The sequence below is a fragment of the Pseudorca crassidens genome, chromosome 20 (genome assembly GCF_039906515.1).
Source record: "Pseudorca crassidens isolate mPseCra1 chromosome 20, mPseCra1.hap1, whole genome shotgun sequence".
Classification (NCBI taxonomy): domain Eukaryota; kingdom Metazoa; phylum Chordata; class Mammalia; order Artiodactyla; family Delphinidae; genus Pseudorca; species Pseudorca crassidens.
Genome location: NC_090315.1, coordinates 2,779,443 through 2,901,338, shown reverse-complemented (window position 1 = coordinate 2,901,338; position 121,896 = coordinate 2,779,443). Strand labels below are relative to the sequence as shown.

Genomic DNA, 121,896 nt, shown 5'->3' with positions numbered 1-121,896 from the left:
CATCATACTTGCAATGATGTGGGAGAAGTTGTTCTTTCCAAACCAGTCTGCACTCACCTCATCACACATTATCCAGGAAGACTGGGAGATTATGTGTGGCCCACACACCAGAATGTTGGACATCTCTATCACATGCCTGCCCCAAAATCTCGCTGGAGTATTTGTGACTTATGTAGCCACACCTGCTGTGCTAGGTCAGCACCTCCCACTTTATTTCCCAAACAGGTTCTCACTTCTATCATAAATCCTTTGTGCTGTGGTAGTTTGTAGGTACAGGATGCATCAAAGTGTGTTAGCAATCAAAATCTGTCACACAGTGTCCCCATTTGTGCTGATATGCACTGATATTTAGAATACTTTCGTGTGTAATAAAGTTACTGGAGTTATGAAAGGGCTCTTTTATTTTAGAAACACATTTTAAGAAATTATGTATTCAGGGGCTTCCCTGGTGGTGCAGTGGTTGAGAATCTGCCTGCCAATGCAGGGGACATGAGTTCGATCCCTGGTCTGGGAAGATCTCACGTGCCAAGTGCTGCAACTACTGAAGCCCATGTGACTAGCGCCCGTGCTCCACAACAAGAGAAGCCACCACAATGAGAAGCCCATGCACTGCAAAGAAAAGTAGCTCCCACTCGCTGCAACTAGAGAAAGCCTGTGTGCAGCAACGAAGACCCACCACAGCCAAAAATAAATAAAATAAATTAAAAAAAATTTATGTATTCAAAGACATACCTGGGATTATAAATTGTAAAAACCACTAAGTAAATCACGATACACAAACACAAAAAATCTACAAAATATAGTAAATGATGTAATATACAGGAAGGTTCCTACACAGTCATTCCATTTATATATACATTTGAAAAAAGTTATTTCAAAAGTAGAATATGCTCTTGCATCAGTATTTTTAATTTTGAGGATGAATTAAAAGTGACAGGAGGAAACTGGTTTCAGGGCTTTACACAAGTATCACAGTGTTAAAATGTACATTTAAGGTACATGTAATTTATTTTCAGTCAACTATACATATATTAAACGATTTTTAAAACAAATATGCAAAACCTGTCACTTTATAATCATTCTACTATGGTTTATTAGCGACATTCTTAAAATTATTTGTGGCTACTGTACCTGTAAGGTAGAAAAAGAATACAATGGTGGGCTCCTGGCAAGGCTTCCCAACTCCATATTCAGTGACATTATGTTGGCAATTTGACATTGGATATGCTGGAAGTATTTACACCAGGGAAATTGGCAAAGACTACAAACCAGGATTTCATTTACTGTGTTACTGAATATCTGGACTTAAGACTGAGGTAGGATATGGGAGTTCCCTGGTGGCCTAGTGATTAGGATTCTGGGCTTTCAGTGCTGGGGCCTGGGTTTGATGTCTGGTCAGGGAACTGAGGTCCCACAAGCTGTGTGGTCTGGGGAAAAATGGGGGGGGGGGGGACTGAGAATAAAAAAAGGAAAAAACCTGATGTAGCATATGTTAATAGTGCAGATTTATCTTTTTTTTTTTTTTGCGGTACGCAGACCTCTCACTGTCGTGGCCTCTCCCGTTGTGGAGCACAGGCTCCAGATGCGCAGGCTCAGCGGCCGTGGCTCACGGGCCCAGCCACTCCGCGGCATGTGGGATCTTCCCAGACCGGGGCACGAACCCGTGTCCCCTGCATTGGCAAGCGGACTCTCAACCACTGCGCCACCAGGGAAGCCCCAGATTTATCTTTAACATATATAATGTATGTGGCCATTACATTATGCATAAGACCAAAATTAAGAAAAAATTGAGAACATATTCTTTCACTATGCCAAATTACAGTTCCATGCAGAAAAGAAGTCACTCACATTGGGTAAATGTGTGAAATCTCACAGATACCTTTGTTGTTTCCCTGATCTCTTACTTGTCAAGGAAAGAGAAAACAGACAAAAACTCACAAAATAAAAGCAGGTAAAAGACAGAAATAGAAATTTATCAAAACAAGACATGCAGGTAAAAAATAGATTAAAAAATAATAATAATAACTCAAACTGAAAAATCCTGAGGGAATCCCCTGGCAGTCCACTAGTTATGGTTCTGCATTTCCACTGCAGGGGGCAGAGGTTCAATCCCTGGTTGGATAACTAAAATCCCACATGCCACAAAGTGCACCCAAAATTAAAAAAAAAAAAGAAACGTGAGAAAAAAGCAATTAAAATCATACTGATTTTATACTGCGATTTTACAGTCTTCATAGGAGGGGTCAGCCTGCATTCTGTCTTAGCTTTTAAGCTAGGTTGGTCAAATGTAGGTCTAAAAAGGGGGGCAGGAAAGTTCTTGCTGATTAAAAATCATTATTTGTTGACTTACATTTTGGGGAGGGTGGTGGAGGAGGAGCAGTAAGGGGATGGTAATAAGGATTAGGAGGAATAGCCTTGGGGACCAGGTCATGTGAGGGCCACAGTGGACATTCCTAGTCCTTCAGTGTCCTTCACACTGCCCAGAACAGTGAGCATGTCAACTGCATAATGGGGAAATGAGGACATCCTGAAGTGGGTTTATGAAAAAGAAGGAAAGGACCTTGAAAACGAATCACTGCATATGGCAGTGGAGCCAGTGTCACATCTGGGGTGACTCCAATGATCCTCTCTGCAGTGCCTGGCTTAGTGCTGCTGTCACTGTAAGAACGTCCCAAGAGGGAGGGTGTTTGCAGGAAGCAGATGTACACTGGAAAAAATGAAGCTGGAGGTCCAGGTGGAAAACTACCAGGTTGGTAGTTCATCTTTGGGACAAAGAAAATGGGAGTCCCTGCTCAAAGCAGGAGAGGCCATTGGAAGGGTGCAGTGTAGAGGAACCACTCTCATCAAAGACCTGGCAGTAGTGAGGTCTTGTGGAATTCCCTCAATGTCTCTGGGCTGCAAATGCCTTCCTTTACAAATGTGAATAAAAACACTATGAGCACTGTTTTGGTTGGGTAGATGAATGGGAGTCATTTCCAAGAAAGCCATCAATGTTATTTCCCAGAGAAAAGACAGCCCTATTCATCAGCATGGGGCTGTGGTATCAGCAGGGCTCCTGGGGTGGGGGGCAAAAGTGTCCGGATGGACAACGTGTCTTTGAGTCCTCAACGGGGGAAGGGGGAGAAAAGGACTGAAATGACCAGATTCCCTATGTCCTGAACCAGGCAACCTGACATTGAATGCGGATATCATCTGTTCACAACAGATGATACATTCTCTCTGTGCCGCAGTTTGTCCCAAGAAAGGGTACATTTGCTGCACAGTAACTGCAGGGTTTCTTCCCACCCTGTTACAATCTCAAACTCCTTGATCATTAGTCCCATCTACATTCGCTATATTCATAAGGCCATTTTACCAGTGTGAACTGATGTTTAATGAAGTAGCACCTTTCAATAAGATTTATCACATTCCTTTCACTCACAAGGCTTTTCTCCAGTGTGGATTTTCCTATGGATATAGAGGAGCTGTCTTCGGCTAAAGCATTTCCCACATTCAGTACACTCATAAGGCCTTTCTCCAGTGTGAACTCTCTGATGACGACGAAGGCTTGACGTATCAGTAAAACATTTCCCACATTCATTGCACTTATAAGGCCTTTCTCCTGTGTGAATTCTCTGATGAACATAAAGATCAGATATAATACTAAAACATTTCCCACATGCAATGCACTCATAAGGCCTTTCTCCACTGTGAACCCTCTGATGACGATTAAGGCTCGAGCTACCAGTAAAACACTTCCCACATTCACTGCACTCATAAGGCCTTTCTCCACTGTGAACTCTCTGATGATAATAGAGAGCAGAACTAGTAGTAAAAGATTTCCCACATTCACTGCACTCATAAGGCCTTTCTCCACTGTGAACTCTCTGATGATAATAGAGACCAGAACTACTAGTAAAAGATTTCCCACATTCACTGCACTCATAAGGCCTTTCTCCACTGTGAACTCTCTGATGATAATAGAAACCAGAGCTAGTAGTAAAAGATTTCCCACATTGACTACACTCATAAGGCTTTTCTCCACTGTGAATTCGCTGATGGTAATGAAGGCTCGTCTTAGCAGTAAAAAATTTTCCACATTTATTGCATTCATAAGGCTTTTCTCCAGTATGAACTTTCTTATGGGCACTGAGGTGTCCATTTCGGCTAAAGAATTTCCCACATTCACTGCACTCAAAAGGCTTTTCTCCACTGTGAACTCTCTGATGATTACAAAGGATTGACCTATTACTAAAAGATTTCCCACATTCATTGCACTCATAAGGCCTTTCTCCAGTGTGAACTCGCAGATGATAATAGAGGCCAGACCTAGTAGTAAAAGATTTTCCACATTCACTGCACTCATAAGGCCTTTCCCCACTGTGAACTCTCTGATGTGTAAGGAAACTAGATTTGTGGGTAAAAAATTTTCCACATTGGCTGCATTCATAAGGCCTTTCTCCAGTGTGAACCTTCTGGTGCTGACTATGGTTACTTCTTTGGGTGCAGGCTTTCCCACAGTTGCTGCATTCACAAAACCTTTCACAAGTGAGGACTGTCTCAGACTGAACAAGTATTTCTGTGTGGCTGGAGAATTTGTTGCCTTCTCCACAGCTGTGATGACATTTTCCACTGTGAAAAACAGCTTCACACACCTTACTGTTGTTCAGTTTCTTCCTGGTATTAGTAACCTGTTTCTGAAGTCCAATTTTGGCCACATAGTTGTTCCCAATCTCCATGTAGGTAGAGAGATTCCCTGTTGCATGGATTGTGCAGCTTTTGAAAAATGCGGGTCTCCCCATATCACAGCTGAAGGGTTTCTCTCTAATGTGCTGCTTCTGGTGCTCTTGAAGGTTTGCAGTGAAATAGAACTGTTTCCCACATGCCCCACATGTGTATGCTTTCTGCCCCCTATTTGTTCCTTGCTCTTCAGCCAAGTGCAAAATGTCTCTCAAGACTGGGAGGCACATCTTACAGAGCTGGGCCTTCTCAGGAGATGAACCTGCACTGGAAGTCCTGATCTGTGACACTCCTGCAGATACGCTCTGTTCAAAAGGTGTCTCTTCATCCTCGACCCGGTGCCAAGAACCTGAAAACAAAGAAATGATGGTGAAGTTCTTGTTCATGTTATTGGGTGTGAGTGACACCATCACAACTGTATATCTGACACATGAAGAAAGCAGTCCATAGGATTGTGTTCAGGAAATGGAGTTGGGGTCAAATTGGGAAAGAAGGTGCTCTCACCAAGTACAGGACACAGGGACTGGATGTGGCCCAAGGCAAAAGGCAAGTTCGACAATTCACTCCTCTGTCAATGGCTTTCACCAGGATCACATCTACTGGTGACCTATCATACTATGCAGAAGTGTATTTCCAGGCCCCAGAAAATCTGACTGCAACTGGTAGCTGGTGTTCAAGAAATATTAAAGGATATATACATGGTTGAGGACATAAACAATACCAGTAAGTACTAAGGGGAAAACAATGTGAAGACCACATGAGATAAATGGGTTAGAGAGGGGGTAGGGAAATTATCCCAGGCTGGAGTCAGAATAAAAATGGGAAGTAGGTGGCTTCCCTGGTGGCGCAGTGGTTGAGAGTCCACCTGCCGATGCAGGGGACGTGGGTTCGTGCCCTGGTCTGGGAAGATCCCACATGCCGCAGAGCGGCTAGGCCCGTGAGCCATGGCTGCTGAGCCTGTGCGTCCGGAGCCTGTGCTCCGCAACTGGAGAGGCCACAACAGTGAGAGGCCCGCGTACTGCAAAAAAAAAAAAAAAAAAAAAAAAAAAAAGCAGGGGAAGTAGGGAATTCCCTGGTGGTCCAGGGGTTAAGACTTCATGCTTCCAATGCAGGGATCGTGGGTTCAACCCCTGGTTGGGAAACTAGGATCCCACAGGCCATGGGCCATGGTCAAAAGAAAAAAAAAAGGGAAGTAGTAAAAAGCACAAGTTAACAGAATGTCAAGAATGGAGAAAGGACAAGAGAAGTAATTGGGGGCCACTGACAATGGCCCTAAAACACTAGTCAAATAAGATACATTCCAGGTATTATTTCTCAACACAGACCTTATAACAAGCCCTCTCCTAGCGGCCATTCATCTTACCAGGCTATCTTTAAGCTCTTTATACTGAAACTAGAGTCATGTCCATCTCATGAAACCACCAAGGACTCTCCATCTCCAGCTGAAAAACTACATGGGACAGAAATGATACAAGCCCTAACAGAGTCAGGACAGGTAAGTGGCCAACATGAGCCCAGAGGAACTCAGTACACAATAGACCAAGGAACGATATTTAAATACCACCAAAAGAACATCCAGTGGAGACAGAGTGGGGAAGGATGAACAGTGGATAGAATACAGACTGTTAAGAATCCATCTCCTCACCTAAATGGGAACAATCTAACTGTTGTAACTCTTTTGCAACTATGGAGTCTACTGAAGATTTGCAGTGTCCCACAAAACGAAGTTTGAACACACGAAACTTCAAAACCAGAATCAGATATCACAGGAATGTTGGGATGATCATGCTGGGAATATAAAACAATTATAATCAATATGCTAATTAATGTCTGCGAATGGATAAAGCAGACAGCATACAAGAGCAGAAAGGCAATGTAAGCAAAGAGATGGGAAATCTAACAAAGAATCAAGAAATGCTAGAGAAAAAAAAAAAAAGAAGAAATGCTAGAGATCGAGAACACCGTAACAGAAATGAAAAATGACTGTGATAGGCTTATTTATAAACTGGACATAGGTGAGGAAAGAATCTGAGCTTGATGTTCTCTTAGGAAAAACTTCCAAAACTGAAAAAAAAAAAAAGGACAAGACAAAAAAAAAAATCCAATATTGGTGGGACAACTACAAAAGGTTTAACATACACATATGGAAACATTAAAGGAGAAAGAGACAAAGGAACAGAAAAAATATTTGAGGCAATAATGATGGAGAATTTCCACCAAATTACTATCAGACACCAAAGCACAGATCCAGGAAGCTCAGAGAACATCAAGTAGGTTTAATGTGAAAAAACTACACCTAGGTATATCACATTCAAATGTACAAAAAAGTTCTGAAAGAAGCCATAGGAATAAACACCTTACCCACAGAGAAGCAACAAAAACAATTACAGTTGAATTCTCCTCAGAACTCATGCAGACAAGAAGAGAATGAAGTGAAACATTTAAAGTGCTCAGGGTGGGTGTGGGAGGTGACCTTCAGCAACCCAGAATTTGGTATCCAGCAAAAATTACCCTTCAACAGTGATGGTGAAATAAACACTTTCTTACATACAGAAAAATTGTGGGAATATATTAAAAGAAGTTCTTCAGAGAGATGAAGGGATTTCCCTGGCAGTCCAGTGGTTACCATGCATGCTTCCACTGCAGGGGGCATGGGCTTGATCCCTGGTCGAGAAACTAAGATGTCGCATGTGGCACAGCATGGCCAAAAAAAAAAAAAAAAAGAGACAGATGGTAAATGATATAGATCAGAAGTTCAGAAGTTTGGGTTTCATAGAGAAAGGAAGAACATCAGAATAAAAAATATTTTACAGACACATAATTGTTGGGGAACATCATATATCTTCAAGCTGTACAACATTACTCTATATATGTACACACTGAAATGACTACCACATAAGTTCAGTTGAATTATGTCTTACAATTTTCTTTCTTCTGATGAGAACTTTTAAGATCTTTCTTAAAAACTTCTAAATATACAATACATTTTTGTTAACTAAAATCACTATGCTGTGAATTACGTCCCCAGGACTTAATCATAACTAGAAGTCTGTAACTTCTGAAACCCTTCACCCATGTCATCTACCCACCTTCCTGTGTTCTGGCAATCACTAATCTGTTGTCTGCATCTGAGTTTGTTGTTGTTGTTATTTTTTCAAAGATTTCCCATGTAAGTATAATCATGTAGTATATTTAAACCTTGAATAACATGGGTTAGAATTGCTTGGGTCCATTTATACAGGGATATTTTCCAATAAATACACAGCACTACATGATCTTTAGTTGGATGAATCCAAAAATGGGAACCTTGGGCTTCCCTGGTGGTGCAGTGGTTGAGAATCCACCTGCCAATGCAGGGGACATGGATTCGAGCTCTGGGCTGGGAAGATCCCACATGCCATGGAGCAACTAAGCCCGTGCACCACAACTACTGAGCCTGCACTCTAGAGCCCACGAGCCACAAATGCTGAAGCCTGCGTACCACAACTACTGAAGCCTGTGCGCCTAGAGCCCGTGCTCCGCAACAAGCCACTGCAATGAGAAACCCATGCACCACAACGAAGAGTAGCCCCCGCTCGTTGCAACTAGAGAAAGCCCACGAGCAGCAACGAAGACACAACACAGCCAAAATAAATATAATTAATTAATTTATATTTTTAAAACAATGGGAAACTTCAGAATCAGAAGTCTGACTATGGGACTTAAACACCCCCAGATTTCAGTATATGCAGGGGATCCTGGCACCAATCCTCTGTGGAAACATAGGGACAACAGGATTTCTCTCTGACTTATTTCACTTAGCATAATGTCTGTAAAATCCAATCATGTTGCTGTAAATGCAAAACTTCCTTCTTTTTTTAATGGTTGAATAAAACTGAATAGTATTCCATATATATGACGTGTTTGTTATCCACTCATCCATCAACGGACACTGAAGTTGTTTCCATGTCTTGGATATTGTAAATAATGCAGCAATAAACATGGAGTACACATATCTTTTTGAGATGATGATTTCACTCCCCTAGATAAATACACAGAGATGGAACTGCTGGACCATATGGTAGTTCCTTTCTTAATTCTGTAAGGATTCTCTACTCTTTTCCATGTGGTAGAAATAATGTACATTCCCACCAACAGTGCACACAGGGTCCCTTTTCTTCACATCTTCTCCTATACTTATTTATTGTCTTTTTCATAACAGACATTATAACAGCTGTGAGGTGGTATTTCATTGTGGTATTAATTTGCATTTCCTCAACCATTAGTGATTTTGAGCACCTTTTCATGTAGAAGGTCACCATTTGCATATCTTCTTCTGAAAATTGTCTATTTAGATTTAACAGTTTGTACAAAACAACAATAGCAAAAGTGTACTCCATCATGTATTTTTAAACATACCCATATATGTATGTTTATGTAAAATTAAAACAAAAGACAACAATAATACAATGGAGAAGATGGAAAATCAGGATTTTTAAAAATTATGAGCTTTTTAAACTACCCATGAAACCACAGTGTCATTTGAATGTGGACTTGAATTAGTTGTAAATACATACTGGAAACTCTATCGCGACTACATTAAAAAATGAAAAGGAACAAGTATAGATGATATGCTAACAAAGAAGAGAAAAAGGGTCATTCAAAATGCTTCATTAAAACCACAAAAAGAAGGGTGGAAGACTAAACTAGGAACAAAGAAAAAGGGCAATGGAAAGAAAATGGCAACAAATATGTTAGATGTTTACCCAACTGTATCAATATATTAAACATCAATAGTCTCAATGCACCAATTAAAAGAGAGATTATCAGAGTGGATCAAAAAACAAGACTGAATTATATGTTGTCTCCGAGAAACCCACTTTAAATACAAAGATGCACATAGAGGAAGCTCCCTGGTGGTGCAGTGGTTAAGAATCCACTTTCTGGGTTTCCCTGGTGGTGCAGTGGTTGAAAGTCCGCCTGCCAATGCAGGGGATGCGGGTTCGTGCCCCGGTCTTGGAAGATCCCACATGCCGTGGAGTGGCTGGGCCCATGAGCCATGGTCACTGAGCCTGTGCGTCTGGAGCCTGTGCTCTGCAATGGGAGAGGCCACAACAGTGAGAGGCCCGTGTACCACCCCCCCAAAAAAAAAAAAAAAGAATCCACCTTCTAATGCAGGGGACGTGGGTTTGATCCCTGGTCTGGGAATTAGATCCTACATGCATGCCGCAACTAAGAGTTTGCACACCACAACTAAGGAGCCCATAGGCCACAACTAAGGACCCCACCAGCCACAATTAAGGAGCACACTGCCGCAACTAAGGAGCACATGTGCCACAAATAAAGGAGCAAGTGAGCCACCACTAAGGAGCCTGCGAGCCTCGACTAAGACCCAGCATAACCAAAATTTAAAAAAATTTTTTAAAAGATGCTTAAAGGTCTTCCTTTGTGGTGCAGTGGTTGAGAGTCCGCCTGTCGATGCAGGGGACGCAGGTTCATGCCCCAGTCCAGGAGGATCCTACATGCAGCAGAGCTGCTGGGCCTGTGGGTCGTGTCCTCTAAGCCTGCACGTCCGGAGCTAATGCTCCGCAGTGGGAGAGGCCACGGCAGTCAGAGGCCCACATACCACAAAAAATTTTTAAAAAGATGCTTAAAAAAAAAGATGCATATAAATTAAAAGTATGTCAATACAGAAAAAGAGGTCAACACAAATCAAAAGAAAAAAAAGAAAAGTGGTAATAACTATACTGATATCACAGCAGATTTTGCATAAGCAAAGTCATCAGGGATAATGAGAATGACACAATGGTAAAGGGGTCAATACTCCAGAATACACAACAATCCTTAACATGTCTGCATCTAACAACACAATGTCAAAATATGAGGCAAAACAGGCCTACAAGTAAAAAATAGATGAATCTGCTATAACACTTGGAGACTTCATTCAACAAACCTCTCTAAGAAATGAACAGATCCAGAAAAGAAAAAATCTATAAGGATGCTGGTAAACTGAGGATCACCATCATCAGTCAACTGGATGTAACAGTCACCTACAGATTACTAGGCTACTCCATTCAAAAACAGCAGAATATTCTTCTCAAACTGACATAGAACATTCACAAGATGGATTACACCTTGGGCCAGAAAACACACCTTAACAAATTTAAAAGAATAGAAAACATACAAGATCAGTTCTCAGAACAAAGTGGAATTACACCGGCAACCAGAAACAAAAGGATAGCTGTAAAATTGCACAACACTGATAAATTCAACAATACACTTCCAAATAAAACATGGGTCAAAGAATAAATATTAAGATAAATTTTTAAGTATTTTGAAAGAAAGAAACACAGCAGTTGTGAAAACATGCAGATGGGGACTTCCTTGGTGGCAGTTAAGAATCTGCCTGTCAATGCAGGGGACACGGGTTCAAGCCCTGGTCTGGGAACATCCCACATGCTGCAGAGCAACTGATCCTGTGTGCCGCAACTACTAAGCTTGCGCTCTAGAGCCCACACACTGCAACTACTGAAGTCCGCACCCCTAGAGCCCACGCTCTGCAACAAGAGAAGCCACCACAATAAGAAGCCTGTGCACCACCATGAAGAGTAGCCCCCACTCACTGCAACTAGACAAAGCCCACACACAGCAACGAAGACCCAACGCACCGAAAAATAAACTTTAAAAAAATGCCGATGCAGTGAAAGCAGTGTTTATATGGCAATCGGTAGCACTGAATGCATATATTAGATAAGATTAAAAACCTAAAATCAGTCATCTGTGCCTCTATCTTAGGAAACTAGGGGAAAATGAAATACAAAGGAAGAAAAAAAGAAATAATTTTAAAAATCAGTAGAGAAAAATCAACAAAGTAAAAAAAAAAGCTGGTTCTTTAAAATGCCCAATAAAATCAAAAACATGCTAGTCAGCCTAGTCACAAAAACAAGAGAGGACACAAATTACTAATATCAAAGTGAAAAAGGAGGGCTTCCCTGGTGGCACACTGGTTAAGAATCCGCCTGCCGATTCAGGGGACAGGGGTTGGAGCCCTGGTCTGGGAAGATCCCACATGCTGCAGAGCAACTAAGCCTGTGAGCCACCATGACTGAGCCTGAAAGCCACAATTACTGAGCCCGCGCGCCTAGAGCCCATGCTCTACGATAAGAGAAGCAATTGCAATGAGAAGCCCGCGTGCCACAATGAGGAGTAGCCCCTCAATCACTGTAACTAGAGAAAGCCTGTGCGCAGCAACGAAGATCCAATGCAGGAAGGGAGGGAGGGAGGGACGGAAGGAAGGAAGGAAGGAAGGAAGGAAGGAAGGAAGGAAGGAAGGAAGGAAGGAAGGAAGGAAGGAAGGATGGATTATACACCATGACCAACTGAGAATGATCCACGTTATACAATGCTGACTTAACATTAAAAAATCAATTAATATAATCCATGTCATCAACAGGTTAAAAACCAACTCATGATCTCATCAATAGATGCAGAAAAAGGATCTGACAAAATCCAACAGCCACTCATATTCAAAATCTCCATATGATATAACCTAAAAATTGAAAAAATACTTAAACTTGATAAACTAAATAAAACCCTATAGCTACTATCATACTTACTAGAGAAAAACTAGAATTCTCCCACTAAGATGAAGAAGGCAAGGATGTTCCCTTTTACAACTCCCTTTCAACTTTACAGTGGAAGTCAAAACAAAGGCAATGAGATGAGGTTATATAAATGGCATACTGATCAGGAAGGAAGGAATAAAACTGTCTTCATTCTCATATGACATGATCAGCTATGTAAAACACCCAAAAAATAGAGGAAAAAAAAATTCCTGGAACTAAGAAGCAATTATAGCAAGCTTTCAGGACATAAGCTTAATATACAAAAGTCAATTATGTCCTATATACCATCAATGAACAAGTGAATTTGAAATTAAAAACACAATACCATGTAAATTACCACCAGCTCAAAAAAAAAAAAAAAAAAAAAAGAGAGCAATAGAAAGAAATATTGAGTTACAGATCTACCAAAACATGTACAAGATATACATGAGAGAAACTATAAAACTTAGATAGAGAAATCATGTCCATGGTGGTTCAATGGTTAGGACTCCATGCTTTCACTGCCATGGGCCTGAGTTCGATCCCTAGTAGGGGAACTAAAATCCCTCAGGTCTCACAGTGCAGCCAAAAAACAAATAAACGATCAAACATTCTAATAAAGAAATCAAAGAACTAAATAAATGGAAAGATATTTCACGTTCATAAACAGGAAAACCCAGTATCATCAATATGTCCGTTCTTCCCAACTTCATCAATAGATTCAATGCAACCCAAATCAAAATACCAGCAAGTTATTTTGTGGACATAAATACTTTGATCCTAAAATTTATACAAAAAGGCAAAAGTCCGAGAATAGCCAACACAAAACTTAAGAAGAACAAAGCTGGCAGACTGACACTACTCAACTTTAAGACTTAGTATCTAAAGTAATCAAGCCAGTGTGATATTGCTGAAAAGACAGAGAAACTGTTCAGTGAACAGTATTGAAAACCCAGAAATAGACCCATAGAAATACACTCAACTGACCTTTGACAGATGAACAAGTGCAATACAATGGAGAAAAGTTAAGTCTTTTGAATAAATAGTACTGGAACAACCGAACATCACATGCAAAGAAATGAATTCTAGACCCAAACCTTCACAAAAAATTAACTCAAAATGGATCACAGACCTAAATGCTAAATACAAAAAAACTCTTAAAACTTAGTAAGAAAACAAAAATCCAAATACCAAATGAGCAAAGCACCTTAACAAACACCTCATTAAAAGAAGATATACAGGACTTCCCTGGTGGCACAGTGGTTAAGAATCCGCCTGCCAATGCAGGGACACAGGTTCAAGTCCTGGTCCGTGAAAATCCCACATGCCACGGAGCAACTAAGCCCGTGTGCCACAACTACTGAGCCTGCGCTCTAGAGCCTGTGAGCCACAACTACTGAAGACCACGTGCCACAACTACTGAAACCTGCGTGCCTAGAGGCCATGCTCTGCAACAAGAGAAGCCACTGCAATGAGAAACCCGCGCACCACAATGAAGAGTAGACCCTGTTCATCGCAACTAGAAAAAGCCCACGTGCAACAATGAAGACCCAACGTAGCAAAAAAATTAATAATAATAAGATATACAGATGACAATTTAGCATATACAAAGATGCAAGGAAATGCAAATTAAACTGAAAAGTACACACTATTACATACCTGTAAGAAGGGCCAAAATCCAAACATTCACAACACCAAATGCTATAAGGGTGTGGAGCAACAGGAATTTCATTCATTGCTGACCGGAATGCTTAACAGATGCCAGTGTTGATAAACAGAAATTGGAACCTTGGAAAAAGGTCTTACAGAAACAGTTCCTGGTCTGTTTTAGTAACGACCATGTCAGTGACAACAGTCTGTTGTGAAGTAAGGCACAAAAAAATGTCACGGACAGGAATGGAGCAAAACTTGGGTACCATGGATTTTGACAATCGCCTGGGCAGAGAGGGCAAGCAAGGAGGGATCTATCAGACTGAGTGCAAGACTACTGAACCTAAATCCTCACCTGCAAAACTTTGGAGCTACAGGTGTCCCGGCACTAAGGAATAGGGATACACTCTGCCTAGCCGTAGTAACCACAGCACATAACCAAGCAATTGAAGAAGAAAGCAGTGCCTGTGTTCCAGATGTGAGAAGGACAGAACTGCCCTTGGGGAAGAGAAGAAAGGCAGAGCCTAGCTCAGAGGATAGGGGTGGGTGTGAGGGCCTTACCCAGCATGCATACAAGTGCAAAGTTCTCCAGCATGACATCAAGGTACAGGTGTATCTGAACCTCATCAAGAAGACACCATTCCTCCCAGGAGAAGTACACGGCAACATCCTCAAAGGTCACACTGCCCTGGTAAACAGGGACAAATAAAACCATGAACAGTCTCACTCCTGAAAACCCACAATTCATCTTCCTACACATTTCCCCTACTACCCAATCAGATGGAGCTTCTTGAGACCTGGGGAAGAAAACCATCTTCCTTTGATCTGCACCTCCCTTTTCCTCCAGAATACATAGGCAGTCATTTCAAGTCTAACTCTTGCCCTTCCCTGTTTATTTCCACCAGAAAAAAGGAGACCTGCGCTTACCTAAACCAGCTTAGCCTCACCTCACAGCACTTCCACATACTGGTATTGGATTCATGAGTAACCTTCCACGCCTCCTTCCATTGGTGTTGGGAAATGGGAACCCCCTACACAGAACCCGGCCTTCACTCAGGAACCTGAGCATGGGGTTCTCCAGGGTCCCCAAAACAAAGAGGTGGGAGAATGGCAGGTGAAGAGCCCCAGTACACCTCAAATACAGAGAATGTGTGCGTGCGGGGTGAGAACAAGCGAGAGACTGGGACAACCTCCAATTGCTCCAAGTGCTTCTGCAGCCTGGTAACATGTAAGAAAAGGCAAACTATGGACGAAAGAGACCATGGCTGTGTTCCAGAGGCTCATGCACTTGTATGCATGCTGGGTAAAGCCCTCACACCCACCCCTATGCTCTGAGCTAGGCTCTGCCTTTCTCTTTTTCCCAAGGGCATCTCTGTCCTTCTCACAACTGGACCTCTGTCAGGTACCAGAGCCAGGTAACATCGGGATGACTGGCAAACCTCTCCTCCGTGCCTCGGTCCCCGGTGCTACCTCTTACCAGTTGTGACCTTGGAAAAGTCACAACTTCCCTCTGCCTCAATAATCTCATCACCCCCTACAGTCTGTGCTTCCACAGAACAGGCTCTGGAGTATTTTTAAAGGCCTAATTCAGATGGTGTCCTTCCTGTGCTCAAAACTCTCCACCGCTCCGAGGGCTCTCGGAGCCCTTCTCGGAGGGCTTTCCTCTCGGAGAAGAAAGGTACAACCTCTCATCTACCACTCCAGATGCAGCCTGGCCTCAAACTTTCTTCCTTGCAGAAACAAGATGGACTCCAGGTTCCCAGAATGTTCCTGCTTCAGTTGCATCTCCAAGTCTCACGCAGGCAGAAAAAGGGAAAAGACCCCTGGAGGCCTCTCTGTCCTAGACCCTGGGCCTGGGATAAAGCGACGTGAACAGCCACCTCCCACGCGGGCCGTTTGTATCTGGGTGGGGAAACAGGCCGGGGAGAACCCGGAACGCACAGCGTTTACCTGAGCCTGGTCCCTCAGCGCAGGCGCCGCCATCGGAACTTCTGGACGGAAAGGAGTGGCGACAGTCGACCGACCGGGTCCCACTCTGCACGTACACTGCAAGGGTCTGTCCCTGACCCTCAAAACCGCCCCGGTTCAGTGCGCACAGAGCCTCCTCTTGCGCCTCTTAGCCTGTCACCTCGCTCCCAACACCGCACACAGAAGCCCCTGACCATCTACAGAGACTTCACCGTAATTAAAATGGCAGCCACGAAGAAACCGGAAGTCCCTCTGCAGGATGTTCGCCCTCCCGGAAATGCCCCCTTGCTCGATTTTCATTGGATGAAAGTCGCTGCCCCTTAGCACAAATTCTTCTGGGTAATGTAGTGTAAAAGTCTCAAGGAAGGAAGCCCCACACCGGGAAGCACCTGGGAAAAAGCCAAGAAGCACCCGGAGGAGCACTAGGAAATGACCTCTAGGGCTCGGGGTGGGGGGGCTCCAGCCTTATTAATGGGGCGGAGGACCCATGGGGTCGGGGAGTGCATTATCTCAGAATCCTTTAAACCATCCGACGTTTAAACCCACTGGTAACAGGAACAAAAACTAAACAATATCCTATTGCTCCTGATATACATGCAGCCTGAAGAGTTAAAGTGATTTTGTGGGCTTTGTTCAGGGACCAGAAAAAAGTCAGACAAAACGCTGACTGGGAATAGGGAGAGGAGATTTTGGACAGGCCTGCTCGGCAAGAGGGAGAGCACAGCTTCTCGTCCCCCTAGAAAAGACTCTTCTGACTGCATAGTTAGTGATTGTGCCCAATTCAGTGACAAAAACTGATGATCAGGCCACCCACGATAGATGTTCTCTTGCTTTTTGTACTTTCCTTGCTCCACCAGTCTGATTCACCTACACCCTATTCACGTGAATGAACTTCTCTTACTATTGTTATTTTATTTATTTATTTATTTTGGCCGCACTGTGTGGCTTTTGGGATCTTAGTTCTGTAAGGCCAACTGGCCCGAGGCAGGGGAACGCAATCAGACTCACAGGTTGGATCAGCCCGGAACGTTCCACACACCCAGTTCTCGCAATTGACCTGGAGCTCCCACCCACCCAGTTCCAGGAACTGACCTGGGGACTTTCCACCCGGCCCAGCCTTCCCGCCTTTCTAGGGGCGGGACTAACGATCCCAAGACTGATACAACCGGCACCAGATATTGCCACGATACCAGAAGAGACCACCAAATAAGGACTACCCTGCGCCCTCCCGGATTCACCACACCCCTTCCCCTTCTTCCCCTATAAATTCTGCCCAAACCCTCGCCCGGGCGCGACTTCTCTGGCTCCTTTCTCTCGGACCAGTGAACCTCTCCCAGGAGCGCTCCCTAATAAAGCTCACTTGAAGCTTTCCTCTGTTTCGCGGTGCCGTTTGTTAAGATCCGACCTTACAAGTTCCCCAACCAGAGATCAAACCCAGGCTCACAGCAGGGAAAGGGTGGAGTCCTAACCACTGGACCGCCAGGGAATTCCCTGACCTTCCCTCTTAATCATAAGGCCTAATCAGTCAATGCGTACCTACTTATCCTGGCCCCAGCTAGTGAATGTGCTAATCTTTAGATAATATTTCACTTTGTATTTCCACATTTTTATCTATTACTGAAAATGGTTTTATCTTATGTACAGAGGCTACCCAGAGGTTTCACTGAAAACTGAGCAGTTTCGTGTGCAACGCACAATTTTCTTAATATAGACTTTACAAAATTATCAATATTGGTGGATTCCTAACCCAAGATAGATTTTTCTGTTTTTTGGAGAAAATATAACTATCAAAAACAATTGAATAACTGGCTGAGCTTAGAAGCACCTGTATATTAGGCAATATTTACTTTCTCCAGATTACTCACTGCCCATTTATCTGATACAGCTGAGCAGAAGATACAGCTGAGTAGAAGTAGGTAATACATTTATGTTTATCTTTCTACCATTTCTTTGTCTCAAATTAAAATCAATATCTCCTAGATATGAAAGTGATGGGCATGCCAACTTGGAAATAGGGATTATGTTCCTCACTCACACTGGAGCTGGGGTCCTAGAAAACTCCTCCTGCCTTTGTCTTCATAACTTCACCTTGCTCACCAGTTACAAGTTGAGACCCACTGATCAGACTGACAACAAACTGATCTTGGCCAACAACTGTTTTGCCAAAAGCCTGCTTTCAGTTTTAAGGTTCGTTGGATTCGCTGGCAAAATAACCACTTGTCTCACACGAATAAACAGCTTCAATCAAATCTTTAATAGAAAGTGATTTAACTTAACTTCAATATACAATCATTAGAGAGAAAGCAATAAGAATATTAACAGACTATATAAATTTCAATATACAATCATTAGAGGGAGAGCAATAATATTAACAGAGTATATAACAGAGCATACATCACCGAATTGGGCCGACACCTACTTCCAGATCCAAGTGGCAGCTAGGAATTCCCTTGAACAGCAATCTGGAGTCCCAGTTGGAAAGGTCCCGGGCGGTGAGTCCACCTCACGGGTGGGACTACAGAATGCTGCCCAAAGGAGTCCTGCTTTTAACGCCAAGCCGCAAGCTGATAGTCATCAGCTTGCGTGCAAGTACGCAGCTCTGACTATTAACGCAAATATTTTGATACTTTAGTTGTAAGTCTCAGAATGTTCGCTGAATTCCAGGAACTGGCCAGATTCCCAAGTCCCAGGAAGCTTTGTGACTTACTCCCTTCTTTATCTGTTGGATCCCAAGACTGACTAGCACCGTTTCTGCTGACCTGCATGTAGTCTAGCAGCTTGATGTGTAGCTCTTTCAGAGTTTTTGTTTAGTCAAAAGCCTATTGTTGTCTCTGAAGCCTGAACAAGACTATTTTATTAGCCTCCCCAACAACTTGGCTCTTAGCTCCAGAGGGATCCCACAGACAATGACAGCTTTTGGATTGAAACATTTCCTCTATGATCTTGGGTATACATTTGTCTTGTATTTACAGAGTGGCCACGGGGGTTTCTCTCGGCACTACCTGCCTTCTGAATGGCTTCCTGGCCATTAAGTTTTGCCCCAGAACCTCTTAGTGGATAGACTTCAGAATTCAATCTCCCCAAATACATTGGCTTCTTTACTTTCCTTTTCTGGTTCCTTCAGCTGTTGGTAAATGTCTATATTCCTATGAATGTGATTGGTCCTAGAAACAGCACAAATGTGTGAAAAAAATTTTTACATACGGTTTCTCAGCCACGTCAGACAGAAATCTCGGCTTATTACATGCATTTATATTTTATCCCCTGGATGTTATTTGGGCTTCAAGATCTGGACTAGTGGGTGCATGATATTTGTCCTGCACAGATACAAGCAGCGAGCCCAATACATCCACAGCAACAGACTTTACCCCAGACCTCCCCACGTGGCCAAAGCCACATGCACCATCCTTATCCTGGTGAGTTTCTTCATCTCTTTTTACTGCCTCTCTTCCATTTTGAGTCTTTGTGTTACTGTAATTGTAAATCCAGACCAGTGGCTGATGGAAACATCTCTGCTACTAGTTCCGGATTTCCCAGCTTTCAGCCCCTTTGTTCTCATCAGCAGTGATTTTTCTATGATTTCTGCTCCAAAAAAATTATTTTCCTAATATTGTTAAACATTTGTCTTCTTATTTCTGCAGTGAATCAATTAATTTTTTTAAGGGAAATTTTGGGATCTACTCCTTCCTAGTTCAGCAACGTGAGAGCTCTGGACCTCAATTTGTTTTAAATTTATTTATTTTTTATTTATTTTTCTCTGCATTGGGTCTTTGTTGCTGTGCACAGGCTTTCTCTAGTTGTGGCGAGTGGCGGCTACTCTTCATTGTGGTGCTCGGGCTTCTCATTGCGGTGGCTTCTCTTGTTGCAGAGAACAGGATCTAGACGCATGGGACTCAGTAGTTGTGGTACGCAGGCTCAGTAGTTGTGGCTCGTGGGTTATAGAGCACAGGCTCAGTAGTTGTGGTGCATGGACTTAATTGCTCCACAGCATGTGGGATCTTCCTGGACCAGGGCTGGAACCCGTATCCCCTGCATTGGCAAGCAGATTCTTAATCACTGCACCAACAGGGAAGTCCCTAATTTTATTTTTTAACTTAGGTGATGGTCAGGTACAAATAATAATACAATGAAAAGGTGATTGACTAAGGGGCTTTCAATTTTCATTCATTAATTGGGATATATTGCTGAATAAGAACAGATAAATTCTTGCATTTCTAGAGTTAATAGAATATGCAGAAAATGAAAATTTTATCTAGTTATACAGAATTTACTTAATCTACTTATACTTTACTACCTAGTAGCAACTCTTCAGAAAGTTTTAATTAAGTAAGTACTATGGAAAGAAACAGGAAATTTAGACATAAAAGTTTGTGTCTTTATGTACTTGTATCTTATATGGTTACTTTAAAAACAAATTTTTAAAGCATATTCAGATCCAGGAGTTCCAGGTAGACGAAAAACACCTCTAGAGCCCCACACATAACTTCACAGAGTTATCAGAGATCTGAAGATATCCACCATGTTTGGAATGCAGAAATAGAGGAGACATATGGTGGGAGGAGAAACAATAAACATATGTAATGGTTGGTACTGATATATATTATAAATCCAGTCCAAAATTCTAATTTTGTCCAAAGAATACTGACAAGGCCATTATGAGGTATAACCAGATGTGCAACATCAACAATTCTACAGTTTTTTTTTAAAATAAATGCTCAATTAAAAAATACATTAGATTAAAAACTTACATTTTTCACAACAAATATATATATCACATATTAGCCATCCAAATGAGTGTAAGGTGGTCTCATGGTCTCAGTTTGTTTTTCTTTTTTTTTTCTTTTTGGCCTTGCCACACAGCATGTAGGATCTTAGTCCCCTGACCAGAGATCGAACCAGTGCACCCTGCATTGGAGTCTTAACCACTGGACCACCAGGGAAGTTCCAGTCTCAGTTTGTTTGTTATTTAATTTATTTATTTAATTTATTTATTTTTGGCTGTGTTGGGTCTTCATTACTGTGCATGGGCTTTCTCTAGTTGCGGCAAGTGGGGGCAATTCTTCATTGAGGTGTGCAGGCTTCTCACTGTAGTGGTTTCTCTTCATTGAGGTGTGCAGGTTTCTCATTGCCATAGTTTCTCTTGTTGTGGAGTATGGGCTCTAGGCACATGGGCTCCAGTAGTTGTGGCTCGTGGGCTCTAGAGCGCAGGCTCAGTAGTTGTGTTCCCTGCATTGGCAGGTGGACTCTTAACCACTACACCAACAGGGAAGTCCTTGGCAGGCATTTTTGTTTTGTTTTGTTTTGTTTTGTTTTGTTTTTTTCGGTACGCGGACCTCTCACTGTTCTGGCCTCTCCTGTTGCAGAGCACAGGCTCCGGACGCGCAGGCTCAGCAGCCATGGCTCACGGGCCCAGCCGCTCCACGGCATGTGGAATCTTCCCGGACCAGGGCACGAACGTGTGTCCCCTGCATTGGCAGGTGGACTCTCAACTACTGCGCCACCAGGGAAGCCCAGGTGGATTCTTAACCACTGTGCCACCAGGGTAGTCCCAGGGCTCTCTTATTTTAGAAATGCATTCTAAGAAATTATGCATTCAAAGACATGATACCTAGGATTATAAATGTCAGAAACTATTAAGTAAATCATGAAACACAAAAAAGTGTGCATAAACACGATAAATGATGTAAGATACAGGAAGGGGCAAACACAGTCATTCCATTTATATATACATTTGAAAATAGCTATTACAAAAGTAGAGTATGCTCTTGCATCAGTCATTTTAATGTTGAGGATGAATTAACAATGGCAGGAGGAAACTGGTTGGAGGGCTGTACACAAGTATGTCAAAATTTACATTTTAAATAGGCAAAATTTAAGTCAACTATTCATCCAGTGAATGATTTTCAAAACAAAGATGCAAAACCTATCACTTTATAATCATTCTACTATGGTTTATTAGCTACATTCTTAAAATTGCAGCTACTATACCTGTAATGGTGGGAAAAGAATACAATAGTGGGCTACTGGCAATGCTCCCCAAATTAATGTTCAGTGAAATTATGTTGGCAATTTGACCTTGGCTATGGTTGGAATATTTACACACGGAAACCGGCAAACACTACAAACCAGAGATTAATTTACTGTGTAATTGAATGTCTGGACTTAACACTAAGGTAGCATATATTAATAATGCAGATTATTCCTAAACCTGTATAATGTATGTGGCCATTACATTATGCATAGTATAAAACTGAGTAAAAGTTGAGAACATATTCTTTCACTATTCCAAATTACAATTACATTCAGAAAAGAAATCACTCACATTATTGATGAATGAGTGAAATCTAACAGATGTCTTTGTTGTTTACCTGCTCTCTTTTGTCAAAAAAAGAGAAAATAGCCATATCTCACAAAATAAAAGTAAGCAAAAGATAGGAATAGAAATTTAACCAGTCAGGACACACAGGTAAAAAATAGACACATGAAAAACAAAATTCAACATCAACAATCCTAACAAAGGGAATTCCCTGGCAGTCCAGTGGGGAGGACTCCAGGCTTCCACAGCAGGGCACATGGGTTACTTTCCTGGTCAGAACTAAGATCATGCGTGCTGCGTGATAGGGTTAAAAAAATAGAACCTGAAATAAATGCAATTAAAATCACAATTAAAAAAAATACATTTATTTATTTATGTTTGTTTATAGCTACATTGGGTCTTCGCTACTGTGCACGGGCTTTCTCTAGTTGCACGAGTGGGGGCTACTCTTCATTGTAGTGCATGAGACTCTCATTGCTGTTGCTTCTCTTTGTTGCAGAGCATGGGTTCTAGGCACGCGAGCTTCAGTAGTTGTGGCATGCGAGTTTAGTTACACCGTGACATGTAGGAAATTCCCGTCCCAGGACTCTAACCCATGTCCCCTGCATTGGCAGGCAGATTCTTAAGCAATGCACCACCAGGGAAGCCCCTAAAATCATAATCTTTTTATACATTTTTTGTTTGTTTGTTTGTTTTGCGGTACGCAGGCCTCCCACTATTGTGGCCTCTCCCGTTGCGGAGCACAGGCTACAGACGCGCAGGATCAGCAGCCATGGATCACGGGCCCAGCCTCTCCCCGGCATGTGGGATCCTCCCGGACCGGGGCATGAACCGCCTGCATCGGCAGGCGGACTCTCAACCACTGTGCAACCAGGGAAGCCCTGTACATGAGTTTTTAAGTCTTCATGGGAGGGGCCAGCCTACGTTCAGTCGTAGCTTTTAAGGTAGGTTGATCAAGTGTGGGTCCCAAGGCAGGGAGGGCAAGTTCTTGCTAATTAACAATCATCATTTTGGTGAGTTAACACTTTTTCTCGAGGGATGGGAGGAACAGTGAGGCAATGGATCAAGGGCTTAGGAAGAGGATGCTTGGAGACCAGGTCACGTAGGGCCACACTGGACATTCTTAGTCCTTCCGTGTCCCTCACACTGCCCATAACAGTGAGCGGGTCAACCACATAACAGGGCAACAGGGACATCTTGAGCTGGGTATGTAAAGATGGACAGGACCTTGGAAACGAATCACTGCATATGGCGGTAGAGCCCATGTCAAATCTGGGGTGACACCAATGACCAGTCCAGAGTGCCTGGCTTAGTGCTGCTGTCCCTGTGGAGAACTTCCCAAGCAGGACGGTGTTTCCGGGAGATGTGTACTGGTGAAAATGAAGCTGGAGACCCTGGTAGTGATGCAGATGTCAGATGTGGGTAGTTCATGGTCAGGACACAGCAAGTGGAGGCCCTGCTCAGAGGGGCAGGAGAGAAGACAGTGGACGGGTGCAGGGTGTAGAGGAACCACTCTCATCAAAGGCCTGGCATTAGTGAGCCCTTGTGGAAGTCCTTCAACATCTCTGAGCTGGACACCCCTTCTTTCACAAATGCCAATAATAATAACTGAATCACAGCACTGGATTTGTTGGATACATAAATGGAGTCAGTCACAGGAAAGTCATCAATATTGGTTCCCAGAGAAAAGATAATCCTGTCCATCAGCATGGGGCTGGGGTGTGAGCAGGGCTCCTTGTGTGGGTGTCGGGGCATAGAAGTGTCAGGATTGACAAGGTGTTCTTTCAGTCCCCAAACCTGGAGGTGGGGCCAGAGGATGAGTGAAGTGACCAGACTCCCAATATCCTGAACCAGGCAACCTGGCATTGAAGCCCAGATCACTGTCCATTTCTGGGAGATCACAAACAGATGACACATCATCTCTGTGTCTCAGTTTCCTCTCTAGAAAGGGTCCATTAGCTGCACGGGTTCTTCTCACTCTCTTACCACCCGAAACTCCTTCAATATCACTGCCGGCCACGTTTGCAATATTCATAAGGCCCTTTCTTCAGTGTGAACTCTGTGATGTTTAAGCAAGTGGCACTTTTGGGTGAAAGATTTACCACATTTCTTGCACTGAAAAGGCTTTTCTCCAGTGTGGATTTTCCTATGGATGCGGAGGAGCTGTCTTTGCTTAAAGGCTTTCCCACATTCAGTACACCCATAAGGCCTTTCTCCAGTGTGAACTCTGTGATGATCATAGAGAGAGGATCGACTAGTAAAAGAATGCCCACATTCACTGCACTCATAAGGCCTTTCTCCATTGTGAACTCTCTCATTATAGTGGAGGCCACCCTTAGCAACAAAAGATTTCCCACATTCACTGCACTCATAAGGCTTTTCTCCAGTGTGAACTCTCTGATGTGCAAGGAAATTGGATTTGCGGGCAAAAGATTTTCCACACTGGGTGCATCGATAAGCTTTTTCTCCAGTGTGAACTCTCTGATGCTCAATTAACATGCATTTTTCAATGAAAGGTTTAGCATATTCCTTGCATTCATAAGCCTTTTCTCCACTGTGGATCTTCCTATGTGCTCTGAGGTACTTCCTTAGGCTAAAGGATCTGCCACATTCACTGCAGTCACAGAGTGTTCTTCCACAGTTAACTCTCTGCTGTCCAAGGGGACCAGATTTGTGGCTAAAATAATTTCCACAATGGCTGCATTAGTAAGGCCTTTCTCCAGTGTGAACTTGCTCAGGCTGAATAAGTTTACATGTTTGGGTGTAGGCTTTCCCACATTTGCTGTATGCACACAACCTTACACTAGTAAGGACTCTTTCATCCTGAACAAGTATTTCTGTGTGGCTGGAGGCTTTCGTGCCTTCTCGCCAGCTGTGATGACATTTTCCACTGTGAAAAACAGCTTCACACTCTTTACTGTTTTTTCATTTCTTCCTGGTAATAGTGGCCTGTGGCTGAACTCCCATGTTGGCCACGAAGTCATTCCCAATCTCCATGTAGGTAGGTAGATTCCCTATTGTGTGGATTGGGCAGCTTTTCCAAAATGAGGGTCTCTGCATACCATATTGTATGGGATTCTCTCTGATGTGCTGCTTCTGGTGCTCTTGAAGGTTTTCAGTGAAATAGAACTGTTTCCCACATGCCCCACATCTGTATGCTTTCTGCTCCCTATTTGTTCCTTGCTCTTCAGCCAAGTGCAAAATGTCTCTCAAGACTGCAATGCCCATTTTACAGGGCTGGGTCTTCTCAGGAGACAAACCTGCCCTGGGGGTCCTCATCTGTGACACTCCTTCTTCAGATACACTCTGTTCAGAAGTCATCTCTTCATCCTCAACTCAGGAAAAGAACCTGAAAACAAAGAAGTGATGGTGAAGTTCATGTTGACTTTACTGGGGGGAGTAAGGCCAGCACAATTCTACATTTGGCACGTGAAAGAACGAGTCCATAGGATCGTATTCAGGAAATGAATTTGGGGTCAACTTGAGAAGCAGCTGCTCTCACCAAGTACAGGACACAAGGACTGGATGTGGCCCAAGGCGATAGGCGTCCTCTATAATTCACTCCTCTGTCAATGGCTTTTACCAGGACCCCATCTCCTGGTGACCTGTGATAGTGTACAGAAGTGTATGTCCAGACCTCCAAAAATCTGACTGCAAACATGTCGCTGGCATTCAAGAAATATTAAAGGATTCCTTATGTTGAGAACACAAGCAGTGTCAGTAGGTACTATGGGAAAATCAGTGTAAAGACCACATGAGATAAGTGGTTTAGAGAGGTGTTAGAGAATGAATCCGAGGCCGGAGTCATACTAAAAATGGGAAATAGAAAAGACAAGTTGGCAGAATGTCACGAATGGAGAAAATCGAGAGAAGTGCTTTGCAGCCACCGACAGTGGCACTAAAACATTAGTCACAAGGAATTCATACTTCCTGATATGACTTGAACACAGCCCTGATATCATGGCCTCTCTCAGCTGCCATTCATCGTAATCAGGCTACCTCTGAGGCTTCTTGCTGAAACCAGATTCATGTCCATCCCGTAAAGCCCTAATGACTCTCCATACCAATCTGACCAACTACACGGGAAAAAAATAATACAAGTCCTAACATAGTCAGGATGGCTGAATAGCCAACACTGGCCCAGAGGAACTCAGTACACAATACACAACATTTTTTTTTTTTTTTTTTTTTTTTGCGGTACGCGGGCCTCTCACTGCCGTGGCCTCTCCCGTTGCGGAGCACAGGCTCCGGACGCGCAGGCTCAGCGGCCATGGCTCACGGGCCCAGCCGCTCCGCGGCATGTGGGATCTTCCCGGACCGGGGCACGAACCCGCGTCCCCTGCATCGGCAGGCGGACTCTCACCCACTGCGCCACCAGGGAAGCCCAATACACAACATTTAAATATTACATAAAGAATGTCTGGTGGGCTTCCGTGGCGGTGCAGTGCTTGAGAGTCCGCCTGCCGTTGCAGGGGACACGGGTTCGTGCCCCGGTCCGGGAGGACCCCATATGTCGCAGAGCAGCTGGGCCCGCGAGCCATGGCCACTGAGCCTGCACGTCTGGAGCCTGTGCTCCGCAACGGGAGAGGTCACAACAGTGAGAGGCCCGTGTACCGACAAAAAAAAAAAAAAAAAAAAAAAAGAAAAAGAAAGAAAAAAAGAATGTCTGGTGGAAGGACTTTCCTGGTGGTACAGTGGTTAAAACTCTTTGTTTCTAATGCAGGAGGCACAGCTTTAATTCTTGGTCGGGCATGCCATGCAGTGTGGCCGAAAAAAAAAAAAGAACATCCGGTGGAGCCAGAGGGAAGGATATACAGTGGATGGAGTACAAAATGTTAGGAATGTATCTCCCCACCTAAACAACTATTGTACTGGCAGAACCTAATTGATCTAACTCTTTGCAACCATGGCGTCTTCTGAAAATCTGCAGTGTCCCACAAAACAGTTTGAAAATACAAAGCTTCAGAATCAAAATCAGATATCACAGGGATGTGTGAACGATCACACTGGGAATATAAAATAATCATGACTAATATGCTAATTAATGTCTACTAATGGATAAAGCAGCCAGCATACAATGCCAGAAGGGAAATGTAAGCTGAGAGATGAAAATTTTAAAAATGGACTAAAAAGAAATGCTAAAGATCAAGTACACTATAACAGAAATTAAGAATGATGTGATGGGCTTATTCATACCCTGCATACAGCTAATGAAAGAACATTTAAGCTTCATGTTCTCTTAGGAGAAACTTCCAAAACTGAAAAGCGAACTGAAAAATGACAAAAAATAAAATAAAATAAAATACCGGAATATACAACACGCGTGTGAGAGCAACAAAAAATTTAACACACACATATGGAAACATCTCAAACAGAATGAAAAAAAGAAACGGAAGAAATAACTGAGGCAATAATGATGGAGAATTTCTAACAAAATGATGTCAGACACCAACAAACAGATCCAGAAAGCTCAGGGAACATGAGGCAGGTTTAATGCCAAAACAACTACATCTTTAGGCTTACCACATTCAAATGCAGAAAACAACAACCTAAAAGAGGCTAAAGGAATCAACACCTTTCCCAAGAGGAGCCAAAAAAAACCAATTACATTTGAATTCTCCTTAGAACTCAGGGAAATAAGAACTGAATGGAGTAAAATATTCAAAGTGGTAAGAGAGAGGGGACATCACCAACCTAGAATTTGGTAACCAGCAACATAAATCTCCAACACTGATGATGAAATAAACACGTTCTTTTTTTTTTGTTTTTTGTTTTTTTTTTGTTGTTGTTGTTTTGTTTTTGCGATACACGGGCCTCTCACTCTTGTGGCCTCTCCCGTTGCAGAGCACAGGCTCCGGACACGCAGGCTCAGCAGGCACGGCTCACGGGCCCAGCCGCTCCGCGGCATGTGGGATCTTCCCGGACCGGGGCAAGAACCCGTGTCCCCTGCATCGGCAGGCGGACTCTAAACCACTGCACCACCAGAGAAGCCCTAAACACGTTCTTAGACACAGAAAAATTGTGAGACTATATTAGAAGTAGTTCTTCAGAGAGGAAAAATGATGTAGATCAAAAATTTGGGTTTCATAGAGAAAGGAAGAGCATCAGAGAAGATAAAAACTTTCATTGACCTAAAACTGACATGAGACACTGTATTTCTTTAAGTTGTACCACATGATTTGATTTATGTATACACTGCTATGACTACCACAATAAGTTTAGTTAACATACATAGGTACATTTTTTTTTCTTGTGATGGGAACTTTTTTTTTTTTTTTTTGTGATGGGAACTTTTAAGATCTACCCTTCTGGAAACTTCTAAATATACAATACAGTTGTACTAACTAAAGTCACTGTGCTGTGCACTACATCCCCAGGACTTACTCATCTTATAACTAGAAGTCTGTAACTTCTGACACCCTTCACTCACTTCATCTAACCACCTGCCCAGTTCTGGCAATCACTAATCCTTTGTCTGTATCTGAGTTTGGTGTTGTTCTTGTTTTAAAGATTCAGCATGTAAGTATACTCATGTAGTACAGTTAAACCTGCTTGGGTCCACTTGTACATGGATATTTTTCAACAAATATACACAGGATCACATGATCTGTAGTTGGATGAATCCACAAATGGGAAAACTTCAGAATCAGAGGGCTGACTATGGGACTTCAGCATCCACAGATTTCAGTATATGCAGGGGCTCCTGGAACCAATCCTCCGTGGAAACAGTGGGACAAGTGGATTTGTCTTTCTCTCTCAGACTTATTTCACTTAGCATAATGTCCTCAAGGTCTATCTATGTTGAGGCAAATGGCAAGATTTCCATCTTTTTTTATGATTGTATAATATTGAATAATATGCCATATATACCACATGTTTGTTAGATCCACTCATCCATCAATGGACACTTAGGTTGTTTCCATCTCTTGAATATGATAAATAATGCTGCAATAAACGTGAGGCACAGATACGTTTTTAATATGATAATTTCACTCCCTGTGGATAAATACACAGAGGTGGAATTGCTGGACCACACAGAAGTTCCCTTTTTAATTTTTTAAGGATTCTCCGTACTGTTTTCCATAGTAGTTGCAACAATGTATACATTCCCACCAACAGTGCACAAGGGGTCCCTTTTCTCCACAACTTCACCAACACTTATTTCTTCTCTTTCTCATAACAGACATTGTAACACGTGTCAGGTGGTATCTCATTGTGTTGTTTTTTTTTAATTTAAGAAAAAATTTTTAATTTACTTATTATTTATTTTTGGCTGCATTGGGTCTTTGTTGCTGTGCACAGCTTTCTCTAGTTGCGGCGAGCAGAGGATAATCTTCACAGTGGTACATGGGCTTCTCACTGCAGTGACTTCTCTTGTTGCAGAGCTGGGGCTCTAGGTGCACGGGCTTCAGTACTTGTGGCACACGGGCTCAGGAGTTGTGGTTCTCAGGCTCTAGAGTGCAGACTCAGCAGTTGTGGTGCACGGGCTTAGGTGCTCCGCAGCATGTGGGATCTTCCTGGAACAGGGCTCAAATCCATGTCCCCTGCATTGGCACGTGGATTTTTAACCACTGAGCCACTAGGGAAGCCCTATTTTTTAATTTATTTTTGGCTGCATTGGGTCTTTGTTGCTGCGTGTGGGCTTTCTCTAGTTACGGCAAGCAGGGACTACTCTATTGTTGTGGTACGCGGGCTTCTCATTGTGGTGGTTTCTCTTGTGGTGTAGCATGGCCTCTATGCATGCCAGCTTCAGTAGTTGTGGTGCATGGGCTTAATTGCTCCACAGCATGTGGGATCTTCCCGGACCAGTGTTCAAACCCATATCCCCTGCATTGGCAGGTGGATTCTTAACCCCTATGCAATCCAGGGAAGTCCAGAAATCCACTTTAAATACCCACCTGCGGGAATTCCCTGGCAGTCCAGTGGTGAGGACTCGGCACTTTCACTGCTTTAGCCTGGGTTCAATCCCTGGTCAGGGAACTAGGACACTGCAAGCTGTGGTGCAGCCAAAAAAATAATAATAAATAAAAATAAAATCCACCAATCATGATCTCATCAACAGATGTGGGGTGGGGGGGATCTTAGAAAATCCAACACCCATTCATGATCAAAATCTCCATTTCCTAGTAATCTAAAAATAGGTAACAACTTCAACTTTATCTAAATAAAGCTCTACAGCTATCATCATATTTACTAGAGAAAAACTAGAAACATTCTCAGTAACATGAAGAAAGCAAGGATGTTCCCTCCTACAACTCACTTTCCACTTCACACTATAAGTCATAACTAATGCAATGAGAAGAGAAAGTTGTATTAAAGTTATACTGATCAGGAAGCAAGGAATCAAACTGCCTTCATTCATAGATGATATAACCAGCTATGTAAAAACCAAAATATAGAACAACAACAACAAAAAATCCTGAAACTAGGAAGCAATTATAGCAAAGTTTCAGCATACAAGGATAAGATACAAAAGTCAATCACTTTCCTATACATCAGGAATAAACAAGTGAAATGTGAAATTAAAAACACAAGACCATGTGCATTAATACCCCCACCACCAAACAAATGGAGAGAGAAAGGAAGAAATACTTAGTTATAAATCTACCAAGACATGTACAAGATCTACATGAGGGAAACTATAAAACTTTGATGAAAAAATCAAAGAACTAAATAAATGGAAAGATATTTCACGTTCATAAATAGGAAGACCCACTACAGTCAAGATGTCAGTTCTTCCCAACTTCACCTATAGTTTCAATGCAGTCCAAATCATAACCCCAGGAAGTAATTTTGTGGATATAAATAAACTGATCCTAAAGTTTATACACAGAGGCAAAAGTACTAGAATAGCCAACACCATACTGAAGAACGAAGGTTGCAGACTGACACTACTCAACTTCAAGACTTACTATCTTAAAAAAAAACAAAGAAAGAAAGAAAGAAAAAGTAAAATAAGACTTAGTATCTAAAGTAATCAAGCCTGGGAATTCCCTGGTGGTCCCTTGGTTAGGACTCCACGGTTTCACTGCTGAGGGCCAGGGGTTCAATCCGTGGTTGGGGAACTAAGATCCTACAAGAGGCCTAGCAGGCAAAAAAAAAAGAAGTAATCAAACCAGTGTGGTATTGTTGAAAGGATAGAGAAACTGATCAATGAAGAGTATTGACAGCGCAGAAATAGAGCCACAGAAATATACTCATCAGACCATTGACACATGAGCAAGTGCAATACAATGGAGAAAAATGAAGTTTTTTGAATAAATAGTACTGGAACAACTGAACATCACATGTCAAGAAATGAATTCTAGACACAAACCTTACACCCTTCACAAAAAATTAACTCAAAATGGATAATGGGCCTAAAAGTTAAGTACAAAAACCCCTTAAAATTCAGTATGAAAACAACAACCCAAATACAAAATGAGCAAAACACCTGAACAGACACCTCATTAAAAGAAGACATCCACATGAAAATTTAGCATATACAAAGATGCAAGGAAATACAAATCAAAAGCAGATACCAGGGCTTCCATGGTAGCGCAGTGGTTAAGAATCTGCCTGCCAACGCAGGGGACACGGGTTCGAGCCCTGGTCTGGGAAGATCTCACATGCCGGGTAGCAACTAAGCACCAGGGAGCAACCATGCGCCACAACTACTGAGCCTGCACCCTAGAGGTAAGAGCCACAACTACTGAGCTTGCATGCTGCAACTACTGAAGCCCGTGCACCTAGAGCCCGTACTCCGCAACAAGAGAAGCCACTGTAATGAGAAGCCTGTGCACCACAACAAAGGGTAACCCCTGCTTGCCATAACTAGAGAAACCCCATGCGCAACAACAAAGACCCAGTGCAGCCAAAAATAAAATAAATAAATAATTTAAAAAGGGCAGATACCAATACATACCTATAAAAATGGCCAAAATCCAAACACTGACAACACCATATCCTGGCAACAGTGTGAAGCAACAGGAATTTCATTCATTGCCGACTGGAATGCTTAATGGTACAGTCCACTATGAAAGGCAGTTTGGTACTTTCTTACTGAACTAAACATAATCTTATATCCTCCAGCAATTGTACTCTGTGGTATTTAGACAAAGGATTTGAAAACGGACATCCACACAAAAACCTTCAAACAGATATTTACAGTAGCTTTATCCACAACTTGCAAAACTTGGTAGTAATCAAGAAGTCCTTCAGTAGATGAATGGATAAACATGATACATCCAGAGAACAGCAATATTATTTACAGCTAAACTGCAATGAGTTATCAAGTCATGAAAAAACATGTAGAAAACTTAAATGCGTATTACTGTGTGAAAGAAGCAAAGATGAAAGGGCTACATACTGTATGAGTCCAAAGATATGCCATTCTCAAAAAGGGGAAATTAATGACAGAGTAAAAAAATAATCAGGGGATACAAAGGAGTATGGGGGAGGAAGGGATGAACAGGTGGGACACGGAGAATTTTTAGTTGAAAATGAACACATTTTTTATGATACTATAATGGTAAATACATGTCATTATACATTTATCAAAGCCCACAGAATGTACAACACCACGAGTGAACTCTATCGCAAATTTTAGATTTTGAGTGATAATGATGTGTTCGTGAAAGTTCATCAATTTTAACACTCAGATGGGGGATTTTTTTGATTCACCACAATCCCTATCAAAAACAATGATGCCTTCAAGAAACAGAAGAACTCAGACTCAAAATCACATAGATTCTCAAGGGATTCGATACAGCCAAAGTAATTGTGAAAAACAAAAAGTTGAAGGATTCACAACACATGAATTCAAACTGTCTTATACAGCTACAGTAAGCAAAACAGCATAAAGTGCTACTGGCCTAATGACAGATATATACTCCAATGGAATAGAACAGAGACTAGAGTGTCTAAAAATCAGCCGTCAAATATATGATGCAATAATTACTAAGAAGAGTATGGTTTCCACTGAATAAGGACAGCCTTTTCAACAAATGGTGCTGGGAAAACCAGATACCCACATGCACAACAATGCAATTAGAACCTTACTTAACACCATACACAAAAACTCAAAGGCCTAAACGTAATATATATATCAAAGGCCTAAACTATAGGACTAAACAAAGGCCTCAAAATATATAAAAGGCCTAAACATAAGAGCTAACACTAAAAAATTCTAAGAAAAAAAAACAAGAAAAGCTTCAGAATGTTGGATTCAGCCATGATTTCTTGCCTTTGATAACAAAGGCAAAAGCAACAAAACGAAAACTACACAAACCGGACCTCATAAAGATGAACAATTTTTGTCTCATACCTTAATTTACACAATCTTATTTGTCATTTATAACTCAAGAAAGCTGGGGGGGGGGGGAACGGAAAAAAATGAAAAACTTTTTAACATCAAAGGACACTATAAACACAGTAAGAAGGAAACCACAGATTGGGAGAAAACATTTCCAAAACACGTATACAAAAAGGGATTAAGGGCTTCCCTGGTGGCACAGTGGTTAAGAATCTGCCTGCCAATGCAAGGCACATGGGTTCGAGCCCTCGTCCAGGAATATCCCACTTGCCATGGAGCAACTAAACCCGCATGCCACAACTACTAAGCCTGCACTCTTGAGTCCGTGAGCCACAACTACTGAAGCCCATGTGCCGCAACTACTGAAGCCTGCGTGCCTAGAGCCTGTGCTCCACAACAAGAGAAGCCACCGCAATAAGAAGCCCTCACACTGCAATGAAGAGGAGCCCCCGCTCGCTGCAACTAGAGAAAGCCCGCGCGCAGCAGCAGAAGACCCAACGCAGCCAATCAATCAATAAAATGAAAAAGAATAGCTCAACCCCTAAAAAAAAAAAAAAAAAAGGGGGGGATTAATATCCAGAATCTATGGATAAATCTGTAATTCAACAACAACCAAAAAACCAACCTGATTAATTAATAAAAAAAGGACTAGAACAGATATTTTTCTAAAGATATACAAATGGCCAATAAGCACACCAAAAGGGATGTAATTGAAATGGGAAAGATATACCATTTCACACCCATTAGGATGGCTATGATCAAAAGAACAGAAAATAACAGGGACTCCCCTGGTGGTCCAGTGGTTAAGACTGCATGCTGTCACTGCAGGGGGTGCAGGTTCGATCCCTGGTAATCACTTCTTGGGGAACCAAGATTCTGCATGCCCCTCAGTGAGGGCAAAACAAAACAAAACAAAACAAAAAACAGAAAATAACAGATTCTGGGACTTCCCGGGTGGCACAGTGGTTAAGACTCCATGCTCCCAATGCACGGGGCTGGGGTTCGATCCCTGGTTAGGGAACTAGATCCCACATGCATGCCACAACTAAGAGTTTGCATGCCACAACTAAGTAGCCTGTGTGGTGCAACTAAGAAGCCTACAAGAAGCAACAAAGGAGCCCATAAGCCACAACTAGGGAGCCCGCCTGTGACAACTAAGACCCGGCACAACAAAAATAAATTAATTAATTAATAAATAAGAAAGAAAGAAAGAAAGAAAGAAAATAACAGACACTGGTGTGGATACAGTGAAACTGGAACCTTGAAAAAGTGTCTTGCAGCCATACTTCATGGTCTGTTGTAGTAGTGACCACATCAGTGACAATACTGTCACACAGTCACACAAAAAAATGTCAGGTACCAAAATGGAGCAAAACCTGAGTACCATTAATTTGGACAGTCACTTGGCCATAGAAAGGGCAAACAAGGAAGGATCTACAACCAGGCAGAGGGGAAGACTACTGACCCTAAAAAGGCGACAGGAATAATAGCAAAAATAAACAAATGGGACGTAATCAAACTTATAAGCTCTGGCAGAGCAAAGTAAATCATAAGCCAAACAAAAAGATAACTTATTGCCAAATAATGTAACTGAAAAGGGCTTAATTTTCCAAAATATCTAAGCAGCCATACAACTCAGTAACAGAAAACAAACAACCCAGAAGACCTAAATAGACATTTCTCTAAAGCAAAAACGCAGATGGGCAATAAGCACATGAAAAGATGCTCATTATTGCTAATTATCAGAGAAATGCAAATCAAAACTATTGAATACAATGAGGTATCACCTCACACCAGTCAGAATGGCCATCATTAAAAAATCTACAAATAACAAGTGTTGGAGAGGGTGTGGAGAAAAAGGAAACCTCTTACACTGCTGCTGGGACTGTAAATTGGTACAGCCACTGTGGAGAACAGTATGGAGCTTCCTCAAAAACCGAAAAATAGAGTTACCATATATTCCAGCAATCCCATTCCTCGTGGTATATCCAGAGAAAAACATGGTTTGAAAGGATACATGCACCCCAATGTTCAATGCAGCACTGTTTACAATATCCAAGACATGGAAGCAACCTAAATGTCCGTAGACAGTTGAATGGATAAAGAAAATGTGGTGTTTATATACCACAGAAAATTACTCAGCCACTGAAACGAATGAAATAATGCCATTCACAGCAACATGGATGAACCCAGAGATTGTCATACTGAGTGAAGTAAGTCACAAAGACAAATAACGTATGTTATCGAATATATGTGGAATCTAAAAAGAATTGATACATATAAACTTGTTTAGAAAACATAAACAGATTCACAGACATAGAGAATGAACTTGTGGTTGCCAAGGGGGAAGGGGGAAGGGGATGGATAGTTAGGGAGTTTGGAATTGACATGTAAACACTGCTGTATTTTAAACGGAAAACCACAGACCTACTGTACAGCAGAAATTAAAACAAAATTGTAAATCAACAATACTTCAATAAAATTAAAAACAATCTACAAAAAAAACTACTGACCCTGAATCTTTAGCTGCAACTTCGGGGCTACTGGTGTTCGGGCACTAAGGATTAAGGATGCACTCTGCCTAGCCATAGTAACCACAGCACATAACCAAGGAATTTAAGAAGAAAGCAGTGCCCATGTTCCAGATGTGAGGACAGAGCTGCCCTTGAGGAAGAGAAGAAAGGAAGAACCTAGCTCAGAGGATAGGGGTGGGTGTGAGGGCCTTACCCAGCATTCATACAACAGCAAAGTTCTCGAGCATGACATCAAGTTACAGGTGTATCTGAACCTCATCAAGAAGACACCATTCCTCCCAGGAGAAGTACACGGCCACATCCTCAAAGGTCACACTGCCCTGGTATAAGAGGAACAAATGAAACCATGAACGGTCTCACTCCTGAAAACCCACAATCCATCTTCCCACATATTTCCCCTACTGCCCAAAAAGATGGAGCCATTTGAGACCTGGGGTAGAAAACTTCCCTCCTCTGATCTGAATCTCCCAATACCTCCAGAACACACAGGCAGTCATTTGAAGCCGAAATCCTGCTTTTCTGTGCTGTTTATTCCCACCAGAAAATAAAGGAGACCTGCACTTACCTAAACCAACTCAACCTCACCTCAAAGTACTTCCACATACTGGTGTGGGTTCTGGAGTAACCTTCCATACTCCCTCCATAGAACGTCTGGGCCTGCACTCAGTACCCAGAGCATGAGGTTCTCCAAGGTCCCCCAACCAAAAAGCTAGTAGAATGGCAGATGAAGAGCCCTAAGACACTTCAAATACAGAGAATGCGTGCCTGGGGGTCAAAACAAGTGAGGGATTGGGACAACCTCCATTCACTGAAAGTGCTTCTGCAGCCCTGGGAATCTGTGGGAACAAGCAGGCCATAGAAGAAAGTGACCATGGTGGTACTCCAGGGGATCAGACCTTCCCTGGCCCCATGGCGGAACCAGAGCCAGATAATCTCGGGCTGACTGGCTAATCTCCCCTCCCTGCCTCCGTCCCCAGTGCTGCCGTTTATCAGTTGTGACCTTGGAAATTCCACAACTTCCCTCTGCCTCAAAGTCCTCATCGCCCACCTAGAGTCTTTTCTTCCACTGAACAGGCTTTGGAGAATTTTTAAAAGCCTAACTCAGATTGTGTCCTTCCTTTGCTCAAAACTCTCCACCGATCCGAGGGCCCTAAGAAGAAAAGTATAGCCTCTCAGCTACCACTGCAGATACAGCCTGGCCTCAAACTTGATTCCTCGCAGAAACAAGACGGAATACACGTCTCCGGAATGTTCCTGCTTCGGTTGCATCTCCAAGCCTCACTCACACCGCATACACTGGTGGTCAGAAATAGATAAAACACCCCTGAAGCCCTCACTGTCCTGGACCAGACGTGACCAGGCGCCGCTCACTCGGGGCGTTTGTATTTCGGTGGGGAAACGGGCAGGCGAGAACCCGGAGACCGCAGCGTTTACCTGAGGTTGGTCCCTCAGTGCAGGAGCCGCCATCGGAGCCTTTGCGCGGAGCGGAGCGTCGACAGTCCAGCGACCGGGTCGGAGTCGGCACGGTTACTCCCCGCAAGCGGCGTCGTCGTCTCCGTCCCTAAGACCCGTCCCTGTGTAGGGCGCATAAACCCTCCACTTTCGCCTCCTAGACCCCTCACCTCTTTCTCAACACCGTACAGCGGAGCTATTGACCAGGTCCACAGCCTCATCAACAATCAAGACGTCTGCCACGAAGACACCGGAAGTCCCCCTCCCTGATGTTCCCCCTCCCGGAAATGTCCATTTTCTACATTTTCGTTGGATGAACTTCGCCTTATCGCAAGTTCTTCTGGGTAATGTAAGGGTAAAGGCTCAAGAAGTGGCGCTCCCCACTAGAAACACCAGGAAAAAACCGAGTAGCATCGCGCGGAGCGCTGGGAAATCAATGGGGGGGGGCAGGAGGGGAGGAGGCTCCATCCTTCTTAAGGTGTGGGGGATCCATGACAGAATTGGCGAGATTCATCGGAGCATTTAAGAGTCTTTAATGCTACTGATTACTTAAGTGTTTGGACATAATCTCAGACTCCTTGGAGCCAACCCAAGTTTACATCCACTGGTAATTAGAAGCAAGTAAACATTATTCTATTGCTCTTGAAATGCATGCAGCCTGACGTGATAAAAGTAATTTTGTAAGCTATGGTCAGAGAAAAAAAAAAAAAAAGCTACAGGGCCGTAACTGGGAATATGGAGACGAGATATTCAGCAGGGCTGAGGCAGCTAAACAAGAGGGAAAGCACTACTTTTGATCCCCCAGAAAAGGCTCTCCTGCCTGCATCATCAGTGATTGTGCCCAACTGAGAAACGCTGAGGTATAATTGGGCACCAAAAATGGCTGTATTGTTGTTCTTTATACACCGCCTGCTCCACCAAGTCTGACTCACCAGCACCCTACTCACATGGCAGAACTTCTCTCTTAATCATAAGACCTAATCAGTCAATGCCTACCTTCTTTCTCTAGCCACAGATGGTGATCGTGTGTCTTTCTTTTTCTTTTTTCTTTTTCTTTCTTTGTTTCTCTCTTTCTCTCTCTCTTGGCTGTGTTGGGTGTTCATTGCTGCCCACGGGCTTTTCTCTAATTGTGGCAAGCAGGGGGCTACTCTTCATTGTGCTGCTCAGGGCTTCTCATTCTGGTGTCTTCTCTTGTTGGGTTGCATGGGCTCTAGGTGTGGGCTTCAGTAGTTGAGGGATGCGGGTCACAGAGCGCAGGCTCAGTAATTGTGGCACACGGGCTTAGTTGCTGCGCAGCATGTGGGATCTTCCCGGACCAGGGATCGAACCCACATCCCCTGCATTGGCAAACGGATTCTTAACCACTCGCAACCAAGGAAGTCCTAGTGATTGTTCTAATCTTTAGTTCATAACTTCTTCACATTGATAGTTTATCAAAGGGACTGTGAGTGGCATACTCCTCTGCTGGTTTCCCTAAGAATTGATGAGTCAACCTCACATCAATTCCCTTTAAATCAGGTAAACTCCCTCTGCTCCACAGTAAAAAAGACTGCTGCCACTTCCTAGCTAATGTGTCTGCACCATGGTGGAGCGTCTATCATGGACCTTGCTCTGGATTAGTAAGATCCATATCCATTAAACCACTGATGTCTCTGTCCTTGTCTCTGGGCTCTTTCTTTGGTCTTCAGGCTGGGCAATTATTCATATATTATCCTGCCTCTGGGACAAGACCCCTTACTCTCTCCCAGCTGACCACTGTCTCCAGCCTCCACCACTCCCGCCCTGCTGTGGCACCGCTCCACAGGGAGAAGGCAGAGCCAGTGTGGTTTCTCTGCATGTATGGTGGAGTGGGTGAGCTGTGGCCAAACAGCTACCATCAGAGATGTGGGCTGCTTCTCATGTACCAGTGGAGCAAGTTCCCACAATGGCCACTGCAGCCCCACCTGGGCTCTGCCCTGGGACTAGCTTGCCTCTTCATCCATAAATGGAGTCTTTCCCTGGTCTTGACTGCCCCAGATCCAGCTATATGTTGGGGCATGGAGTTAATGGAGGCAGAGCATTTCTTCTGCTCTGGCTGGGGTGTGTGGTGAACCTGCTCACTGGAAACCGGCAGCTGCTGAAGCGGACCTCTCTCTGCCCGGTCCCAGGGCCAGGTGGGAGCATGCACACTCCTTCCAAACAGAGTCCAGGATCCTCCAAACTTTCTCTCTGTCCCACTGGTCCTCCGACAAGTAAGGAGGTTTGCTTCTACCATATAGAACCTAGGACTGGGTCACTCAATCTGTGGCTCGATCAGGTCACTGCCCTGTCTGGGTGTCTGCCCATGTGATCTCCCTTCTCCTCTGAGTCACACATCTTTTGACCCCAGTACTTTTCTTCCCTTCCTGTCCAATTACATATGTATGTTTCTTACATCCTTCGTTGTACAGGAGTCCTTCTGCCAGTTTCCATGTACACCTTGATTTCCTCTCAGCTATTCCTTAAGGAACAAAAGCAAACAAATGAGAAAAAAAAACCCTGTGTTCTTCAGAGGAAAAAAGGTCTCTTCCTTCTTGAACAACAGGAACTGACAGTCTCTGTCTAACCTATATTTTATTTTTAAATATTTATTTATTTATTTAGGCTGTGCCAGACCCTCATTGTGATATGCGCTATCTTTAGTTGCAGCATGCGGACTGCTCAGTTGTGGAATGTGAACGCTTAGTTGCGGCATGCATGGGGGATCTAATTCCCCGACAAGGGATTGAACATGGGACCCCTGTCTCTTTGCCTAAGCTTTAGTCAGATTCCTTTGAGCTCTCTTCCCCACTGGTCTTTGGCCTTTCCCACATCCTTGCAGGAATGGCTTAGCTCAGTCTCAGAAAGAAAACTGCAAAGGTAGTTAGGTAATAATCCAACCATTGATACCTGACCCTCTGATCAAATCCTCAATTCCTATTTCTGATATCTGATGTCTCAGGTCTTTCTTCAGCAAGATTCTTATTAAGTCAATGTAACAAGAACCCCCCTCACGCTTGATGTTTCCCATTAATAATTTTCCATCCACTGAACCCTTCAATCTGCTCCTTGTCTATAAATCCTCAGTTGTCTTTACTATATCTAAAGTTGAACTAAATTTTTCTCCCATATTGTAATAATCTTGACACATATCCCAGTGGTACTGAATAAAGAATGTCTTACCATTTTAATAAATATCAGAATAATTTTTTCCTTACCACTGTTAAGTTCATTTCAGTTAAACCTGAACCTACTTCTATAGACACAGACAGAGGAAGGGAGGATCCTTATCCACCTCTCAAAAGAGGCACCTAGGGGGCCACCTGGGTACTCAGGGGCTTTCATGACACATGTACCCTCCCCTGTCCTCTAAATCAATGGAAGGAATTGCTAATACTGCCATTCCGGGACTAAGGAAATGGAAAACAAGGGCTGACAGGGAACTTCCTCAACCTCACAATCCCAGAGGGGGTCAGAGAGAATCCACGCAGAAGTCTCTGGACTCTGCAGCCCCAGGTCCTTCTTATGTCTTGCTCCAAGGACAACAGATAGTGTCAGGGGGTTCTGAGGAGTCCCATTCCCTTAGCTTGGAAATGAGAGAGGGGACTGAGGGTGTGCTTTTTGTTTTGGGGGGTGTGTTGGCCATGCCACGTGGCATGTGGGCCCATAGTTTCCCAACCACGGATCAAACCTGTGCCTCCTGTAGTGGAAGCCTGGAGTCTTAACCACTGGACAACCAGAAGCCCCTGAGGGTGTTTAGATGTAGTAGGAAACAGAAAGGTCATGGAGGGCACTGGGGGTGGAGGAGTGTGAGGTGATAAGAGGGTAGGAGGATGCAGGTGCGTTAATCTTGCAGCAAATGGACCATGTCTAGGGAGGAAAGAGGCAGAGGGTGGCTGTCCTCTACTCATGATCTCCCAGCAAGAGACAGGGATCTGGAATTCAATGCCAGGTTGCCTGGTTCAGAGCATGGGGATTCTGGTCACTGCACTCTGTTTCCCTCCCTATCCAGCTTTGAGGACTCAAGTAACACCTTGTCCATCCTGATACCCTCTGTCTCTCTCCCAAGAGCCCTGCTCATACCCCAGCCCCATGCAGATGAACACAACTATCTTTTGATTGGGAACCCACATCAATGGCTTTCCTGTGAATGACCCCATTTATATACCCAAACTGCCCACTGATCAGTCTATTATTAGTCTTCCAATTTGTGAAAGGAGGGGTCTGCACAGAGGTTGAGGAGTGTCCACAAAGGCACACAGCTGCCAGGCCTCTGATGACAGTGCTTCCTCTACACTGCACAGGTGTACTGGCTTCTCTTCTAAACCTCCCTGAATGGACTTCATCTGCTGTCTTACAGCAATGAACTACCTACACCTGACGTCTGCATCGCCACCAGGGCCTCCAGCTCCACCTCCCCCAGTGTACATCTCCCTGCAAACACCTTCCCTTTTGTGAAGTTGTTCACAGGGACAGCAGCACCAACCCAGGAAACCACACAGTCTTCAGTGTCACCCCAGATGTGATACTGGCCTCCACCATATGCCATATGCAGTGATTTGTTTCCAAGGGTCTGTCCATCTTCTGCACAAACTCGCTTCAGGATGTGCCTGTGTCCAAATTGTCCTGGTCACTATTCTGAGCACTGTGAGGGGCCCAAAATGACTAAGAATGTCCACTGTGGCACTCTCCCTGACCCCAAGGCTCTTCCTCCTAACCCCCTCACCCACTGCCCCACTGTCCCTCCTACCCCAACAGAAAAATATGAATCACCAAATGATTGCTAATAAGAAAGAATGTGCCCACATCGCCTCGGGACTCACCGTTGACAAACTTTAGTCCAAATGCTAAAGGCTCAGTGCAGGCTGACACCTCCCATAAAGGCTGTAAAACCCCACCCCAAGTCCTTCGCTTGACAAAGCTGCTCACAGATGTGAATCTCCAGCTTCTAACAAGTTGTGACCCAGTCCCTGAACTGAACACCATCAGTGCATCATCAAACTTGCGGTGATGTGGGAGAGGTTGTTTTTTCCAAGCCAGTCTGCACTCACCTCACCACACGGATACACGAGAACTGTGTGACTGTGTGTGGCTCACACATGAGAATTTTGAGCATTCCTAACACATACCTGTGCCACAATGTCCCTGGAGTGTTTGTGTGGCCACACCTGCTGTGCGGAGTCAGCACCTCCCATTTTATTTCCCCAACAGGGTCTCACTTCTGTCATACATCCTTTGTGTAATGGTACATTAGTTTGTAGGTCCAGGCTGAATCAACGGGTGTTAGCATTCAAAATCTAACACACAGTGTCCCTGGTTGTGCTGACATGGACTGACATTTAGAATACTTCCGTGTGTAATAAAGTTACTGGAGTTATGAAGGGCTCTTTTATTATATATATATATTTTTTGCTGTGTTGGGTCTTAATTGCTGTGTGCAGGCTTTCTCTAGTTTCAATGAGCAGGGGCTACTCTTCGAAGCTTTGCAAGGGCTATCATTGCAGTGGCTTCTCTTGTTGCAGAGCACAGGCTTCAGTAGTTGCCAAACGTGTGCCCTAAGGCACGCAGATTTCAGTAGTTGGGGTGCACAGGCTCACTTGCTCAGTGGCCTGTGGGATCTTCCCGGGCCAGAGATCAAACCCATGTCCCCTGCATTGGCAGGTGGACTCTTAACCACTGTGCCACCACGGAAGTCCTTGGCAGGCGGATTCTTAACCACTGTGCCATGAGGGTAGTCCCAGGGTTCTCTTATTTTAGAAATGCATTCTAAGAAGTTATGTATTCAAAGACATGATACCTAGGATTATAAATTTTAAAAACTACGAAGTAAGTCTTGATACACAAACACAAAAAAAGTGCATAAACAGGATAAATGATATAAGATACAGGAAGGGTTCAACACAGTCATTCCATTTATATATACATTTGAAAATAGCTATTACAAAAGTAGAATATGCTCTTGCATCAGTCATTTTAATGTTGAGGATAAATTAACAATGGCAGGAGGAAACCGGTTGGAGAGCTATACACAAGTATGTCAAAATGTACATTTCAACTAGGTAAAACTTAAGTCAACTATTCATCCAGTAAATGATTTTCAAAAGAAAGATGCAAAACCTATCACTTTATTATAATTCTACTATGGTTTATTAGCTACATTCTTAAAATTGCGGTTACTGTACCTGTAATGGTGGAAAAAGAATACAATAGTGGACTACTGGCAATGCTTCCCAAATGAATGTTCAGTGAAATTATGTTGGCAATTTGACCTTGATTATGGTTGGAATATTTATACACGGAAACCGGCAAACACTACAAACCAGAGATTAATTTATTGTGTAACTGAATGTCTGGACTTAACACTAAGGTAGAATATATTAATAATGCAGATTATTCCTAAACCTGTATAATGTATGTGGCCGTTACATTATGCATAGTATAAAATTGAGAAAAACTTGAGAACATATTCTTTCACTATTCCAAATTACAATTACATTCAGAAAAGAAATCACTCACATTATTGATGAATGAGTGAAATCTAACAGATGTCTTTGCTGTTCACCAGCTCTCTTTTGTCAAAAAAAAAGAAAATAGCCATATCTCACAAAATAAAAGTAGGCAAAAGACAGAAATAGAAATTTAACCAGAGAGGAGACACAGGTAAAAAACAGACACATGAAAAACAAAAATTCAACATCAACAATCCTAAGAAAGGGAATTCCCTGGCAGTTCAGTGGTGAGGACTCCAGGCTCCCACAGCAGGGGGCATGGGTTAGATTCCTGATCAGAAGAACTAAGATCACACATGCTGTGTGACACGGTCAAAAAGAAAAAAGAAATCCTGAAGAAATGTAATTAAAATCATAACTTTTTATAGATGAATTTTAAAGTCTTCATGGGAGGGTTCAGCCTACATTCAATCTTAGTTTTTAAGGTAGGTTGATCAAGTGTGGGTCCCAAGGCAGGGAGGGCAAGTTCTTGCTAATTAACAATCATCATTTTGGTGAGTTAACACTTTTTCTCGAGGGATGGGAGGAACAGTGAGGCAATGGATCAAGGGCTTAGGAAGAGGATGCTTGGAGACCAGGTCACGTAGGGCCACGCTGGACATTCTTAGTCCTTCTGTGTCCGTCACACTGCCCAGAACAGTGAGTGGGTCAACCACATAACAGGGCAACAGGAACATCCTGAGGTGGGTATGTAAAGATGGACAGGACCTTGGAAACGAATCACTGCATATGGCAATAGAGCCTGTGTCAAATCTGGGGTGACACCAATGACCCAGTCCAGAGTCCCTGGCTTAGTGCTGCTGTCCCTGTGGAGAACTTCCCAAGCAGGACGGTGTTTCCGGGAGATGTGTACTGGTGAAAATGAAGCTGGAGACCCTGGTAGTGATGCAGATGTCAGATGTGGGTAGTTCATGGTCAGGACACAGCAAGTGGAGGCCCTGCTCAGAGGGGCAGGAGAGAAGACAGTGGACGGGTGCAGGGTGTAGAGGAACCACTCTCATCAAAGGCCTGGCATTAGTGAGCCCTTGTGGAAGTCCTTCAACATCTCTGAGCTGGACACCCCTTCTTTCACAAATGCCAATAATAATAACTGAATCACAGCACTGGATTTGTTGGATACATAAATGGAGTCAGTCACAGGAAAGTCATCAATATTGGTTCCCAGAGAAAAGATAATCCTGTCCATCAGCATGGGGCTGGGGTGTGAGCAGGGCTCCTGGTGTGGGGATCGGAGCACAGAAGTGTCAGGATGGACAAGGTGTTCTTTCAGTCCCCAAACCTGGGGGTGGGGGCAGGGGAGGAGTGAAGTGACCAGACTCTCGATATCCTGAACCAGGCAACCTGGCATTGAAGCCCAGATCACTGTCCATTTCTGGGAGATCACAAACAGATGACACATCATCTCTGTGTCTCAGTTTCCTCTCTAGAAATGGTCCATTAGCTGCACAGGTTCTTCTCACTCTCTTACCACCTGGAACTCCTTCAATATCACTGCTGGCCATGTTCGTGATATTCATAAAGCCCTTTCTTCAGTATGAACTCTGTGATGTTTAATCAAGTGGCACCTTTGGGTGAAAGATTTACCACATTCCTTGCACTGAAAAGGCTTTTCTCCAGTGTGGATTTTCCTATGGATGCGGAGGAGCTGTCTTTGCTTAAAGGCTTTCCCACATTCAGTGCACCCATAAGGCCTTTCTCCAGTGTGAACTCTGTGATGATCATAGAGAGAGGATCGACTAGTAAATGACTGCCCACATTCACTGCATTCATATGGCCTTTCTCCACTGTGAACTCTCTGATGACGAAGAAGGCTAGAGCTACCAGTAAAACATTTCCCACATTCACTGCACTTATAAGGCCTTTCTCCAGTGTGAATTCTCTGATGGTCACGAAGGCTCGACCTAGCAGTAAAAGATTTCCCACATTCACTGCATTCATAAGGCCTTTCTCCATTGTGAACTCTCTGATGATACTGGAGGCCACTCCTAGCAACAAAAGATTTCCCACATTCACTGCACTCATAAGGCCTTTCTCTAGTATGAACTCTCTGATGACACTTGATGTTCAGCCTAGGAGTTAAAGATTTCTCACATTTATTGTACTCATAAACCTGTTCTCCAGTGTGAAATTTCTTATGGGCATTGAGGTGTGCCTTTTGGCTAAAGAATTTCCCACATTCACTGCACTCAAAAGGCCTCACTCCACTGTGAGCTCTCCAATGATTACAAAGGTTCGACCTACTCGTAAATGATTTCCCACATTTATTGCACTCATAAGGCTTTTCTCCAGTGTGAACATTCATATGGGCACTGAGTTTTTCATTTCGAGTAAAGAATCTCCTACATTCACTGCACTCAAAAGGCCTTTCTCCACTGTGAATTCTCTGATGATTACAAAGGATCGACCAAGTAGTGAAAGATTTCCCACATTCACTGCACTCATAAGGCCTTTCTCCAGTGTGAACTCGCAGATGATAATAGAGGCCAGAGCTAGTAGTAAGAGATTTCCCACATTCATTGCACTCGTAAGGCTTTTCTCCAGTGTGAACTCTCTGATGTGCAAGGAAATTGGATTTGCGGGCAAAATATTTTCCACATTGGGTGCATTGATAAGGTTTTTCTCCAGTGTGAATTTTCTGATGTTCAATTAAGTTCCACTTTTGGATGAAAGATTTAGCACATTCCTTGCATTCATAAGGCTTTTCTCCACTGTGGATTTTCCTATGTGCTCTGAGGTACTTCCTTAGGCTAAAGGATTTCCCACATTCACTGCAGTCATAGCGTGTTCCTCCACAGTTAACTCTCTGATGTGTAAGGAAATGGGATTTGTGGCTAAAAAATTTTCCACAATGGCTGCATTCATAAGGCCTTTCTCCAGTGTGAACTTGCTCATGCTGAATAAGGTTAGTTCTTTGGGTGAAGGCTTTCCCGGATTCTCTGAACTCACAAAACCCTTCAGTAGTGAGGACTCTCTCATCCTGAATAAGTATTTCTGTGTATCTGGAGGCTTTCTTGCCTTCTCCCCAGCTGTGATGACCTTTTCCACTGTGAAAAACAGCTTCACACTCCTTACTGTTGTTCAGTTTCTTCCTGGTATTAGTGGTCTGTGGCTGAAGTTCCATGTTGGCCACGTAGTTGTTCCCAATCTCCATGTAGGTAGAGAGATTCTCCATTACATGGATTGTGCAGCTTTTGAAAAATGCGGGTCTCCCCATATCACAGCTGAAGGGTTTCTCGCTAATGTGCTGCTTCTGGTGCTCTTGAAGGTTTGCAGTGAAATAGAACTGTTTCCCACATGCCCCACATGTGTATGCTTTCTGCCCCCTATTTGTTCCTTGCTCTTCAGCCAAGTGCAAAATGTCTCTCAAAACAGGGATGCACATCTTACACGGCTGGGCCCTCTCAGGAGATGAACCTGCCCTGGGGGTCCTCATCTGTGACACTCCTTCTGCAGATACACTCTGTTCAGAAGGCATCTCTTCATCCTCAACTGCAGGAAAAGAACCTGAAAACAAAGAAGCGATGATGAAGTTCATGTTGAGTTTATTGTGGGGAGTGAGGCCATCACAAGTCTACATTTGACAAGTGAAAGAACCAGTCCACAAGATTGTGTTCAGGAAATGAATTTGGGGTCAAATTGAGAAGCAGCTGTTCTCACCAAGTACAGGACACAAGGACTGGATGGGGCCCAAAGCGAAAGGCGTCTTGTGCAATTCACTCCTTGTCAGTGGCCTTTACCAGGACTGCATCTCCTGGTGATCTCTGATAACGTACAGAAGTGTATGTCCATATATACACTAAGAAATGTAAAACAGATAGCTAGTAGGAAGCAGCCGCATAGCACAGGGAGATCAGCTCAGTGCTTTGTGACCACCTAGAGGAGTGGGATAGGGAAGGTGAGAGGGAGATGCAAGAGGGAGAGGATATGGGGATATATGTGTATATATAGCTGATTCACTTTGTTATACAGCAGCAACTAACACAACAATGTAAAGGAATTATACTCCAATAAAGATGTTAAAAAAAAAAAAAGTGTATGTCCAGGTCTCAGAAAATCTGACTGCAACAGGTCACTGGCATTCCAGAAATATTAAAGGATCCCTATGTTCAGGACACAAATAGTGTCAGTACATACTATGGGAAAAACAGTGTGAAGACCACATGAGATAAGTGGTTTAGAGAGGTGGTAGGTAATGAATCCGAGAGTGCAGTCAGAATAAAAATGGGAAGTAGTAGAAATAACAAGTTGGTAGAATGTCATGAATGGAGAAAGACGAGAAGTGATTTGTAGCCACTGACAATGGCACTAAAACACTAGTCAAGAGGAAGTCATACTTCCTGATATGACTTAAACACAGACCTAATATCAAGGCCTCTCCCTGTTGTCATTCAAACACAGACCTAATATCAAGACCTTTCCCAGTTGTCATTCTTTTTTTTTTTTTTAACACGATATGCAGGCCTCTCACTGTTGTGGCCTCTCTTGTTGCAGAGCACAGGCTCCGAACACACAGGCTCAGTGACCCTGGCTCATGGGCCCAGCCGCTCTGCGGCATGTGGGATCTTCCCAGACTGGGACACAAACCCGTGTACCCTGCATCGGCAGGCAGACTCTCAACGACTCTGCCACCAGGGAAGCCCTGTCATTCATCTTAATCAGGCCACCTCTGAGGCTTTTTGCTGAGACCAGAGTCATGTCCATCCCATGAAGCCCAAAGGACTCTCCATCCCGATTTGACCAACTACACGGGACACAAATGATACAAGTCCTAACATAGTCAGGATGGCTGAATAGCCAATACTGGCCGAGAGGAACTCAGTACACAATACACAATATATAAATATTACATTTTATGTCTGGTGCAGGGACTTTCCTGGTGACCCAGTGGTTAAGACTCTTTGTTTCTAATGCAAGGGGCACAGGTTTAATTCTTGGTCGGGCATGCCACACAGTGGGGCCAAGAAAAAGAACATCTGGTGGAGCCAGAGGAAAAGATGTACAATGGATGGAGTACAAAATGTTAGGAATGTGTCTCCCCACCTAAACAACTATTGTACTGGCAGAATCTAATTGATCTAACTCTTTTGCAACCATGGCACCTTCTGAAGATCTGCAGTGTCCCATAAAACAGTTTGAAAAGACAAAGCTTCAGAATCAAAATCAGATATCACAGGGATGTTTGAACAATCACATTGGGAATATAAAATAATTATGACTAATATGTTAATTAATGTCTACTAAGGGATAAAGCAGCCAGCATACAATTCCAGAAGGGAAATGTAAGCTGAGGGATGAAAATTTTAACAAAGGACCAAAAAGAAATGCTAAAGATCAAGTACACCATAACAGAAATGAAGAATGACTATGATGGGCTTATTCGTACCCTGGACACAGCTGAGGAGAGAATATTTGAACTTCTTTTTCTGTTAGGAGAAACTTCCAAAACTGAAAAATGAACTGAAAAAATACAAAAATTAAAATAAAAAATAAACACCCAAATATAAAACATCCGTGGGACAAACACAAAATGTTTAACACACACATATGGAAACATCTCAAACAGAAAGAAAAAAAGAAACGGAATAAATACTTGAAGCAATAATGATGGAGAATTTCTAACAAAATGATGTCAGATACCAACCAACAGATCCAGAAAGCTCAGTGAACATGAGGCAGGTTTAATGCCAAAAACACTACATCTTAGGCTTATCACATTCAAATGCAGAAAGAAAAAATACTAAAAGAGGCTAAAGGAATCAACACCTTTCCCAAGAGAAGCCAAAAAAACCCACCCAATTACATTTCAATTCTCCTCAGAACTCAGGGAAATAAGAACTGAATGGAGTAAAATATTTAAAGTGGGAAGGGGGAGGGGACATCACCAACCTAGAATTTGGTAACCAGCGACATAAATCTTCAACACTGATGATGAAATAAACACGTTCTTAGACACAGAAAAATTGTGGAACTATATTAAAAGGATTCTTCAGAGAGAAAAAATGACATAGATCACAAATTTGGGTTTCATAGAGAAAGGAAGACCATAAGAGAATAAAAAACTTTCATTGACATAAAACTGACATGGGACATTGTATTTCTTTTTTTTCTTTTTTTTTTTTTTTACAGTAAACACTTAAACACTTTATTTTTATTTTATTTTTTAAATTTTTTTGTGGTGCGCAGGCCTCTCACTGTTGCGGCTTCTCCCCTTGCGGAGCACAGGCTCCAGACGCGCAGGCTCAGCGGCCATGGCTCACGGGCCCAGCCGCTCCATGGCATGTGGGATCTTCCCGGACCGCGGCACGAACCCGCGTCCCCTGCATCGGCAGGCGGACTCTCAACCACTGCGCCACCAGAGAAGCCCGGGACATTGTATTTCTCTAAGTTGTACAACATGATTTATGTATACACTGCTAGGAGCACCACAATAAGTTTAGTTAACATACATAATTACATTTTTTTCTTCTGATGAGAACTTCTAAGATCTACCCTTTGGAAACTTCTAAATGTACAATACAGTTGTATTAACTAAAGTCACTATGCTGTGCACTACATCCCCAGGACTTACTCATCTTATAACTAGAAGCCTGTAACTTCTGACACCCTTCACTCACTTCATCTAACCACCTTGTCCTGCTCTGGCAATCACTAATCCTTTCTCTGTATCTGAGTTTGGTGGGGGTGTTGTTGTTTTAAAGGTTCAACATGTAAGTATACTCATGTAGTACAGGTAAACCTGGAACAACATGGGTTAAAACTACTTGGGTCCACTTGTACAGAGATATTTTTCAACAAATACACACAGGATCACATGATCTGTAGCTAGATGAATCCACAAATGGGAAAACTTCAGAATCAGAGAGCTGACTATGGGACTTCAGCATCCACAGATTTCAATATATGCAGGGGCTCCTGGAACCAATCCTCTGTGGAAACAGTGGGACAAGTGGATTTGTCTTTCTCTCTCTGACTTATTTCACTTAGCATAATGTCCCCAAGGTCTATCCATGTTGAGGCAAATGGCAAAATTTCTATCTTTCTTTATGGTTGTATATTATTGAATAATATGCCACATATACTACATGTTTGTTAGATCCACTCATCCATCAATGGACACTTAGGTTGTTTCCATCTGTTGAATATTGTAAATAATGCTGAAATAAACCTGAGGTACAGATATCTTTTTGAGATGATGATTTCACTCCCTGTGGATAAATACACAGAGGTGGAATTGCTGGACCATATGAAAGTTCCTTTTTGAATTTTGTAAGGATTCTCTATAGTTTTCCATAGTAGTTGTAACAATGTACACTCCCACCAACAGTGCACAAGGGGTCCCTTTTCTCCACAACTTCACCAACACTTATTTCTTGGCTTTTTCACAACAGACATTGTAACATGTGTGAGGTGGTATCTCATGGTGGTTTTTTTCCCTAACTTTTAATTTATTTTTGGCTGCATTGTGTCCTCATTTCTGTATGTGGGCTTTCTCTAATTGCAGTGAGTGGGGGCTAGGCTTTTGTTGTGGTGCACGGGCTTCTCATTGTGGTGGATTCGCTTGTGGCGGAGCACAGGCTCTATGCGCACAGACTTCGGTAGTTGCAGCATGCAGGCTCGAAAATTGCAGCACACAGGCCCTAGAGTGTGTAGGCTTCAGCAGTTCTGTTGCATGGGCTCAGTAGTTGTTGTGCAGGATCTAGGGCACACAGGCTTCAGTAGTTGTGGCACTTGGACTCAGAAGTTGTGGCTCATGGGCTCTAGAGCGCAGGCTCAGTAGTGTGGCACAGGGCCTTAGCTGCTCTGCAGCACGTGAGACCTTCCTGGATCAGGGATCTAACCCACGTCCCCTGCAGTGGCAGGTGGATTATTCTTTTTTTAATAAATTTATTTCTTTATTTATTTTTGGTTGTGTTGGGTGTTCGTTGCTGCATGCGGGCTTTCTCTAGTTGCCACAAGCAGGGGCTCTCTTCGCTGTGGTGCACGGGCTTCTCATTGTGGTGGCTTCTCTTGTTGCAGAACACGGGCTCTACACGTGCGGGCTTCAGAAGTTGTGGCACACAGGCACAGTAGTTGTGGCTCCTGGGCTCTAGAGTGCAGGCTCAGTAGTTGTAGCTCACAGGCTTAGTTGCTCCAGGGCATGTGGGATCTTCCCAGAACAGGGCTTGAACCCATGTCCCTGCATTGGCAGGTGGATTCTCAACCACTGTGCCAGCAGGAAAATCCTCATTGTGGTTTTGATTTGCATTTCCCAACCATTAGTGATATTGAGCATCTTTTCATGAAGGCATTGCCCATATGCATGTCTTCTAAGGAAAAACAGTAACTGTATACTCCATTATGCATTTTTTAATTAATGAATTTATTTATTTTTGGCTGCATTGTATCTTCCTTATTGCATGTGGGTTTTCTCCAGTTGTGGCGAGCGGGAGCTACTCTTTGTTGCGGTGTACAGGCTTCTCATTGCAGTGGCCTCCCCTGTTGCGGAGCACAGGCTCTAGGTGCACAGGCTTCAGTAGTTGTGGCATGCAGGCTCAGTAGTTGTGGCTCATGGGCTCCAGAGCACAAGCCCAGAAGCTGTAGCACATAGGCTATCTGCTCTGAGGTATGTGGGATCCTCCCAGACCAGGGCTTGAACCTGTGCCCCCTACATTGGCAGGCAGACTCGCAACCACTGCACAACCAGGGAAGCCCTGTTATGCATTTTAAAACACACCCATTTATGTATGCTTATGTAAAATTAAAACAAATGAGAACAATAATACAATGCAAGATAGCAATTAGGATTTTTTTAAAATTATAAGGTATTCAAACTACCAAGGCAGCCATACAGTGTTATATGAAAGTGGACTTCAATCAGATGTAAATACAGAGTGCAAACTCTAGCACAACTATATTAAAAAAATGAAAAGAAACGAGTATATCTGATATGCTAACAAGGAGAGAAAATGCAATCATACAAGATGCTCGATTTAAACAATAAAAACAAGAGTGGAAGACTAAAATAGGAACAAAGAATATGGTCAATGGTAGAAAATGGTAACAAATACATTAAATATTTATCCACCTATATCAATATATTAAACACTGATAGTCTCAATGCACCAATGAAAAGAGAGATTATCAGAGTGAATCCATAAGCAGGAGTCAGCTATATGTTCTCTCAAAATAATCCACTTTATTTATTTATTTTACATCTTCATTAGAATATAATTGCTTTACAATGTTTTGTTAGTTTCTGCTGTATAACAAAGTGAATCAGCTATCTGTATACGTATATCCCCATATTCCCTCCCTCTTGAGCTTCCCTCCCACTCTACCTATCCCACCCCTCCAGGTCGTCACAAAGCATTGAGCTGATCTCCCTGTGCTATGCAGCTGCTTCCAACTAACTATTTTACATTTGATAGTGTATATATGTCAATGCTACTCTCTCACTTCGTCCCAGCTTACCCTTCCCCCTCCCTGTGTCCTCAAGTCCATTCTCTACATCTGTATCTTTATTCCTGTCATGTCCCTAGGTTCATGAGTACCATTTTTTTAAGATTCCATGTATATGCATTAGCATATGGTATTTGTTTTTCGCTTTCTGACTTACTTCACTCTGTATAACAGACTCTAGGTCCACCCGCCTTATTACAAATAACTCAATTTTGTTCCTTTTTATGACTGAGTAATATTCCATTGTATATATGTACCAGATCTTCTTTATCCATTCAACTGTCAATGGGCATTTAGGTTGCTTCCATGTCCTGGCTATTGTAAATAGTGCTGCAATGAACACTGTAGTACATGTAGTTTTTTGAATTCTGGTTTTCTCAGGGTAGTGGGATCTCAGCCCAGTAGCGGGATTTCTGGGTCATATGGTAGTTATTTTCTTAGTTTTTCAAGGAACCTCCATACTGTTCTCCATAGTGGCTGTATCAACTTACTGCATGTGCACTTTCTCTAGTTCCAGCAAACAGGGGTTACTCTTCAGTGCAGTGTGCAGGCTTCTCATTGTGGTGGCTTCTCTTGTAGAATACGGGATCTGGGTATGCAGACTTCCATAGTAGCAGCACACAGACTCAGTAGTTGTGGCTCACAGGCTTAACTGCTCTGTGGCACGTGGAATCTTCCTGGACCAGGGATCAAGCCCATGTCCCCTGCATTGGTAGGTGGATTCTTAACCAATGTGCCATGAGTGAAGTCCAGAAACCCACTTTAAATACAAATATGTGAGAATTTCCTGGCAGTCCTGTGGTTAGGACTTGGCGCTTTCACTGCTTTAGGCCAGGTTCAATCCCTGGCCAGGGAACTAAGACACTGCAAGCTGTGGCACAGCCAAAAGAAAAAAGAAAAAGAATCCACCAATACATGATGTCATTGATAGATTCGGAAAACCAGATCTGGCAAAATCCAACACCTATTTATGATCAAAATCTCCATCTCCTAGTAAACTAAAATTAGAAAAAGAACTTCAACTTGACAATTGAAATAAACCCTATACTCTCATCTTTACCAGATGAAAAACTAGAGAAAAACTAGAAACTTTCCCAATAAGATGAAGAAGGCAAGGCTCTTCCCTCTGGCAACTCCCTTTCAACTTTATACTCTAAGTCATAATTAATGGACTGATAGGAGAAAGTTACATAAAAGTTATACTGATTGGGAAGGAAGGAATCAAACTGCCTTAATTCTCAGATGATATAACCAGCTATGTAAAAACCAAAATATACACACACAAAAAAAAACCCCCAAAACAAATCCTGGAACTTGGAAGCAATTATAGCCAAGTTTCAGGATACAAGGATACTATACAAAAGTCAATCACTTTCCAATACATCAAGAATAAACAAGTGAAATTTGAAATTAAAAACACAAGACCATGTACATTAACACCCCCCTAAACAAGTAGAGAGAGAAAGGAAGAAACACTTAATTATAAATCTACCAAGACATATACAAGATTTACATGAAGGGGGACTTCCCTGGTGGCACAGTGGTTAAGAATCTGTCTGCCAATGCAGGGGATGTGGGTTTGATTGCTGGTCCATTAAGATCCCACATGCTGTGGAGCAACTAAGCCCATAAGCCACAACTACTGAGCCTGTGTTCCAGAGCCTGTGAGCCACAACAACTGAGCCCACGTGCCACAACTACTGAAGCCCATGTGCCTAGAACCCATGCTCCGCAACAAGAGAAGCCACCACAATGAGAAGCCTGCGCACCGCAATGAAGAGAAACCCCGGCTCGCCGCAACTAGAGAAAGCCCGCCTGCAGCAAGAAAGACCCAACGCAGCCAGAAATAAATAAATATAAAAAGAAAAAAAATCTACATAAGGGAAACTCTAAAACTCTGATGAAGAAATCAAAGGACTACATAAACAGAACTAAATTAATGGAAAGATATTTCATGTTCATAAATATGAAGACCCACTACTGTCAAGAAGTCAGTTCTTCCTAATTTCACCTAGACTGCACCTAGATTCAATGCAATCCAAATCAAAATCCCAGCACATTATTTTGTGGACATAAGTAAACTGATCCTAAAGTTTATACAGAGAGGCAAAAGTCCCAGAATAGCCAAAACCATACTGAAGAACAAAGGTCGCAGACTGACACTACTCAACTTCAAGAGTTAGTATCTTAAAAAGAAAAAGAAAGAAAAAAAGAGAAAGGAAAAGAAAAACAAGATTTAGTATTTAAGGTAATCAAGCCTGGGAATTCCCTGGCATCCTTGGTTAGGACTCTGCAAATTCACTGCTGAGGGCCCAGTGTTCAATCCCTGGTTGGGGAACTAAGAACTTATAAGCTGCGTGGCATGGTGAAAAAAAACAAAAACAAAATGTAATCAAGCCAGTGCAGTATTGTAGAAAGGACAGAGAAACAGATCAATGAACAGTATTGAGAGCACTAAAACAGAGCCACAGAAATACACTCATCTGACTTTTGACAGATGACAAGTGCCATACAATGGGGAAAAATAAAGTCTTTAGAATAAATAGTACTGGAACAACCGAACATCACATGCCAAGACATGAATTCTAGACACAAACCTTACACCCTTCACAAAAAATTAACTCAAAATAGATAATGGGACTAAAAGTTAAGTACAAAAAACCCTTGGGCTTCCCTGGTGGCACAGTGGTTGAGAGTCTGCCTGCCGATGCAGGGGACATGGGTTCGTGACCCGGTCCGGGAAGATCTCACATGCTACGGAGCGGCTAGGCCTGTGAGCCATGGCCACTGAGCCTGCGCGTCTGGAGCCTGTGCTCCGCAACGGGAGGGGCCACAACAGTGAGAGGCCTGCGTACCGCCAAAAAAAAAAAAAAAAAAATCTTAAAATTCAGTACGAAAACAACAACCCAAATAAAAAATGAGCAAAACACCTTAACAAACACTTTATTAAAAGAAGATATACACATAAAAATTTAACATATACAAAGATGCACGGAAATGCAAATTAAACTCAAAAGCAGATACCAATACATACCTATAAAAATGGCCAAAATCCAAACACTGACAACACCAAATGCTGGTGAGGGTGTGGAGCAACAAGAATTTCATTCATTGCCGATTGGAATGCTTAATGGTAGTCCACTTTGAAAGGCAGTTTGGTAGTTTCTTACTAAACTGGAATGAACATAATCTTATATCCTCCAGCAATTGTACTCTGTGGTATTTATACAAAGGAGTTGAAAAGGGACATATACACAAAAACCTTCAAACAGATATTTACAGTACTTTATTCAAAACTTTCAAAACTTGGAAGTAATCAAGAAATCCTTCAGTAGATGAATGGATAAACATGATACATCTAGAGAACAGCAACATTATTTACAAATAAACTGCAATGAGCTATCAAGTCAAGGAAACTTAAAATGCATGTTACTATGTGAAATAAGCCAAGATGAAAAGGCTACATACTGTATGAGCCCAAGGATATGACATTCTCAAAAAGGGGAAACTAATGAGACAGTAAAAAAGTAATCAGGGGACACCAAGGAGTATGGGGGAAGAAGGGATGAACAGGTGGGGCACAGAGAATTTTTAATTGAAAATTGAACACATTCTGTATGATACTATAACGGTGAATACATGTCATTATACATTTATCAAAGCCCACAGAATGTACAACACCACGAGTGAACCCTATTGCAAACTTTAGATTTTGAGTGATAATGATGTGTTCGTGTAGGTTCATCAGTTTTAACACTCAGATGGGGGATTTTTGATTCAATGCAATCCCTATCAAAAACAATGACATCTTCAAGAAATAGAAAAATTCAAAAAAAAATATTCAGACTCAAATTCACATAGACTCTCAAGGGATTCAATACAGCCAAAGCAATTGTGAAAAAAAAAAAGTTGAAGGATTCACAACACATGAATTCAAACTTTCTTACAAAGCTACAGTAAGCAAAACACCATAAGGTGCTACTGGCATAAAGACAGATATATACTCCAGTGGAATAGAACAGAGACTAGAGTGTCTAAAAATCAGCCCTCAAATATATGATGCAATAATTACTAACAAGAGGATGATTTTCATTGAATAAAGACAGCCTTTTCAACAAATGGCACAGGGAAAACCAGATACCCACATGCACAACAATGAAATTACAACCTTACCTAACACCAGACACAAAAATTCACTCAAAATATATCAAAGGCCTAAACGTAAGAGCTAACATGTAAGAGCCTTGTTTACAGGGAGAGTTAGAAAAAACAAACAAGTAAAGCTTCAAAACGTTGGATTCAGCCATGATTTCTTGCCTTTGACAACAAAGGCAAAAGCAACAAAACAAAAAATAAACAAATTGGACCTCATAAAAACGAACAATTTTGGTTGCATACCTTTAATTTACACAAACTTATGTGTCATTATAGCCTAAGAAAGCTGGGGGAAGAAAGGAAAAAAATGAAGAACTTTTTAACATCAAAGGACACTATAAACACAGTAAGAAAGAAACCACAGATTGGGAGAAAACATTTCCAAAACACGTATATAAAAAGGGATTCATATCCACAATTTATGGATAAATCTGTAATTCAACAACAACCAAAAAACCAACTTGATTAATAAATAAAAAAGAACTTTAACAGATATTTTTCTAAAGCTGTACAAATGGCCAATAAGCACACCGAAAGGGATGTAATTGAAATGGGAAAAATATACCATTTCACCCCCATTAGGATGGCTATGATCTAAAGAACAGAAAATAACAGGGACCTCCCTGGCAGTCCAGTGGTTAAGACTGCACGCTGTCACTGAAGGGGGTGCAGGTTTGATCCCTGGTCATCACTTCTTGGGGAACTAAGATCCTGCAAGCCCCCCAGCAAGGCCGAAACAAAACAAAAAAAGAGAACAGAAAATAAGAGATGCTGGAACATCCGGGGTGGAGCAATGGTTAAGACTCTGCACTTCTAACGCAGGGGGTCGGGGCTCAATTCCTGGTCAGGAAACTAGATCCCACATGCATGCCACAACTAACAGTTCACATGCCACAACTAAGGAGTCTGCAAGCTGCATCTAAGGAACAAGTGAGCCAGAACTAAGGAACCTGCCTTCCACAACTAAGACTTGGCGAAACTGAAATAAATAAATAAATGTTAAAAAAATAAAAAGAAACAAAAAACCAGATGCTGGCGTGGATATAGAGAAATTGGAATCTTGAAAAAAGTCTTGAAAAAACATCCTATGGTCTGTTTTAGTAGTAACAATGTCAGTGACAACACTGTCACACAGTCAGGCACAAAAATATGTCAGGTACAAGAATGGAGCAAAGTTTGGGTACCATTCATTTGGACAGTCACCTGGCCAAAGACAGGGCAAACAAGGAGGGATTGATCAGGTGGATGGCAAGACTACTGACCATGACAGTCTCCCAAGGCAACAGAAATAAAAGCAAAAATAAACAAATGGGACCTCATCAAACTTACAAGCTTTGGCACAGCAAAGGAAACCATAAAGAAAACAAAAAGATGTCCTATTTCCAAATAATGTGACTGACAAAGGCTTAATTTCTAAAATATATAAACAGCTATACAACTCAATAACAAAAACAAACAACCTTGAAGACCTAAATAAACATCTCTCTAAAGCAAAAACACAACTGGGCAATAGGCACATGAAAAGATGCTGATCATTGCTAATTATCAGAAAAATACAAATCAAAATTATTCAATACAATGAGGTACAACCTCACACCAGTCAGAATGGCCATCATTAAAAATCCTACAAATAACAAGTGTAGGAAAGGGTGTGGAGAAAAAGGAAACCTCTTACACTGCTGCTAGGACTGTAAATTGGTACAGCGACTATGGAGAATAGCATGGAGGTTCCTCAAAAAACAAAAAATAGAGTTACCATATATTCCAGCAATCCCATTCCTCACCATATATCCAGAGAAAAACATGGTTTGAAAGGATACATGCACCCCAATGTTCAATGCAGCACTGTTTACAATAGCCAAGACATGGAAGCAAACTAAATGTTCATCGACAGTTGAATGGATAAAAAAGATGTGGTGCTTATATACCATGGAATATTACTCAGTCATTAAAACGAATGAAATAATGCCATTCACAGCAACATGGATGGACCTACAGATTGTCATACTGAGTGACGTTAAGTCACAAAGAGAAAGATATGCAGAATGTAAAAAAAAAAGTTGATACATATAAACTTATTTAGAAAACAGAAACAGACTCACGGACATAGAGAATGAACTTGTGGTTGCCAAGGGGGAAGGGGGAAGGGGATGGATAGTTAGGGAGTTTGGAATTGACATGTACACACTGCTGTATTTTAAATGGATAACCACGGACCTACTGTACAGCAGAAATTAAAACAAAATTGTAAATCAACAATACTTCAATAAAATTAAAAACAATCTACAAAAAAGACTACTGACCCTGAATCTTTAGCTGCAACTTTGGGGCTAACTGGTGTTCGGGCACTAAGGACTAGGGATGCACTCTGCCTAGCCATAGTAACCACAGCACATAACCAAGGAATTTAAGAAGAAAGCAGTGCCCATGTACCAGATGTGAGGACAGAGCTGCCCTTGAGGAAGAGAAGAAAGGAAGAACCTAGCTCAGATGATAGGGGTGGGTGTGAGGGCCTTACCCAGCATGCATACAACTGCAAAGTTCTCCAGCATGACATCAAGATACAGGTGTATCTGAACCTCATCAAGAAGACACCATTCCTCCCAGGAGAAGTACACGGCCACATCCTCAAAGGTCACACTGCCCTGGTATAAGAGGGACAAATGAAACCATGAACGGTCTCACTCCTGAAAACCCACAATCCATCTTCCCACACACTTCCCCTACTGCCCAAAAAGATGGAGCCATTTGAGACCTGGGGTAGAAAACTTCCCTCCTCTGATCTGAATCTCCCAATACCTCCAGAACACACAGGCAGTCATTTGAAGCCGAAATCCTGCTTTTCTGTGCTGTTTATTCCCACCAGAAAATAAAGGAGACCTGCACTTACCTAAACCAACTCAACCTCACCTCAAAGTACTTCCACATACTGGTGTGGGTTCTGGAGTAACCTTCCATACTCCCTCCATAGAACGTCTGGGCCTGCACTCAGTACCCAGAGCATGAGGTTCTCCAAGGTCCCCCAACCAAAAAGCTAGTAGAATGGCAGGTGAAGAGCCCTAAGACACCTCAAATACAGAGAATGCGTGCCTGGGGGTCAAAACAAGTGAGGGATTGGGACAACCTCCATTAACCAAAAGTGCTTCTGCAGCCCTGGGAATCTGTGGGAACAAGCAGGCCATAGAAGAAAGTGACCATGGTGGTATTCCAGGAGATCAGGCCTTCCCTGGTCCCATGGCGGAACCAGAGCCAGATAATCTCGGGCTGACTGGCTAATCTCCCCTCCCTGCCTCTGTCCCCAGTGCTACCTTTTATCAGTTGTGACCTTGGAAATTCCACAACTTCCCTCTGCCTCAAAGTCCTCATCGCCCACCTAGAGTCTTTTCTTCCACTGAACAGGCTTTGGAGAATTTTTAAAAGCCTAACTCAGATTGTGTCCTTCCTTTGTTCAAAACTCTCCACCGATCCGAGGGCCCTAAGAAGAAAAGTATAGCCTCTCAGCTACCACTGCAGATACAGCCTGGCCTCAAACTTAGTTCCTCGCAGAAACAAGACGGAATACACGTCTCCGGAATGTTCCTGCTTCGGTTGCATCTCCAAGCCTCACTCACACCGCATACACTGGTGGTCAGAAATAGATAAAACACCCCTGAAGCCCTCACTGTCCTAGACCAGACGTGACCAGGCGCCGCTCACTCGGGGCGTTTGTATTTCGGTGGGGAAACGGGCAGGCGAGAACCCGGAGACCGCAGCGTTTACCTGAGGTGGGTCCCTCAGTGCAGAAGCCGCCATCGGAGCCTTTGCGCGGAGCGGAGCGGAGCGTCGACAGTCCAGCGACCGGGTCGGAGTCGGCACGGTTACTCGCCGCAAGCGGCGGCGTCGTCCCCGCCCCGCCCCTGTCTAGTGCGCACAAACCCTCCACTTCCGCTTCCTGGGCCCTTCACCTTGTTCCCAACATCGCACAGCGGAGGTATTGAACAGGTCTACAGTCTCAACAACAATCAAAATCTCCTTACGAAGACACCGGAAGTACCCCTCCCTGATGTTCCCCTTCCGGAAATACTCCTTTTCTAGATTTTCATTGGATGAACGTTCCCTTAGCGCAAGTTCTTCTGTGTAATGTAGTTCCGTGGCCTGAAGCAGTGGCGCCCCACACTGGAAGCACCAGGAAAAAAGCCAAACAGCACCGAGAGGAGCGTTGGGAAATCAGCTGGGGTGGGGGGGGCGAGGAAGCGGCTCCATCCCTCTTAAGCTCTGGGTGGGGATACATGAGGAAAAGGGGGGGTATAATTCAGAGCATTTATTTAATCTCAGACTCCTTGAAGCCAAACCACGTCGACATCCAGTGGTAACTAGAAGTAAATAAACATCCTATTGCTCTTGAAATGCGTGCACCCTGAAGTGCTAGAGTCATTTTGTAAGCTATGATCAGGGACAAGAAAAAAGACAGGACCCTGACTGGGAATCTGGAAAGGAGATATTGGGCTGGCCTGATGCAGCTAAACAAGAGGGAAAGCACAGCTTTTGGTCCCCCCAGCAAAGGCTCTCCTGGCTGCATAGTCAGTGATTGTGCCCAAGTCACTGAGAAACACTGACGGATGATCAGGCCACCCCAAATGGCTGTATTCTTGCTCTATGTACATCCCTGCCCCACCAGTCTGATTCATCTGCACCCTACTCACATGGCTGACCTTCCCTGTTAATCATAAGGCTTATTCAGTCAATGCCTACCTTCTTGCCCTAGCCACAGGTAGTGATTTTTCTAATCTTTAGATCATAACTTCTTCACATTGATAGTTTATCAAAGGGGCTGAGTGCTGTTCTCCTATGATGGTTTCCCTGAGAACTGATGAGCTAACCTCACGTCAATTCCCTCTAAATCAGGTAAACTCCTTCTGCCCCCCAGTAAAAAAGAACTGCAGTCACATTCTGCCTCCTGTCTGCAGACAATGGTGGGAGTGTGTCTCCAGGACCTTGCTCTGGATAAGTAAGATCCCCTATCCATTAAACCATTGATGTCTCTGTCCTTGTCTCTGGGCTCTTTCTTTGGTCTTCAGGCTGGGCAATTATTCATATATTATCCTGCCTCTGGGACAAGACCCCTTACTCTCTCCCAGCTGACCAGTGTCTCCAGCCTCCACCACTCCCGCCCTGCTGTGGCACCGCTCCACAGGGAGAAGGCAGAGCCAGTGTGGTTTCTCTGCATGTATGGTGGAGTGGGTGAGCTGTGGCCAAACAGCTACCGTCAGAGGTGTGGGCTGCTTCTCATGTACCGGTGGAGCAAGTTCCCTCAATGGCCACCGCAGCCCCACCTGGGCTCTGCCCTGGGACTAGGTTGCCTTTTCATCCATAAATGGAGTCTTTCCCTGGTCTTGACTACCCCAGATCCAGCGACATGTTGGGGCATGGAGTTAGTGTAGCCAGAGCATTTCTTCTGCTCTGGCCGGGGTGTGTGGTGAACCTGCTCACTGGAAACCGGCAGCTGCTGAAGCAGATCTCTCTCTGCCCGGTCCCAGGACCAGGTGGGAGCATGCATACTCCTTCCAAACAGAGTCCAGGATCCTCCAACATTTCTCTCTGTCCCACTCGTCCTCCAACAAGTCAGGAGGCTTGCCTCTGCCATATAGAACCTAGGAATTGGTCACCCAGTCTGTGGCTCGATCAGCTCACTGCCCCGGGTGGGTGTCTGCCACCTGTGATCTCCCTTCTCCTCTGAGTCCCACATCTCTAGACCCCAGTGCTTTTCTTCCCTTCCTGCTGGATTACGTGTGTGTATGATGCTTACAGCCTTGGTTGTACAGGAGTCCTGCCAGTTTCCATTTAGTTTTCAGTGAAGATTGTTCCACTGTAGATGTATTTTTGATGTGTTCATGTGGAGAAGTGAGCTCATGTCCTCTTACACTGCCACCTTGATTTCCTCTCAGCTGGTCCATAACGAACAAAAAGAACCAAATGAGAAATGAACCTATATTGTTTGGAGGACAAAAGGTCACTTCCTTCAACACCAGAGACTGACAAAGCCTCTCTACTTGCCTAAGCTTTAGTCGGAATCCTCTGAGCGTTCTTTCCCACAGATCTTGGTCTTTGACCCATCCTTGCAGGGCCTGCTTAGCCAAGTTTTATCAAGAAATCTTCAAAGCCCGCTTAGTAAGAATAACTCCCTCAGTGATATCTGATCAAACACCCATTTCCTATCCTCGATATCTGAGCTCTACGGCAAGATTTTTAAGTTGGTTTACCAAGAACACCCCTTACCCTGTTTTCTGTTAGTGATTTTCCATCCACTGACTCATTCACTCTACTCCTTGTCTCAAATCCTCAGCTGTCTTAAAGTTGAACTCAATATTTCACCTATATTGTCAGAATCTTGACACATCCAAAATATTGATAGTTCTGAATAAAGAATTCCTTACCATTTTAACAAGTGTCAGAATAAATTTTTCCCATAACACTGTTAAATCCATTTCAGTCAAACATAAACCTACTCTCTGTAGACAAGGACAGAGTATTGGGAGGATCCTTACGCACCACCAAAAAGGGCACCTAGGGAGCCACCCGGGCACTGAGGGACTTGGATCTCACATGTACCCTCCACAATCTTCTCAATCCATAGGAGGTATTGATAATATCCCCATTTCAGACCTGAAGTAATGGAAGGGCTGAGAGGGGACTTCCTCAAAGTCACAACCCCAGAGGGGACTCAGTCAGAATTCACAAAGTGGTCTTTAGACTCTGCAGCCTCTGCTCCTTGCTGTGGCTGCTCAAAGGGAACAAATGCTGTGAAGGGGATTTGAAAGTCCCATTTCCTACCCAAGGAACTGTGGGAGAGGACCCAGGGAGTTCAGATGGAGCAGGAATCAGAAAGGTCACAGAGGGCACTGGGGTTGTAGTTTAGATGGTAACAGAGTGGGAGGATGTAGGGGCATTTATCCTGCAGCAAATGGACCATTTCTTGAGAGGAAAGTGTGGCCCACATACAGGGTATCTTCTGCTCTGCTTGTGAACCCCCAGCAATGGACTAGGAATTGGGATTCAATGTTAGGTCACCTGGTTCAGGTCACAAGCAGTCTGGTCACTGTAGTCCTCTTTCACTCCCCAAGTAGGTTTGGGGACTCAAAGAACACCTTGCCCAACCTGACACCCTCTGTACCCTTCTCCCCAAGAGCCCCTCTCATTCCCTCTACCCCATGCTAATGGACAGGACTATCTTTTCACTGGGAACAAACATTGATGGCTTTCCTGTGAATGACCCCACTTATCAACCCAACCTGCCCAGTGCTCGGAATGTATTATTATTTTTCCTATTTGTGAAAGGAGGGGTCTGCAGTTCAGAAAGTTTGAGGGACTTCCAGAATGGCATTCAGCTGCCATCCCTTTGATGAGAGTGCATCCTCTACACTGAACAGGTGCACTGGCTTCTCTTCTGCACCTCCCTGCACAGAATACATCAGCTGTGTCCCGACCATGAACTACCCACAGCTCACGTCTGCATCCACACCAGGGCCTCCAGCTCCACCTCCCCCAGTGTACATCTCCCTGCAAACACCTTTCCTTTTGTGAAATTGTTCACAGGGACAGCAGCATGAACACAACAAACCACACAGGGTCTTCAGCATCGCCCCAAATATGACACGTACCTCCACCATAAGACATATGCAGTGATTTGTTTCCAAGGTCGTGTCCATGTTCTTCATGAACCCACTTCACAATGTGCCTGGGTACAAATTGTCCTGGTAAGTATTTCGAACCCTGTGAGGGTCCCTGAAGGACAAAGAATGTCCACTGCAGCACTCTCCCTGTAAACAAGGCTCTTCCTCCTAACCCCCTCACCCATCTCCTTACAGCTCCTCCTACCCACCAGAAAAACATAAATCACCGAATGATTGCTAATCAGCAAGAACGTGCCCACAACTCCTCAGGACTCACCCTTGACAAACATTCATCCAAATGCCAAGGGCTGAATGCAGGCTGACACCTCACATAAACCATGTAAAACCCCACCCCAAGTCCTTTGCTTGATAAAGCTGCTCACAGGTGTGAATCTCCCGCTTGTAACAAGGTGATGACCCAGTCCCTGAACTGAACACCATCAGTGCATCATCAAACTTGCAGTGATGTGGGAGAGGCTATACTTTCTAAGCCAGTCTGCACCCACCTCATCACATGGATCCACGAGAACTGTGTGATTGTGTGTGGCCCACACGCCAGAATGTTGAGCATCCCTATAACACGCCTGTCCCACAATCTACCTGGAGTGTTTGTGTGGCCACCCCTGCCATGCTTGGTCAGCACCTCCCATTTTATTTTCCCGAGGTTTCATTTCTGTCACACATCTTTTGTGCTGTGGTACATGAGCTTGTACGTCCAGGCTGCATTGAAGGGTGTTAGCATTCAAAATCTAACACACTGTGTCCCCAGTTGTGCTGATATGCAGTAATATTTAGAATACTTTCATGTGCAATAGAGTTACCAGAGTTATGTGAGGGCTCTTTTATTTTAGAAATACATGCTAAGAAATTATGTATTCAATGACATGATACCTGGAATTATAAATTTAAAAATCACAACATACATGATGTTACACAAGCATAAAAATGTGCATGATATGATAAATGATCTAACATAGGGGTAGGATCCAACAGTCATTCCGTTTATATAAACACTTGAAAATAGTCATCACAAAACTAGAATATATTCTTGCATCAGTAATTTTTAAAAAATATTTATTTATTTGGCTGCATAGGGTGTTAGTTGTGGCATGTATGATTTTTCGTTTCTGCACCCGGGCTCCTCTGTAGTTGTGGCACGCGGGCTTAGTTGCCCCACGGCATATGGGGTCTTTGTTCCCTGACCAGTGATCCAACCCAGGTCCCCTGCATTGGAAGGCAGATTTTTAAACATTGGACCACTAGGAAAGTCCCTTGCAACAGCAATTTTAATGTTGAGGATGAATTAAAAATGGCAGGAGGAAACTGATTTCAGGGGTGTGCACAAGTATCAAAATGTCAAAATGTACATTTCAAATACTTGTAATTTATTCTAAGTCAATTATACACCCATGAAATGATTCACAAAACAAATATGCAAAAGCTGTCACTTTATAATCATTCTACTATGGTAACTACAATCTTAAAATTATTTGCTGCTGCTGAACCTGTAAGGTGGAAAAAGTATACAATGGTGGCCTACTGGCAATGCTTCCCAACTCCATGTTCGGTGACATTATGTTGGCAATTTGACATTGGCTATGGTGTGAAATTGGCAAACACTACAAAACCGGGCTTAATTTACTGTGTAATTGAATGTTTCGACTTAGGCCTGAGGTAGCATATGTTAATGCAGATTTATCTTAAACATGTATAATGTATGTGGTCATTATGTCATGCATAGTAAAAAAAAATTGAAGAAAACATGAGAAACTATTCCCAATTACAATTACATTCAGAAAAAATTCACTCACATTATTGGTGAATGAGTGAAATCTCACAGATGTCTTTGTCGTTTCCCTGCTCTCCTATTTGTCAAAAAAAAGAGAAAATAGGCAAACCTCACAAAATAAAAGTAGGCAAAAAATAGGAATAGAAATTTAACCAGACAGGACACAACTAAGTCCTGGTTAGGACTTAGTTTGCATGATATGAAGATAAAATACTAAGATGCCTAGATGTTTCAACCAACACCTGTAATATAATAGATACACTTTGAATGAGTTAATGTGAAAAATTATATGTAAATGTAATTTCTATACATTTTGAAGTATGGATTTTTGGTTATACTTCAAGTTTGTTTGCTAAAAATATTTTTAATAACAATAAACATATGTGAAAATGAGGGCTGAACACTCCATTGTCTTCAAGAAAGAAGGGTGAAGTTGGAGAGCTGAAAGCAGAGGTGGTTTTTGATCTTCTGTTCACTCGCTGTTAATTGGGAAGAAGGACTTTATTATGGATCTCAAACTCTTCGTCTGTGAAGGAATTATCTTTCTGCTTCCTCTGTTCATGGGTACGAAGTGAGCATTAAATGCAATAATATATGTCAATGAATAAAGAGCATCTTTTGAGAAAAAAAAAGAAACTTCAACATCAAGAATCCTGAGGGATGGGGCTTCCCTGGTGGTGCAGTGGTTAAGAATCCGCCTGCCAATGCAGGGACATGGGTCCGAGCCCTGGTCTGGGAAGATCCCACATGCAGCAGAGCAACTAAACCTGTGCACCACAACTACTGAGCCTGCACTCTACAGCCTGCGTGCCACAACTACTGAAGCCCACATGCCTATAGCCCGCACTCCGCAACAAGAGAAGCCACCACAATAATAAGCCCGCACACTGCAACAAAGAGTAGACCCTGCTCGCCGCAACTAGAGAAAGCCCAGGCACAGCAATGGAAGACCAACGCAGCCAAAAAATTAATTAATTTTAAAAGAAAAAGTATCCTGAGAGAAATGCAATTAAAATCATAATGATTTCATAGTGCCATTTTACAGTCTTCATTGGAGATGTCTGCCTGCATTAAGACTCAGCTTTTAAGTTAGGTTGGTCAAGTGTGGGTCCCAAAGAAGGGTGGGTAAGTTCTTGCTGATTAACAATCATTGTTTCGTCGGTTTCCTAGTTTGAAATTGTCCGTGGTGGCAGTATTTGTATCAGGCGGACTGGAAAATACTACAAACCAGGACTTCAGTATATTATTCAAAGTCAAGATTTAAGAATATATGAATAGGGCTTCCCTGGTGGTGCAGTGGTTGGGAGTTCATCTGCTGATGCAGGGGACACAGGTTCATACCCCAGTCTGGAAAGATCCCACATGCCGCAGAGTGGCTGGGCCCATGAGCCATGGCCGCTGAGCCTGCGCATCCGGAGCCTGTGCTCCACAATGGGAGAGGCCACAACAGTGAGAGGCCTGCATACTGCAGAAAAAAAAAAGAAGAATATGTGAACAATGCAGATTAAATTTAAGGTATATACATGGTTTTTGTGGTAATTACATTGTATGTAGCACGCAAAAAATTGAGGACAAAAATAAGGTATTTAATTGTTAATGAAAAGAAAAATAGTCAAAAGATATGAACAGACATTTTACCAAGAAGATATACAAATAGAAAATAATGCAATTAAAACTACTGGTTGCTTAAATTCAAAATTTAAGGAAATTCAAAAGACCGACCATACCAGTATTGGCAAGAATGTGGAAGCATTTTGCATGCTCCTGGTGGGTATGTAAAAGGAAACAACAATTTCAGGTCACAGTTTGGCAGTTTCATAAGTTAATCATTCACCTATTCGATGAGTCAGGCATTACACCCTGAGTTACTAACACAAGGCAAGTGAAAATACATACATACATATAGAATTGCACACAAATGTTCTAGCACCTTTATTTACAATAGCCAAAACTGGAAATAACCCAAATAACCATAACCAGACAAATGGATAAACAAATACTATAAGTATAGGAAAGAAACTACTCAGCAATAAAAAAAATGAACTGCTTATATACGGATCACTGAAGAATCTCAAAATATTTATTAATCATGAATGAAACCAGGAAGAAAAGTAAACATTTCATTAATAAAATCATATAAAATTCTAGAAAATACAAACTAATCTACTATAAATAAAAGTAAATGAATGGTGATCTGTGGGTGGGGGAGAGGAAGGACATTATAAAATGGCATGAGGTAAACTGGAGATGATAGACATGTTCATTATCATGATTATGATGAGACTTTGTGGTTCTATATGTAAAAATTTATACACTTCAAATAGATACAGTATATCACATGTCAACTATACCTGAATAAAAATTCACAAAATTGTTCAAAATAAAAATCTAGATCTCTCACTTTTTTCAAAAACTCAGGTCTGGGGAATTTCCCTGGCAGGTCCAGTGGTTCACTGCCATGGCCTGGGTTCAATCCCTGGTCAGGGAACTAAGATCCCAAAAGCTGCATGGCACAGCCAAAAAACAAAAACTAACAAACAAACAAAAATCAGGCCTAGCAATCCTATATTGCCTCACTTTTCTGATGACCTTGGAGGAACAGCCTTGCTTTAGTGGTAGCAACTACTGATGAGTAATAGATTACTTCCCACCTGAGTTAACAGGAATGCTGGCTGGTCACAGAGCCACACTGTGGACTAAGGCAATGGTCCTCAACCTTTTTGGCATCAGGGACCGGTTTCGTGGAAGACAATTTTTCAACATACAGGGGAGGGGGGGTGGGGTGTGGGGTGTGGGGTGTGATAGTTCAGGAGGTAACGTGAGCAATGGGGAGCAGCAGATGAAGCTTCACTCGCTCGCCCGCCACTCAGCTCCTGATGTGCGACCCGCTTCCTAACAGGCCACGAATCAGTGCCTGCTGGTCCAGGGCCAGTGGGTTAGGGAACCCTGGACTAAGGGATTTCCTTTCTCTGTTTCTCTGCCTCTGTAGCAATGGCCTTTAGGTGAACATCCCAGAGAGGCTATAGGAATCCAGAAAAACAATAGCTTATTTTCTTTCACAAGGACCTCAGCTACAAAATATACACTTGCCTGGAGGTTGTGAGAATTTCTGGTCATCTGTGCCCACTGATACTGCACAGTCAGAGTCAATGGAGCATTTGTTGATGCAATTTTAGAAGGGGCACACTCCATCTACTCCACTGCACTCTCCTCCACTCCAGGGTTTCTTTACCAAGATGGTTCCCCCTGGCCCTAGTCTTACAGTGGCATTATCTAGTGAACTCTGGGGATCACGGCATGTGGTTCTTTTGCAGGATAACTGCTGAGCATTATGTGATATTTACTGTGAATAAGAAAAAAAATTTGTGTTGTTATCAGAAGCACTGAAGGCTGTCATAACTTCCTGGCTCCTCAGGGTGTTTTCTGAGCCCACAAAAAATCCTGATACCCAGTCCACAAATTAGGACCCTAAAACCCTGCAGTCTTTTCTAGGAGACCCTGGGCAACAATATATTTACCTTAGACCAAAACCAGAAAGATATATATATATATATAGAGTGTGTGTGTGTGTGTGTGTGTGTGTGTGGTACACGGGCCTCTCACCACTGTGGCCTCTCCCATTGTGGAGCACAGTCTCCAGACGTGCAGGCTCAGCGGCCATGGCTCACGGGGCTAGCTGCTCCGTGGCATGTGGGATCCTCCCGGACAAGGGCACGAACCCGAGTCACCTGCATCGGCAGGCAGACTGTCAACCACTGCACCACCAGGGAAGCCCAAGAGCTATATTCTTAATCATACTGACATGTGAGGCACACAAAGCATGGGACCCCCCTCCCACCATGAGAGCTGTGCAGTCCTTAATGCTGGTAGAGCCCAGTTGTTTTCAGATCACCTCACACAGTGAATGGAACTCCAACACCAAAGGTGGCTTAAACATTAATGCCTTTATTATTGCAAAATGCAGAGCAATAGGAGGCTTGCAATTCCCAGCTTTGTGACTCAGAGGCTGGGAAAATCCAAAAGAAATGTCACCATAAACAAACATGTCCCTGAAAATGCAGTCCTTCCTGTCAAGTCACAAATAGAACTCAGACTGGGTCCACTGGGCCCAAACTGGATCGGGTCCAGGCCCTACTTTGGAAATGGGAAGGGAATGAGGATCCCACAAGAGCTAAGACTACTCATTACTTACCCCACAAACAGGAATGGGACAGAAGTCAACTTCCCTGAACATGTTGGGAGATAACTTTTGCACATTGTGTGAACCTGCTGGGTAACACAGGTGAAATGAATTCTGTCATACTGGCAGTGACATAAAGCTAGAAAGAGCCTGGCAGGAAATAAAGTATAACACAGCTCCTTAAGGATTCCTACATAACACTCCCCACTGCAGATTTTTGGATGTATGGGCTTTAATTCAGATGAATGGCTCCCTCACAACTTCTATCCTCCACTGTAATTACACTAGAAGGAAACTGCACATCCCAGCTATCTATGGCCCTTCACTAGTGTGAAGTCTCTCGTGTTGAATGAGGTTATATTTGCAGCTGAAAATTTTTTCCAACATTCACTGCACTCAGGACCTTTTTCCAGTGTGAACCCTCTGGTGCTGGATGAGGCTGGAACTTTGGCTAAAGGATTTTCCACAGTCCCCACACTCATACGGCCTTTCTCCTGTGTGGACTCTCAGGTGTTTAACGAGGTTAGATTTGCAGCTAAACGATTTCCCACATTCATTGCACTCAATAGGCCTTTCTCCAGTGTGAACTCTCCAGTGGTTCTTGAGGTTGGAACTATGGCTAAATGATTTTCCACAGTCCCCACACTCATAGGGCCTTTCTCCTGTGTGGACTTTCCGATGTGAACTAAAGCTGGAGCTTTGCTTAAAGGATTTCCCACATTTACTGCACTCATAAGGCCTTTCTCCAGTATGAAGTCTCCTGTGGTGAATGAGGCTGGAGCTTCGGCTAAAGGATTTCCCACATTCACCGCACTGATGAGGCCGTTCTCCAGTGTGAACTCTCCGGTGGTAAATGAGGCTAAAGTTTTGGCTAAAGGATTTCCCACATTCACTGCACTCATAAGGCCTTTCTCCAGTGTGAACTCTCTGATGTTGAATGAGGTTAGATCTTTGACTAAAAGACTTCCCACATTCCCTGCACTCATAAGGTTTTTCTCCTGTGTGAACTTTCCTATGGCTATTGAGGCTGTAGCTCTGGCTAAAGGATTTCCCACATTCACTGCACTCATAAGGCCTTTCTCCAGTGTGAACTCTCTGATGTATAATGAAGCTGGAAAGGTAGGTAAAGAATTTTCCACATTCATGGCATTCGTAAGGCCTTTCTCCAGTGTGGACTTTCTGGTGCTGAATGAGGTTACATCTTCGGGTACAGGCTTTTCCACATTTGCTGCACTTGTAAAGCCCTTCTCTAGTGAGGACTCCTTGGTCCTCAACAAGTGTGTCTGTGCAGTTGAGGGCTTTTTTGCCTTCTCCCCAATTCTGATGCTTTTTTCCACTGTGAAAGACAGCCTCACACTCATTACTGTTGTTTGGCTTCTCCTCAGTGTGAATGACCTGTTGATGGAAAAATCCCATGCTGGCTAAGAAGTCCTTCGCAATCTCCATACAGATAATGGATTTCCCTGACAAGTGGGTTGTGCAAATCTTTACATACAAGTCTTGGTCTGCAGAACTTCTGATGGGTATCTTTCCAATGTGCTGCCCCTGGTACTGCTGAAGGTTGGCAGTGAAATAAAATTGTTTCCCATACGTGTATGGTTTCTGCCCAAGATGCATTCCCTGGTGCTCAGGCAAGTGCAAAATATCTCTCAAGATTGGGCCCCACATCTCAAAGGGCTTGGCCTTCTGGGGAGATGAAATTGCTTTAAGAGTTCTGATCTGTGACACTCTTTCTACAGAAATGCTCTGTTCAGGAGATGTTTCCTTATCTTCCACTTCATGCCAACAGCCTGAAAAAGTGATGGTGAAGTACACGTTAACTATATTGAGAGGGGGCAAAACAATCACAAATGTAAATTGATGCATCAAAGAATCAGTCCATGAAACTGTTTTCAGGAAAAGAAAGTTGGGGTCAGCTTGAGGAAGCAGCTGCTCTGCCCCACTGGTTCCCTAAGTTCACAGGATGGTGTGGGCCTCCCCAGGCACAGGACATGAGTAAAGGGTGTGGCCCAGGGAGAAAGGCATGTCCTACAGCTCATTCTTCTGCTAATGGCTTTTAGCAGGATTATATCTGCTGACAACGGGATGCTGTGCAGAAGTCCAGTCCAGTCCCAGAAAAATCTGACTGGAACAAAGGTAAAAAATGCTTAAGGATAATTAGACACTTGCACACTTTAGGACACTACAAAGTGAGAATGCACTAAGGAGGGAACAGTGTGAGGAATAAGTGAGGTAAGCAGTCCAGAGAGGTGGGGAGTAGCTCTCAGCTGGAGTCAGAATAAAAATGACTAGTAGAAATGACAAGTCAGCAAAGTGTTAAGAATGGAGAAGGGAAGGTAGAAGTGAGGTGTGGCCACTAGCAATGGCACCAAAACACAATTAAACAGGACAGGTTCTTTGTATGATTTTGACAAAGCCCTGAAGTGATGTCCTCTCTCAAATGCCATTCATCTGTGTCAGGCCTGCTCTGAGCCCATCTTGTTGAGAATGGAGTCATGTCCATCCTGTGAAGCAGAGGACATTTTCTGTAGCCTCATCTGAGGATCTGCATGAGACCAAGAGTACCCAATTCCTAAGGGAATGACAGGACAAGTCAGTAGCCAATACTGTCCCAGACAACTCAGCACACAATAGACCACCAGAAAGCTATTTAAATACTACAAAAAAGTTCCTAAGGACAGACAGAGGTAAGAGAGCAGAAAAGTAAGAACCAGCAATGTGTCTTCCCTTCTGGACAACTATACTGGTAGAATCAATCTGATGTAACCCCTCTGCAATGCTAAACTGCTTTAATTTTGATCACTTTCAGCTCTTAGCATGGTAATGGTTTTCATTCTCCAACTCCCCTAACTCTGAGCCCTGGGGCAGGCACCATGTATGTGTTCCTGGAGAAGCTTCTAGGAGCCAGGTTGGGCAATAAGGCATCTGTCCTCCAAATATCAGAAATCTGTGCTCTTTTTGCTGCTTCTAATGATGGTAGTGCTACAGAGTTGGGCAGCCATTGTTGGAAACCACACTACCAATGTTGCAAAGGCCCTCCCCTCACTAGCTGAAGCAATTTCACAGGGGATTTAAAGGGCAGGTGTCTATTCCGTCCACCCCCCTCACATCATTTTTCTCTTAGTCCCATTTTGATAGGCAGAAATTCAAGGACTAAGGCACTCAAAAACAATCATATATGCAGGGGAATTTACAAAGTCACCATGCATATCTGGGTAAGAAAAAAATCTGAGTAGACCTTAACTTTATACCTCAGACTGATCTCCAGGTTGGAGACACCCTATAGCCATTAAACAAACAAACAGAAAGACAAACAAACAGATCCCAGCAAACCCTAGGAAGAGGGAGAACTGAATCTCAAGTTACCACAATGTAAGACACAAACACCCATTTTTCAACAACAAAAAAAAATCATGGGACATACAAACCAACAGTTTATCCCTCCACCCCCTTTCACCCTTGTTAAAATATCGTTGAAGCTAAAAGGGTATAAATTCAAATAATGTGTTATAATTTTAGCATGGTAAATGTAATTTCCATGGTAACTACAAAGAAAAAAATAGCTATAGAAAGTACACAAAGGAAATGACAAAAAATGTAAACATTTTACTACCAAAACACAAGTGGAACACAAAAAACAGTAATGAGGAAACAAGGGACAAAAGAGACCAAAAGACATGTAGAAAACAAATAGCAAAATGACAGAAGTAATTCCCCCCTCATTAGTAATTATTCTAAATGTCAATGGAATAAAATTTCTAAGCAAAAGAGAAACTGGCAGAATGGATAAAAGAACATAATCCAACTATATGCTTTCTACAAGACACAACTTGCCAGGATGGTTCAACATAAAAAATTCAGAGGTTTCCCTGGTGTTCCAGTGGTTAAGAATCCACCTTCCAATGCAGGGGACATGGGTTCGATCCCTGGTCAGGGAACTAAGATCCTACATGTCGCGGAGCAACTAAAGCCCTTAAGCCACAACTACTGAGCCTGCACGCCACGACGAAGCGTGCACCACAATGAAAGATCACATATGCTGCAAGGAAGATCCTGCGTGCTGCAACTAAGATCTGATGCAGCCAATAAATAAATAAATAAATATTTTTAAAACAGATACAAAATTCAGTGTAATATATCACATTAACAGAATGAGGAAAAAAATCATACCACCTCAATCAATGCACAAAAACCACATGACAAAATTTAATACCCTTTCATGATAAAATACTCAACAAACTATCAATAGAAGGAAACTAGCTTAACATAATAAAAGCAAAGGATTTAAAATACATGACAAATATTGTACTCAACGGTAAAAGACTGAAAAGTATTCCTACAATATCAAAAACAAGAAAAGGACACCAGCTTCCACCACTACTATTCAACATAGTGCTGGAAATTCTAGACAGAGCATTAGGCAGGAAAGACAAAAGGCATCCATAGCTCATGAAATTTTAAAGATTCCACCACAAAACTGTTAGAATAAATGAATTCAGCAAAGGAAGAGCATACAAATTAAACAGTTGTGGGAATTCCCTAGTGGTCCAGTAGTTAGGACTCAGAGCTTTCACTGCCAAGGTCTGGGTTCACTCCCTGGTCCGGAACTAAGATCCTCCAAGCCAGGCAGTGTGGCAAAAAAAAAAAAAAAAGGAATTAAACAGTTGTGTTTTTTTTTTTTTCCTCCCAGCAACAGAGACATCAATGGTTTAATGGATGGGGGAGCTTACAAATCTGAAGCAAGGTCCTGACGTGACACCCCACCCTGTACAGCAGACAATGGGCAGGACATGACAACAGTCCTTGCTCCCAGGGGAACAGAAGATTACCAGTTATAGGGGAACTGGCATCAGGTGGGCTCATTAGTTACCAGGGAAACCAGTAGAGAGGCAAACCCCTCACCACCCCTTTGATAAGAATGATCACTAGCTGGGGCCTGGGGCAAGTGAGTAGGAAGGTCAGTCATGTGCATAGGGTATAGATGAAGCAGGCAATGGTCGGGCAGGGGATGTACAGAGAGCAAGAGAACAGCCATCTTGAGTGGCCTGACCATACACTCTACCCCTACACACACTGCACGACCCTTACAATCTTGGTCTACCTTCTTCTGCGATATCCCTGGGGTCAAGTATGTAGGGGGCACTGCAACCAGATACCACAAATACAATACAGACAGCAGCAGCCTCAGAGTATCAAGATACCTACTATGCTCAGAAGAGTCATTTGCCAGGATGTGGGCAAATTTTGGAGCCAAGATCTTACAAGGTCAATGGAAAGAGAGTCAATAGTAAGAGTGCCCTGTCCAGTTATAAGGAAGGTAAGGCCACCACGGGTTTTCACAAACCCAGAGCTACCCCCATGGGGAGGTCCGGATTTTAAAGAAACATTCTGGTGACCTGGCCAATGGTCAGCAGTCGCACTACAGATCTGTCTCCCCATGCTAGGTTGAGTACCATTAAGGTTGGACCCATTAGATCCTTCCAAACAAAAAAGAGTTAATCCCACTAGTTGGACTTATGTGTCCAGAAGCCAGCCTATTCCATTCCACACAGCATAGCCAAGGGAGGCTCATGGGCAGTCAGCTGTATAGTAACGTTTACCAACGGGGTCCTTCTTTTTTTTCTTTTTTTAAATTTTTGGCTGTGCCATGAAGCATGCGAGATCTTAGTTCAACAGGGCTCCTTCTGATGTACTGGCATGCAGGACAAAAATATGGTGAGAGTCTTTCTCCCCCATTGTCAGTAGTCCCCAAATAGTCATAGTAGCCAGGTCAATTTTTCATGGAAATCCAGAGAAGGTTGACAATCACATCTCACTGGAGACCCAGCAATTAGACTCACTTCACAGTGAGGCCAGTGTTGCTGCTCAGTCATGGAATAGATTTCCTCCTTCAGGCTAGAGATGAAATTTAAGACATCTAACAGGCACAACACAGGGGAGATTATGACAATTAAGCAAAACACAAGCAGTAACCACATTCTGAGATAACACACCTGCCTGTGGTTTTTCTCCTAGTCTGTAAAACAGTTCAAAACTCAACTTTCAATAACACAAGAACGTGACTAAAATCATGTATACGATGGCCCCTCAGTTTCACCTTGGATGTCTGAACAAGTTACTCCATTTTGACTTTCAAACACATTCCCTTCCTCAATGGCCAAAGCAGATGTACAACGCATGTCTGAAAGATCACAAATAGGCTGCTCTGATCAGTAAAATTTAAGTTAAGCCAGAATGACTCCCCTATACCTCAACACATGGAGATTTTTCCCATCATTTCCCCTTCTGATTGCAAATCTCTCAGTAGAAAACATTGATGACTAAAATATCTGTCCCTCTAGGCTGGGGTGCTGGCTCCTACCCCAGGTTCAGATCATGTCCCTCAGTGCTAGGCCTCCTTTATATTTGCCTAGTTATACAAGGTGGGGAAAAACCAATCAGATCTCATGAACAGGCTCAGAGGAATGTTAATGGGCAAACACTTTATAGGCCATATACTTCTTTCTTTCTTTTTTTTAAATAAATTGATTTATTTATTTTTGGCTACATTGGGTCTTTGTTGCTGCACACGGGCTTTCTCTAGTTGCAGTGAGCAGGGGCTACTCTTCATTGTGGTGCGTGGGCTTCTCATTTGGTGGCTTCTCTTGTTACAGAGCACGGGCTCTAGGCACGTGGGCTTCAGTAGTTGTGGTGCACGTGTTTAGTTGTTGCGTGGCATGTGGGATCTTCCTGGTCCAGGGCTCGAACCCATGTCCGCTGCACTGGCAGGTGGATTCTTAACCACTGTGCCACCAGGGAAGCCCTAGACCATATATTTCTTATACCCAATTGTCACACAAGCATTGTACATGTGCTTTTAGTAGCAGACTTAAAGCAAGCAGTGTCACACTTAATGTGACACAGTCACACTGTCACACACTCTGTGGCAATTTCACTAGGTAAGTTTCTTTCCATCCAGAACATCAGGGCAAAAGTATGGCTAACATAATAACTTTCATAAATACAAACCTCAATTAACAGAACTAGAATTTAATATCCACTAAAACATAGCCTTTTTTCTCCTTGAAATTACCCTCATCTCCACCAAACAGCCAAATCGAAACTAATCTGTTTGTAAAACAAGTGTGGTCAATTGACCACTTAGGCTCCTCCAAACTAGTTGTGGTGGAATTCCTCAGAAGGAGTGTCAGAATGAATTCCCAAAAGGCCTCTCAAGGCCAGGAAAGCCATGCCAAAGGCATGCCACCAGATTATGCCTTGGTGGATTTTTCTCTTCTAGAAGTTCCCAAAATATTGAGATTCCTGCACATGCCAGGAGTCAGCCTTTTCCATTCCCCTGATAAGGCTGTTCAGAACCCAAGAGTCCCCAATTTCTGGAGGCACCAGGCAGGGAGAAAAGAAAAATGTTTCAATTCTACACACAGGTGTAGTTTACCCAATTGCTGTAAGTCATAACTAACTTCAGGGGAAGGGCTTCCCTCCACACGTATGAAGCAAGGTCTTGGATCAACTACCCACCATGTGCGGCAGACGGCAGGCAGGACATGGCGGCAGTTTTCCACAGTTGTACTTCTACACACTAACAATGAACAATCTGAACAGGAAACTAAGAAAAAACTCCACTTATAAAACTATCTATCAAAAGAATAAAATACTTAGAAATAAACTTAACTAAGGAAGTAAGACTTGTACACTAAAAAGTACAAAACACTGCTAAAAAAAAAATTAAAGACAGTAAGTGGAAAGACTTCTATGTTCATAAATTGGAAAACTTAATATTGTGAAGATGTCGATATGACCCCCAAGCCATCTACAGACTCAATGCAATCCCTATCAAAATTCTAATGATGTTTTCTGCAGTAATATAAAAATTCATCCTAAAATTCATATGCAATCTCAAATGACAACAAACAGCCAAAACAATCTTGAAAAAGAAGAACAAAGTTGGAGGAGTCACAATTCTAAATTTCAAGTTATCAGTGTGAAGCTACAGTAATCAAAACAGTGTGATACTGGAATCAAGGCAGACATACAGACCAATGGCACAGAATAAAGAGCTCAGAAATAAACTCTCACATATATGGTTAAATGGTTTTCAAAAACGAGGCCAAGACCATTCGACAGGGAAGGACAGGCTTTTCAACACATGATGCTGGGAAAACTGAATACCACATGCATAAGAATGAAATTAGATGGACACCAGGTACATAAATTAACTCAAAATGGATCAAAGATATAAACTTAAGAGCTACAAATATAAAATGCTTCAAAGAAAACAGAGGAAAACTTCATGACATTGCATTTGGCAGTGATTCCTTGGAAATGACATCAAAGGCACAAGGAACAAAAGGAAAACAAACTGGACTTCATCAAAATGAAAAACTTTGGTACATCAAACGATGCTAAGAAAATAGTAAAAAGGCAACTTACATAATGGGAGATAATATTTACAAGTCAAATATCTGATAAAAAAATTAATATCCAGAATATATAGAGAATTCCTAAAATTCAAAAACAAAAACATCAAGCAACTTGATTCAAAAGTTGGGAAAAGGGCTTCCCTCATGGATCAGTGGTTGAGAGTCCACCTGCCGATGCAGGGGACACGGGTTCATGCCCTGGTCCGGGAAGAACCCACATGCCGCAGAGCGGCTGCGCCCGTGAGCCATGGCCGCTGAGCCTGCGCGTCCGGAGCCTGTGCTCCGCAACGGGAGAGGCCACAACAGTGAGAGGCCCGCGTACCGCAAAAAAAAAAAAAAAAAAAAAAAAAAAATTGGGAAAAGACTTCAACAGACATTACTCCAACAAAGATATACAAAAGGGTAATAAGCACACAAAAAGATGCTCAACATCACCAGCTGTTAGGGAAATGCAAATTGAAACACTATGATACTGGGACTTCCCTGGTGGTGCAGTGGTTAAGAATTTGCCTGTCAATGCAGGGGACACGGATGTGATCCCTGATCCGGCAAGATCCCACAGGCTGCGAAGCAACTAAGCCTGTGCACCACAACTCTTGAGCTTGGGCTCTAGAGCCCGCGAGCCACAACTACTGAGCCCACATGCCACAACTACTGAAGCCCGTGCACCTAGAGCCCATGCTCTGCAACAAGAGAAGCCACTACAATGAGAAGCCCGCGTACCACAACGAAGAGTAGCCCCCACTCGCCACAACTACAGAAAGCCCGCGCCCAGCAACGAAGACAAAATGCAGCCAAAAATAAATAAATAAATAAAAGAACATGCCTGTTTAAAAAAAACAAAAACAAAACAAACAAAAAAACCAAACTATGCTACCACTTCATACCAATTAGGATGGTTATCACCCAAAAAAACAGAAGTGTTGGCAAAGATGGGAGAAATTGGAACCTTTGTGCAGCTGTAATTTTAATTCTATTAAAGACAGATTTAACATAAGATGAAGCAATTCCAATTTTCCGTATATACCCCAAAAAATTGAAGCAGGGACACTAAATAACTGCACACCCATGTTCATAACAGCATTATACACAAGAGCCAAAATGTAGAAGCACTCAAGTGTTCCCCTATAGATTAATAGTAAAAAAATGTGCTACATTCATAAAATAGAATATTATTCAGCCTTAAAAAGAAAGGAAATTCTGACACATACTACAACACAGATGAACCTTTAAGATATTATGCTAAGTCAAAAAACCAGACCAAAAAAAAAAACTGCTGATGATTCTGCCAATATGTGACACTCAGAATAGTCAAACTCAGATAGAGAAAGTAGAATGGTGGTTGTGAGTGGATGGGGGAAGTTACTGTTTAATGGGTACAGAGTTGAAGTTTACAAGATGAAAAACTTCTGTGGATGCATGATTGTGATGGTTGTACAATGAGAATTACTAAATGCCACTTAGAAGTGGTAAATATTTTGTTTTGCAAAATTGCCACAACTAAAATAAAGAAAAAAGAATCTTAGCAAAAGACCTCTCAAGAAAATTTGTGTAAGCAGTGACTATATAAGTGACTACACTTCCAGGCACAGTCAGGAACAAATAAATGTGAGGTACAGAAAGGGAGCAATACTAGGGTGCCATGGAACTAGACAGTCACCCAGCGAGAGAGAGAGGGCATGACAGGTGGGATCCATTAGGCTGACCTAAAGAACAGCGATACCTAATCCTTCCCTGTGAAGCTTCGGGGCAGGAGGTGCTGGAGTGATAAGGATGAGAAGTAGACATGCACTCAGCTCAACCCTTGAACCACAGCACATACCCAGGCAACTGGGAAAGGAAGCAGTACCCATGGTTTAGATGGAGACATACTTGACCCTGGAGAAAAGAGGAAGGCCAAGCCTTGCCCAGGGTATAGGGGCAGGTGTAAGAGCTTACCCAATGAAGATGTAAGTGCAAAATTCTCCAGCATCACATCGTGGTACAGGCATCTCTGAGCCTCATCAAGGAGAGCCCATTCCTCCCAGGAGAAATACAGGGCCACATCCTCAAAGGTCACACTTCCCTGCTAGGACAGAGACAGATGAAATCATCAACAGCCTCACTCCTGAAGACCCACAATCTATCTCCTCACACATCTACCCCATGTCCATCCTCCTCCTAAGATCTCAGAGGAGATCCCAGATCCTGGTACCATTGGTGTCTGCTGTCTTCTCATACTCCCAGCACTGTGTTCACTCTGCTGTCCACTCTGCAACCACATGGGGCCTGTTAAGACCTAGATGCGTACACCTCCCTCATCTGATCCAGACTTCCCACTGCCTGCAGAACAGATGCCTAACCTCACAGGCAGTCATTCCAAGTCTGACTCTTACTCCCCACACCCAGTTTGTTCTCACCAGAAAGGAAGGAGACCTGCAATTCCCTAAACCAGCTTAGCCTCACCTCCAAGCACTTCCCGTTTTAGTGATAAGCTTCTACATCTCTTTCCATTGGTGGCCTGAAATGGGAACCCCTCCATCAAACCCCTGGACTCAACTCAGGACCCTGAGCTAATATTCTCTAAGGTCCCCACACACAAAGATTGGGAAAATGGCATGTGACAAGTCTCATGACACCACAAATTTGGAGAAAATAGGGGTTGGGACCAGTGAGGGAGGACGAAACCGCCACTTACCTGATTAGGTTCCAAAAGCACTTCCGCAGCCATGGAAACCTGTGGGAAGAGGCAGGTCTTAGAGGGATGTGAGCATGGCATCCTACCAGGGGCTCAGGCCTTCCCTGCACCCCTGGGAGTCACCAGAGCCAGGTAATCTCGGACCGACCATCTAACCTCTGTATTGACTCTCAGCAGTTTTGTGTCCTTGGGGAAAAAACCCCAAACACCCTCTGCCGCAATGTCCTCAGCAGCCCTACAATTTGTGCTTCCACTGAACAGACTCTGGGGATTTTTTCAAACTTAACTTAGATCATGTCCCTTTTACGCAAAAATTTCCATGGCTCCAAGAGCCCTAAGAAGGAAGGTACAACTCCTCAGCCTGTCACTGCAGGTGCGACTCTACCCACACTTTGTTCCCTGCAGAAGCAACACGGACCCCAGTTTTCCCCAATCCTCCCGGCTCAATCCGACCTCCCAGCCTTTGCACCTGCCGGTGCCTCCACCTGTGACCCTCTGCCACGCGCCATCACACCGTCTGTCAGAAACAGGGCCCCACACACGGCCACCTCACCGTCCTGGACACCGGGGCCTGGGCTGCGGGCACGAGAGCAGGCGCCCCGCACTCGGGGCTTTAGTGTCTGGTGGGGCGAGGGCGGTGAGGACCCGCAGAACGAGCGTTTACCTGAGGCGGGTCCCTCGGCGCCGCCGCCGCCACCTGAGCCACAAGCCGGGGCAGAGAGGGGACAGCCGAGCGTCCCGAACGGGCCGGGCACCAACGTCTCCAGACCGGCCCCGCAAGCGGCGATGTGCCCGACTATAGAACCGCCTCTAGTCACTGGGGACAAAGCCTCTTCCCGCGCCTCCTCTGTCTGTCTCCCCAATACAGACTCTGCGCTCTGACCCCAAGGACTGCCAAAATGACCGCCACAAAATACAGGAAGTCTCGCCTTCGCCCAGTGCGCCCTCCCGGAAATGCCGAAAGTCTGGATGTTCATTGGGTGTTCTTCGCTGCCGCTCAGCGCATAGCTTTCTGGGTAATGGAGTTCCCGCCGGCACACAGGCCCGCAGGAGCGGCGCCTTTGCTGGAATCTCCCAGGGAAAGGGTCAAGCAATGCCACGGGGCTGCTCAGAGCTGAAGGCCTTGTTCTTCTAGGTCGGAGAGAAGCTTCGCTTCCTTTCAAAGGGGCGAAGGCCAATTTCTGGGGAGCCCGAAGTGCATTTAGAAATCCTTCAATGCTATTGATCTCTGAAGTGTTTAGAAATTCGGATTCCATGCGAACATTGTCTGGTAGATGTGAACATTGTCTGGTAGATGCAAGTGATTATACATTATCCTATTGTCCTGTAAATGCACGCAGACTGAGGCATTAAAGTCATTTTTGTGAGCTTTAGTACGTTTTGTCTGGGAATTTAAAGAAAAGGAAAAAATCACCTGGGCCACAGTAGACAAGATAGAGGAGGCATATTGGACGGCTCTGACGAAGCCGGATGTGGTGGGATCCGGGCCTCTCCTTCCTGGTAGTCAATGATTAATGATTATGCCCAACTCAGTGAGAAACACCGTCTTATCCATAAAACATTAAATCATTTTATCTAAAAAACATAAATCTGTTTAACACATGCACATTCCTTTTTGTACTACACAGCTGACAGTTTCTCTTGTATGAAATATAACATTGGCTATTGTTTATTAAGGAGTACTACTCTCTGTACATTTATAAAATAGAAAGTTGTTGATAAACAAAATTTAACTTACTACATGTTAAAGATCTAAATGGGGGCTTCCCTGTTGGTGCAGTGGTTAAGAATCTGCCTGCCAATTCAGGGGACATGGGTTCGAGCTCTGGTCCGGGACGATCCCACATGCCGTGGAGCAACTAAGTCCCTGCGCCTCAACTACTGAGCCTGTGCTCTAGAGCCCATGAGCCACAACTACTGAAGCCCGCACACCTAGAGCCTGTGCTCGGCAACAAGAGAAGCCACCGCAATGTGAAACCCGCACACTGCAACAAAGAGTAGCCTCTGCTCCCGGCAACTAGAGAAAACCAGCGTGCAGGAACCAGGACCCAACGCAGCCAAAAATAAATAAACTAATTAATTTTAAAAAAGAAAGAAAATAGTTTTCAAAAAAATTAAAAGTATATAATCATGAATGTATCTCTTAAACATGAAATTCATTCATGAGCAGAGCATGTATGTGCATTTCACACCTACAAAAATAACAGTGACATCAAACACATGGTCAGAGTTTACGCATAACAAATTTCCTCCCCCCCAAAAATTTCCTTTTTAGATCATTTGAATCACGATCCAGTCATTTTGTCTTTTAGACCAGTTGTAATTAATATTTCTCTCTCCTTCAAAACTTTTTTTTCGTGAAGAAAATGGATCATTTGTACAAGATCATTTCCATCATTCTACTATCTAATTGCAGCTGTTTTATATTGTCTAACATCTTCTTCCAAATGGCCAATAAATGCATAATTTGCTCCAAAGGGTGATCTAATGTTTGTTCATATTTTTGTCAAGGATAATTCCCAGGTGGTACAATGTCCTTCTCATTGCCTACAATGGAGAGCCATTATGACAGGCTGTATTTAACCCTTTCTGTGACATGAGGATTGATCATGAGGATTGATCAGCACAACCATGTGCCCCAATATCAGTTTCCCACAGCCTGTCATCGGTTGGTTGCAGCTGTCACTGATGATCATTCTGTAGATCCACTACTATACTAGAGGAAGCAGAATGTTAATATTCTATAACAATTTTTGTATTTTCACTTAGAATCCTTCTAAAAAAACTTTTCTGCATCCTCTATTTGATTACCTTGAAATAGTCTGTACTGGAAAGACAGTAGAAATCATTCATATTTCCCTTTATTTTTATGTTTCCAGAATAAATAGTCAATTCCTTAACTTTCTGAAAGGTTTCTGACTCTGGCTTTGTAGCATTACGAGCATGTGGTTACTTAAAGTACTTGATACATTTAAAACTTGTCCAGGTAATTTTCTTTGAGATTTAATTTGTACCATAACTGTGGAGGGGGATGCTTTTCAAGTTGAATCCTGTGGCATCCTCATTCTCACGTGACCCCAGTTGTGTGGTAGACTGTCCTTGTGTCCTGGACTGAATAGATGTTCCATCTTGAACATTTCCTGCACTAGATCTGGAATTGGCAAATTTTTTAAAGATGTTATTTTCTTTCATGAGAAAGTGCATTTGGAGAACACAGCCTAAGTAATTTGGATGGTAATTACTCAGAACAGGGCTATCATCTGTAGATCCCTTTAATGAGAGGAGATACAATATACATATATGGTTTAAACATGGTTTAAACAAATACAGATCAAGTTTAAGTTCATTCTTCCAAACAAGTTTAAAATGATATAATTTTTCCTTAAATTGTTTCCTTTCAATTTTTCTAACTTTTGATCAAACTGTGACGAATCTCTTGTATAATGTACTTATTAATTTTAAATATAAATATTTTCTTGAAATATAAACATGAGTAAATTTTTTAAATCTCCATAAGGATTTTCCACAGATATGTTTCAGTACAAATGTACAGTCAAAACTGTTTTTTAAAATGTACTTGGGGAATTCTCTGGCGGTCCTGTGGTCAGGACTCTGTGCTTCCACTGCCAGGGGCCCAGGTTGGATGCCTGGTCGGGGAACTAAGATCCTGAAAGCAGTGCAGTGCGGCCAAAAATAAAAAAAGTACTTTAAGTATTACTATTTTGTATGGATAGACTACAACTTTATTACACAAAGAGATTTATATATTTGTTTTACTTTTGTCATTAAATTTGATTGATTGTTTTAATTTTATTTTGATATAATATAGTTTAATAAATAAGTAAAATATTTATATTTACCCCAAAGTCAAAATTATAATTGAGGTAAATTAATTCAGATATATCTAGTTTCTATTCGTCCCTCCACATTGTTTAATCTCTGCCCGTCTATATCATTACTTATTGAAGGTTATAGTTCATTCTTTAATTGTTTTTAATGTAATTGTATAGATAAATAGGTAGAGAGAAAATGTGTATTTATCTACATTATTTATATTCTTATTCCTTCACAATCATAAGAATAATTGTAGAATACTAAACATCTTTTAACCCACTTGCCTTTTCTCACTTAAGAATATATCCTGAAGGTAATTTCATACATGGAGGAAAATGATCTTCATTCAGTTCATGGCTGTAGGAAAATATGTTCTGTGAATGGTGCATCCTTTATTCAAATACCCCTTCATATGAACACTTGTATGAATTCCATCTCAAGACCTTTATTAATAACCACTGCACCCATAAGTATGTACTCCTATAATCCAGTTAAATTAAGAAAACGTGTTACCAAAAGAGAGGAAATCATGTGCTATGTTTAGCAGTAGATACAGCTGAGCAGAAGAAGGTGACACATTTATGTTCATTTATCTTTCTAGCATTTATTCATTTATTTCTATCTCAAATTAAAATCAATATCTCCTAGATATGAAAGTGAAGGGTTGGACTTCCCTGGTGGTGCAGTAGTTAAGAATCCACCTGCCAATGCAGGGGACACAAGTTCGAGCCCTGGTCCGGGAAGATCCCACATGCCGTGGAGCAACTAAGCCCGTGTGCCACACTACTGAGCCTGCGTACCACAACTACTGAAGTCCGCACGCCTACAGCCCATGCTCTGCAACAAAAGAAGGCTCTGCAATGAGAAGCCCGCACGCCACAGCAGAGTAGCTCCCGCTCACTACAACTAGAGAAAGCCCACCGAAGACCCAACGCAGCCAAACAAAAATTAAAAAAAAATAAAGAAGAAGAAAGTTAAAGGCATGTCAACCTGGAAATGGAAATCATCTTCCTCACTCAGACTGGAGTTGTGATCCTGGGAAACTCCTCCCTCTTTTGTCTTTTAAACTTCACTTTGTTGACTGGATAGAAGTTGAGATCCACAGATCAGATTATCAACCACTGGCCTTAGCCAACAACTTGTCTCTCTTCTCCATAGGGATCCCACAGACAATGGCAGCTTTTGGATTGAAATATTTCCTGGATGATGCTGGATGTAAACTTGTCTTCTATTTACACACACTGGCCAGAGGGGTTTCTCTCAGCACTACCAGTCTTCTGAGTGGTTTCCAGGCCATTAAGTTTTGCCCCAGAACCTCTTTATGGGTGGACTTCAGAATTCGATCCACAAAGTGTATTGGTTTCTGTAGTTTTCTTTTCTGGATCCTACAACTCTTGGTAAATGTCTGTATTCCTATTAGAGTAATTGGCCCAAGAAGTAGCAAAAATATAAGTGTAAAAACAAATTATGGATACTGTTCCCCACTCATGCCTGATAAATTTATCAGCTTATTACGTGTAATTATATTATCTTACACGGATGTTATATGTTTGGGCTTCATGATCTGGAGTAGTGGGTACATGGTCCTTTTCCTGCACAGGCACAAGGAACAAGTCCAACACATTCACAGCAACAGACTCTCCCCCAGACCTTCCCATGAGGCTACAGACACGCACACCACCCTGATTCTAGTGAGCTCCTTTGTCTACTTTTATTGTCTCTCTTCCATTTTGAGTCTTTGCATTACTCTTATTGTGAATCCAAAACAGTAGCTAATGGACACGTCTGTGCTAATAGCATCATTTTACCTGCTTTCCTTTGTGTTCATCAGCAGTGACACCCATGTCTCTAAGTTCTTCTGTGATTTCTGAACCAGGAAAAAAAGTTTCCTAATCTAGCTCAAATAGCTATAAGTCTTATGATTTCTCCAGTTGGATCAATATTAATTTGTATTTTTAATTTTTTAAATTACATGATTGTCGGTCCAAATTATTCTGCTAGAATTGGGGATATAATAGTAAATAAGAACAACCCTTGCTAAATAAGCAAACAACAGATCTATACACAAATTTTGAATTCCCTTTTACTAAACAAACAAAAAAATGGAATATATATATATATATATATATATATATATATATATATGAATACACAGGCAAACACAGAGAGATGCATTCATGTGCAGACAGAATTCATAAAAGTTACCATGGCATAAACATTGCTTTTCTCCACAAGATAGAATTATCAGACTTTTCACTTTGCTAAACCAGAAACAACAGCCTCTAAGTGGAGTGGCTCCTGCTAACACCAAGACTTAACACCGAACATAGCTGCAGTTATAACCTTCCCCAGAAATGTAATCAGAAGCAGTAAGTGTGGAATTGTGAGGTCGGTACCAATTGGACCATCTGTCACATGGGCCGTCTCCATTTCTCAAAGGAAGATGAGGTAACCCACCTCAAAAGAACTTTTTTCTCCAAAGGGAGATGACCTTATGTGAAATAATCCTTTTTTGTGTTTATGACTTCCCTGTGTTGCCTTTAAAAATCTTTCTCTTTCCGTGGAGCTTTGAAGCTCCTCTCTACTTGCTACATATGATGCTGCCAAATTCATAAATCATTCAATACACACATTTAGATCTTTAACATGTAGTCAGTTAAATTTTGTTTATCAACAACTTTCTATTTTATAAATGTACAGAGAGTAGTACTCCTTAATAAACAATAGCCAATGTTATATTTCATACAAGAGAAACTGTCAGCTGTGTAGTACAAAAAGGAATGTGCATGTGTTAAACAGATTTATGTTTTTTAGATAAAATGATTTAATGTTTTATGGATAAGACGGTGTTTCTCACTGAGTTGGGCATAATCATTAATCATTGACTACCAGGAAGGAGAGGCCCGGATCCCACCACATCCGGCTTCGTCAGAGCCGTCCAATATGCCTCCTCTATCTTGTCTACTGTGGCCCAGGTGATTTTTTCCTTTTCTTTAAATTCCCAGACAAAACGTACTAAAGCTCACAAAAATGACTTTAATGCCTCAGTCTGCGTGCATTTACAGGACAATAGGATAATGTATAATCACTTGCATCTACCAGACAATGTTCACATCTACCAGACAATGTTCGCATGGAATCCGAATTTCTAAACACTTCAGAGATCAATAGCATTGAAGGATTTCTAAATGCACTTCGGGCTCCCCAGAAATTGGCCTTCGCCCCTTTGAAAGGAAGCGAAGCTTCTCTCCGACCTAGAAGAACAAGGCCTTCAGCTCTGAGCAGCCCCGTGGCATTGCTTGACCCTTTCCCTGGGAGATTCCAGCAAAGGCGCCGCTCCTGCGGGCCTGTGTGCCGGCGGGAACTCCATTACCCAGAAAGCTATGCGCTGAGCGGCAGCGAAGAACACCCAATGAACATCCAGACTTTCGGCATTTCCGGGAGGGCGCACTGGGCGAAGGCGAGACTTCCTGTATTTTGTGGCGGTCATTTTGGCAGTCCTTGGGGTCAGAGCGCAGAGTCTGTATTGGGGAGACAGACAGAGGAGGCGCGGGAAGAGGCTTTGTCCCCAGTGACTAGAGGCGGTTCTATAGTCGGGCACATCGCCGCTTGCGGGGCCGGTCTGGAGACGTTGGTGCCCGGCCCGTTCGGGACGCTCGGCTGTCCCCTCTCTGCCCCGGCTTGTGGCTCAGGTGGCGGCGGCGGCGCCGAGGGACCCGCCTCAGGTAAACGCTCGTTCTGCGGGTCCTCACCGCCCTCGCCCCACCAGACACTAAAGCCCCGAGTGCGGGGCGCCTGCTCTCGTGCCCGCAGCCCAGGCCCCGGTGTCCAGGACGGTGAGGTGGCCGTGTGTGGGGCCCTGTTTCTGACAGACGGTGTGATGGCGCGTGGCAGAGGGTCACAGGTGGAGGCACCGGCAGGTGCAAAGGCTGGGAGGTCGGATTGAGCCGGGAGGATTGGGGAAAACTGGGGTCCGTGTTGCTTCTGCAGGGAACAAAGTGTGGGTAGAGTCGCACCTGCAGTGACAGGCTGAGGAGTTGTACCTTCCTTCTTAGGGCTCTTGGAGCCATGGAAATTTTTGCGTAAAAGGGACATGATCTAAGTTAAGTTTGAAAAAATCCCCAGAGTCTGTTCAGTGGAAGCACAAATTGTAGGGCTGCTGAGGACATTGCGGCAGAGGGTGTTTGGGGTTTTTTCCCCAAGGACACAAAACTGCTGAGAGTCAATACAGAGGTTAGATGGTCGGTCCGAGATTACCTGGCTCTGGTGACTCCCAGGGGTGCAGGGAAGGCCTGAGCCCCTGGTAGGATGCCATGCTCACATCCCTCTAAGACCTGCCTCTTCCCACAGGTTTCCATGGCTGCGGAAGTGCTTTTGGAACCTAATCAGGTAAGTGGCGGTTTCGTCCTCCCTCACTGGTCCCAACCCCTATTTTCTCCAAATTTGTGGTGTCATGAGACTTGTCACATGCCATTTTCCCAATCTTTGTGTGTGGGGACCTTAGAGAATATTAGCTCAGGGTCCTGAGTTGAGTCCAGGGGTTTGATGGAGGGGTTCCCATTTCAGGCCACCAATGGAAAGAGATGTAGAAGCTTATCACTAAAACGGGAAGTGCTTGGAGGTGAGGCTAAGCTGGTTTAGGGAATTGCAGGTCTCCTTCCTTTCTGGTGAGAACAAACTGGGTGTGGGGAGTAAGAGTCAGACTTGGAATGACTGCCTGTGAGGTTAGGCATCTGTTCTGCAGGCAGTGGGAAGTCTGGATCAGATGAGGGAGGTGTACGCATCTAGGTCTTAACAGGCCCCATGTGGTTGCAGAGTGGACAGCAGAGTGAACACAGTGCTGGGAGTATGAGAAGACAGCAGACACCAATGGTACCAGGATCTGGGATCTCCTCTGAGATCTTAGGAGGAGGATGGACATGGGGTAGATGTGTGAGGAGATAGATTGTGGGTCTTCAGGAGTGAGGCTGTTGATGATTTCATCTGTCTCTGTCCTAGCAGGGAAGTGTGACCTTTGAGGATGTGGCCCTGTATTTCTCCTGGGAGGAATGGGCTCTCCTTGATGAGGCTCAGAGATGCCTGTACCACGATGTGATGCTGGAGAATTTTGCACTTACATCTTCATTGGGTAAGCTCTTACACCTGCCCCTATACCCTGGGCAAGGCTTGGCCTTCCTCTTTTCTCCAGGGTCAAGTATGTCTCCATCTAAACCATGGGTACTGCTTCCTTTCCCAGTTGCCTGGGTATGTGCTGTGGTTCAAGGGTTGAGCTGAGTGCATGTCTACTTCTCATCCTTATCACTCCAGCACCTCCTGCCCCGAAGCTTCACAGGGAAGGATTAGGTATCGCTGTTCTTTAGGTCAGCCTAATGGATCCCACCTGTCATGCCCTCTCTCTCGCTGGGTGACTGTCTAGTTCCATGGCACCCTAGTATTGCTCCCTTCCTGTACCTCACATTTATTTGTTCCTGACTGTGCCTGGAAGTGTAGTCACTTATATAGTCACTGCTTACACAGATGATCTTGAGAGGTCCTTTCCTTAAGTTCGTTTTACTTTATTTTTTAAAGGTTTATATTTCTTTCTCTTTTTTTAAATATTTAATTAATTTATTTATTTATCTTGTATTTTCTTTTGGCTACACCTGGTCTTTGTTGTGTCATGTGGGATCTTCGTTGCAGTGCACAGGCTCTTCGTTGTGGCACGTGGGCTTCTCTCTAGTTGTGGCTTGCAGATTTTCTCTCTCTAGTTGTGGCAACCGGGCTCCAGAGCACGTGGGCTCTGCAGTTGTGGCGGGTGGACTCCAGAGCGTGTGGGCTCTGTAGTTGAGATGCACGGGCTTAGTTGCCCCGCAGCATGTGGGATCTTAGTTCCCCAACCTGGGATCCAACCCATGTCCCCTGCATTGTAAGGCGGATTCTTTACCCCTGGATCACCAGGGAAGTCTCTTTACTTTATTTTAGTTGTGGCAAAATATACAAAACAAAATATTTACATTTCTAAGTGGCATTTAGTACACTCTCATTGTGCAACCATCAGTCATGCATCCACAGAACTTTTTCATCTTCAGACAAACTCTGTTCCCCTTAATCAGTAACTTCCCTCATCTACTGATAACCACCATTCTACTTTCTGTAAATATGAATTTTCCTATTATGAGTATCCCATGTGTGTGGAATCAGACAGTAGTTCTCCTTTGATGTCCGGCCTACTTTACTTAGCATAGTATCTTAAAGGTTCATCTATGTTGTAGTATGTTTGCTTCCTTTTTATGACTGAATAACATTGTATATACCACGTTTTGTTTACCCATTATTCTATCGGTAGACAGTTGGGTGATTTTGCCTTTGGCTCTTGTGAATTATGATGTTATGAACATGGGTGTGCAGATATCTTTTAGTGTCCCTGCTTCAGTTCTTTTTGAGTATATACCCAGAATCAGAATTGCTGCATTTTATGATAATTCTTTTTTAAATTTTTTGAAGACTCACCATACTGTTTTCCATAGCAGCTTCACAAAGGTTCCAATTTCTCCCATGCTTGCCTACACTTCTTTTCTGTTTTTTTTTGAGTAATAACCATCCTAAGTAATGTGAAGTGGTATCTCATTGTATTTTGATTTGCATTTCCCTGACAGCCTAGTGATGTTGAGCATCTTTTCATGCACTTATTGCCCATTTGTATATCTTCTTTGGAGAAATGTCTGTTCAAGTCTTTTGCCAATTTTTGAATCAAGTTGCTTGGATTTTTTGTTCTTGAGTTTTAGGAATTCTCTATATATTCTGAATGTTAACCCTTCATCTGACAGGTGATTTGCAGATATTTTCTCCTATTCTATGAGTTGCCATTTATTATGTTCATACTATCCTTTGATGTACTAAAGGTTTTCATTTTGATGAAATCCAGTTTGTATTTCTTTCATTCCTTGTGAATTTGTCGCATCCAAGGAATCATTGCCAAATGTGGTGTCATGAAGCTTTTCCACTATGTTTTCTTAAAGAGTTTTATAGTTGTAGCTCTTAAGATCTTTGATGCATTTTTAGTTAATTTATGTACTCGGTATCCATCCAACCTCCTTCTTATGCATGTGTATATTCAGTTTTCCCAGCATCATGTGTTAAAATGTCTGTCCTTCCCCATTGAATGTTCTTGGCCTCCTTGTTGAAAATCATTTGACTGCATATGTGAGAGTTTATTTCTGAGCTCTTTATTCTATCCCATTGGTCTATATGTCTGCCTTGATTCCAGTATCACACTGTTTTGATTACTGTAGGTTTTCAGTAATATTTGAAATTTAGAATTGTGACTCTTCCACCTTTGTTGTTCTTTTTCAATATTGTTTTGGCAATTTGGTGTCCCTTGAGATTCCATATGAATTTTAGGATGAATTTTTCTATTACTGCAGAAAACATCATGGGAATTTTGATAGGAATTGCATTGAATATGTAGATGGCTTGGAGAGTATTGACATCTTCACAGTGTTAAGTCTTCCAGCCTATGAGTATAGAAATCTTTCCATTTATTGTCTGTAATCTTTTTTAGCTGTGTTTTGTACTTTTTACTGTACAAATCTTACTTCCTTGGTTAAGTTTATTTCTAATTATTTTATACTTTTGACACGTACTTTTTTTTTTTTTTTTTTGGTTGTGCCAAATCTTAGTTGTGGCTGGTGGGCTCCTTAGATGTGGCGTGCGAACTCTTAGTTGCAGCATGCACATGGGATCTAGTTCCCTGACCAGGGATTCAACCCACGTCCCCTGCATTGGGAGGTGAATTCTTAACCACTGCACCAGGGAAGTCCCTTGACAGGTACTTTTATATGTGGAATTGTTTTCTTAGTTCCCCGTTCAGATTGTTCATTGTTAATGTATCGAAATATAACTGATTTTTTTCATTTTGTATTTATATCTTCTTCCTTTGCAAACTTCAATTATTCTAACAGTTTTATGGTGGAATCTTCAAGATGTCATGAGCTGTAGTGAGTTTTACTTCTTCCTTTCTCTTTTGGATGCCTATTTGTCTTTCTTGCCTAATTGCTCTGTCTAGAATTTCTAATACTGTGTTGAATGGTAGTGGTGAAAGCTGGCATTCTTTTCTTGTTAGTGATCTTGGAGGAATCGTTTTCAGTCTTTTACCATTGAGTTTAATGTTTGCTGTGGGTTTCAATTTTTTTGCTTCCATTATGTTAAGCTAGTTTCCTTCTATATATAATTTGTTGAGTATTTTCGTCATAAAAGGGTGATAAATTTTGTCAGATGGTTTTTGTACATTGATTGAGGTGATAATAAGTTTTTTTCTTACTGTTAAAATGACATATTACCCTGATTAATTTTGTATGTTGAAACATCCTGGCATTCTAGAAATAAATCCCAGGTGTTTATGGTGTATAATCTTTTTACTATGCTGCTGAATACAGTTTGCTAGTATTTTGTTGATTAATTTTGCACAAATAATCATCAAATATATTGCCCTGTAGGTTTCTTTTAGTGTCTTTGCCTGTTTTTTTTTATATCAGGGTAATAGTAACAGCTGCAGTTGACCTAAATTAAAGCAATTTTGCATTGCAAAGTATTTACATCAGATTGATTCTACCATTGTAGTTTCTGTCCAGGTGGGAAAATACCTGGTTTTACTACTCTGCCACCTTCCCTTTAGCTGTGCCCATGGGTACTTCTTGTAATATTTGAAATATCTTTCTTGTGATCTGTTTTGTCTGAGTTGTCTGGGACAGTATTGACTACTGACTTCTCCTGTCCTTCCCTTAGGATTTGTATCATCCATCTCTCATGCAGTAGCTCAGCTGGGGTTAGAGGAAGAGTCCTCTGTGCTTCCCAGGATGGATATGATCCCATTCTCCGCAAGATGGGCCCAGATGGGGCCTGATCCCGATAAATGGCAGTTGGGGGAGGACATGACTTCAGGGCTTGGTTCATATCAATAATATCAAGAACCTGTCCTGTTTTAATTTTGTTTTGGTGATGTCATCACCAGTGGCCACACTTCACCTCCAACTTTCCTTCTCCATTCTTAACACTTTGCTGACTTGTCATGTCTAATACTAGTCATTTGTATTCTGACTCCAGCTGAGACTATTCCCCACCTCTCTGGACTGTTTACCTCACTGATTCCTCACACTCTTCCCTCCTCAGTGCTTTACCATTTTGTAGTGTCCTAAAGAGTGCACGTGTCTAATAATCCTTAAACACCTGTTACCTTTTTTCAGTCAGATATTTTTGGGCCTGAACAAAACTTCTGAACAGCATCACATGTCATCAGCAGATATAATCCTGCTAAAAGCCATTGACAGGACTTCCCTGGCAGTGCAGTGGCTAAGACTCCACGCTTCCACTGTAGTGGTCACGGGTTCGATCCCTGGTTGGGGAACTAACATCCTGCATGCCGCATGGCACGGCCAAAAAAAGAAAAGCTGTTGACAGAAGAATAAGCTGTAGAACAGGCCTTTCTCCTGGGCCACACCCTTTACTCTTGTCCTATGCCTAGTGAGGCCTGCACCATCCTGTGACCTTAGGGACCCAGTAGGGCACAGCAGTTGTTTCCTCAAACTGACCCCAACTTCCTTTTCCTGAAAACAGTTTCATGGACTGATTCTTTGATGTGTCAATTTACATTTGTGATGATTTTGCCCCCTCTCAATAAGGTTAACATGTACTTCATCATCACTTCTTTACTTTCAGGCTGTTGGCATGGAGTAGAAGATAAGGAAGCACCTTCTCAACAGAGCATTTCTGTAGATGGAGTGTCACAGATCAGGACTCTCAAGGCAGGTTCATCTCCCCAGAAGGCCCAGCCCTTTGAGATGTGTGGCCCAATCTTGGGAGATACTTTGCACTTGCCTGATCACCAGGGAACACATCTTGGGCAGAAACCATACACTTGTGGGAATCGATTCTATTTCTCTGCCAACCTTCAACAGTATCAAGGGCAGCACATTGGAGAGATACACATCAGAAGTTCTGTGGACAGAGCCTTGTTTATAAAGAGCCACACAACCTATGTGTCAGGGAAATCCTTTTCCTGTAGGGAGATAGGGAAAGACTTCTTAGCCAGCACGAGATTTTTCCATCAACCAGTCACTCACACTGAAGAGAACCCAAACAACAATAATGAGAGTGAGGCTGTCTTTCACAGTGGAAATATGCATCACAACTGGGGAGAAGGCAGGAAAGCCTTTAGCTGCATAGACACACTTGTTGAGGACCAAGGAGTCCACACTAGAGAAGGGCTTTATAATTGCAGCAAATGTGGAAAAGCCTGTACCCGAAGATGGAACCTCATTGAGCACCAGAAAGTTCACACTGGAGAAAGGCCTTATAAATGCCATGAATGTGGGAAGTCCTTTACCCAAAGCTACAGCCTCAATAGCCATAAGAAAGCTCACACTGGAGAAAAACTTTATGAATACAGGGAATATGGAAAATCTTTTAGTCAAAGATCCAACCTCATTCAACATCAGAGAGGTCACCCTGGAGAACGGCTTCATCAGTGTGATGAATGTGGAAAATCCTTTAGCCGAAGCTCCACTCTCATTCACCACAGGAGACTTCATACTGGAGAAAGACCTTATGAGTGCAGTAAGTGTGGGAAATCCTTTAAGCAAAGCTCCAGCCTCAGTTCACATCGGAAAGTCCACACAGGAGAAAGGCCTTATGAGTGTCAGGAGTGTGGAAAATCATTTAGCTGCAAATCTAACCTCATTATCCACCTGAGAGTTCACACTGGAGAAAAGCCTTATGAGTGTCAGGAATGTGGAAAATCCTTTAGCTGCAAATCTAACCTCATTAACCACCTGAGAGTTCACACTGGAGAAAGGCCTTATGATTGTGGAGAGTGTGGAAAATCCTTTAGTCAAAGATCCATCCTCATTCAACATCAGAGAATTCATACTGGAGAAAGGCCTTATGAATGCCATGAATGTGGGAAATCTTTTAGCCGAAAGTTTAGTCTCATTTACCACCAGAGAGTTCACACTGGAGAACGACCTCATCAGTGAAAAGAATGTGGAAAATCTTTTAGCTGCAAATCTAACTTCGTTGAACATGCCATAAATGGCTGTTGAACATGCCCCAACTGCCATTTATCTGAGAATTCACACTGGAGAAAGGCCTTGTGAGTGTGGAGACTGGAAAATCCTTTAGCCAAAGTTCCAGCCTCATTCAACATTAGAGAGTTCACAGTGGAAGGTGTTTTACGAGTGCAGTGAATGCAGGTAATCTGTTAGCTGCTAATCTGATCTCATTCAATACCAGAGCCTTCAGACTAGTGAAAAGCCGTAGATATGCTGGGATGTACAGTTCTAGTATAATTACACTGGAGGAGAGAAGTTGGGAGGGAGCCATCTGCCTGAATTAAAGCCCATATATCTGAAAGTCTGCAGTGGGAAGATTTCCCTAAATTCCCAGGTATGTGATAATCTTTAAGGAACTGTGTTATAATTTCTTACCTGCCCAGGACCCTTGCCAGCTTTATGTCAGTGCCATCTATGGGAGAATTCATTTCATCTCTATCACCTGGGAGGTCCACAGTGTGCAAAAGTTACCTCCCAACATACTCAGGGAAGCTGACCTCTGTCCCATCCCCATTTGCGGGGGAAGCAATGAGTAGTCTTAGCTCTTATGGGGTCCTCATTCCCTTCTCATTTCCAAAGTAGGGCCTGGACCCGACCTAGTCTGGGCCCAGTGGCCCCTGTCTGAGTTCTATTGGTGACTTGTCAGGGAGCACTGCATATTCAGGGACACGTTAGTTTCTGGTGACACTTCTCTTGGATTTTCCCAGCCTCCGAGTCACAAAGCTGGGAACTGCATGCCTCCTATTGCTCTGCATTTTTTAATAATAAAGGCATTAATGTTTAAGCCACCTTTGGTCTTGGGGTTCTATTCACTGTGTGAGGTGATCTGAAAACAACTGGGCTCTACCAGCATTAAGGACTGCACAGCTCTCATGGAGGTCCCATGCTTTGTGTGCCTCACATGTCAGTATGATTAAGAATATAGCTCTCGGGCTTCCCTGGTGATGCAGTGGTTGGGAGTTCGCTTGCCAGTGCAGGGGACGTGGGTTCATGCCCCGGTCCGGGGGGATCCCACATGCCGTGGAGCGGCTGGGCCTGTGAGCCTTGGCCGCTGAGCCTGCGCATCTAGAGCCTGTGCTCTGCAACGGGAGAGGCCGCAGCGGTGAGAGGCCCGCGTACTGAAAAAAAAATAAAGAAAGAATATAGCTCTCTTTCTGGTTTTGGCTTAATGTACATTGTTACCCAGGGTCTCCTAGGAAAGACTGCAGGGTTTCAGAGTCCTAATTTGTGGACTGGGTATCAGGGTTTTTTTGTGGGCTCAGAAAACACCCTGAGGAGCCAGGAAGTTATGACAGCCTCCAGTGCTTCTGATAACAACACAAATTGTTTTTCTTATTCACAGTAAATATCACATAATGCTCAGCAGTTATCCTGCAAAAGAACCACATGCCATGATCCCCAGAGTTCACTAGATAATGTCACTGTGAGACTAGGGCCAGGGGGAACCATCTTGGTAAAGAAACCCTGGAGCGGAGGAGAGTGCAGTGGAGTAGATGGAGTGTGCCCCTTCTAAAATTGCATCAACAAATTGACTGTGACTGTGCAATATCAGTGGGCACAGATGCCCAGAAATTCTCAGAACCTCCAGGCAAGTGTATCTTTTTTAGCTGAGGTCACTGTGAAAGAAAATAAGCTATTGGTTTTCTGGATTCCTATAGCCTCTCTTGGATGTTCAGCTAAAGGCCATTGCTACACAAAGAAACAAGCATAGAGCGAAAGGAGATCCCTTGGTCCAGGGTCCCCAACCCACTGGCCTCGGACCGGCACCGATCCTTGGCCTACTAGGAAGCGGGCTGCACAGCAGGAGCTGAGTGGTGGGCGAGTGAGTGAAGCTTCATCTGCTGTTCCCCATTGCTCACGTTACCTCCTGAACCATCACACACCCCACCTCACTGCCCAAATCCCCTCCCCTGTCTGCTGAAAAATTGTCTTCCACAAAACCTGTCCCTGGTGCCAAAATGGTTGGGGACTGCTGCCTTAGTCCACAGTGTGGCTCTGTGACCAGCCAACATTCCTGTTAACTCAGGTGGGAAGGAATCTATTACTCATCAGTATTTTCTACCACTAAGGCAAGGCTGCTCCTCCAAGGTCATTAGAAAGAGAGGCAATATAGGATTGCCAGGCCTGATTTTCTGAAAAGAGTGGGATATCTATATTTTTCTTTTGAACCATTTTGTAAATTTTTATTCAGGTATAGTCAACATGCAATATACTGTATCTATTTGAAGTATACAATTTAAATTTTACATACATATAAACCCATGAAACCTCATCATAATCACAATAATGAACATGTCTCTCACCCCCAGTTTAACTCAGGCTCTTCTCCCCAGGCCCCCAAGCCATCATTTATTTACCTTTATTTATAATAGATTATTTTGTATTTTCTAGAATTTTATATGGTTTTATTCATAAAATGTTTACTTTTTTTTTTTCTGGTTTCGTTCATGGTTCATAATTATTTTCAGATTCTTCAATGATCCATAGTAGTTCATTCTTTTTATTGCTGAGTAGTATCTTTTCTATACTTATACCATTTGTTTATTCATTTGTCTGGTTAAGAGAATTTGGGTTACTTCCAGTTTTGGCTATTGTGAGTAAAGGTGCTAGAACATTTGTGTGTAATTCTATGTATGTATGCATTTTCACTTGTCTTGTGTTAGTAACTCAAAGTATAATGCCTGAGTCATAAAATAGGTGAGTGTTTAACTTACAAAACTGCCAAATGGTGACCTAAAATTATGGTTTGCTTTTGTATACCCACCAGGTTTATGTAAAATGCTTCCACATTCTTGCCAATTCTTGGTATGGTCAGTCTTTTGAATTTACACTTTTAGTAAGGAAGCAGTAGTTTTAGTTACATCTCCCTAAGGATTCATGGTGTTGAGCATTTTTTTCATGTGTTTATTTGCCATCTGTTTACCTTCTTGGTAAAATATCTGTTTATATCTTATGCTTATTTTACTTTTTTATGTTGTGACTATTTCCCTTTTCATTAACAAGTAATACGCTCATTTTTGTTCCTCAATTTTTGTGCATTCTGTACAATGTAATTACCACATACACCATATACGTACAATTTTAATCTGCATTGTTCCTATATTCTTAAGTCTAGGCTTTAATAATACAGTTAAGTCCTGGTTTGTAGTGTTTTCCAATTTCCCTGATATAAATACTTCCACCATGGCCAATTTCAAACTGTCAACATGATGTCACTGAACATGGAGTTGGGAAAAGTTGTCAGAGGTCCATCATTCTAACTCCGCCATACTATTCCTGTAGCTACAATAACCTGTAGGACACAGATGATAATAAAACATAATAAAATTATTAGGAAGTGACAGGTTTTGAATATTTGTTTCATGAATGTATAATTGACGGAACATATAAACTGCATGTATTTAAGGTGTACATTTTGATGTTTTGATACATTCTTACACCCTGAAACCAAAATTTTCATTGGAAACAAAAGACAGTCTATTGATATAATAATGGCACTTATTCAGTTAAATTATTCAATTCACTACTTCAATTATGCAAGAAACAAAAGTAGAGCAGGCAAGATATTTCAAGTACAGGCAGTTCTTGAGGGAAAAAAACCCCCAAACTTTGAAAATGTTTTTCTCACAAAGGATCAGAAGGAATGCATATTAGGGAATTCTCTGGTGGTCCAGTGGTTAGGGCTCCACACTTCCACTTCAGGGGGTGTGGGTTCTATCCCTGGTCTGTGAACTAAGATCCCGCATGCTACTCAGTATGGCCAAAAAAAAAAAAAAAAGGTATAAATTAAAAGTTGAGACGCAGTTTTCCAGCATTTTATTTTGGAGTCAAAACCATACTGTTTTCAGTATGAATCCTCTAGTATTTTGTGTCTTTGTTCTTGTTGACAGAAAAGCCATAAGTAATCCAACATAATTCATAATAATTGGGGTTCTGTAAAGTGATTGGGGAATTTCAGTACATTTTAGAACAATCAGAGGAAGCACAGTTATAATTTAAAGTGCTATTAGCTCTAGACATTCTCAATATTATCACCCATATTTAACAGAGGAGCAGATTTTAGGTCTTAATTTCTAAAGTTATCCAGTGCATATAAACTAGGATTTGTTGAAGACTCTTTCTCTCTGTCTATCTTTTTGTCTTTGTCACATACCAATTGTCCATATTTGGTGCATACTGTAATAATAAATATAATTAGCACTAATGTTTTGGGAAGAAAATAGTTGCCTATTGTCCACAGTTCTGGGGCAGGATCTTGAAGGGCATATCTCACGAGCTACAATCGTGCAGCTGTATACAGGCATCTGGCAGGGGCTAAAAGAGCACTATGGGAATGAATCAGTCAGGAGGTCATATCGGGAGAGTGAGGACAGATGCTACTGTATGTAAGCAAATCCAAATGTTACGGAAAGGATCCTAACCATAATTGATTCGTTTCATACATATACAGGTGGGGAGGAAAGTGTATGTGTTAAATTTATCCTCGTGTATTTACACGAACTTTTCCAAGTAAATTTAAACACGAAATAAAAAAAGGAATTAATAGACAAAAATAACACATTAAATGAGAAAATAAAATGACCAGAAATCATGTTGAAGACATATCAAAAGAATATCTTTGACATACAGATCAGGTTCATTAACTTAAAGTGAGAAGTAACTAATTTTTTTAGATCTGAGACACCACCATAGATGTTAATTGTCCTAGGAGGAATGGCATCTCATGGTGGATTACAGCTACATTGATCCCATCCATTGAGGCCCCATACCTCACATAATTCAAATGAATGTGCCATTCAATCTTCACAGGCCAATACTTTGCTCTTACATGTATTCTAGCCAGTGCCTATTTTAACAACCTCTCCTTTGCCTACATAGGAACTCAGTACTATACACCTTTACTTAGTTGCCCATGGGATACCACAACGGTTCAGCCATCACATACAACCTCAACTCACAAGAAATTAATTGGATCCAGCTGTCCCCACACACCCAAGTATGGCGCTACATTGATGACATCCCCTCGTGAGGGGATTTGCTAGACAATTGTGCAAGGCATACATTCATTGTTGTGCTTACAGAGAACAGATGGGCTACTGCCCCACACATTTCAGCTTCATGCCACCCCACTGGATTTCTTATCTTCATCCAGTGTGCCTAAGGGCTACTCTTGCTTATGTAGTTAAAGGGCAACTTTCCCTGGCCTTCCCTTTAAAATACCAACTCTAGGGACTTCCCTGGCGGTCCAGTGGTTTTTTAATTTAAAAAAAAATACTCCAGCCATTCAGGATGGTCACTATAAGGTCCTGACCAAAATTCCTGTTGGCAATATATTAATTCTTGGTTGCTCATGTCAAATGCTGTTTTCAAGATTTTAGCCCTCAAGGTCTATTGGTTTTATTTCCCTAAATACTTCTCACTTCTGCAGGCATATCCTCCTCCATATCAGACTTCCCTCTCTTTATGTGACTTGTAGTATCTGCATTTGGGGGCCACATATAACCTTTCGGCCACCTGCCAAAAAAATTCTGTATCTTGATTGTGGTTGTGCCTACATGATTCTACATATGATAAAACTGCATAGGGGCTTCCCTGGTGGTGCAGTGGTTGAGAGTCCACCTGCCGATGCAGGGGACGCGGGTTCGTGCCCTGGTCCAGGAAGATCCCACATGCCGCGGAGCGGCTGGACCCATGAGCCATGGCCACTGAGTTGGCGCATCCGCAGCCTCTGCTCTGCAACGGGAGAGGCCACAACAGCGGGAGGCCCGCGTAGCGCAAAAAAAAAAAAAAAAAAAAAAAAACTGCATAGAACTACACACATACACACACACACGTAAAAACGGTGAACTGTGAAAAAGATACGAGGATTTAACCAATGTCAAATTCCTTGTTTTGATATTAAGGTTACATAAGTTGCTACCACAGAGGAAACTAAGTGAAAGATACTCTGTACTATATCTGCAACTTCCTGTGAATATACAGTTATTTCGGAATAAGACATTGAAAAAAACAAAACAACAGATCATGTGTCTTGTCTTGCTAAATCCCCACAACTTCCCAGAGTAGTAAGAATACAACCCAAATTTCTCATCATAGACTCCAAAATACATGCAGCAGCCCTTACCCCGCTCATCTCACTACCTACCAGTCTCCCGCTCCAGCCCTGCAGTCTTTCACTCTCTATACCAACAAGCCAAGCTCTCACTAACCTTGGGGTGTTAATACATGCTTTTCTCTTTGCAGGGAATTTTTCTTCACTTTCACACCTGGTTGGGGTCTTCATTGCACTGCGTAGCTGTACAGTTCAATGTCCCATTTTCCCACATTTACAGATGTGAATCCTGAGTACTGAGGAGAATGGACATGACCAAGGTCAGCCAGTTGGTAAATGGCACAGCTCAGACGAATTAGAAAAACAGTGTGTCTCTAGAGTCCAAGCACTTAGCTACTAGCCCACACTCCTTGCTTCACATGTGAATTGAGAAAAGAATATACAAGGCCAAGCAATCTAGTTCCAAGCTTCATCTTTTTTATTATGAAGACAATAATATGTTCTCTTTAAAAAAATAACAAAATATATATGGAAATGCAAAAGGCTTATAATAGTCAAAGCACTTTCTATTTTCTTAAATAGAACAAATTTGGACTTTAAAGACCTGATTTCAAAACTTACTATGAAAAAAAAAAAAACACTATGAAGCTATAGTAATGAGACCATGTGGTATTGGTGAAAGGATAGACAATGGAGCAATGGAAGAGTCCAGAAATAGAGCCACATGCATATAATTAATTTATTTTCAACAAAGTTGCCAAATTAAAAATGAAAGGATAATATTTTCAACAAATTATTCTGAAAAACTGTGATATCCTCACACATAAAAGTAAAGAACCTCAACCCTTCCCTCAAAATATTCACAAGTGAACTCAAAATGGGCCATAAACCTTAATATAAGAGATAGAAATATATACCATCTTAAATATAACAGGAAGAATGTTCTTTGTTCTTGCTTTAGGCCAAGATTTCTTACACAGGAAAAAAACACAAACCATAAAAGAAAAATATGATAAACTAGACTTTAATAAAATTTAAATTTCTTACAGTTCAAAAGGTACTGATAAGGAAATGGAAAAAAATCTATCTATGGCCTAAGAAAAAATATTTTAAAAACCTATATCTGACAAAAGGCAGGTATACAGAACATGTAATAAGGTAAACAACACTACTAAAAGAATAGGCAAAACATCTGAACACATTTCACTAAATATGATATATGAATCATAAGTAAGCACATGAAAATATTCAGTATTATTATTTAAGGAAATATGAATGAAAACCACAGTGAGGTCCCACTGCACACTCATTTTAATGGTAACATTAAAAGACTGAAAATATCTAGGTGTTGAAGATGTGAAGAAAAGTGGAACTCTCACACATTGCTGGTAGGAATGCAAAATAGTAAAAATAAATCTGGCAGTTAATGAAGTTAATCATCCACTTCTTCCTAAGTATAACTATAAGAGAAATGGAAACCTGTGTCCACTGAACTATTTGTACGTATTGGCACTTTCCAGGAACTTTATTCTTCAAACCCAACAACTAGATAACAAAAACAAACATCCATCCACAGATGAATGGTTAAGAAATTGTTATATTTATAAATGGAATACTCCCCATCAATATTAAGGAATAAACTACTGATACAGGGGGAAAACCCCCCATCAATTTCAAAGCGTTATAGTAAGTATGGATGTGTGCATAATCTATATCAACAACAGCCTTAGAGAGACCAAAAGCCTTTCTACTGAGATTGGACGTTAACATCCAACAGGAAAACAAAAGAAAGACTGGGATCTGGCCCTCAGCTGCCCAGTTCTGATAGGCCACCGCAGGTGAAATAATGAAAGATTGGCTCCTCACCTTGAGACAGGCTGGGACCTGAGACATGAGACCCTTTACTGCAGTAGTTGCCCCTGGACAAACGTCTTCTTGAACAGCAGAATACAAAGAAACTCTAAGGGACTAAAAATATATGCATGAGAATTTGGGGCAAATTATAAACAATAAGATATGAAAAGGCCAAAACCCAACTGCCACCTTTGAGGTGACTGCCTGCCAGGAGCAAAAGCAGTGTACTATGCATGATACCTGCACAGAACACCACCAAGGGGGCAGGCAGACCCACTAATCCGCTCCTGTTCTTCCCCCCATTTAAGAGACCAGCTTGCCTCTTCGTGAGGAGACAGCAAGTGCATCTATTACTTGTTTTTGCTCCCTCCTGATGCAGCACAAGTCCCAATAAAGCCTTGCCTAAATTTCTCATCTGTCCTCTTATCAATTTCTTTTTATTTTTTAAATTATTTACTTATTTATTTGGTTTCCCATGGTCTTATTGCAGCATGTGAACTCTTAGTTGCAGTATGCATGTGGGATCTAGTTCCCTGACAAGGGGTCGAACCCGGGCCACCTGCATTGGGAGCTCAGAGTCTTAACCACTGGACCATCAGGGAAGTCCCTGGCCTCTTAACCAATTTCTATTGATTAAAGAAGTCCAAGAGGGATTTCCCTGATGGCGCAGTGGCTAAGAATCCACCTGCCAATGCAGGGGACATTGGTTCCAACCCTGGTCCGGGAAGATCCTACATGCGGTGGAGCAACTAAGTCCGTCACAACTACTGAGCCTGTGCTCTAGAGCCCACAAGCCACAACTATTGAAGCCTACGTGCCTAGAGCCCATGCTCCACAGCAAGAGAAGCCACCACAATAAGCCCACGCACCGCAACTAAAAGTCCACACGCAGCAATGAATACCAACGCAGCCAAAAAAAAAAAAAGGCAAAATTCCAAGAACCCAAGTCGGTAACTGTCTCTGAGCTATTCTAAATGGCTCAAGATTAAGGGCCACTGGGAGATGGGAGAGACCCTGCCACACCCCCTCAAGTTAAATGAGCTGCGCCATTTCCTGATTAGGAATCTTGCCTTTTTTTTTTTTTTTTGGATTTTTGTGTGCGTGTGTGTGCGTGTGTGTGTGTGTGATATTAGTTCCCCGACCAGGGATCGAATCCACGCCCTCAGAAGTGAGAGCGCAGAGTCCTAACCACTGGACCTCCAGGGAATTCCCAGGACCCTTGCCTTCTTGCATTCTGGCCTCTTTACCACTCCTGCCAGCCTCTATACATATGCCCTCAGGTAACATCTTCATGGTGCCCCCAACAGCGGTCACCTGTGCCTCTGTCTTCTCGTCCCCTGACTCACCCACATGGGTCGTCCTGCCTCATCCCTAAACTTTGGCCACTTCCAACCATGCCCTTCAGAGCCCAGCAACTCAAGGATCTCGTGTCTGGGAATAAAGACGCAGACATAGAGATGAACTTGAGGACATGGGGAGGGGGAAAGGTAAGCTGGGACAAAGTGAGAGAGTAGCACTGACATATATATACTACCAAATGTAAAATAGATAGCTAGTGGGAAACAGCTGCATAGCACAGGGAGATCAGCTCGGTGCTTTGTGACGACCTAGAGGGGTGGGATAGGGAGTGTGGGAGGGAGACGCAAGACGGAGGGGATATGGGGACATTTGTATACATATAGCTGATTCACTTTGTTATATAGCAGAAACTAACATAACATTGTAAAGCAATTATACTCCAATAAAGTTTTGGGTTTTTTTGTGTTTTTTTTTTGTTGTTTTTTTTTTTGCGGTACGCGGGCCTCTCACTGTTGTGGTCTCTCCCGTTGCGGAGCAACAGGCTCCGGATGCGCAGGCTCAGTGGCCATGGCTCACGGGCACAGCAGCTCCGCGGCATGTGGGATCCTCCCGGACCGGGGCACGAACCCGTGTCCCCTGCATCGGCAGGCAGACTCTCAACCACTTCGCCACCAGGGAAGCCTAAAGATGTTTTTAAAAAAGTAAAAAAGGATAATTTAGGAGGAAAAAAAAAAGGATCTCATGTCTGCACCTGACTTTAGACCGCTGAACCCCATCCTCCCCCACCACCACCCCATGTCTCCTGCCCGGGCATCACATATTTTCCCCCTCTTTTGGAGACAACTTGGATCCAGATCTTGGTGTTTCTAGTTCCATTTTCTTTATGTATCCCACAACTAGTATTTAATAGCAATAGGTGTTAGCCACTGTTTCAGAGGCATAAAGCAGAGAAAATCCCTTCCCACAGGTTGATCACAACTTTTGTTCTTTTATGCTTTCTATTTCATTCTCCTACCCTTGGCCATTTAGATGTCATCTTCAATCTGATCATCGGACTCACTGATTCATTCTTTAAATATCCCCATCCTCCTATGTATTCTACTCAGTCCTTTCTTTATCAATGTTTTCCATAACCAACATTTTCCCAATTTTTTGAAGCATATCTTCTTGCTCCTGTGGCTTTTTTCTTTCCTCATGTCCTGGATTATTTTATCCTCTTATTTTAATTTCTTTGTACTTCCAATTCTTTATACTATATAACATATGTTGCTTACTATGATTTTTGTGAGGTTGCGATTCTTCTTCCGTATCTAGTTACTTTTTCCTGGATGTATGAGTTGCTCTGTGTGTGTATGGAGGAATGGCCAAGGTTAGGCCAGATGCCCTGGCAGATGCAAGAGTATGAAATGAGGAGATGGGCCAGGGAAGGGAGCCCAGTTTTCACCACACTAGGCAACCAGGATCATCTGTTTTCATCTTAACTTAGCCAGGGTGGAGGCGTCTCCTGAGCTGTCATCCCAAAAGTCTGCGGGATGAGAGGGGATGGCCTGACAGCCCAGGGGCAGCTGATCTGCCTGACCTCTCCTCAGACTCCTCTTGCCAGATATCACGGTCTGTTCCAGCACCACAGTCTGAAGCTGGTACAGCTCGTAATGACTGAACTGAGGCCATGTAGGTGGTAACTGAAACCGCTTTTCTGTGTGTGTGTGTGTGTGTGTGTGTGTGTGTGTGTGTGAATTGGCAATGGGTTTCAGGATGGTAGAGAAGTGCACAAAATATGGAACACTTCCCTAATTTGTGTGTCATCCTTGTTCAGGGACCATGCTAATCTTCTCTGTATCGTTCCGATTTTATTACATGTGCTGCCGAAGCGAGTATGAAACCGCTTTTCTTTTTCTTTTTAATAAATTTATTTATTCATTTATGTATTTATTTATTTATTTTTGACTGCGTTGGGTCTTCGTTACTGCACACAGGCTTTCTTTAGTTGCATCGAGTGGGGGCTGCTCTTCGTTGCAGTGAGCAGTCTTCTCATGGTGGTGGCTCCTCTTGTTGCGAAGCATGGGCTCTAGGCATGCGGGCTTCAGTAGTTGTGGTGCGTGAGCTCAGTAGTTGTGGCTCATGGGCTCTAGGGCGCAGGCTCGGTAGTTGTGGCATACAGGCTTAGTTGCTCCACGGCATGTGGGATCTTGCTGGACCAGGGTTTGAACCCGTGTCCCCTGCACTGTCAGGCGAATTCTTAACCACTGCACCACTAAGAAGTCCCTGATAATTTGGCTTTATTGAACTTTGTGAAACTGTGAGGCCACGGGGAGCGGCAAAGTTTTTTTACCAGAGGCAGTCTGAGCCCTGCTGTAAGTAACTCGAAGCCACTGGGGAGCTTCCACAGAGGAGGCACGTGTCCAGGCTCGGTTATAACAGGGTCCCTATGATGGCTGCTTTGGGAATAGAAAGACTTGTGTGGGAATTCCCTGGCAGTCCAGTGGTTAGGACTCCGTGCTTTCAATGCCATGGCCCCGGCTTCAATCCCTGGTCAGGAACTAAGATCCTGCAAGCTTTGTGGCTCAGCCAAAAAAAAAAAAAAAAAAAGAAAAGAAAGGAAGGAAGACTACTGGGAGGAGGGGAAGCCAGTTAGGAGCTGACCTCATTAATCCAAGGGAAGGATGATGGGGCCTGGGCAGTGCAGGGTAAAACGTGATTTGATTCTGGATATAACTTGAAAGCAGATAATGTTAGGACTGCTGCAAAAGTCCCTTCTCTCCAAAAAACATTCCATCTGCTTCCCTATCTCTTCTCTGATCTTCCAGGTGGTCACTCACTCCACAAGAAGTCAGGAAAACAGAAGTGCTGAGTTTTCCTAAAATCTCTTCCTCCTGCTTTCCCCCTAGTAAGTGTAAGACCCCACCCCTCCCACCACATTTTCAAACCAGAAGCCTCTCCCCATTTTAACCCCTTCCTCTAACTCAGTCCCCAAAAGTCCATCAAACATCATGTGCTTCCTTTATATAAAATAAGAACTGCTCTTTTCCTTCCCACTAAATGACCTTAGTTTCAGCCTCTACAATTTCTTTGTTGGATTAGGAACCCCTCCTTTGGGGTACTGGGGCACCCTCTGACTCACCAGACCCGATGCACAGGAGGAGAGAATCCCCCCCACCCCCACCCCCGCATTGTGCCACAGGGCTTGAGGAATCTTAGTTCCCTGTGTCCTCAGCAGTGAAAGTGCAGAGTCCTAACCACTGGACCGTCAGGAAATTCCCAGGAGAGAATCTTAGCCTTTTTTCTGCACTTGCAATCCACAAGTGTTGGAAAATTGGAAAGTGTTAACTTTGTATAAGACTCACATAGGACAAAATTTGACGTGAGATTAAACATTATATCCCCACTTAAGTGCGAATGTTGTTATATTTCACTGCAGGAATATGTGTGGTTGATTGTGGCCTATTGCCCCAGGCCCAGGGCTGTTATATAATACCATACTGAAAAGCTGGAGCTGCAGCTGATGAAGATTCCAACAGAGATTCCATCAACAGTTACATTTTATCCAATCACGTCTTTAAATGCATTATTGTCCCTGATCCTATAAAAGGGAGGAGCCTTGGGAAGGCACGTCAGATGAACCCAGTTCAGAAAGTGAGTCACACAGCGAGTCCTCAGCCTTCAGTTCAAGATTACCCAGTCTGAAGTTCAGTCTTCTGGAGGAGGTAAGTTTCCCATTTCGTGTGTGTGTGTGCAATTGTGTATGCGTGTATATTTATGCATAGCTGTGGGGAGAAAATTCCTAGGTACAAAGATATGGATGTCTCTCAGGCATGGGGGATCATCGATTGTGAAAGCTGCTCTGGCTGTGCAAAATCTGGCCTGACTGAAGTAGACTTCTCCTAGGAATGTCTGTTAGTCTGGCATTGCTTTTTGTTAATTTTATGTTCTAGTAATTCATTTTTATTGCATCTTGTGGCAGTGGAGGTTCACGGCCGATTGAGATGATGGTGGGGCTGAAAATGAAAGGGTGTGTGTCAGTTACCGGTGAATGCTCACGTGCTTCACATGTATCAATTCTTTTAGCTCCCATGGAAATTCTGAGCTGGGTGTCATTAGAGATCAGAGCCCCCATGACAAGGATGGAGGCCTGATGTGTAACGTGTCTGGGGCCACACAGCTTGTAAATGCCAGGCTCCAGGTTGAGAACATTGGCAGTCTGGGGGGTTTTTGTTGTGTTTTGTTTTTTATTGAGATATGATTGACATATAACATTGTATTAATTTCAGATGTACTGCATATGATACAATATTTCCATGTATTGGGAAATGATCACAGTAAGTCTAGTTAACATCCGTCAGCATTCATCATTACATTCCTTTTTCTTGTGATGAAAATTCAAAATATGGCAATTTCGAATTCCAAGGTCCTAGCCATAATAGTGCTCCGTGGCCTTGTTTGTGTGAAATTGAGTGCATGTCTGCAAATGTGACCATGTGGTCTGTGTGTGCCTGGGGTAGTCCAGAAAGAGAACCCATGGAACTTCCCTGGCCATCCAGTGGTTAAGACTCCACACTTCCAGTACAGGGGGCACAGATTCGATCCCTTGTTGGGGAGCTAAACTCCCACATACTATGTGGTGTGGCCAAAAAATAATATATATATATATAGAGAGAGAGAGAGAACTCGTGGGGAGTCCCAGGTAAAGGAGGAGGTATGGATTATACATAAAAAAGAAAAGCAATAGAGACCAGTATACCGGATGTAGATAACCAGCCACAGTACCTAAGGTGGGGTGGGAAGGGTGAGGACAAGCCCAGGCAAAGCCTGGTGGAACCACGAAGGACTTAGTGCTTTTCCCTGAGAGCAAAGGGAACCATGGAGGGAATTAAGTGGAGCATGAGCTGAGCAGATTAACATTTTAAAAAGGTTGACTAAGGGCTTCCCTGGTGGCGCAGTGGTTGAGAGTCCCCCTGCCGATGCAGGGGACACAGGTTCGTGCCCCGGTCCAGGAAGATCCCACATGCAGCAGAGCGGCTGGGCCCGTGAGCCATGGCCGCTGAGCCTGCGCGTCCGGAGCCTGTGCTCCGCAACCAGAGAGGCCACGACAGTGAGAGGCCCGCTTACCGCAAAAAAAAAAAAAAAAGTTTGACTAAATAGGTGTGATAAGTGGATTAGGAGAAGGCAAGGATGTGTTCAACTTTCTCCTATAGGGTTTTGCCTAGAATCATCTTTGCCTCATTCATTGATGAGATGAGGCGTGGCTAGTTTGATCAGATCAGCAGGTGAGGTTGACATAAAACATGACATCAGTTAACAGAAATTAATTAGGTATTTGGGAGCCCACATATCCCAACAAACACCCACATTTTCTGATTTTGTGGCACAAGGTTTGCTTTTTAAAAAAAAAAACCAACAAATCCAGGGACTTTCCTGGCAGTCCAGTGGTTAAAGCTCCAACTTCCAATGCAGGGGGCGCGGGTTCCATCCCTGGTCGGGGAACTAAGATCCCACATGCTGCGTGGCGCAGCCAAAAGAAAAAAACTCTGGGAATTCCCTGGTGGTCCAGACTCCGTGCTTTCACTTCCAAGGGTGCAGGTTCGATCCCTGGTTGGGGGAACTAGGATCCTGCAAGCTGCTTGGTGTGGACAAAAATAATAATAATAATAATACAAGTCTTTGAAATGTTGACTATATACAAAAAAAACCACACACACAAAAATAGAGCAATGATATAGAAAGAGGATTAAATCTTTTATCTGTTTGACATCCCAAGGGGTATGCCTGTGGTTGCCCAGATCATTGATTTGCAGTCACAAATCAATATTGAATAATACAAACTCAGTTCCTCCTCTGAATCCTACACTCCAGTAGAAAAGGATAGGCAATACAAACAGCTCAATAGGGACTTCCCTGGTGGTGCAGTGGTTAAGAACCCTCCTGCCAATGCAGGGAACATGGGTTAGAGCTCTGGTCCGGGAAGATCCCTCATGCCGTGGAGCGACTAAGCCCGTGCATCACAACTACTGAGCTTGTGCTCTGAAGCCCGCGTACCCATAGCCCGTGCTCCGCAACAAGAGAAGCCACCGCAGTGAGAAACCTGCGCACCGCAACGGAGAATAGCCCCCGCTCGCCGCAAGTAGAGAAAGCCCATGTGCAGCAACAAAGACACAACGCAGCCAAAAATAAATAAATAAATTTACTTTTAAAAAGAAAGAAACAGATCAATATAAAATTATAACTTTGATAAGATCAGTGAAGCAGAGACAAATGTTTTTCATAAGGAAGAGTAATTGGAGAAAAGAAAGAGGTGAAAGTAAAAGGAAAATTTCCTGAGGAATGTATCATTGGGCTGACACGGGGTGTAGCTGAGGTGGTTTTGCAGATGTTTGTGTCTGATGTACGAGTTTCTAACACAAGATGAAATCATGTATATGGATTCCAGCCTGTCCTATTTCATTCACTTTCTTGTCAATTGTTTGTCATATTTTGTTTTCTTATAATGACTGAAAGAACATCTTTGTACTAGATCGCCTTCGTTCAGTTAAATCATATCCAATTACAACTTAAGACGCTATTTACTCTTTAAAATTGAACTTTTAAAATTGAAATGTAATGCACATACAGAAAAAAGGAAAAGTGAAAGTATATAGCTTGGTGGATTTTTACAGAGAAACACTCATGTGTAACTACCTCCAAGATCAAGAGGTAGACTATCGCCAGCTAAAATTGGAAGTACAGCATCACACGAACTCTCTCTTTAGTCCCAGGCAAACTGGGATGTGGTCGTCCTATGGAGCCCTCCATATGTACCTATCCCAGGATCTACTATTGTTTCCAAAATTTTAACCAACATCCTAAATAATATTGATAGTATTTATATGCTTTTCAATGAACATAAACAAGAAGAAACAAAATGTATTGTTTGGTGCCTGGATTATTTCATTTGACATTCTGTTTTGTGGTTATTCTATGTTGTTGCATGAAGAATTTCTTCTTATTGCTATCAAATATGCCTCTACATCAATTAATTGTAATCTGTCCCATTGAATGTTGGACATTTAGATTATTTACAGCATGGGAATATTATGAATTATGTTGATAGAAACATTATTGTATATGCCTTTGATGCACACGAGTATATTCTTCCGTTGAGTACATGACGAGGAGTAAAATTGATGAGTCACAGGGAATGCATAAATACAGATTTAGCACATACTAGTCAAAGCATTTCCAACGTGAGTACTCACTAGCAGTGACTGAGAGTGCCAGGGGCTCCAATCCATGCCAATGCTAACTCTATTTTATTTTAGTGATTCTGGTAGTTATTTTGTAGCATGTTGTTGTAGTTTTATTTTGCATTTCTGGGATGACTGATGAGGTTACGCTTTTCTCCATTTGTGTATTCACCAAATGTCTAGTAGAATTCATCCGTGAACTCAACTGAACCTGAATTTTGTTTGTTTTTTTTCAGTTATACCAGTGTTGTAATTTATTACATATCTCTTCTATTTCTAGCTTGCAGTTCTTAAACATCCACCAGTTGTTGAAAGAGATCCCCCAAGAAACAAGTCAGCAGAGCTTGAATCCCTGAAGTTGCGGTTCTCTGAGAATTCTTGTTAAGAATGGCTTTAGACCTCAGAATCTCCTTTCAAGATGAACCATCAAGGAAGGATCCTGTGTCAGATAATCTAGAGCTTAAACCCAGCCAAGGATCTGCCATCCAGGAGAGAGAGGGGATCTCTGAGTTCCAGAGCACTCAGCTCAGCTTATTTCAAAACAATAATAACTCAAGTGCAAGGCAGGAGCTGCAAAGACTCTATAAATTATTTCATTCATGGCTGCAGCCAGAAAAACACAGCAAGGATGAAATAATTTCTCGTTTGGTCCTGGAACAGTTTATGATCAATGGCCGCTGCGGTGACAGGTCCACTTTACAAGAGAAATGGAATGCAAGCGGCAGAAACCTGGAGAAATTCATGGAAGGTCTGACCGATGATGGCATGAAGCCACCTGGCTTAGTAAGTAGAGGGTTCTGACCCCCAGGGTGAGGGGAAAGGGGGTGTAAGGAATAAGTAGTCTGTTGGAGTTGCCTGGAAGTAGAGAAAGATGTTATTATAGATAGTAATCAGGCTTTGTTCACAGGTCCACGTCCACATGCAGGGACAGGAAGCCCTCTTCAGTGAGAATACACCCTTAAGAGAAGTCATTGTTCACTTCACAAAACAGTTGTCGACAGGAACTCCAGCAAGAGAGAAAATGGGGACACCTTTCTGGATGCCTCAAGATACTTCCCTTGAAACAAGACAAAGTGAGTGGGGAAAGCCCAGATACCAGAGGGATGATCTGTGTGGACTCTTTCTTGGGCATAACTTCACTGAGTCCCTTTTTCCCCCGCTACAGAATGTGAAGGTAAAGAAAATGGTGGCAACATTTCTTTGAAAACTTGTCAAGTAAATGACCGTATTACTAGTCCAAGCAATCAAATACCTTTCCTACTCATTATCCAAGAAGAGAACAGTCTGAGGCCTGAAGAAAGAGGTGTTTGTTTGGAGAATCCACTCAGCCCCAGAAGAGCAGGTCCAGACCCCTCCAGGTCCCAGGAAGGATCCCTGAAAGGACCCTCCTATCAAGATGTCCTTGTGGAGGTGGAACCAGAGTTTCTCTTCAAGCCAGACCAGGTCACCCTTGAGCCTGTTTCTACGCACCAGAGCACTGAGGGGAATTCTGCACATGGGGAACACCAAGAAAGATTCCACGGAGCCCCAAAAGTATACAAATGTGAGACGTGTCCCAAGATCTTTAGGTATTCCTCTCGGTTAAAAGTTCACCAGAAAAGACACAATAATGAGAGGACATATATTTGTGCTGAGTGTGGCAAAGGCTTCTTCCAGGCATCAGACCTACATGTGCATCAGAGGATTCATGCAGGAGAGAAGCCTTTCATGTGCAGCATGTGTGAAATGGCCTTCAACCACAAAACCAACCTTCGGGCTCACGAGAGAATCCACACGGGAGAGAAGCCCTATGTATGTTCCCTTTGCCAGAGACGCTTCCGCCAATCCTCCACCTACCACCGCCACCTTAGGTTTCACCAGAAAATTGCCCTCAAAAGTGTTCCCTCCACACTAAAAGCTCCCTTGGCTGTGGCCCCAATGTGATGTATATAAATTATGTATGTGCGTATGTTTATTTCCATAGTACTGCTCTATAGAATATACTTTATAAAAATAATTTAAAAAAGAAAAAATGTGGCAACTTCCCTGGCGGTCCAGTGGTTAAGACTCCACACTTCCACTGCAGGGAGCACAAGTTCCATCCCTGGTCCATGAACTAAGATCCCACATGCCTTGCAGCACGGCCAAAAGTAATAATAATTAAATAAGATTAAAAATTTAAAAAGGAAAGAAAATAAATTTTAAAAGACAGTTAAAAAAAAAGAATGTAATTTCCTGATTGTATTTTCCATTTATTGTTTCACCCCTCCCCCCCAAAAAAATAAGTTTATGAAGAGCAGGGAATGTCTCAGTTTTGTTCACTAAAGTATCTCAGGTGTGTAGAAAACATCTGGTACATTTCAAATAACCAATAAATATCTGTTGAATAAATGAATGGATGTGTTATGTTGGTGTTTATTCTTTAAAATTTTGGCGTGTGTCCCACGTGAGAATGAAACGGAGCAGGACCTTATGGTCCTTGCCCCTCCACACACACCATGTCCTCAGCCTGCTTTTGTCTGTGGAAAAATTTTAGCAAAAGAATAAGTTTAATCAGAGAAGTGAGAAAATGCAGAAACAAAGGAAAACAGTCAAAGGAGACCAAATAATAATTGTTTAGTCATTAAGCAAAAATCAAGGATCTTTAGTTCCTCCTTAAGGACTATAGATAATATTCTGAGCCATATCCTGTGAGCTCTCTTGTAGATACTGAAACCCCCACCAGGTGGAAGAAGTTAACAGCATGATGACCAGGTTGTAGCCATGACATAGCTGCCACAATTTTGAGAATTGGCCTCAAAGAAATGTGAAAGAACAGACCCTGAACCTGAAGACTAATTGTGCTTAAAACAATCAAGATGACGCTGATCAGAGCACAGATGACCAATTTCAAGATGACTGTTAGAGCTGACTGTGCTGTTTCTGCATGTGGTCCCCTCCCTCCGTCTATAAAAGCTCTTGCCCACTGATTGTCGCGGGGGTGGGGGGTGGGGGGTGGGGGTGGAGTCAGCCTTAGGACAGGCGTCCACCCTCTCCATCCCCCGGTTGCCGGCATCCAAAATAAAGCACTTTCCTTTCCACAAACCTGACCTCTTTATTGGCTTTTGAGTGGCGAGCAGCCGGACCCCACTTTCGGTTACAATAAGACAGTGAGTTCCAAGCTCAGTGGTCCAACGAGTCTTTCCCTGCCTGCTGCCCTGTCCTCTGTCCACACTCTTTATCTCTAGTGCAGCCACAGGCACCTAAAAAGGTGGGGAGCAGAGATGGAAACTTAGAAAGAGGCCTTAACTGAAGAAAGGGACCTTTGTATTTAAATAATATATAATCATTTGATTTACTGGCAATTTAATAGCTAAACTGGACCTAAAGAAGAATGGTGACTGAAAGTTGCAGAATGCAATTTTATTAACAAATACCAGAAAAGTCCAATGTTTTCCATGCATTTCTTCCAGTAGATGGAACGTGTGGGGGTAGGGAAGGCTTATTTGCAAAACCAATTTGAAAGATCAGTTTGGAGAAAACAGATTCTGTGTACAGTCGAGGCAAAAGCTCACATGCTAGTTATTGTGAACACATTTGTGATCTGGCTTCCAATAGGAAATTAGGGTTCAGTCTCATTGAGAAGCTAGAAGGTACCCTGTAGAAATGGCCTGAATACTGGAACAGGGGCATTCTGCGGGGTAAATTGTGACACTTCTCTGATTCCCTTGTTATCGGGCTGGGATAATGCTCCACTATGTGGAGAAACCCATTCCTCCATCCTCTTTCCTGGGCTGTCTCCAGATATTTTACTATGGTGAATATTCTTGCAAATCTTGTTATGAAAGAAAGCTTTTCTTTGGAAAGACCTCTGGGAGATGGGTTGTGAAATAACAGCAAAGATATATATATACATATATATATGTATATATATATACATATATATATGTGTATATATATATACACACACATATATATATATATACACACACACATATATATATATATATATATGGCTCTGCCAGGTTCCCCAGCGCCCCCCAAACCCTTGTATTTTCCTAAGAGATAAGAGCACTAGGAGTTTTTTGTTTGTTTGTTTTTGGCTGCGACGCGGAGCTTGTCGGATCGTAGTTTCCTGACCAAGGCTCAAACCCGTGCCCACAACAGTGAAAGAGTGGAGTCTTAACCACTGGATCTCCAGGGAATTCCCCTGGGAGCATCTTTTGTTCTAAAATTTGATCTTGGACCCTGGCTTCTGACACAGAGCACCTAAATCATTTTAAATTTCCTGGATGAAAGGAGTGTCTTTGGCTTTAAATGAGGTGGTGCTTGGTAGGCTCCTGGATGGCTTTAGGATGGGAACTGATCACCAGAAAGACCAAACTATGATTAGAAGCTTGGAACTTTCAGCCCCACCTCATCCCTGCATCCCTGGAAGTGGATAGGAACTGGAGATTGAGTTAATAATGGATCATGCATTCTTAAGTTCAGGACTTGGAGATCTTCCAGGTTGCCGAACACATCCATGTGCCAGGAGGGTGGCATGCCCCTACTTTACAGGGACAGAAGCTCCTATGCTCAGGACCCTTCCTGATCTCTCCCTCTGTAACTCTGTCTGGCTGTTCATCTGTATCCTTTATCATACCCTTTAAAATATAATAAACTATCTAAGTAAGTGAGTATTTCCCTGAATTCTGTGAATGGTTCTAGTGAATAATCCAATTTGAGGAGGGCAGTTAGGGGAACCTCTGATTTGCAGCCAAATCAGACAGAAGTTTTGGGTAACATGGGTACCCACTATTTGCAATTGGCCTCTGAAGTGGGGACAAATCATATGGGACTGAGCCCTTAACCTGAGGGATTTTCACTAACCCGAATTAGTGTCAGAATTCACTGAACTGTAGGACACCCAGTTGGTGCCACAATTGGTTGGTGTGATAAAACAGCCACACTTCTGGTGTCAGAAGTGTTGAGTGTGGTTACTTCAAAAAGACACACGCACCCCGATGTTAATAGCAGCACTACTTACAATAGCCAAGTTAGGGAAGCAACCTAAGTGTCATCAACAGATGAATGAATAAAGGTGATGTGGTACATACATACAATGGAATATTACTCAGCCATAAAAAGATGGAAATTCTGACATTCACAACAATATGGATGGAACTAGAGAGTATTATGCTTAGTGAAATAAATCAGACAAAGATACATACTCTATGTTATCACTTATATGTGGAATCTAAAAGAAAGAAATAAGTGAATGTATATGATAAAATAGAAACAGACTCACAGATATAGAGAACAAACTAGTGGTTACCCGTGGGGAGAAGGAAGGGGAGAGGGACACAATATGTGAAGGAGATTAATAGATACAAACTACTATGTATAAAAGAAATAAGCAACAAGGATCTATTGTACAGCACAGGGAAATATAGCCATTATTTTGTAATAACTTTAAATGGAGTATAATCTATAAAAATATTGAATTACTATTGTATTGAATCATACCTGAAACTAATACAATATGGTAAATCAACTACACTTCAATGAAAAAAAATAGTGTTGAGTATGGCAGTAGAGTGAGAGTAAAGGAGAAACAAGTATTTTTCCAATACCCAGCGGCAAACTTTTTCAAAGTGGTTTTTACCCATTGTAGCACCATTAGAAATACAAAAGATCTTGAATGTCCATGTCTTCTGAAACGCTTGGTTTTGTGACTAGTCTGACTTTAATACCTGGACCCCTCGGGTACAGTTTATTGGAATCAGCAAGTAAGATAAATAAATTAAAAAAAAAAAAAGCAGCTCTTTCACACCCTCTGCTTAACCAATATGCTTGGATTTTACAGGTTAAATGCACAGTTGACACGTCTCCCTGACACACCAGCTGCTTGTCTGACTCTACTTGGCATCACACACATCACACAGGTACCGAAATCATAAATAGAATGAGTGCCTGGCCTCCACCTAGCTCCAAGCCCGGTGATTATATGCAGAGTTCAACAATACAAAGGTGGATTCCCACTGGTAACCTCCTGTGCATTCGACTGAGGTGGAGAGTCAGCTACGAGTCCAGACTAACACGTTTGGGGAATTTCTGCTTCTAAATGAAACGGGAGAGAATGTGGCAGGGCACAATCTTTAAAAGAATGACATAGCTTGAGGACACGACCCAAACCGATTAGAACAAAATAAGTCCAAAATGGCGGATGAGTTGACTTCCACCAGACCTTGAGCCTCAGTATATACTCATTGTAACACATCAGCCCAGTAATTGACACACCCACAGTCACCACGACAGATCCGAGACCAACCATAAACGGCCAAAAAGTGGGTGGTGGCCTAATTCCTAGAAATCCCTACCCCTTCCCCAAAATAGCTGGAATACTCCTCCCATTCATTAGCCTATGAAATTATCCATCCCTATAAAAACTGACAACCCCATACCCTGGTGCCGCTCTTGCCTTCTGATATGGTCCACACTCTGTCTGTGGAATGTGTTTCTCTCTAAATAAATCCACTTCTCTTTTTAAAATATATATATATTTTAAATTAATTTATTTTTGGCTGTGTTGGGTCTTCGTTGCTACGCGTGGGCTTCCTCTAGTTGCGGCGAGTAAGAGCCACTCTTCATTGCGGTGCACGGTTCTCTCATTGCAGTGGCTTCTCTTGTTGTGGAGCATGGGCTCTCGGTTCACAGGCTTCAGTAGTTGTGGCACGTGGGCTTAGTAGTTGTGGCTCACGGGCTTTGTTGCTCCACGGCATGCAGGATCCTCCCGGACCAGGGCTTGAACCCGTGTCGCCTGCATTGGCAGGTGGATTCTTAACCACTGTACCACCAAGGAAGCCCCCCCCAATAAATCAACTTCTTACCCATCACTTTATCTCTCACTGAATTGTTTCTGTGACAAGACATCAAGAACCTGAGCTTTGTTAAGTCCTGAGACTAGGTGTGTGATCTCAGTTAAAAGAACGTGGGCTCAAGTCCCAATCTGAAGCCCACAGTTTCATAAACAGAGGGGTCCTGTGCAGAATGGAACCAAGAAGTTCACTGGATTTTTCTCTGCAGGTGGGTTTCCCTCTGTTTATTCCAAGTGGAGCTGGCTTACCTCTTACAGCTGTGAATCCAGTTTCTTCTTTAAGATATTTATTTATAATTGAAAAATAAATTCATTAAAATATCTAATAGTGATCATGTGTAGGAGCATTGTATCCCTTCCTATGGAAACCCAAATAAGGCTTAGGACTACTCTCTAGCTGTGATCCTGTTTACCCTCACCACAACCCTGATCACTGTAAGATTTGTTTGTTTGTTTTCAGGTTTTTTTTGCCGTACCGCATGGGGTGCAGGATATTAATTTTCAGACCAGGGATTGAACCCAGGCCCAAAGCAGTAAAAGCTCCAAGTCCTAACCACTAGACTGCCAGGGAACTCCCAGAATTTTCTTTTTATTAATTTGTAATCCACGTGGCTCCCTCACTTCATCCCAGACTGACTTGTGTCCTTTCCTGACAGTCCTCTGATTGCCCCCTGGGAAGTCACCCCAGACTCTAAGATCTTCTCAGTCTACTTTGTTGTCCTGAGGACACTGGTCATCTGACTTTGTCTTGGGCATTTACTTAGCACAGGCAAGAGAAACCCCCTCTCTGGGCCTCGGTTTCTTCCTGTGCAAAATGGAGAGGATGGGGGGGCCTGATCACAGGGCTTCCAGAGCAGGTAAGGAGAGGATGCACTGGCCACACCCACACCCCCAACATGCCCCGCGACGCAGTTACTGTGGGGCATGGCCGCCCTAGTGCTAGCTTGCCGGTGGTGTCCGTGGGGGACAGGGAATGACTAGGGGGAGCACCCTGGGCATCTACAGCTCAGGTCTGTCCCGAGAAATGCTCCTCAGGCCCACCACTCCAAGAGCGCTTTCCATCGCTCTGCTCTAATCGCTGCCAGACCTCCTCAACTTGGGGGGCATGAGGGATGAGGGGCACCGTGCCTCGTCCCAGAGTCTCTGTGCCTTCTCTGGGCTGCACCTATACGGAGGCCTGGCTGGGCTTGGGGACCTGGAGCCTCCACCTGCTGTTATCCAATGGAGGTCTTGCTGCTCACAGCTTACAAAATCAATTAAATACTCACAAATGTCCATAGAAAAGAAAGGTGCCTTTAATCAGAATGCTGACAATCTGGGGAGATGGTGGACTCAGCGTCCCCCAGAAACCACCTCTAGAGATTCTGCTCGGCCATGAAAGTTTTAAAGGAAAGGAGGGACGTCATCTCA

The 121,896-nt window shown here is 42.9% G+C and overlaps 5 protein-coding genes, 1 long non-coding RNA gene, 1 other non-coding gene and 1 pseudogene across 12 annotated transcripts; 2 read left to right on the top strand and 6 right to left on the bottom strand.

Annotated features, from left to right (window-relative positions):
* Positions 1-985: 985 nt before the first annotated feature.
* On the bottom strand, positions 986-16,165 carry LOC137215386 (zinc finger protein 211-like). The gene is made up of 3 exons (XM_067720624.1): positions 15,903-16,165; positions 14,514-14,640; positions 986-5,068 (listed from the first exon to the last, which is right to left on the bottom strand). Exons 1-3 carry the CDS (start codon positions 15,933-15,935, stop codon positions 3,414-3,416), a joined length of 1,815 nt encoding a protein of 604 aa, XP_067576725.1. The 5' UTR covers positions 15,936-16,165; the 3' UTR covers positions 986-3,413.
* Positions 16,166-24,242: 8,077 nt separating this feature from the next.
* On the bottom strand, positions 24,243-26,272 carry LOC137215437 (zinc finger protein 211-like; annotated as a pseudogene).
* A 5,710-nt stretch (positions 26,273-31,982) lies between these two features.
* Positions 31,983-37,772, bottom strand: LOC137215390 (uncharacterized). Its single transcript, XR_010939283.1, has 3 exons — positions 37,498-37,772; positions 36,257-36,383; positions 31,983-32,317 (listed from the first exon to the last, which is right to left on the bottom strand). It is a non-coding gene; the product is annotated as an uncharacterized lncRNA (long non-coding RNA).
* Positions 37,773-42,945: 5,173 nt separating this feature from the next.
* LOC137215385 (zinc finger protein 211-like) lies at positions 42,946-61,655 on the bottom strand. 3 transcript variants are annotated; one of them, XM_067720621.1, is made up of 4 exons: positions 61,374-61,655; positions 60,525-60,682; positions 60,133-60,259; positions 42,946-47,525 (listed from the first exon to the last, which is right to left on the bottom strand). In XM_067720621.1, the coding sequence occupies exons 2-4, from the start codon at positions 60,570-60,572 to the stop codon at positions 45,535-45,537; spliced, it is 2,166 nt and encodes a 721-aa protein (XP_067576722.1). In that variant the 5' UTR covers positions 60,573-60,682; positions 61,374-61,655; the 3' UTR covers positions 42,946-45,534. The 3 variants fall into 3 exon arrangements, with proteins under 3 accessions (XP_067576722.1, XP_067576723.1, XP_067576724.1); XM_067720622.1 differs by lacking the exon at positions 60,525-60,682; XM_067720623.1 differs by lacking the exons at positions 60,133-60,259; positions 60,525-60,682 and having other exon boundaries at positions 42,947-47,525.
* A 6,868-nt stretch (positions 61,656-68,523) lies between these two features.
* On the bottom strand, positions 68,524-83,264 carry LOC137215731 (zinc finger protein 211-like). 2 transcript variants are annotated; one of them, XM_067721347.1, is made up of 4 exons: positions 82,994-83,264; positions 82,330-82,368; positions 81,591-81,720; positions 68,524-73,022 (listed from the first exon to the last, which is right to left on the bottom strand). In XM_067721347.1, the coding sequence occupies exons 2-4, from the start codon at positions 82,360-82,362 to the stop codon at positions 71,629-71,631; spliced, it is 1,557 nt and encodes a 518-aa protein (XP_067577448.1). In that variant the 5' UTR covers positions 82,363-82,368; positions 82,994-83,264; the 3' UTR covers positions 68,524-71,628. The 2 variants fall into 2 exon arrangements, with proteins under 2 accessions (XP_067577448.1, XP_067577449.1); XM_067721348.1 differs by having other exon boundaries at positions 81,591-81,717.
* A 1,674-nt stretch (positions 83,265-84,938) lies between these two features.
* Positions 84,939-88,034, top strand: LOC137215436 (vomeronasal type-1 receptor 1-like). The gene is given in 3 exon segments (XM_067720676.1): positions 84,939-84,997; positions 87,144-87,280; positions 87,283-88,034. Coding segments are annotated over 3 exon segments (948 nt in total).
* Positions 88,035-89,617: 1,583 nt separating this feature from the next.
* On the top strand, positions 89,618-116,686 carry LOC137214340 (zinc finger and SCAN domain-containing protein 4-like). Of its 3 annotated transcripts, XM_067717907.1 has the most exons (5): positions 89,618-89,888; positions 90,514-90,552; positions 91,162-91,291; positions 95,857-97,168; positions 115,286-116,636. In XM_067717907.1, the coding sequence occupies exons 2-5, from the start codon at positions 90,520-90,522 to the stop codon at positions 115,590-115,592; spliced, it is 1,782 nt and encodes a 593-aa protein (XP_067574008.1). In that variant the 5' UTR covers positions 89,618-89,888; positions 90,514-90,519; the 3' UTR covers positions 115,593-116,636. The 3 variants fall into 3 exon arrangements, with proteins under 3 accessions (XP_067574008.1, XP_067574006.1, XP_067574007.1); XM_067717905.1 differs by lacking the exon at positions 115,286-116,636 and having other exon boundaries at positions 95,857-98,883; XM_067717906.1 differs by lacking the exons at positions 89,618-89,888; positions 90,514-90,552; positions 91,162-91,291; positions 95,857-97,168 and adding exons at positions 109,939-110,156; positions 113,950-114,452; positions 114,577-114,742 and having other exon boundaries at positions 114,835-116,686.
* On the bottom strand, positions 108,224-108,330 carry LOC137215811 (U6 spliceosomal RNA). Its single transcript, XR_010939445.1, has one exon. It is a non-coding gene; the product is annotated as a U6 spliceosomal RNA (small nuclear RNA).
* Positions 116,687-121,896: the final 5,210 nt, after the last annotated feature.

What these genes read in the sequence shown, in the direction of transcription:
- LOC137215385 (XM_067720621.1), bottom strand. Translation starts at nt 60,572, where the DNA reads ATGGAAGGTTACTCCAGAACCCACACCAGTATGTGGAAGTACTTTGAG. An exon ending in GTATGTGGAAGTACTTTGAG is followed by an intron (nt 60,260 to 60,524) that starts GTGAGGTTGAGT and finishes CTCTTATACCAG; the next exon opens with GGCAGTGTGACCTTTGAGGA. An exon ending in TGCAGTTGTATGCATGCTGG is followed by an intron (nt 47,526 to 60,132) that starts GTAAGGCCCTCA and finishes CTTTGTTTTCAG; the next exon opens with GTTCTTTTCCTGCAGTTGAG.
- LOC137215731 (XM_067721347.1), bottom strand. Translation starts at nt 82,362, where the DNA reads ATGGCTGCGGAAGTGCTTTTGGAACCTAATCAG. An exon ending in TGCTTTTGGAACCTAATCAG is followed by an intron (nt 81,721 to 82,329) that starts GTAAGTGGCGGT and finishes TCTCTGTCCTAG; the next exon opens with CAGGGAAGTGTGACCTTTGA. An exon ending in TGCACTTACATCTTCATTGG is followed by an intron (nt 73,023 to 81,590) that starts GTAAGCTCTTAC and finishes TCACTTTTTCAG; the next exon opens with GCTGTTGGCATGAAGTGGAA.
- LOC137214340 (XM_067717907.1), top strand. Translation starts at nt 90,520, where the DNA reads ATGGCTGCGGAAGTGCTTTTGGAACCTAATCAG. An exon ending in TGCTTTTGGAACCTAATCAG is followed by an intron (nt 90,553 to 91,161) that starts GTAAGTGGCGGT and finishes TCTCTGTCCTAG; the next exon opens with CAGGGAAGTGTGACCTTTGA. An exon ending in ACTGGAGAACGACCTCATCA is followed by an intron (nt 97,169 to 115,285) that starts GTGAAAAGAATG and finishes CAATAATGAGAG; the next exon opens with GACATATATTTGTGCTGAGT.
- LOC137215386 (XM_067720624.1), bottom strand. Translation starts at nt 15,935, where the DNA reads ATGGCGGCGCCTGCGCTGAGGGACCAGGCTCAG. An exon ending in CGCTGAGGGACCAGGCTCAG is followed by an intron (nt 14,641 to 15,902) that starts GTAAACGCTGTG and finishes CCTGTTTACCAG; the next exon opens with GGCAGTGTGACCTTTGAGGA. An exon ending in TGCACTTGTATGCATGCTGG is followed by an intron (nt 5,069 to 14,513) that starts GTAAGGCCCTCA and finishes CTTTGTTTTCAG; the next exon opens with GTTCTTGGCACCGGGTCGAG.